This window comes from Dendrobates tinctorius, unplaced genomic scaffold (genome assembly GCF_039654945.1).
Source record: "Dendrobates tinctorius isolate UK_male_01 unplaced genomic scaffold, ASM3965494v1 ptg000095l, whole genome shotgun sequence".
Taxonomy (NCBI): domain Eukaryota; kingdom Metazoa; phylum Chordata; class Amphibia; order Anura; family Dendrobatidae; genus Dendrobates; species Dendrobates tinctorius.
Window position 1 is genome coordinate 20,282,799 of NW_027361763.1, and position 144,179 is coordinate 20,426,977.

At 44.7% G+C, this 144,179-nt stretch overlaps 1 protein-coding gene across 1 annotated transcript; it reads right to left on the reverse strand.

The window, feature by feature from the left end:
* Positions 1–10,028: 10,028 nt before the first annotated feature.
* LOC141098809 (vomeronasal type-2 receptor 26-like) lies at positions 10,029–95,783 on the reverse strand. Its single transcript, XM_073586785.1, has 5 exons — positions 95,669–95,783; positions 62,573–62,779; positions 61,478–61,719; positions 16,545–16,668; positions 10,029–10,954 (listed from the first exon to the last, which is right to left on the reverse strand). Exons 1-5 carry the CDS (start codon positions 95,781–95,783, stop codon positions 10,029–10,031), a joined length of 1,614 nt encoding a protein of 537 aa, XP_073442886.1.
* Between the last annotated feature and the right edge of the window lie 48,396 nt (positions 95,784–144,179).

Sequence of the window (144,179 nt, forward strand, 5' to 3'; positions counted from 1 at the left end):
GAAGCAGTGTGTTTCAGGTGTGCAATAAAATACATCCACGGGTGTGTCTCTAATTAACTCATAAGCTTAAAAACACATGACATCATGATATGGACAGTCCAGAACTGTATGTAAACACTTATTGCATTTATATTTTATACACAGTGTGCAAAGTTATTAGGCAATATGTATTTTTGATGATTAACTTTATTATTGAACATCTACAGTGCTGTTGGTCAATCCAAAGGGTTAATAAGCTTTCATATTTCAGAAAGTAAAAGTGACGTTTTGTCTAGGAGAATATCTACATGTGCAGAATAATAACGAGACACAAAATATACAAAAACACATCTCTGACATTTCCATAATAAATATCAGTGACCAATACTGAATAGCCATATATCCATGAAGATTTTCTGTTTCTTTCTCTGTTGTTGATAATTTTTTTGGGAGCATCAACCAAAGCCAACCAGACACTGATCAGAGAGGGGACTATTCTCCTTCACCGTAAATTTCTCACTGAGGCTAGTTTCACACTAGCGTTTCTGCCATCTGCGCACGGCCACCGATAAGCTCCGCCCCCTGCCGCGCCCCTCCTGACATCACCGCCTATTATCGCACATGGCCGCATGCGATCTGCGCACCCTATCTTTAATATAGGGTGTGCAGACCGTGCGCTGACCGTGCGCTAGTAGGATTTTTGAGTGCTTTTGCAGGTGCGCCGGTGTGCGCCGAACGCAGCATGCTGCATTTTGGTGCGCTCGTCACACCTTCAAAAGTGCGCAGCACACTCAAAAATCCTACTAGCGCACAGGTCAGCGCACGGTCTGCGCACCCTATATTAAAGATAGGGTGCGCAGATTGCATGCGGCCATATGCGATAATAGGCGATGATGTCAGGAGGGGGCACGGCAGGGGGCAGGGCTTATCGGCGGCCGTGCGCAGACGGCAGAAACGCTAGCGTGAAACTAGCCTTAGGAAGGGCCAACAAGTTCTCAATATGGTTTAGATCCAGTATGGAAGGAACTATATGATTATTATTTCATGTTTAAGTCCTTTACTGGCAGTTGAGTTGTGGAGACTTCGAGGCCTGAGATGGAGCATTGTCCTTAAATGAAAATCATTGTTTTCTTGAAAGATGCAGAGTTTTTTCTGTATCACTACTTGAAGAAAATGTGTTCTAAAAGCTGGCAGTAGGTCTGAGGGTTAACTTTGAGCACATGTTCAATCCAGTAAAGTCCATCTAGCTCATCTGTAACAATACCAGCCCAATCCCCCACCCATTCTGCACCTTGATGGTGTTTGAGTTGAAATGAAAGTCTGTGCCTGTTACTGATCCAGCCACAGCCCATCCAACTGCTATGTCAGAAGTCAGTCTCATCTCATCAGTCAATTTAACCTTTCAAAAACCTTTCTTCACATATTTCTTGGCCCAGTCCTGATGTTTCCACTTCTGTGTCTTATTCAGTGGTGGTTGGATCTTGGTCTCTTTACCTCAGCCATGTCTCTGAGCAATGAACATCTTGTACTTCTCTTTCTTGCACAGTGGTGGTCCGGATTCAGAAATCCTTGCATTGGTCATGTCGTTGAGCAATGAACACCTTGTACTTCTGTGTCTTGTTCAGTTTCGGTCAGGTGTCAGTCTTCTTTACCTTGGACATGTCTCTAAGCACTTAGCACCTTGAATTTCTGTGCCTTGGTAAGTGTTGGTCGGATCTCTGTCTCTTTATTTCCGCCATGTCTCTGAGCAATGAACAACTTGTACTTCTGTCTCTTGCTCAGAGGTGGTCCGGATTCAGAACTCCTTGCATTGGTCATGTTGTTGAGTACTGAACACCTTGTACTTCTGTGTCTTGTTCAGTGTTGGTCTGGTGTCAGCCTTAAGCAACCTTAAGTGCTCCTCTGAAACCAACACATCATGGATTGGACCTCATGGAAGCAACCGATACCTGAGCGCCTACTTGCTGCACTATCTTCAAAATGATGCCTATATTATTAGTGTTAGAAACAGTGCTCACTATTGGGTTACAACTCTGTTTGATTCACGGTACAGTAGTAAACGTATCCAGATGTTTCCCCCTGGAAAGGGATGCATGAATTTTGCAGTGTCAAGACACCCTGGTAGACAATCTTAAGAGTGGTTTTCCCCAAGACAGCAGTGAGACACACAGTGTGCATCACAGTTCTAGACATCCAACCATGGGATTATCAATGCGTCATCGCAAAAACATTAGCAGCAGCAGCAGTAGTGTAAGTGACATAAGCAATTTCTGTGAGACATTTCTAACATTTTATAGACCAGCCTGTGCACCAGCAGAACAGAGTACAAGTCTGACACTTTCTGAATGTCTGGTGAGGATGTTGCAGGAGTTTCTGGAGCTCAATATCTAAGCCATCAGAGTGAATTTGTACCATTTTGCATGTTGGTATTCAAAAATCGAAGAGTTGCCTGAGCTTGACTGTCAAGCCTTGGAGGCTTTGACACGCCCAGCAGCTAGTGTTCTCACAGAACATGTCTTCAGCGCTTCTGATGGTGTCCTGATGGATAAGCGAATATAGCTGTCCCCAGAAAGTGTAGACCGCTTAACTTTCATACAAATGAACAAACCATGGATCTCCAATTATTTGTGCACACCAGTCACAGACTGGGCAGACTAGACGATGGAGTAATTTTTAGTGTCATGCGTTAATTTCATGTTATTGCACTCTGTGACACCTTTGTTGTGGCTTCTGTGCCTGTTGTAACTACTGATGCTGATGTTACAAAAAATTTTTGAAATGTGGAAACTTGAAGCTTGGCCTCCATCAGGTGGGTTGCCTGTAGTAGAAGTTGTGTCAGAGGCCTATTATACTATTTCTACTCTGTGGAAATTGATGCCACTTTAGTGGTGTGACAATAATTTTTTGATATGTGTAGACTGCAAGTTGAGTCTCCACTTGGTGGGTAGTAGAAAGTGTGTCAGAGGCCTAATATACTGTTTCTACTTTGTGAAAATTGATGCTTCTCTAGTGTTGTGTGACAATAATCTTATGAAATGTGAAGACTCCAAGTTGCTGTTGGAGAAGATAGCACAAAATAGGGTCTTATCCAAGATATTTACGATTAATACAATTAGATTGTACTCACCAGATTGAGCTGCTATTAAAGCTTGTGTGACGAACACCAGGGGGAGCAAGAAGGGAGCATTAGTCTAGAGTCAGAGTGTGTGGCCGTACGCTCAGTGCGAGCAGCACAAGAGCAGGACCTGCGAAGCATGACCACTGGGGAAGTGGCCAGAGGAGGTGGAGCTAACTCCCGTATTGGAGAGAGTGTGACAACGGAAGCCGGTGAGGTCAGACAAGCTGAGATCAGTAACTGGAGGGTAACGCAGGAGCCTGTGGATGAGACAGAAGAATGGTGCATCACAAGCCAAAGTCAGAAACCAGACAGGAATGGGGTAGTGCAGAAGGAAGGGAAATCAGAGAACTTAGCCAAGGGTCAGAACCGGAGAGTACAGAAGTACTAAGCAGACACAGAATGTGGGACAAGCCGAATCATACACAGAAAGCAGAACAAGCACACAGAGGAACAAACAGTATACACCAGAGTCACTAGGTCAGCTGCTCAGCCGAGAACAGAAATTATCACCAACAAAGAGCCCAGCACCACAGTGAATACAAATAACCCTCCCCAATCAAAAGAGAGGCCATGCAGATTTAACCCCAAGAAACCCAGGACGGAGAAGGAAATCCCATCCTGGGCCATAACAGTACCCCCCTCTTAAGACGGGGCCACCGGACCCCCAGGCTTCCCAGGATGCTTGACATGAAACGCCCGGACCAGACAATCAGCATATACGGAGCGAGCCAGTACCCATGATCGATCCTCTGGACCATACCCATTCCAATGTACAAGATACTGCCAGGCACCACGCACCGAGCGAGAATCCACAATGCTTTCCACCTCGTATTCCATGTGACCATCCACCAAGACTGGAGAAACAGCAGACAAAGAATCCTCATCAACAGCTCCCAAAGGCTTCAGAAGAAATTTGTGAAAAACATTGGAAATCTTAAAGGAGACTGGGAGACATAACCTAAAGTTGACTGGACTGATGATCTAGACAATTTCTTATGAACTGATAAATGTAGGACCCAATTTAGCAGAGGGAACCCTAAGCTTAATGTTTCGAGTGGACAATCACACCTTCTCCTCCACCCGAAAAGTTGGGCCTGACACTGGCTTCTTAACAGCAAAACACTTATACCTTTTCTGAGCTTTGATAATGTTTTGACGGACTTCCATCCACAACTCATTTAAAGGCTGCACAGCCCCCTCAGCCCCAGGACAGCCTGAATCCAAACAAGTAAACTCCCCAAAATTCAGATTAAACCCACAATTAGCAAAAAAGGGCGACATACCAGTGGTCTGACTAACCCGGTTGTTAAAAGCAAACTCAGTCATAGACAAAGCATCACACCAATCATCCTGTCTGGTAGAGGATAGACACCGCAGTCTTTGTTATACGTTCAGTTTGACCATTTGACTCTGGGTGATATGCAGAAAAAAGGACAGATTAACAACTACATTTTTACAAAACGCCCTCCAGAACTTAGCGACAAATTGAACACCCCTATCAGACACCACATTCAATGACACACCATGTAAATGCACCACATGTTCCACAAACAGCCTGGACAGGGTCTCTGCGGAGGGCAACGCAGACATGGGTACAAAATGGGCTTGCTTAGAGAACCTGTCCACCACCACCCATACAACAGTATTATCTCTGGATGGAGGGAGATTGATGATAAAATCTAATGGACAAAAAGGAGGAAAAGACCAATGCATAAAAATTGTGCATACTTTAGTGTAGAAAAATATAACAAAAAATATTTTATTCAATTGGTTGACCAAAACAATTCACATACATAATAAAACACCATTAAAAACTACAATTACAACAACACAACACCCAAGGTACCGTGCTTATCCAAAATTGTTTACTGAACCTGATCCTGAGTTTGAACAATATATAGAATTATAATATACCAAGTAAAATGGAGAAACAAACACGCTCTTATAAATAGAATCTCCCCTGACGACGCTGCTGCAGCAGCGATACGCATGGGGTACCTTGGGTGTTGTGTTGTTGTAATTGTAGTTCTTAATGGTGTTTTATTATGTATGTGTCTTGTTTTGGTCAACCAATTGAATAAAATATTTTTTGTTATATTTTTCCATACTAAGGTGTGTGCTATTTTTATGCATTGGTCTTTTCCTCCTTTTTGTCCATTGTTATCTGTACAATGCATTATGCAGCATCATATTAATTGATATTGCTTAATTGGTAGTGCACCTATTATATTATCCTTCCAGTGATGATAAAATCCATGGACAGGTGAGTCCATGCTCTATCAGGAACTGGTAAAGGCACCAAGTCCCCAGCTGGCCAGCTTTGAGAGCTTTTACAAACTCCACATGCAGACACAAACTTTCTGACATCAGCAACCAGCGAGGGCCACCAAAAAACCCTAGCCAAATGCCCACTAGTGGCTGAGATCCCAGGGTGTCCACTCAAAACAGACTTTTGAAACTCCTTAAGGAGCCTTTGGCGAAATTGTACAGGGACAAACAATTTACCAACCGGTTTGGATCTGGGAGCAAGAGCCTGGGCCTGCAAGATCTCTTGCTCTAACTCAGATGAGATATCCACCACAATCACCCCATTTTGGGGAAAGGAGGTTGGAGGTTCAGGAGGGGACACCGGATCCAAACTTCGGGGCAATGCATCTGACTTGACATTTTTAGATCCGGAACGAAACATAATGGAAAACTGAGACCGGGAAAAAAAAAGTGACCACTGGGCCTGTCTAGGAGTTAATCTTTTGGCAGACTCAATGTAGGCTAAATTTTTATGATCGGCAATCACGGTATTGGGTTGAGCCGCACCCTCCAAAACATGCCTCCACTCCTGAAAAGCCAACTTAACCGCAAAAAGCTCTCTGTTGCCCACATCTTAATTTCTATCAGCTGGAGAGTACTTCTTGGAAAAGAAGGCTCATGGTCTGTGATTGGTGAGTGTGGCAGGACCATGTGACAACACTGCCCCCACCCCCACCGCAGAAGCGTCAACCTCCACAATAAACGGTCTGGACGGATCCGGTTGCACCAGCACCAGAGCAGAGATAAAACACTTCTTTAATGCCAAAAAAGATTCCACAGCCGATGTTGACCAATTTTTTACATCTGCCCCCGTAAGATCTGTGAGAGGCTTAACCACCTGTGAAAATCCCCTGATAAATTTCCGGTAATAATTTGCGAATCCAAGAAGCTTTGCAATAAACCTTTCAAATATCGAGTTTTAACCCAATCGATTATAGCCTGAACATTCTTGGAATCCATGCAAAAACCCTCCCCAGACACAATAAACCCCAAAAACGATAATTCCTTTACAAAGAACGAACATTTTTCCAATTTAGAAAACAGTTGATTCTCCCTGAGACTCTGGAGAATGGTAAGCAAATGGCCAACATGGGCCTGTCGGAGGAATAAATCAAGATATTATCAAGATATTTAATCACAAAGCGACCAATGAGATCAGAAAACACAAACTTTATAAAATTTTGAAAAACAGCTGGGGCGTTTACCAACCCAAAAGGCATAACTAGATTCTCAAAAAGACCTTTGGACATAAAAAAAAGACCTTCCACTCGTCCCCCTCTCGAACCCTTATCAAGTTACAGGCTCCTCGTAAATCCAATTTAGAAAACCATTTTGCCCCGAACAACTGGTTACATAGGTTGGGGAAGAGAGGGTGCAGGTACGTGTGTTATCACCGTGATCTTATTGAGTTCCTGAAAATCGAGGCAAGGGCGCAAACCACCATCATTTTTTTTACAAAAAAAAACAGCCGCCACAGGAGAAACAGAAGGATATCAACCCTTCTGTTTCTCCTGTGGCGGCTGTTTTTTTTTTACGAAGGCTCTATTTACGAAAGCTCTCAAAAATATACTCCTTCATGGCAACCCGCTCAGGACCTGAAAGGTTATATAAACGGGCCATGGACAACATAGCACCCGGAATTAAATCAATGGCGCAATCAAAAGGCCGATGTGGTGGCAAAACCTCAGCCTCGCTTTCGGAGAACACATCTTCAAAATCTCTTAGGTATTCCAAAATACCCTCCTGACCGATAGACGAGATAGACACAGAATTACAACATTGGTTAATACATTTTGACCCCCAATTGGACAAGTTCTCTGGTTTCCCAATTGATGACAGGATTGTGACTTTGCAACCAGGGAAAACCTAGGACTAACCCCGCAGGTAAATTGTCCAAAACTAAACAAGTTATACGTTTGTTAGCGTTGGTGGTCAGGAGACGGAATCTACAGGAGTGGACCCTCTGGACCGTGGCACTGAGGGGGCCCCGGGCGAGCTGTCAGGTGGAACCGACCCCTATACAGGGACCGTTAGGAGCAGGCCCAGGGGTTTGAGTACCACAGTAGCCGGTACTGAGAGGGGCGGCTCAGGATGGACTGGAGTAGGACAGTGGGACTGAAGTGTAGATGACAGAACAGGGTTGGAACACAGGAGACAAGAATTGAGTAATACTATAGACTGGAACGTGGAGGAACTGAAGTGTAGATGACAGGACAGAGTTGGAACACAGGAGACAGGAATAAAGGAGGATGGAAGGACTGGAACAGGATGGAACAGGAACACCAGAGGCAAGACTGGAGTAGGACGGCAGGACTGGAACAGGAGCACTGGAGGCAGGACTGGAGTAGGATGGCAGGGCTGGAACAGAATGGAACAGAAACACCGGAGGCAGGACTGGAGTAGGACGGCAGGACTGGAGCAGGATGGATCTGGAACACCGGAGGCAGGAGACGGAGGAAACAGTAACACTGGAGCAGGACTGAGAATAACTGTTAGCGAACATGGAAGACAGGCTGCGAGGCTGCTGCAGGAACCACTGAGGATGGCACCGAGAGACTGTAGAGAGCACAGGAGGAAGCAGGGCCCAGTGTGCAAGGTAACACAATGATCAGGCGCCTCCCTCAGGGAGAAGCGGCTTGATATAGCCACGTCTGGTCTGCCATTGGTCTGAAGGTGCTTCCTGGTCAGGGCACAGCTGGAGTACAAGAAGCAGCAGGGAGGCGCGACCACAGCCTATGGCGTTTTCGCATTGCATGCAGGGATGGCGTCGGCCGCGAGCCCGTCAGAGGTGACCGCCGTGGCCGTTGGGTGGAGAGAGGCTGCGGCGTGGGAGCAGAGGCTGGCTGCAGCGTGGGAGTGGAGGCCGGCTGCGGCGTGGGAGCGGAGGCTGGGTGAGTATGATGGAGCAGTGTAACAGCGTTCTACATGTACAGGGCCCACCTTGAGCAAGAACACCTCAGAAACATAAGTGATACCCCACTTGGTGAGCAGAGTGGAGTCAATGGCCACAACTTTCAATAGAGTCTCCAGCCTAACTGTCCCTATCTTACAATGAGTCACCAAGTTGGAGTCAATCAAATTAATGGTTGAACCACAATCCACAAACGCCATAGAAGGGAACAGACCATCGTCCACCCCAAGTTCCACCTGGAGCAGAATTTTAGTATTTGAAGTAAAGTGTACCTGCAGGTCTGGGCAACCTCCTCGACCGTTGCCCAGAACTAGACGTTTCCCGACACCTTGGAGGATGGAGGGAAAGATGGGCAGTCCTTTCTCTAATGTCCCGGAGCCCCACAGTAGAAACAAAGTTTGTTTTCCTTGTGGCATCTCCTTTCCTTTTCTTTAAAAGAAACAGCTCCCACCTCCATTGGTTAAACAGGTAATGAGGATTCAACTTTAGCGGGGTACAAGGAGGTCTCCTGTTGCATCACTCCCCTAGCATGGAGTCTACTGTCCATGCAGACAGTCGGTGTCACAGCTTCCTCGAGGAATGTAAAGCTAAAGCGTCCTTAAGATGCTCGGACAGACCTCAGCGGAACAATACTCTGAGAGCCGAATCGTTCAAGGATACCTCTGCGGCCCACTGTCTAAACTCAGAACAAAACCACTCAGCTGAGTGCTTTCCTTGAGGTAGACTCATAACCATGTCCTCAGCCAGTCACACACCATCATAGATTTGCCCAAGGGCTTCAAAGAACCGATCCACAGACATTCTTTCATCAGCAGTAGGGAAAAGAGAGAAAGTCCAAGCCTGCAGAGCCTCCCTTAATAAAGAAATAATAACCCCTACCCTTTGACTCTCATCTCCTGAAGAACGCGGTCGCAGAGAAAACGATTGTTGATGGCCCATGATTAGCTGGACATCTGCTCTATGTTTGACATGTAATTTATCCTGTACTGCTGCGATTGCTGTTGCTGGCCCTACACTGACAGACATTTCCTGCCTGCTCTATCACATTTTTATATATTATGTCTACTGCAACCTCTACTGCACATCCATACCAGTCACACATCTCCTGGTTGTCAACTAAGTTTATAAGTGCTATACTTTGATTCTGCTGCTAGGGCTGTTGTTACTGGCTCTACACTGCCAGACATTTCTTCGCCAGTAGGAATATTTTTCATGACTTGTTGACAAGCCATTACTTTTTTTACTTTGAAAACAATTGACCTGTTCCTGCTCTCTGAAAACAGGCATAACTTTTGGACAACTAAGTAAAAAACTTCATCAGTTTAGACATTCCATCCACTTTTCAAAAGAAGTGTAGCTGGCAAGGACTGGTATATTACTTCCAAAATTTTTGTGCAAAACTATTGCTACATTTTTACACCATAAAAAGTGCCTAATCTACTCGATGAATCTGTATCTTGTTATTTTAACAATTTTTTGACAACAAACATTTGCCTAAAATATTGGAATAATTTCATTAGGTGCCTAAAAGACCAATTGAATGCATTTTATGTAATTTTTTTAAGGTTTAAACTGTTACATAATTCAAACCATTGATTGCACATAACAGAATTCTAGAAAAGATCTAAAATGTAAATTGTATAATTGGTCATTATGGAAATAAAGAAAATACCCAATGGAAATATCTGAATACATTACATTGCTAAACATGATTTATGTGGTTAGATTTTCTCTTCCATATTTAGGATTTTTTAACAATTTGTCTTTTGAATTTAAGTCTGGTCTCAGGATAATAATATAACATTTAGGATAAAATATACAGGCCAAAATGCCGACACTTGAAGACAATATAGCAAATATCTCTACAAGAACTGAACTTTTTCCAGTGACACTTAAATATGCCGGGATAAAAGCCACCCAGACACTGCAGACAACCAGCATGCTGAATGTGATGTATTTAGCTTCATTGAAACTATCTGGCAAATTTCTTGCCAGAAAAGCAACCAAGAAACTCACTGCAGCAAGAAACCCAATGTAACCCAGGATAATGGAAAATGCTACTATCGAACCTTCATTACACTGAAGAATAATTTTGTCCACATACAAGTCAAAGTTGTTTTCTGGAAATGGCGGTGCAGTAGATAACCAGATAATGCAAAGTACAACTTGGACAAATGAACAAACAAACACTAAACAGTTGATGATCTTTACTCCAATAAATTTTCGACATTTGCTCCCAGGTTTGGTGGCTTTGAAGGCCGAGTAGACCATAATAGTCTTAGCCAGAATAGAAGAAATGGTTACTGAGAAGATGATCCCAAATGAAGTCTGACGAAGCATGCAGGTGACTCTTGTAGGACGACCAAGGAACAAAAATATACAGAGGAAGCTTAGCATAACGGAGACAAGTAAGGAGAAGCTTAAGCTTTGGTTAGATGCTTTTACGACTGGTGTATCTCTAAATAAAGTGAAGATTCCCAAGATAAATGAAGTTTTGAGGAAAAGAAAAATAACAATGAGAGTTATTATAATAGTTATTGAGTCGTCAGTATATGATAAGAATTCTGTCTCCTTTGGTGCACATTGATTGTTGTCATTTGGCCACTGGTCTCTTGGACACCTGATGCATGATCGCTTGTCTAAAAGAAGAATACATAAAAAATCAAAATAAAAGAATCTATATAAGTGCAGTGAGGATTCTTTTATAGATTTCATTTTTGAAACTGTGGAAAACTAGAGATCCTCATCTAATGCTATGTCTGATAACTAGAGGATCTGACAACGTGGAGATATGTAACTTCTGCCGGAGAGAAAAAAAATGTTGGGTCTTTTTGCCAGGATAAGCCTTTCAAACTAAATACATGGAATAAATAACATTAAGATGTGACTTGATATGCCATCAGGGTCTGTTAGAAAACCACAAGTGCTAATGGATATAGTAAATAAATGAGTCTGACATTTACAGTTACATCTACAGTCCTCTTTAATATAAGAAGTTGAGTAATGCGATTCCTACTCTGACAATGAGTCCAGTACAGGCGCTCAAGTGTAGAATGAATGACATGCAGTACTGTATCTATAGTCTGACAGGCTCTGGTTAGTGATGAGCGAGTATACTCGTTGCTCGGATGATCTCCGAGTATTTTGGTGCTCGGAGATTTAGTTTTTGTCCTCTCATCTGCATGATTTGCGACTTGTAGACAGGCTGAATACATGTGGGAATTCCCTAACAAACAGGCATTCCTCACATGAATTCAGCCTGTCTGCAAGTCGCAATTCATAAAAAAAAATGAACTGTAGTAGACTTGAATGAAATGCATGATGTAAAAGCATGTTCACACTGGCCATAAAAGCAAGCAAAACAAAAGGAAGAAACAATGTGTGTATATACCCTAATGAAAATAAATAAGTAAAAAAGCAAGGGCATTAAATAACATAGGGTACTAGGTAAACACTGTTTTGATCAAAAAAGTATAAAGCTGTCCCACCACGACAAGGTGTACCCATTTGAGACAGTAACTACACTAACGGTAAAACCTGCCTAGTGTGAATGGTGGCAGAGTCTCTGGGTCCCAAATGGGACTATAAATGAACTACACAGCTCAGTAGAAAGGAGGCCACACCCTATTTGCACTGAATGCAAAAATACAAAAGAAACACAAAAATACTGAACTGGAGTAGACTTGAATGACATGCATGATGTAAAAGCCACCATTCACAATAGGTAGGTTTTACCATTAGTGTAGTTACTGTCTCAAATGGGTACACCTTGCCGTGGTGGGACAGCTTTATACTTTTTGGATCAAAACAGTGTTTACCAAGTACCCTATGTTATTTAATGCACTTGGTTTTTTACTTATTTATTTTAATTAGGGTATATACACACATTGCTTTTCCTTTAGTTTTGCTTGCTTTTATGGCCAGTGTGAACATGCTTTTACATCATGCATGTCATTGAAGTCTACTCCAGTTCAGTTTTTTTTGTGTTTCTTTAGTATTTTTGTATTCAGTACAAATAGGGTGTGGCCTCCTTTCTACTGAGCTGTGTAGTTCATTTATAGTCCCTCTTAAGCTGGGTGTCCGTTTGGGACCCAGAGACACTGCCACCATTCACACTAGGTAGGTTTTACCGTTAGTGTAGTTACTGACTCAAATGGGAGCACCTTGCCGTGGTGGGACAGCTTTATACTTTTTTGATCAAAACAGTGTTTATTTACCTAGTACCCTATGTTAGTTAATGCACTTGCTTTTTTACTTATTTATTTTCATTAGGGTATATACACATAGTGTTTTTTCCTTTGGTTTTGCTTGCTTTTAAGTCGCAAATCATGCAGATGAGACGACGAAAACGAAATCTCCGAGCACGCCAAAATGCTTGGAGGACACTCGAGGATGTTCGGAAAAACCTGAGCAACGAGTATACTCGCTTATCACTAGCTCTGGTGCAAAATTTAGTCCTGAGCTCACTCCAGTATGTTAATCATATGTACGGGCTCCTCTAGTGTTCTTGATCCTATAAAAACATGTGTGTTCGCTCACCCCATTCACTATCTCCTGTGGTATCTCCTGAAGAAGAGGTCATATAGGACTTCGAAACGAGTAGAATAAACCACCATTATCTTTTAACCATATTTTGCATCCTAAATTATCTGGCAAAGTGGACATGATCCACAATCTTCCTTGATAATAGCACTTATTAGGTCGCTAGCCGACCTGTGGATCTGCGGCACCTGACATATAAGCCTGGTCTCTACACCACCAGGTGAGCAGTTTTTGATCAAAATTGCACATTGTGTAACGTGAGACAAGACCCTATTTGTGCTCCTTTGTTTTCCTTCAGTTTGCACTACTTGTAATAATGTCCCGGGTCTTGGTAGCAATCTTGCAGTAAGGACTCCCATCATGTAATAATGTCCTCCATGCTCTAATAATCTCCTGTAACTTTTCCCCCTTCGGTAATAATGTACTCCATCCTGGACCTTATCCTACATTAACATCTCCCACTCTCACTCTAATCCTGAAATAGTGTAACCCATCTTGTAATAGTGTCCCACATCCTGTCCCCTGTCTTGTAATAATGTGCCTCATACTGGACACCACCCTGTGATAATATGCACTGTTCTGTAATAATGTCCTCTGTCCTGGCCCCTATCTGCCAATAATGTTCTCTATCCTGGCCTTTATTCTATAATAACGTACCCTCTCATGACCCCTATGCTCTTACAATGTTCTCCATCCTTGCCCCCATCATCTAACAATATTCTTTGTACTGGTCACCATCCTGGAATAACATCCCACATCCTAAAATAGCAAACCTTATTCAGTAATAGTATCACCATTAATGTCCTGTCTTCTATCTTGTAATGCTGTGACCCATCCTGGCCTCCATCCTGTAATGATGTTTTCTGTCCTAGCCCCTGTCCTGTAAAAATGTCCCCATCCAGTACTCTATCCCTAAAAAAAGTCCCCCATCCTGTACTCTATCCTGTAATAATGTCCCCCTTCCTTAACCAAATTCTAAAATAATGTCTTCTAAAAACATTCCCTATCTCGGTCGATTTTTGTCCTAGTACTTTCCTCTAACATTTTAAAAAAATAATCTCCTTACTAGTTGATGGGAGAACCTGGGAATGTTCTGGTATGAACATTTAAAAAAAAGTTTTGTTTTGGTACCCAAATGGCACGAGAACCCAAACCCGGACTCTGACCCCATTTAAATGAGTCAGTGTCTTTCTTTCAAATAAAGGATTTTATTCTGGCTGTGTCTTTTTTACAATTTAGCTATGGGGTTAGTAATGGAGATCTTATAGATGACTCTCTAGTTCTAACCTGTGGGCTTGATGTCAGCGGCCACAAAACAGCTGATATAAACCCCATAAATATTTTCCCACTTGCTACCACACCAGGGCAAGTGGGAAGAGCCGAGCAAAGTGCCAGAATTCTATGGGGCAGCTGTGAGCTACTATTATTAGGCTATGGGGGCAAATATTCATGGCCTCTTACCAGCCTGAAAATACCAGCCCCTAGCTGACTGCTTTAGATTGACTGGTTGTCAAAATTGAGGGATACCCCACCCCATTTTTTAAAATTATTTATTTAAATCATTTAAAAAACAGTGTTGTGACTATTCTATTCTTGTTAACCAGCCATGATAAAGCTGACAGCTGAGAGTTTTAGCCCGCAGCTGTCAGTTTTTCCTGCTTTGGTTATCAAAAATAGAAGAGACCCATATCATTTTTTTAAATTTATTCATAGCACAGGTGCCAGCTGCTATCAGTGACAGCTGTCATACGTTGATGGGAGTAGTACTCTCTCATCAGCCGATGTCTGTGATCGACGGTAAACTTTTTACTACTGGTCACAGCTGCTGGTTTATGCTGTCACCTGACAGCATGGGAACTGCAGCTCTCTGATCAGCAGTAATATTCTTACCACGGATCAGAGCCGCTGATGTTTCTCGTGCTGTCATGCAGATGACAGTATGGGAAACACCAGATGTTCAGGTTGCCGAACAGTAATGCGGACTTCATGGAGAAGTTCGTGTTTGTGGTCTGTACCTGACCCTGAACTTTACAGTTCGGGTATGCCCGAATTTCTTACTTCTTACCTGTAGTTTCTCCAATAACAAGCATTGTTCTCTTCATGCTGCATAGCTTATGCAAGTTGGTGGTGCAGCACATGGAAGTAATATCTTACATCACCTCTAACGGATATGCTGTTGGAGCGCCCTGCAGGGCCAGGGGTTACTCGGTACCGGGCCAGTCAGGCTCTCAAAAGGGGATGTCACGGTGGCAGTGACCCGGTCCGTGACCCTGGGGGTCCGGTAATTAAAAAAAGGATAGTTATGTGGTGTTTAATTGTGACGCCACCTTTGGTGTTCGGCAATGGGTGGCCGACGCTGCGGTTCGGTCCTTTGGGACTGATGGTGACGCAGCAAAAATGGTTCAGCTCCCCACGGGTAGAGTACTGCCCCAGGGCAAATATATTTGATTGTTCAGATGGTGGTGAATGTTGGGGTGCAGAGAATAAGTGAAGGACACAGAGAGGTGCAGTTTTCTTTACCTTTTACTTGAAAGTAGTTGCAATCTGGGGTACCACTTGCAGACAAGGGATTGAGTCCAGCTCACCTGGAGGCATTCAGGGGATCCACCATGTCAGGTGGGGTTGGGGACCTTCCTTCTGTGCTCTGTTTTTGGGTCCCTGCTGCTTGTAGCTAAGCTGCAGCCCTCTCCTGCATGATGATCTCTAACCTGTATGACTGACAGCGTGAGCCTATACCACGGGTACTATCCTTTTCACTGTCAGCCCTGGGCTCTTGGTCTGCTGCTGTGCCTTCAGGTATTCAGTGTGTCCAAGGAACTTGCAGTCCCCTGTACTCCAGATTACAGCTCCTGCCCAGCCAAGGACTCTGAAATCCCTTTTTATATCAGCGCTTCGCTCTGGGGTCAGCTATATGCCATTTTAGTTCCCCAGAGCCTGTTCCTGTCCCTTCCCTCTTCACAGACCAACTCTAACTCTCTAACTGTCTTGTCATGAGCTCCAGCTGCTCCCGTTTCCATGACAACTCCCATGTTTACTCTCTCAGCTGACTTCTTACTGACTCACTAACCCCACCTGCTGGCCAGAATTTATAAGGAAGCTCCCCTTTCTGACCTGCAGCAGGAATTGTCATGTAACCTGTGTTACCTGGCATGGGGACCCCCCTCCTGCCTCCAGGCATGACATCACCCCTTAGAGGGAGGCAATGTCACTATGACAACCAGACTCTGGGGTGCCACACCAACATCAGCTGCTGGCCTCTGATAGTCTGGTGGCTTGTACAGTTATTACGGTAGAGGGTGCTTTCTGTGCAGCTGTTCATTTCAACTGGTTGTGCATCTTTGGATGCATGTTCAGTGGAAAACTACACTGAAGTTGATGAGCCCCCACATCCCCTTCTATGATGGCGATCATCTCCCTGAATCTCCCTGATGACATAATTACCTACTAATTTTCTTCTGACAGCTGTCTACCCATTTCCAGCCAACAGCACAACTACAAATGTAAAATAACCAGTTATACACAAAAGGATGATTGTCAAATAAATGTACTTATTCAGAGAGTATAAAAAATTTATAAAATAAAAAACCTCTGTCTAAAATTTACTGATGTCTATAAAATATATAGATGTATCGACATATGATGTATATAATATAAGCAAATTTTATTGGAATGGAAAGTAATAAATACCTGTCTCATTAGATATTTCTCCATCAGAACACTGCAGACATTCGAAGCAGCACTTATGGCTTCCGTTCATTAGGATCCTTCGATAACCTGGTGGACAGTCCTCAGTGCACTTAGAGACTGGAATCTGAAGCATAAATTAACAATTTTTTAATACAGTATATGTGTTCTTAAAATGTGGAACCTAAAAAATAATAAAATATTAAATATCTGACACATTTTTTAATGCATTTTGCTATTATAAAAATGTATTCAGCTTTGTTCATTGCTTACATTTGGCTGCTGCCAGAGCATTGATTACTGTGAGGAGCTGACCATGGACTAAAGACTATTGGACCAAGAAACATAAAACGGAGTCTACAGCTCTAGGGGTTGCCGACTTTTTCCAGCATGGAGCACCAGTTGCATCAATATTATCGTTGCATTATAATAGAGGTTTGCTTGCTGTGTTTTATTAGTGATTTGCTTGCTTGTCAGTTTAGCCTCAGGAATCAATGCTTCCATTCAGTGACAGTAGGAGAGGAAGACATGCAGGCTAGATATTATGCACACATAAGGCCAAACCCAAGATTAGTAATCAAGGAACTCTATCATTCCATTGTTCTTCCAGCCAATAGTGTGGATGGGGATTGTATACCCAAGGGAGCCGCCTTCACTACAGGGAGTGTCACATTTAGTTCCAGGAGATGGACTTAAGCCCCCGTTACACATAACGATGTCCCAGCGATCCCACCAACGAACCGAATTGATGGGATCGCTCGGACATCATTAGGCTGATCGCTGGAGAGCTGTCACATAGACAGCCCCAGCGATCAGGACCAGCGACGCTGGACGCTGGTTTCTAATGTAAACGTCGGGTATCCAGGAGTCGCGTCCTGGATATCCGACGTTTACATTAGAAACCAACGTCCAGCGTCGCTGATCGCTGGTCTCTCGCTGCCACACGCAGTGATGTGCGGTGGCCAGCGGGAGACCAGCGATCGAAAAATGGCCCAGGCCACTCGAGCACGATCAGCGATAACCGGCAGGGGGGCCGGTTGTTGATCCCCGTCACACACAGCAATCTCGCTGGCGAGATCGCTGATGTGTCACAAAATCAGCGATCTCGCTGTGTGTGACGGGACCCTTATGGAATATACATCATTCTTTAAGCTAAAAGCAAATGTTTTAGGGGAGGAAGGAAAAGAAACCACTTTTAGTCAGGCAGTTGGGAGAATGACGTCGAAGGAAGAGGATCGAGGATGACGTTCTGAAGCAAATGGATGGATTGCCTATGGTGATTTGGAGTTCAGTTGCTGGCTGGGCTGGACACACGTGCTACTGTTGAGGGATCTGTCATCTGGATTTCAGGAACTTTCTTCCCTGGAACTGTTGCTGCTGGACACATGAGCTTTGTTTGTGTTACCTGTCATCTGAAGGAGCGTGGATTATGACAACAGAGTATACTGGAGGGAGATGCAAAATCTGTAGGCCAGCCAAAAGTTCGGAGACAGTGACTATCGCCTGGTAAGGGTGCAGTGCGACTACCGGGGAGGGGATCATGTGGACTGGGCACTTTCAATTTTGGCCATATACCAGGAGTGATTGAAAAACCATGGATGTAAGGAATAAAAAGTAGTTGCATTGTTAACCTACTTAGGTGAATATTTAGACCCACAACCTCTCATCATCAATATGTTTGTCCTGGACAATCCCTTTTAAAAAGCAACATACTTCAAAGTGTAACTATTACTATTGAAAAGTTTTCAAATATGACGTGCTACACTGTGCTGGTCCGAGTGGTGGTCCGAGCCCTAAATAGAAAGTCTTTGAATAGGTATAAACTCTCTGAGAGTAAATTATGGACCCACAGATTTAACATTGAACCAGTGTACCTCTCTGTATGTGTAGCTGATGCAAGACCAGTGAACTTAAAAGAAGGATTTTAACAGATTTGCAAGTTTCAAGGCCCAAATCCGCACCAATCAGCAGCACTGCACAGTACATGTGAGACAGTCATAGCCAAAAGTATTGGAACCCTTGATATTGTTCTAGAAAATGAAGTATTTCTCCCAGAAAAGGATTGCAGTTACGCATGTTTTGTTATAGAGATGATTATTTCCTTTGTGGGCATTGGAACAATTAAATAAAAACTGAGAAAAAAAATGCAAATTGGACAGAATTTCACACAAAACTCCAAAAATGGGCCGGACATATTGTTGGCTCCCTCGCCTTAATAGGTTACACCCTTGGGAATAAAGAACTGCAATTAATCACTTCCTATAACCATCTACAAGCTTCTTACATCTCTCAGTTGGAATTTTGGAGCCGCTCTATTACAAACTGATCCAGGTCTCTCATATTTCGCCTTCTCCCAACAGCAATTTTAATCCCTTATTGAAAGAGCCAATTTGCTTCTTAATGACCAAGGCAATTTTTACAATTCTTACCCCTGTCAATTTATGAGGTTATAATTAGAGAGAGAAAAAAGGGGCAAACCAGCTCACCGACAACCACCACGGGTTCACGGAACTCCGTTTGATCAGCATGAATGAATGAAGAGGTCACGTTCCAGCTCCCATAAAATCCTTATTCTCTATTAATCCATTAAAAACAGCTGTGATAAAGATTGTTCGGATCGAAACGCGTCACTTTACCTTGAACTGACAGTTTTTTCCAAGGACCATTTTTTCGCCACATTAATTGTTTTTAATGGATTAATAAAGAATAAGGATTTTATGGGAGCTGGAACATTACCTCTTCATTCATTTATGAGGTTATAACTCTGGAATGCTTTAACGGATCCCGCTGATTCTGAGATCGTTTTTTTCATGACATATTGTACTTTACGTTAGTGGTAAAATTTATTCGATATATCTTGCATTAATTTATTAAAAAAATGGAAATATGGCAAAAAAATTTAAAATGTTCCAATTTTCAAACTTTTAATTTTTCTGCCCTTAAATCAGAGAAATATGTCACACAAAATACTTAATAAATAGCATTTCCCACATGTCTACGTTACAATTTTAGAAACAATTTTTTTTTTGTTAGGAACTTATAAGAGTTAAAAGTTGACCATCGATTCCTCATTTTTACAACAACCTTTTTTTTAGTGACCACATCACATTTGAAGTCACTTTAATGGGTCTATATGATAGAAAATACCTAAAATTTACACCATTCTAAAAACTTATCTAGATGTGTGGTGAGCATTTTGAACCCTCAAGTGCTTCAAACAAGTTTATAATGTAGAGCCATGAAAATAAAAAAAATTGCATTTTTTCCACAAAAATTTCACCCCCAAATTTTTATTTTCTCAAGGGTAACGGGAGAAATTAGACACACAAAGTTGTTGAGCAATTTGTCTTGCCTACGCTGATACCCTATATGTGGGGATAAACCACTGTTTGGGGTTCCCTCAGCCCACATCACAGTAAGGTTGGTTTATTTTTTGGCTTCATTACAGTTTATTTAGTCCCATTTACCCTCTTTATCAGTCTGGCTATTGGCAGCAGTGGTCTCATTAGGTATTGGATTATAATTTTTTGGGGGTCAATTCTTTGTAGATCCTGCTTTAGAACACTAATATATGCACTATGGCACTTTATATGACCACTGATTAGCTATTTTTCTCTTTTGCACTTTATTACCCTCCCCTCTTTTTTGGGTGGTTATTACATTTTTGCATGTTATTTTATACCTCTCGTGTACTCATACGACCATATTGATTGGTATATGTGATTTCTATTATATTGCCACTTTATTACCAGACCTTTTTGTATGTGGTGTCTAGGTGTTTGCTGACTCCCTTATATACTATATCAATAATCATTTATGTATGATCTTGTTTTAATTTTTTATATTTGTACATTAAAATTCATATATTTTTATGAACTGCTTCTAGTCCATTTTGTTTTGGGTTTTGTTACATTATAATGGATGAGCTTTAATACTTTTAGTCTTATTTGGGATAAATGTTTGGGGGCATGGCAGAGCTTGGAATGGAAGGAGCGCTGTTTGACTTTTTCAATGCAGAATTGGCTGGAATTGAGATCAAACGCCATGTCGCGTTTGAACATCCCCTGATGTGCCTAAACAGTGGAAACCTCCCAATTCTATCTCCAATCCTAACCCCAATACACCCCTAATCACAACCCTAACCATAACTCTAACCACAACCCTAACCCCAACACACCCCTAACCCTAATCCCAACCCTAACTGTAATTCCAACCTTAGCCCCAACCCTAACCCTAACTTTAGCCTCTACCCTAACCCTAACTTTAGCCCCAACCCTAACTTTAAGTTTAGCCCTAACCCTAGCTTTAGCCCAACTTACTTTAGCCCAACCCACTTTAGTCCAACTCTAACCCTAATGGGAAAATGGAAATAAATACTTTTTTTATTTTATTATTTTCCTTATTTTCTCTTGGGAGAAGAAGCCGGCGGCCCGTGGGACTTGAGGGGGGTATGCAGAGAAGGTACCAGGGGGTGATCGGGGCACCAGGGAACCATATTTCTCTCTCCTCTGATGTGCAATCACATCAGAGGAGAGAGAAATTAAAAGTAAAATCAGACTTTTTTTGTGGTCATCTTTATACCATTAATAACGGCGATCGCAACACTGGGGTCGGTAAAAAACAACCGGGATCATGATCATGAGATATTCCGACACTGGGGGGTGCTATATCCTTAAATTTCAGCACTGTTAAAAAGCGGCATTGTGGTTTAAGTATGCTTACCTGCCGCCGTTAAATGGTGTATCGGCAGTCGTTATGGGGTTAAGAACTTTCCACGGGTGATCAAGGGGATTTCAATTTGGACTCATTGTTGCTACTTCAGAACTATCCAGCACTTTGTTTCCATTTTATGATTTCATTTTTTTTTTTTCATAGATCGGACTTTTACAAATGCAGTGATACCAAATATGTGCACTTTTTAAATTGCTTTTATTTCTTAATTTTTAATGGAGTAAATTGGGGTGATTTGGGGTGATTTGAACTTTCCTATTTTTTTTTATTTTTTTTTACTGTTCACCGTATTTGTTATTCCCCTTAGGAACCTTGAACCAGCAATTGTCAAATTGCTTGTGCCATATACAGCAATGTCACAGTATTGCTGTATATAGTAAACATCATGGTCTCATATGAATACAGGCTGTCTTTCATAGCTGATGAGTGGTTAGAACAGCTCACCCCCCTGCCGACCCGCTATAGCATATTGAAATCGGCATTTCACAGACTTACAGCCGTGGGTGGAGCTCCACCAGTGGCTGCTAGGGGCAGATGATGGCTAAATGATTCAGCCATCATCTGCTGGGAAAGATGCAAGCTTGGCTTGTGAAACAGGGAGATGGCAGATGACGTGCATAATACGCTATATGTCATTAATGGGTTACGTTTGGTGAAGACCATTTCCAGTATAATTGTTTATGTATTTAGAAGTTAGCTTCTAAAATCTGACTTTTGCACATCTGAAATCAGCCTGTTAGTAAAATATTCAAACTTGAAGACTTTGCTTTTTGACAATTAAGAAAAAAAAATCAAGATAACATATAACTTACAGAATGTTCAGCTAAATATGTTAATGTGATCATACAAGAACAGAGATTATAATACTGACCTTCTCATTTTTCCAGAATATTTCATTAGTCTGTATGAAAAGCTGATCTTCTTCTTGAACAGAGAGATTAAATCTTCCAACATATTTTAAAATAAACTGAGATTGAAATAATATTTTAGAATTATCAATGTGATAGTACGAGGTCATTTCTCCCTTGTCATTAAAGTAAATTTCTTTTCCCTTCAAATCTTGGAAATGAAGTTTTCTTAAAAAATACTGAAATAAATGAAATGTACATAAGAATAGGGAAAATATTATCTTGGCACATAAATGAGCACTGTTGGATATTTTTTGAGACTTGAAACAGAAGAAGCTGAAACCAGTGAGATGAACTGGGTGAACTGTTTTCGTGTTACCTACTATGCTGCATTCTCCTCCTTCCTCTGGCTTTCTCTATTCCTAGGCATAGTGGATAGGAATTGCAACCCATTAGTGCAAATATTGTGAGCCTATATGTTTAAGGCGACTGTTCAATGCTTTAGTATTTACGTTTCTAGTAAGCATACATGCCGCTACTGTGGGATTGCTTCATAATTTCTGAAGTGCCCTAACTATTTAAAAAAAAGCATTGCTATATTATCGGGAATTTTGCTATACTATTGGCCATTTTTGCCTTAGGCTTGTGTCAAATGTAGGCCTGCTACATCACTGGATATTCTACTATACTTTTATTTTATGACCTCTTGGTTGACAAATTATTAAAAAAAATTAAATTATATATTTCAACCATGTCATAAAATGTAAATAAAAAATATTTAAAAAGTCCCATCCCCCACAAAATATCAAATATTCATGTAATTATTACTATTTCTTCATGAAAAGTCTACAGATATACTCATATCACGAAACAATCACTGACCTCAGGGAGACCAGTCAAAGAAAACACTGCGGCAGCCGGCAAAGGCGCTCAATCAGTGAAATCCTAGGTGCATTGCTCCCTGGGAAATATGAATATGCAAATAAAGTCCGTGGAGCCTCATTTAAGAGTCTCAAACACGGGACTAGCCAGATCTTCCTCCAGGGAAGGACCCAGCCAAGGAGTGGCTCCTTTCGGAAACCACCATTACCACCATATTAAGTGGCCCTTTAAGTCAATATCCAGCTCTTTACGAGTTTACAGATATGACAAGGGAAATACCAAGGCCAGGTATCCATCCACAGACAGCTGTTTCGGGGTGTTGCACCTCATCAGTGTGGAGTAGGATTCTGGCTAGGTGGGAGCAATGCCTAGTATACTCATATGTAGTCATGTGACTAGTCATTATGCGCGATGGATTTATGTGCCATAAAGATGTAATTTTTTGTCCTATTTTTCCTATATTCTCATGGATGATTTGTGTTTTAGGGTTCTTTGGATCACTGAAGTCATTCTTAAACGCCTGTGATAAATACTTTGCCAAGTGCCCAATTAGAAGAAAACTACTTTAGAGGGATGTTCCACATTATTAAGCAGTTCATAATTTTCAAACAATATGGGAAAGAAAAAGGATCTATGTGCTGCCAAAAAGTATCAAATAGTGCAATGCCTAGGGCAAGGTATGAAAATAGGCATTTTATGAAAACTTATGTGTGATTATCGTCCTGTAAAAAGATTTGTGGGTTTGTGTAGATAAAGGCATAATAAGGAAGGTTTCCACCAGGCAAATTCAACGGATTAAGAGAGTAGCTTCTAAATAACATTGCAAAGCAGCAAATAGGTATTTGAAGCTGCTGATGCCTCTGAAATACCTCAAGGTGAAGGATCCTCCAGGTGTTTGTAGTTGTGCATAAACCTATTATTAAGCCACCCTTAAACAGTTGTGAGGGGTTGACAGGCTTAACTGCTCCTCGAGATAGACTCAGTCACTCAAGTGGTTAAAGTCTTTCAATGGTTTATTGCCTCATAAACCCAAAACCAATAAGGTAACAGAAAACAGCCTGTTTGGCTCAAATGAAAATAAATAGTCCATACACAGTCCTGCCAAGGTCCTCTCAGACAACACATATGGCAGCTCTCACAGGAGCTAGCAGGAGCTAGTTATCCGGAGGCTTGCTTCCTCCACACACATGTACATAGAAAAAAAAACTGGCTGGACATTCATCTCCCCTCCTGCCACACCTTGAAGGTGGAGATATGGTGGGTAGGCATCCCATCCATCTCTGACCTACTTACCATGAAAGCCATGCCCATTTAGCAACTGGATTTCTCTCAGCATATATCATGCAGAAGAAAACACTTATGGTTTTCACATCACACAGGACCACAATCTTTATGACAAATATCTCCCCTCATGTAAGACACCAGTGACCCTAAAGGCCCCGTTACAAACAGTGATTTTGTGACACATCAGCGATCTCTCCAGCGTGATTGCTGTGTGTGACATCCAGCAGCTGTCGACCCCCCTGCCAGGTATCACTGATCGTGCTGGATGGTCCTGGGCTGTTTTTTCATCGCTGATCTACCGCTGGCCAGCGCGCATTGCTGCACGTTGCAGCATCAAGAGATGAGCGATGCTGCATGCTGGTATCCAACGTAAACATCGGGTTTCTAAGAGCCGCGGGGGTCTTAGAAACCCGATGTTTACCCTAGATACCAGCGTGCACTGCAGGGCGGGAGGTGGAGACAGAGCGGCGCACAGACAGACCGGAGTAGCTCTGCTATCTGCTACTCAGGTCTGTCTGTGCGCTGCTCTGTCTCCACCTCCCGCCCTGCAGTGCATGCTGGTATCTAGGGTAAATATCGGGCTTCTATGGGGCGCGCAGCGCCTAGAAACCCGATGTGTACCTTAGTTACCAGCACGCTGATGCAGGGAGCTGCTAACCAAGGTACACATCGGGTTTCTAAGGGGCGCACGGCACTTAGAAACCCAATGTGTACCTTGGTTACTAGCTCCCTGCATCAGCGTGCTGGTAACTAAGGTACACTGCGGGTAACTAAGCGACGTGCGTGCCTGTTTGACAGCTCACCAGCGATCATGTAGCGACACACCAGCGATCCTGGCAAGGTCATATTGTTGTTGGGATCGCTGGTGAATCACTATGTGTGACGGGCCCTTAACTCTGCCAAAAGCCGGGGACTTTGACACCTTCAGACACCAAACAGGGAATTAAGGAGAGGGCATCTGCATTCACGTGTAGCTTTACGGGCCTGTGTTCTACGTGTAACCTGAAATCCTGGAGGACTAAAAACCACCTAGTCACCCAGACATTCTTACCCTGTTTCTCCCTTAACTATCTCAGATAGGCATGATCGGACACGAGATTGAACCTCCAGCCGAGTAGATAATACGTCAATGTATCCACTTTACATTTTATGGCCAGACACTCCTTCTCCACAATGGAATAATTTTTCTCGCATGACTAGAGCTTCTGGCCTAGATACAGGATGGAATGTTCTTCCCCATTGATCTTCTGAGACAGTATGACTCCCAACTCGACTTCTGATGCATCTGTCTGGATTACAAACTTGCTAAAGTCTGGTGCGACCAGAACTGGATGTTTACACAGAGCCTTCTTCAGCTCCTGGAATGCCATCTCTGTGTCAGTAGACCATTTAACTAAGGTTGACTTGCTACCTTTAAGAAGATCCATCAATGGGGTGGCGATTGTAGCAAAACTTGGACTGAGCCACCTGTAATAGTCCACAATTCCAAGAAAAGCCCTCACTTGCTTCTTGGTGATCTTATTTATCTGCGGTTTAATTTTGCAACTTCCGATGACATAGCCTAGGTGCTTGGCCTCTTCCTTCCCTATGGCACACTTTGTTGGATTTATTATGAACCCCACGCTTCTTAAAGCATCCCGAACCAACTGTACCTTTGGCAGATGACTGGCCCAGTCAGGGCTAAAACCACTATGTCATCCACAATGCGGCATACTTCTTATGCGGAGCCAGGATCCAATCCATCGCCCTCTGGAAGGTGGCCAGGGCACCCTGCAGACCGAAGGGCATCCTAGTGTGTTGAAAACACCCATCAGGCATTGAGAAGGCTGTCTTCTCCTTGGCATTCTGGGACATGGGTATCTGCCAATAGCCCTTTGTCAGGTCCATGGTTGTAATGTATCTCGTGGGTCAAAGTCTCTCAAAGAGTTCGTCCACACGAGGCATCGGGTAAGCACCCAAACTAGAACCTTCATTCAGCTTGCGGTCATCATTGCAAAACCGTCACTCACCGTCAGGCTTTGGTACGAGGACAATGGGACTCAACCATCCACTTTTTGACTCCTCTATCACCCCGAGGTCTAACATCCTCTTTACTTCATTGGATATCACCTCTCTCTGTGCTTCCGGAATTCTATAGGACTTAAGGTTCACCCTTACATGTGGTTCCGTTATCACGTCATGTTCGACCACCTGCGTTTTCTCTGGCAACTTTGAGAATAGGTCCTGGTTCTGCTGCAACAGCTCCTGACACTGTTGCCTCTGGGCTGGCATCAGGATCTCTGCAATAGTGACATCATCCACAGTGGCTTTGGGATTGGCTCTCAGGCAAGGAGTGTCCAGCGGTTCTCGGTCTCGTCAGGGTTTGAGTAAGTTCACGTGATGGACCTGGTGCGGCTTTCTTTGCCCCGGCTAGTGTACTTTGTAATTAACTTCGTGCAGTTTCTCCACCACCTCATATGGGCCTTGCCACTTGGCTAGGAACTTGCTCCCCACTGTAGTGATAAGCACTAGCACACGGTCCCCGGGCTGGAACTGCCTCAGCCTCGCTGATGGGTTATACACCCTCGCCTTTGACTCCTGTGCCTGGAGAAGATGCTCCTTTATGATAAGCATCTCTTTTACCATTCTCTCCTGCAGCTGGGCAACATGCTCCTTGATGCTCCTGTGTGGTGTGACCTCAGCTTCCCATGTTTTCCTTGGCAATGCCCAGGAGCCCCTCAGTGGCTCCTTGGGACTCCCCCCAGTGGTGGCTCTGTTACCCCTTTTTTGGGACTCTCTGGGTATCCCAGGATGGAGATGTACCACCCCCTGGCTTCCTCATGGACATCTCGACCACCTGGTACCTTTCTACAAGGCCCACCAGGTCATTCGCATTCCGGGTATCTCCTTTGGCAACACAGGTCTGCACCGGCCTGGGGAGCGAATGAACAAACCTATCCATAGTGACCTGCTCTACCATCTGGGCTGTAGTGGAGGACTCTGGATGCAACCATTTCTGGACCAAACATTTGTGAGCAGGGAGGACGGTCACCATGATGTGCCCAGTGTTGAACCATTTTGACTCTGTCAGACATAGTGACCCCTGAGCCTGCCAATATCTCTGTTTTAAACTTGGCATATTCTCAGGCATCCTGCAAGGTCATATCAGAATAAGCTTTCTGGGGTTCACCTGTCAGATAGGGGGCCAACACCTCCACCCACTGCTCTGAGCCTCTCCCGCTCTGCAACCCATTCAGTAACAGGCAGCTGCTTTATAAGGAGCTTATTAGTTTCCTGCTGTACCTAGTGCTAGCATTGCTACAGAGGTCTTTCAGTCTACCGGTTAACTGTTGATTAGCATTGCAATTCTCTGACATGATGGAATTTCACTCTGCACATGTTGCAGCGGCTATGGCAGCAGCGACAAGTCCTGGTGCAGTATGTCATTTTTTGCATGGTCTGGGCGAATGCAGTCTGGACATTTGCAGAGTGGGCACATGTGAAGGACCCCTGCACCTTTGTGCACAGTTTTAAAATGTCTACTAAGATATTTAGCTCTGACAATGCAGTCACCAGCATCACTATTACAGTCATCTACATGCTGGATTACTCTTTGAATAGTCTGCGTGAGGAGGTGATGGTCCCAGAGGGAGAGTTGGAAGCAGAGGAGGATGTGGAAAGGATAACAATATCTCAAATTTACAGCTGTCGTTGCATGGGAGCAATCAAGGGTGCTAATGTTACCAGACAATGGTACCAGACAAACTGTTAGTGATGATGCAGGAGCTGAGGAACAAATTGAGGAGGATGAAGTCGTGCGTCAGTGAAGAGATAAAGAGGATAATGATACCCTCTCTGTTGTCTGTGGTTGGTGGGAGGGGATGGAGGACGCAACCTTGAGTGTTACCCTGCAACCAACACACCATGGACTTGGAACTCATGGAAGTGCCCGGTACATGAGCGCCTTCCTGCTGCATCTTCAACATGATGCCAATATTCTTAGGGTTAGAAAAAGTGCTGACTACACGGTACAAGAGTAAATTTATCCAGATCCTTTCCCCTCTGGAAGGGGATGGGCATATGCTTGAGTATCAAAATATGTGTGTCAACAATCTTAAGAGAGGTTTTCCCCAAGACAGCATTAAGGCACACAGTGTGCATCCCAGTTGTAGACGTCCAACCCCTGGAACATCAAGGCATCATCACCGAATCATAAGCAGCAGCAGCATCATTGTAAGTTGCATAAGAATTTTCTGTGAGTCGTTTAACACATTCTTTAAACCAGCCCATGCACCAGCAGAACAGAGTACAAGTCTGCCACATTGTGAACAACTGGAGAGGATGGTGCAGTAGTATCTGGAGCTTAATATCAAAGCCAAAAGGGGGGATTGGACCCTTTTACATTTTGGTCTTCAAAAAAGGATGTGTGACCTGAGCTCGACTGTCACATCTTGGAGGGTTTGTCATGGCCGGCAGCCAGCGTCCTCCCAAATCGTGTCATCGGCGCTTCTGGTGGTGTCCTGACAGATAAGCGCATTTGGCTTGTCCTTCAAAGACCACCTTACTTTCATTAAAATGAACAAGTCATTGATCTCCGATAACTTTTGCATCCCAGTTGCAGATTGGGCAGATTAGGCGATTGTGTCATTTTTAGTGTCATGTATTGCTCTTACGTTATTGCAGACTGTGCCATCTTTGTGGTGTTTTATGTGCCTGCTGTTGCTACTGCTACTGATGTTACAAACAATTTTTTGAAATGTGGAGCCTCCAAGTTGGGCCTCTATCTGTTGGGTTGCCTGAGGTGGAAGGTTTGTCAGAGGCATAATATAATATTTCTACTCTGTGGAAATTGATGCCACTTTAGTGGTGTGTGGCAAATACTTTTTTAAATGTGTAGACTCCACGTTGTGTCTCCATCTGGTGGGTTTCCTGTGGTGAAAGGTGTGTCAGAGGCCTATTATACTGTTTCTACTCTGGGAAAATTATGCCACTTTAGTGGTGTGGGACAATTATTTTTTTGAAATGTGCAGACTTCAATTTGGGTTTCCATCTGGTTTATTGCCTGTGTAAGTAGGTCTCCGAGACAGGCAGGCCAGCACTTACTTTCAGTCAACTACCTTTGTTACTTTCCTTACATTTTTCTACCAAGAGTAGTCTATAAAACTTATGCTTGTACCATCTGCGTGTAGCTGGAATAAAAAAACAAAATGGAGGTGTTGCATGAGGTCTGGATGTCTCTCACCTAAGAAGGTTTACACAACTCCCTTAACCATCAGGTCCTCATTAAAACTTAAATCCCAAGCTGTAAATGCTGGACCACAACCTGGTAGCCCATACATGGAGCACGGCTGACTGCTGCTGTGCCATTATAATGGGTTATACTGTGGGTCAATTGATCAGTCAACTACCTGTGTTACTATTCTTACAGTTTTCTACCAATAATACTGTAGGAAACTGATGTTTGTGCCATCTGGGTGTGGCTGGAATAAAAAAAAATGGAGATATTGCATGAGGTGTGAGGACACCCAGCTAATAAGGCTTACACTGCTCTGTTTTCCACCAGGTCCTCATTAAAACTTCAATTTCAAGCTGTAATTGCTGGGCCAGTGCCTGATATCTCAAGCATGGCCCATTCCTGACTGCTGCTGTGCCATTTGCAAATTTGCACTGTGGGTCAATTGATTACATTTTTCCTGGGGTCTACCCCCTAATTTTAACTATTTGGGAAGCTTTTTGATATCCCTTAAGGTGTTGTCTATGCCTTTGGTTTTGCCTCCCATTGAATCTTATGGGGTTCGGGTGCGTTCATCAAACTGTTTGGCGAACAGAGGTCCATTTGGCGAATCTGAACTGAATTGAACCTTGAAAGGTTCCCTCATCTCTAATTATGTCTTAGTCAAAGCAGGAGATTCCAAAGATGCAGTGTGATTGGACAGAAGGAAACAGATAAAAACCATGTGTGTATTCATTTTTTATTCATTTTTTAAACCCTTCTTAGCACTTTTAAAGAATATATTATTTGCTAGCCAGCCATCGTTTTGCTGGATTCATGTGATCAAATTGCAAAAAAATTAAATTTTGCTAGAATCAAAAATAGTTTGTAAAGTTTGAGGTACTCGATTCTAGTTAGCACAATCTTGTGGTTTGGGCAATTTATACACCCACACCTTTGAATGTAGACTTGTGTGATATGTGTGAACTCTTCACAACTAAGGCTATGTTCACTTGGCGTTTTTTCAAAATGTTTAAAACCGCAAGGTTTTCAAGTAGAAACTGGTTAGGGAAATGCTTCTGTTCAGGAAATGTTTGTAGATATCTTTTTTAATCATTTCCTGAAGCTGGTTTACAAGTTACATTCAACCTTTTTGTGCTAATGCATTATTTACAGCCATTTCCAGATTGAATCTCCTTTTTCTACTGGGCATTTCCAAACATTTTCTGAAAAAAAGCTCATAACTTTTTTTTATGAACAGAAAAGTGCATTTTGAATAAAAATGAAAAGAAAGAATTGTCCAAGTACTTTTGAAGCAGTTTTCGAGAAAAATTTTGGAGAGGATTTACTTTAAAAAAAAAAATCTTAAATTTTTGTGATGAGAGCCTTACAGATTTTCCAGAATTCCTTTTGTTTGCATTTGGTGTCTAAATCTTCTTTTAAAATCTTTTTTGTGTACATACAACCAATATGGCAATAAACGGTATTACTATTTGATGAATAAGAGGGACTACAAAGCAAAGTGCTTAGCGTGGGAAGAAGAAATTAGCAAAACCTTTGAAATTCAAAGTCAAATTTTTCCCCAAAATGTGATTCATGTCAAATCAATTTGCAGCAAATGAAAAATACTCCTACTGCTCTGAAAAGATATGTAAACTCTGACATCTCTAGGACTGTGTCCAATTAATTTCTAGCATTTTAGTGATTTAGTATAAGCCCAGTAAAAGCAATAACAAAACGATCTCGACATATGTGACTATTGGTAAATGGATAGTAACTGTTCTATGTCTTTCCCTCTGTCTCTACAGCTAAGCATGGAGTTGTAACATCCTTTCACTATCCATTTTCATCTCAAAATGGTTGCTGCATTCTCTGCATTTGCTTTTATACATGCTATTAAAATTTATCAGAATTGGCTGTGTTATATCATGTGATGTGATCGCTGTAAAACACCATGTGGAAACCTTAGATCATGTGTGCCTTTTTTATGGCTGACATAATCTTTAGGAATGTATAAAATGGAAGTGGCCATTTTTGTTGATTCACTTAAGCAAAATTGCAAATTATTTAAGTTTATTGGGTTAAATGAAATTCTAAAAAAATACCTAAATTTGATTTGCATCAAATTGACTCTATCATCTCTATTAGGAATTAATATTATTGTGATCGATTCCATTTAAGGTTCCTGTGTATTAACTTTCTGGAAAAAATATGGGTTTTGGGTTAATTATTAAGTCTTTTATATTTTTCTGACTACCAGATAGGAATAGTTTCCTTCTTTTCTTTTTCTTTTCTTTTCAATGTTCTTTTTATTAAATTTTTAAAGCATAACATCAAATGTAATAGAACAGTATTACATTTTCAAGTTTAAGCGCTTAACATACGAGTATATACATACATTTAGTTGGCTAGTCAAAACCATTGTAATACACGTCATTTACTTATGGCTAGCATTATGCAGCCAAATTGAAGAAAGTGTTTTGACAACTGAAGAATTCAAAATACAATAATGCATAGTATCGAACTAAGAGTCCCAGGTTCAATCCAACTCTTGGCCTTTTCAATATAGCTGTCTGGGACAACAGCAAACCAATTAAGAGATAGTTAGAGTAAGAGAAGAGAAATAGGACAGACAAAGAGTGAGAAGGGATGGAAGGGGGGGGAATGAGTTTTCACGGTGTGGCGTCCTGCGTAGAATCCGAGTGGATGTTTGATCTGAAAAGAATCCAAGGTTTCCAGGAGTCCTGGAACAGCGTTAAAGAGAGATTCACGTGTGCCACCACCTCAGCCGTGTGATACTGTTGATCTATCTTATAGAGCAATTGCTGGCGTGTGGGGTTATTCTCAGTTTTCCAATACATGGGTATTAAAAGTTTGGCTGGCGCTATTATGTTGTGGACTAATATGGATAATTTCTTGTTACCCGGCCACACCGGAAAATTCAATAGTGTTGTTTCAGGCGCTAGGGTTACTGTCTTTCCAGTTACCTCTTGAATGACATTTTCAGTGAGTGCCCAGAAGCGTTTTATAACTGGACAGGACCACCATAAATGGAGGTAGTCGCCATCTCCAGTACCACATCTCCAGCATTTCGTGTGGTGATTCACCCGCCAGGCCTGGTATTGTGTTTGCGAGATGTAACATCTGGACACTATCTTATAGGAGTTTTCTTGGGTTTTAACGCATTTAGTTGGACCGTGGGAATGTTTATATATATGAAGTACCTGTTCTTGCGAAAATGTGTAGCCTAGGTCATTTTGCCACTTTGCTACATAGGCACGCTTAAGGCAATGTTTCACAAGAAGTAGCTCATGGTATATAACGGATAGTATTTTTGTGGGTTTGTTTGATTTGGAGCATAGAGTCTTGAAGGATGTGGGTTTGCGCGTTAGGTCTGCGTAATAGTGTATTCTTTCCAATGTCTTTTTTATTGTGGAATATTGTATAAAATTGATATTTGCTAGCCCGGGCAATTTGCACAGTTCTTGGAGTGGTGGGAGCATTCCGTCTGTTAGCAGCTGGGCTATTGTAATTTTCAATCCCGGCAGAGCTTCTTCAGTCAATGTGACAAGGGAATGAGCTAAAATGTCTGATAGCGTTAATATTGGTGATGAGGGGGGCATCAGAATGTTGTATGCTTTTGCCCACACTTTTAGCAAAGAGCATGTAAGTAAATTTGGAGAGGGAGGAAGGGGGGTCCCTACAGAATAGGTCAATAAGAGCTGTCTGAAGGATTGGGGTGAGAGCTCCTTTTCTATTGCCACCCATTGCTTGTCTTGTGATCCTCGGATCAAGTGTACTGAACATGTTAGCACCGAGGCATAATAGTACTTTCTTATGTCAGGGGTACCCATTCCCCCCCTTGCCCTAGGCAGGGTCAGCTTGTGAAAAGCTATTCGTGGTTTCATCTTGTTCCACATATATTTGGAAAAAAGGGAGTTAACTTTAGCCAAGTAGGAATCTGGTGCCTGGATAGGTAGCATTTGGAACATATAGGTGAATTTTGGTAATATCAGACTCTTTAGAAGATTTTTTCTCCCTGTCCATGATAGGAACGAATCTCTCCATGCTCCAATTGTAATTGCTGCGTGTTCTATCAATGGATCATAATTGTACTTTATCAATTCTTTTTCTGTTCTACCTATTTTAACTATAATTTTTGGGCCAGGTGAACGGATATTCCTTTTTCAGTTTGCCAAGGGTGTGGGCTGGGACGTTTAGATCTAATGCCTCCGATTTAGACAGATTCACCTTAAAGTTTGAGACACTGCCGTATTCATCTAGTAGTCTTTTGAGGACTGGAAAGCTCCTATGTGGTTTCGTCATTATGATGAGTAAATCGTCGGCGAAGGCCGCAGTCTTGTAATTTTGCTTCCCAATTTTTACAACTTCTATTTCTGGACATTGTTGTATTGCAAGTAGGAGAGGCTCCTGTTATGATTGAGGAGGCAGACACAAAAATAGAAGCTACGTCCAGAAAACCAGAGAAGTTGGCAACTATCAGATTGCAGACCCCCGAACCTATCAACACAACTAGCAGTAGCCGTGGGGGGTTCCTACGATGCCCTAGACCCCTCGATCACAGTCGGAGAGCTAAATAGCCTAAAGACAGAAAAGGAAATCTAAACTGCCCCAGAGCAGACCCCAAAGTAAAAGGCAGCCCCCAACATATAATGACGGTGAAGCAAGATGAAAAAACACTCACACAGATAGAAAGATAGGCTGAGCAAACGATGGGGCCCAAGCTAACTAAACAGAACAGGAAAGGAAGGTTGCTGTCTGCAATCTGCCAAAACCCAATCAAAGACATAAGCCAATAAGCTGATATGGAAAAAGACCCTGAAGCAGCTAGGCTTCAAAAACTAAATCAGCACTCATGTATTTTCAGAAGACAGAGCTAAAGGAATTCAGCACACCCCAGCAGGGAATGGCAGAAATCCAGAAAAACAAAGCAAAACAAAGTCAAAGCACAAATGCAAAAAGCCGAGCAGAAAACTTAGCTTTAGAAGAGCAGGAATTCAGACTGGTCTCCAAGGATCCCACAGAGAAATCACCCGCAGGGCAGAGGGGCGTCGGCAGCCTTATATCCAGTCAGTAACTCCACTCAGCCAGTCATCATCATCAGGCTCAGGTGTTTGATAATCAGGCTCACTACCTTTCTTTACCAGAAGAGGGAGTTCCTCGGGCCTCAGTAGTGAAGGGGAAAATGAACTCACAACAGTACCTCCCCCTTGAGGAGGGGTCACCGAACCCTCAACCACGCCACCAGGGCGATCAGGGTGAGCCCGATGAAAGGCACGCACCAATCTTTTGGCATGAATATCAGAGGCAGAGACCCAGGAATTATCCTCCTGACCATAACCCTTGCACTTAACCAAATACTGGAGTCTCCGTCTAGCCAGACGGGAATCCAGTACTTTCTCTACCTCATATTCCATGTTACCTTCAACCAACACAGGGTCTGGAGGTGCCAGCCCCAGAACAACAGGTTCAACAAACCTTTTCAACAAAGATTTATGGAACACATTATGGATTTTAAATGTGACAGGAAGAGCCAAACGAAAAGAGACCGGATTAATAATCTCCAAAATCTTGTAAGGTCCAATAAATCTAGGCTTAAACTTAGGAGAAGCCACCTTAATAGCAATATTTTTTGATGATAACCACACCATTTCACCAACCTTAAACTGGGGACCAATGGTCCTATGTCGGTTGGAAAACCGCTGGGCCTTTTCCTGGGAGAGAGATAACTTATCCACCACTTGGTCCCAGATCTGGTGCATTCTCTCCACCACAGTGTCAACACCTGGGCAGGCAGAGGGCTCCACCTGCCCTGAAGAAAATCGAGGATGAAACCCAAAGTTACAAAAAAGAGGTGACATCAAAGTGGCAGAACTAGCTCTATTACTTAAAGCAAATTCGGCCAAGGGCAAAAATGAAACCCAATCATCCTGATCAGCAGAAATAAAACATCTCAAATATGACTCCAAGGTCTGGTTTGTTCTCTCTGTCTGCCCATTGGTCTGAGGGTGAAAAGCAGAGGAGAAGGACAACTGAATTCCCAGCTTGGAACAGAAAGTTCTCCAAAATCTAGACACAAACTGGACTCCTCTGTCAGATACAATGTTCTCAGGAATCCCGTGCAAGCGAACCACCTGTTGTAAAAACAGGGGCACCAACTCAGAGGAAGATGGCAACTTAGGGAGTGGTACAAGATGAATCATCTTAGAGAACCTATCACAAATCACCCAAATAACAGTCATCCTTTGAGAGACAGGCATATCAGAGATGAAATCCATTGAAATATGGGTCCATGGCCTCTTGGGGACAGGCAAAGGCATCAACAACCCACTAGAGCGAGAACACGATTTAGACTGGGAGCACGTCCCACAGGACTGCACAAAATTCCTGACATCACGAGACAAGGAGGGCCACCAAAAAGACTGACTCACCAGATCTCTAGTACCAAAAATACCTGGATGACCAGCCAAAGCAGAGCAGTGAACTTCAGACATCACTCTCTTCTTCCACTGGTCTGGAACATACAACTTTCCACTGGGACAACGCTCAGGTTTGTCCTCCTGGAACTCTTCCAGAGCACGTCTCAAATCGGGCGAGATGGCAGAAAGAACTACCCCTTCGCCTAAGATGGTAGCAGCTTGGTCACCACAGGAGAATCAGCAAAGAAGCTCCTAGAGAGGGCGTCTGCCTTGACATTCTTAGTTCCAGGAAGAAAAGAAACCACAAAATCAAAATGTTAAAAAACAAGGCCCACCTAGCCTGTCTAGGGTTCAAGCGCTTAGCCGACTCTAGGTAAATCAAATTCTTGTGGTCAGTGAGGACCACGACTTGATGCTTAGCTCCCTCCAACCAATGTCTCCACTCCTCAAATGCCCATTTCATGGCCAACAGTTGATTCCCCACATCATAGTTACGTTCAGATGGAGAGAACTTTCGGGAAAAGAAAGCACAGGGATTCATTTTAGATGTCACAGGATCCTTTTGGGACAAAACAGCTCCTGCACCAATCTCAGAAGCATCCACCTCTACCTGGAACGGAAGTGAGACATCAGGTTGCCGCAAAACCGGGGCGGAGGTGAATCTTCGCTTCAGCTCCTGAAAGGAGGAAACAGCCTCCGGAGACCAATTTAACACATCAGCACCCTTCTTAGTCAAATCAGTCAATGGCTTGGCAATACTAGAAAATTTTGCTATAAATTTCCAATAAAAATTAGCAAAACCCAAAAACTTCTGGGGGGCCTTCAAAGAAGTGGGCTGAACCCAATCGTAAATGGCCTGTACCTTGGCCGGGTCCATTTCAATAGTTGACGGGGACAAAATAAATCCCAAAAAAGAAATCCTCTGTACTCCAAAAAGGCATTTAGATCCTTTGACATACAGGGAATTCTCCCTCAAGATCCGGAACACAGTCCCAATATGTTCCACATGAGAATCCCAATCCTTGGAGAAGATCAAAATATCATCCAGATAGATAATCAAAAATTTATCGACAAAATCTCAGAAAATATCGTTCATGAAGCACTGGAAGACAGAAGGGGCATTAGAGACGCCCAAAAGGCATCACCAGGTACTCAAAATGTCCCTCCGGAGTATTAAACGCCATCTTCCATTCATCCCCATGCTTAATGCGAATAAGATTATACGCCCCCCTGTGTTCAATCTTGGTAAACCAGCAAGCACCTTTAACCCTGGAGAATAGATCAGAAATCAGGGGTAACGGATACTGATATTTAACAGTAATTTTGTTGAGGGCACGATAATCAATACAAGGCCTTAATGATCCATCCTTTTTGGCTACAAAAAAAAACCCGGCACCTAAGGGTGACGAGGATGGTCTAATATGACCCTTCTCCAACGCCTCCTTAATATAGGATCGCATAGCCTCGTGCTCGGCTACAGATAAATTGAAGAGCCGACCCTTGGGAAATTTACACCCCGGGCTCAGTTCAATTGCACAGTCATAACTCCTATGAGGAGGCAGAGACGCAGACTCATTCTCACTAAATACATCATAAAAGTCCGCCAAATAATCAGGAACATCATGCGACTGAGGAGAGGTGGAAAACACCGGAGCCTCACTAAAGGCACACCGACAACCCCAACTCACCACAGACACAGATTTCCAATCCAAAACTGGATTATGAATTTGTAACCAGGGAAACCCCAGAACAATAGTATGATGCAGATTATGCAACACCAAAAATCTGCAATTTTCTTGATGGTCTGGGGCGACCCGCATTACCACCTGGGTCCAAAACTGAGGTTTATTTTTAGCCAAAGGAGTAGCATCAATCCCCCTCAAAGGGATAGGCGTCTGCAGAGGTGTCATCGGAAATCCACAACGTTTAGCAAAATCCCAGTCCATTAGGTTTAGGGCTGCTCCCGAATCCACAAAAGCCTTGGTGGAAAATGTGGACAGGGAGCAGATCAGAGTAATAGCCAGAAGAAACTTACGTTGAACACCACCAACAGAAAACGTGTGTGCAAAGCGTTTCTCTCGTTTAGGACAGACAGAAATAATATGCGAGGCATCTCCACAGAAAAAACACAACTTATTACGCCTTCTGAACTCCTGACATTGCTCTCTGGAAAAAACTCTATCACATTGCATAGGTTCAGACATTTGTTCAACAGGTGGCAACACCTCTCATGCAGCTTTGCGTTCGCGCAAACGCCGATCAACCTGAATAGCTAATGACATAGAATCGTCAAGACCAGAGGGAACAGGAAATCCCACCATAGTATCTTTTACGGCTTCTGACAACCCCTTCCGAAAGAGAGCAGCCAAGGCATTATCATTCCAGGTAGTAAGTACTGCCCACTTTCGGAATTTTTGACAGTACAATTCTGCAGAATCTCGACCCTGGTTCAATGCCAGCAGGGTCTTTTCAGCCTGATCAATGGCATTAGGTTCGTCATACAACAACCCCAAGGCCTGAAAAAATGCGTTCAAATTAGTCAGAATAGGATCATCTGGTTTCAAAGAAAACGCCCAATCCTGGGGATCGCCATGCAGCAAAGAGATGACAATTTTAACCTGCTGCGCGGAGCTCCCTGACGAGTTAGGCTTCAAGGCAAAAAATAATTTACAATTATTTTTGAAATTCAAAAATTTAGACCGATCCCCAAAAAATACATCAGGTGTAGGAATCTTTGGTTCAGCAGCATGTGAATGAGCAAGGTAGGCGGAAATTCCCCGCACTTTCGCAGCGAGCTGCTCCACACGATCAGACAATTGCTTTATCTCCATTGAGAGAAAAAAAAATTCCCCCTACGGCCTCAGAGATATAGAGGAAAAAATATACACTTTTTTTTTTTTTTTACAATTCTTTCCTGCTATTGAGTACCCTAGGATCTGCGGTATGGCGGGTGATTCTGTTATGATTGAGTCACCGTAGGAGGCAGACACAAAAATAGAAGCTACGTCCAGAAAACCAGACAAGTTGGCAACTATCAGATTGCAGACCCCTGAACCTATCAACACAACTAGCAGTAGCCGTGGGGGGTTCCTACGATGCCCTTGACCCCTCAATCACAGCCGGAGAGCTAAATAGCCTAAAGACAGAAAAGGAAATCTAAACTGCCCCAGAGCAGACCCCAAAGTAAAAGGCAGCCCCAACATATAATGACGGTGAAGCAAGATGAAAAAACACTCACACAGATAGAAAGATAGGCTGAGCAAACGATGGGGCCCAAGCTAACTAAACAGAACAGGAAAGGAAGGTTGCTGTCTGCAATCTGCCAAAACCCAATCAAAGACATAAGCCAACAAGCTGATATGGAAAAAGACCCTGAAGCAGCTAGGCTTCAAAAACTAAATCAGCACTCAGGTATTTTCAGAAGACAGAGCTAAAGGAATTCAGCACACCTCAGCCAGCAGGGAATGGCAGAAATCCAGAAAAACAAAGCAAAACAAAGTCAAAGCACAAATGCAAAAAGCCGAGCAGAAAACTTAGCTTTAGAAGAGCAGGAATTCAGACTGGTCTCCAAGGATCCCACAGAGAAATCACCCGCAGGGCAGAAGGGCGTCGGCAGTCTTATATCCAGTCAGTAACTCCACTCAGCCAGTCATCATCATCAGGCTCAGGTGTTTGATAATCAGGCTCACTACCTTTCTTTACCAGAAGAGGGAGTTCCTCGGGCCTCAGTAGTGAAGGGGAAAATGAACTCACAGCAGGCTCCATCGTCAACACAAAAAGCAGTGGTGACAGCGGGCATCCCTGGCATGTGCCATTTCCTAATGTGAACGTGTCTGTGAGTGAGCCATTAATGTCAATGCGGGCCTTCGGGTTTTTGTATAATTTCATTATGGTTAGAACTAACTGGCGTGAGAATACGAATCCCAACAACGTTTCCTCTAAATAAGTCCAGTCCACCCTGTCGAAGGCCTTTTCCGCATCTGTGCCTAGTAAGACCAGAGGGAGTTTACTCCTTTTCGCGTGTTGCATAAGATGTATAATCTTGTATGCATTATCTCTCCCTTCTCTCCCCCCACAAAACCTGTTTGATTTAAATATACATTTTTGCAAATAGCTTCAGGTCGACATTAAGTATTGATATTGGCCTGTAGCTACAACATTGTTCCTGATCTTTGCCTTCTTTGTATATTAAGGATATTTTAGCTTCCAAAGCTTGGGCAGGGAACTGATCTCTGTCCATTATAGAATTACACATTCCCAACAGGTGTGAGCTGAGGATTAGGGAGAAGGTCTTATAGTAAGTTATTGGTAGGCCATCTGGTCCGGGTGTTTTCCCCTTTGGGCTCTTCGACAGGGCAGACCGGAGCTCGTCCATCAGAAACGGCTTAATTAGTTGAGTTTGCTGTGTTTCAGTTAATTGAGGTAATTTCAGTCGGGCTAGAAATCTCCCTATTGTCCTTTTTCTTTTTTGTTGTTCTACATTTGATTCTGTCGAGCGGATGTTATATAGTTGCTTGCAATATTCTAGGAACTCTGACTCTATTTGCGCGTAATTTTGCGTGCTTAGTCCTCCTGATTTTTTGATTGAATGTATATATGTGCAGTTTTGGCGCTTTCTTATGCGTGAGAGCATAAATTTAGAAGCTTTGTCCCATGTACAAACATTCTATTTCGCCATGAGGCGTACCATTTTGCTGATTTTTTGTTTAGAAAATCTTTGATTTGTTGTCTCTTTTTGGTTAGCTCATTTAATCATTTTGTGTCTGGTTGTTTCTTATGTAGGGTCTCTAATTCGAATATCTCTCCATATAACGTGTTTATTTCATGTTGCCGCTTTTTATTTAGGTACGAAGTGATTGAGATTAGTTCTCCTCTTATTACTGATTTATGCGCTTCCACAAAATAGGGGCTGAAACCTCTTCTGTGTCATTTTGTGTAAAATATTGCTCAAGTGTTTTGGATATGCGGGTATGAATTTCTGGGTCAGTCAGAATTGACTCATTTAGTCGCCATGTTCTTGTAAGGGAAAAAGGCTTGGGTAGTGTCATTTTAAGTGTAACCATAGAGTGGTCAGAGTGAACATTTGGGAGTATTTTTGAGGTCAGGGCGTTGGGGAGTAATCTTCTCGGGATTAGTATATAGTCCAGTCTATGATAGGTCTTGTGGGGGTGGGAGTAGTAAGTGAAGTCCTTGTCACCGGGTTGTAAATGCCTCCAAATATCTATCATCTGCAGTGACCTAATTTTTGTTTTAATTCTAGTCAGATCTCTTAGAGATATTGAGCTTTTCTTTTTTGTAGAGTCTATTTGAGGATCTAGTGCTACATTTAGGTCTCCCCCTATGACCAGTGTCCCTTCCCTATATTCTTCTATTGTCCCAAAGGTTGCTAGAAGCCACTTCAAATGTTTCTTATTCAGGGCATAGAGGCTACAGATTGTGTACATATTCCCCGCTAAAAGTCCCTTGACAAATACATATCTCCCGTTTGAATCTGTTTTTATATCATGTATTTCAAGCGGAATTCCTTTCGCTATCGCTATTGAAGTACCTCTAGAGCCCGTTTGTGTTGTTGTGGCATGGTACCATGTGTTGTAATGCGACCTTTCAAAGTTAGGAAGTTTCTCTGAAATAAAGTGTGTTTCCTGGACCATCAAGATATCTATGTTTTGCCTTTTAAGCATGTCTAATGTATGTCGTCTAGTGAGTGGTGAGTTTAGGCCATTTGCGTTAAGGGAGGTAAAAGAAAATACCTTATTATGTATAGCCATAGGGTTGAGAGGTTTGGCGGGTGAATCTTCTCTTAAACGGTAGTGGTTTTCAACGCAGGCGTTTCTTGCTGCTGGTTCTTGCGTGGAGGGTGGGGAGGAGAGAGAGATAGGGTGGGTAGGAAGAAAGAATAGGAATAGTTTCCAATACACCTAGAAGCAAAAATGTTAAATTACCTTCAACATGTGTTTACAATTGAAATTTCTTGGCATATGGAGAAGGCCTTCATGTAGAGCGTGAGCCATGGCATAGACAGCGGTATATACGTGATAGGTGGTTCTGAATGTTTCAGTGTAGTAATGATTGCTGCCAATTTTTGGTAATTTCATTGTCTTGTTGCAATTCTTAAGTTTGTGTCGATAATAATTTTCAGCTAACATTTTTAGGATGGGGTTTGAAGGTTTACAGCTCAGGTATACCAATAGAATATGTTCAAGTATTGGGTCATTTGGGCGATTTTCAAGACTAATATCTTCTAAAAATGTTTTCAGTTGTGGGATCTTTATATTTGGTGCTGAAAATATGAGGCTTCCATCACATGACGCTTTACGTTTCACTGATGAAAGAATGTGAATATTTGACCCCGCTGGTATAATCAGAGTCTTCACCTTTCCTGAAATGCTTTGCTCCTCAATAAATTGTACTGTGAGAAAAGAAATTGTGCCACAAAGTACAATAATGTTTGAGGTTGATTTTTGAAACATCCTTCTGTTCTTTTCATTGATGTTTTTTTCATTTGCGAAATCATCAGTTTTCATTTTTAGAATAAACTCAATGCAAATATCATAAACTTCTGCCTGTTTTATTAACAACTGAGTTTGTGTGTGTCCTCCATCATCGTCAGAGGCAAGAACGCCAATCCATGTCCAATCAAAATGTTTGAGAAGCTTAACTATTGCCAGATATTGAGTTTGATCACTAGGAAGAGTTTGGAAGAAGGATGGATACATCTGCTTATTGGATAAAAGAGGATTTGTGGCACCATAACTGATCTGAGAAAAAAAAGCAATTATGCATAAGAAATTTTAAGTAAATGTTAAATTAAATGTACAAAGACACAAAACCCTAATACATATAAAGTGGGGGAAATAAGTATTTGATCCCTTGCTGACTTTGCTGATTTTGTAAATTTGCCCACTGACAAAGACATGAACAGTCTATAATTTTAAGGGTAGGTTAATTTTAAGATTGAGAGATAGAATATCAAAAATAAAATCCAGAAAATCACATTGTATAAATTATATAAATTTATTTGCATTTTGCAGTGAGAAATTAGTATTTGATCTCTCTGGCAAACAAGACTTGGCAAAACCCTTGTTGGCAAGCACAGCAGTCCACAAATGTCAGACATCCATGCCCACTCTTTAGTTGTTATTATTATTTATTTATAAAGAACCATTGGTTCCATGGTGCTGTACATGAGAAGGGGTTACATACAAATTACAGATATCACTTACAGTAAACAAACTAACAATCACAAACTGATATAGAGGGGAGAGAGGACCCTGCCCTTTCGGGCTTACATGCTACAGGATGGTGGGGAAGGAGACAGTAGGTTGAGGAGTTGCAGCAGCTCCAGAGATGGTGAGGTGGTAGCACCAGTAGTGGTGAGGAGACAATGGGGAACATTGCAGGCTGTATGCTTTCCTGAAGTTGTTATGTGCGAAGGCTGAACAGAATACCGATAGGCATGTTGGAGCTGGTACTCAACCATTGGCCTCTTCTGCTCACAAAACCTTGCAAGCATGTGCAGTGTGGAGTTCCAACCTGTGGTAATATTGCACACCAATCGGTGAGCTGGCTCTTGCATGTGCTGCTGCAGCACTGCCAAAGCAGCAGCAGCTGTAGATGACTTACGAAAATGGGTATTAACATGGCGTACCTTGACCAGAACCTTGGCAAATCTGGGTATGTTTTCAGAAACTGCTGAACTACCAAGTTGACAAATGTGCGGAGCATGGCACAGCTGCCACCAAGTTACACCCATTATCACAATAGACCATTCTTAGTTGGAGATTCAGTGGCAAAAAACACAGATGTGAATGGTTTGTTATTCCTTTAAGTAACTCTGCTCCAGAGTGCAGTTTGTCTCCTAGACAAATTGGCTTCAGCAGAGCTTGTTGCCACTTTACTGTGGCAGTGCTGCAGAGCTTACAGCTTCCGGCTGATGTGGATGACATGCTTTGATATACCACATCAGCAATGGAGCAGGAGGGGGTGCAAGGAACTGCTGTAGGAGGTGAGGGAAACCCTTAAAGTTGTAGGTCCAGCAGTCCTCAGTGTAGAGAGCACATGCTGCCTTTCCAGAGTGTGACTCGGCCTCAGCCTCCACAATGTTCTTTCAGTGTGCTGATAAGAAAATGTAGTGTCCCTGGCCACAAGCACTTGTCCACTTGTTGGTCGTTAAGTGGACAATGACAGTAAGTTCATTGGTAAAGGCATGGATGATGTTACTGTACACATGCTAGTACAAGGTGGGGACTCCACACTGCAAGAAAAAGTGGCGGCTGGGGACCAAGTAGAGAGAGATGGATGCCCCCTCTGTGCTTATCAGCCTAAATAGCAGAATTTCAATGGCAAGCAGCCTGGAACTGTGTCCATTTAGTATTTTTGCCTCTGGGTAGGTGGCTGAGAACATTATTTTTCCTTCCAAGGCCTGGGCTAGGGACAGCTAAATACAGGGCTGGGACAAGGATTTTCCTGATGGTAAGTCAGAATGTGCAAGGTAAGGTGTAGGGAAGAAGTAATCTGTGCCATTGTTTTGGACAGGGAAATGTCAAGCACTTAGAACAGGGGAAGAGGCAGTGGTGTCACCCAATGGCACTAATCATTTACCCAGGCGTTCTGCTCCCCAAGTCGGGTTCTTGGATGACATGTGCCTGATCAAGCTTGCAGTGATAAGGTTCTTAGAGTTCAGGCCCCTGTTGATCTTTGCATGGTACAGGTTGCAAATGGACATTTTGTTTGCTTCAGAACTCCCTTTAAAAACATCTCAGACTGGGGAACACATATGTCTTTGATGGAGAAATTCTCCCTCTGGTAACCCCACTGTTTCAACGTGTCTGTTTCAGTGTTGCCAATCTCTCCCCCTCAGTGCTGCTGGCCTTGCTCTGCATGCCTTCTTCCCAGATGGGGTTGGTGACTTCATTATCCACCACCTCATCTTCCCCCACGCACCCTGGACCTTGTGACTTAACAACAACTAGACTTAGCGGCAACTGTGTCTCATCATCATCATCCTTCTCCTTATCCCAAATTTGCCGTTCACCAATGTCATGTTCTTGTGGCCAATGCTGCTCTATTTTTGGGCATCACTTAACAGGATGTCATCCTGTCCCTCTTGGAGCATGCAGGTTAAGAGGCCACAATCAAGAAATGTAGTGGTAAAGACCTCATTCGAGTGTCCTAGTGTGGGATCACTAGACTCTTGGGACTCAACATGGCGGGAGGAATGAGGGTCAGGGTAAAGATTAAATGAACCAGACTTTAGGCTGTTGGGCCTGGACCGTGTAGAAGACTGTGTGGTGCTATTAAGCCTGGTGGAAGCATTATCTGCTATCATTCTGACCACCTGTTTGCACTTCTCTGGCTTCAGAAGTGGTGTATCGTGCCTCCCTGCAAAGTGGAACAGGAACCTATGTGTATTGGAGGGGCATGTATTTTTGCTCCAACAACAGGTGTAATCATACCTGCCCCATGTCCTCTGCATCTGTGTGCACCATTATTAGCACTTCCATGTCCCTTAATGCATGCCTTAAGCATTTTTTAACTGCTAGGTCTCTAGAAACCAAGTTTATTTTTAATAAAAATGGTTACGTGCAGCAATCAAAACAGTGTTTCTCAGTTTACTCCACCATAATGTAACAGAAAAATACAAAATTCAATCCAGAAAAATGTTTAAATGCCTTTTCTCAGTTTTAGAGATCACAGAAATGTTCAGAGGCCACCTAATACTCTATGTCTGAGAAATGGAAGCTTGCAAAATCTTTAACAGCTTTTCTTTACTTTTAGACCTCAAAGAAATATTCACAGAAAAAGTAACACTGTATGTCTAAGAAAAAGAGGGCAACAAATTTTTTCAAAACTTTTTACCAGTGTGACAGATCATAGAAATGTTCACAGACCACACAACACTGTATGTCTTAGAAATTGATGTCAACAAAATTTTTAAAGCTTTTCTTCACTTTTAGACTTCTCAGAAATAATCACAAAAAAATAACACTGTAGGTCTGAGAAATGGAATCATAATTTTTTTTTAAAAGCTTTAGTTTACTTTTAGACCTCAGAAAAATATTCACAAAATAACACTAAATGTCTGAGAAATTGAGAAATGGGGCTTTACACATTTTTAAGAGGTTTTTAGCAGATTGATAGATCACAGAAATGTTCACAGACCACATAACATTGTATGTCTATAACAACAATAGTCCAATAAAGGTAGATAGAGCACTTCAACCAATAATACACAACTAATCCCACATATCACATAGTAGGAAAAAGAAGAGATCCCACAATATAATATAATAAAAAAGATATATACTTTATTGAAAGAAATCACTAATACTAACGTGAAATAGCAGCAAGATAGCCATGATAGAGGACACACTACAAAGGCCTTAAAAGGGACTATATATTCATGCAGTATGGCATATAAACATACAATTACATGTAATTACACAAGGAAATTTAAAATATGCAGTGCTTTATTATAGTGAATACATACATATGGGCTCTACAATAGAGTAATCCCCAGACACAATGTCTGTAACGAACACCATAAAAGCCCATGCTGCATAAAGAGATATACCATACAATTGCTAATGAAGCCCTAATAATGCCAAGAAAGCCACAGAGTGTAAATCAACTAACTCAGCTCCGTAATAAACACCAATGAAAACGGTATACAAAAAACCGCGTGAACAAAGGAGCAGAGTATATGAATATATCTACCTGTGGCAGAGCGGTGTCCCCACACCCCGACGTGCGTTTCACCGCCTGCTTCTTCCGGGGGTGTGTCTATCGGTGGGGTAACCATGTTTTTAAATCCCGAGTGGCCAATCATAGAGAAAAGGCATTAGCAAGGGGCGGGGTCTATCAGTATTATCGGCGTCATGCGCACCCGCCCCCCACCCCGCGTCTGCTTCCTGCCGGCGCTCAATGACACGTCAGCCTCAAGGACTGCGTGTCAGTGTATGAGCGTCATCGGAAACATCGGAGTGAAAGTGGATGCGCATGCGCACTACTGATTACCTCGGCCCTGAGTGAAAGAAGCCATGAACAAAATAGCTCATATATCCATCGTAAGACACATAAACACAGAGCATATAAATAGATAAAAAAAGGGGCCTCAGAATCAGTATGGTACATCTCTAATAAGCATATGGAACACAAAAAACCCCTTTTACAGCAAAAAATATATAAATATATTACCAATATACATTCCTATCTATATGTATAGTCTCCCTAAAAAAAGGAAACACCAACAGAGGCAAGGGTATGGTATACAACAAAAAATGGTGCAACGTACATATTATTGTGAAAAATCAAATCCTCATATTAATAACAATATAAATACATAAAGTGACTTAGTCACAAATATGAAAAGTCACCATCAATTCTCAATCATAAGTGTGTATAGAAGACAAATAAAGTGATAGTGCTATCCTTACACATATAGAAACTGTAAGAGGACCAAAAAAGGCCTTAATAAGCTACCCTCCAAATAAGAAGCCTAAGGACCTACAAACGTTGAATGATGTGGTTATCAAGCCCACTGATAAAGTGGGAAACTTAGTTGTGTGGCCAACTGAGATGTACGAACGTCAAGCTATGAAATTGCTTGATGATAAATCTTGTTATCACAGGTTGACTTATAACCCCTTATGTTCCTTCCAACAGACCTTAATTTCTATTTTTGAAAAGGCGTTCTGTGATGGGTTAGTCTCTAAAGTATTTTTGGAGAAGATTCGGGATTTTCAACCTAGGCTGGCAACATTCTATCTCATCCCGAAGGTACACAAGAATCCCTTGGATCCCCCAGGACGACCAATTGTGGCCAGAAATGGGAGTCTTTGTGAGATTGTTTCTGATGTGGTAGATTATTTTTTGAAACCTATTGTCTCTACCCTTCCATCTTTTATTAGGGATACGAATCAGGCTTTACAGCGTATAGACCAGGTACAATTGGAGGATAATATGGTGCTTGTGACTGCAGACGTGGAAGCTCTTTATACATCAATAAGGTACAAAGATGGTTTGGCGGCCACATCCTGGTTTTTACGCTCAAGCAATATTGATGGTCATCTAGTGGATCTCATCTTAATCCTATTTGAATTTGTTCTGACACATAATGTGTTTACTTTTAACGGAAAAATCTACCGCCAACTTCAAGGTACAGCTATGGGGGCTTCATGTGCCCCCTCTTACGCTAACCTTTTTTTGGGAGCGTGGGAACGGGACATTTTCATGGGAGATAATTTTGAAGAAATGGGAAAAGTACAAAATTGGATGAGATATATCGATGATATTCTCTTTGTGTGGGAGGGTACGGACATGGATTTGGGAAAGTTGTTTCACAAATTAAATAATAATGATATTAATGTGAAACTTACATTTAAAACAGGTAGGGCATTGGAATTTTTGGATATTTGGATTGAGGCGTCATCGGATGAAATACTCCAGACGGATAAATTTAGAAAACCTAATGCCACTAATTCCTATTTGATGGCTGATTCTTCTCATCCAGCAAGCACCATTCATGGTATCCCCATTGGCCAATTTCTAAGGGCAAAGAGAATCTGTTCGGATCCCTTTCTATTTGAAAAGTAAAGTCAGGAGCTTGCTATGAGATTTAAGGACAGAGGATATAGTCGCAGAATGATCCAGAGAGGGTATAAAAGAGCTTTAACCACTCCTTTAGAGGGGGAAATTTAAGTAAGGCTCTGGCCCAATTGGAATGCCGGTGGATTTACCGCTTAGGCACCCTTAGTCCTATGGGCTTGAATGAGAGTATGGGGTTTTTCTTCTTTTTTGTAGAGGCTTTTCCTTTTTATGGCGGGTATAGGTTGTTTTTTAGTGTTTTTCTTGATCTGATTTTAATTATTTCTTTTATAGTTTTATTTAGGCCTTTTTGAGAATTTTCCCGTGATTATTACGTCGGGGTTGTGTTGGGATGCAAGCATGGAGCTGAATGAAGAAGCCTTCATCGTTATTGTATATATTGCTTAATTCTGCATTTGCTTTGTTTTTGTTTCTATACCTCTGGACTATATAGTATTTTCTTGAGATTTGTATATTGATGTAGGAATAGGGTGCTTTAGAAGCATTTGTTGATAACAATAAATATAGTGTTGGCACAGCATTGTCACTTTTGTCACTGTCATTGTATATGTTTGTATTTTACATTATGTATGTTATTTTTTATGTATCTTTTACACTAGTTATAATTTATGAGCATAGCCCTGTCACTTCAGTATAGCACTGTCACTTTAGAGCTTCTTATTTGGAGGGTGGCTTATTAAGGCCTTTTTTGGTCCTCTTACAGTTTCTATATGTGTAAGGATAGCACTATCACTTTATTTGACTTCTTTACACACTTATGATTGAGAATTGATGGTGACTTTTCATATTTGTAACTAAGTCACTTTATGTACTTATATTGTTATTAATATGAGGATTTGATTTTTCACAATAATATGTACGTTGCACCATTTTTTGCTGTATACCATACCCTTGCCTCTGTTAGTGTTTCCTTTTTTTAGGGAGACTATACATATAGATAGGAATGTATATTGGTAATACATTTATATATTTTTTGCTGTAAAAGGGGTTTTTTGTGTTCCATATGCTTATTAGAGATGTACCATACTGATTCGGAGGCCCTTTTTTTATCTATTTATATGCTCTGTGTTTATGTGTCTTACGATGGATATATGAGCTATTTTGTTCATGGCTTCTTTCACTCAGGGCCGAGGTAATCAGTAGAGCGCATGCGCATCCACTTTCACTCCGATGTTTCCGATGACGCTCATACACTGACACGCAGTCCTTGAGGCTGACGTGTCATTGAGTGCCGGCAGGAAGCAGACGTGGAGTGGGGGGCGGGTGCGCATGACGCCGATAATACTGATAGACCCCGCCCCTTGTTAATGCCTTTTCTCTATGATTGGCCACTCGGGATTTAAAAACATGGTTACCCCGCCGATAGATACGCCCCCGGAAGAAGCAGGCGGTGAAACGCGCATCGGGGTGTGGGGACACTGCTCTGCCACAGGTAGATATATTCATATACTCTGCTCCTTTGTTCATGCGGTTTTTTGTATACCGTTTTCATTGGTGTTTATTACGGAGCTGAGTTAGTTGATTTACACTCTGTGGCTTTCTTGGCATTATTAGGGCTTCATTAGCATTTGCAGGAGACCCCTGTGGTTGCCGCCGCTTATAGCATAAGAGCATTTCTACTGCACATAGCAGTGCTGAAGTGATCAGAAGACCGCAACTTCAAGTTTCCTAAGGAGTCTATTGAAGCAAGTAAAAAGTGTAAAAAAAAGCTTTCAAAAATATTAAAAAAATTAAAAAATGCAAAAGTTCAAATCACACAATTCAAAATAAAACTTTTGAAAAACATCAAAAATGCACATGTTTGGTATCACTGCGTTCATAAACACCCGATCTATCAAAATATAAAGAAACTAAAAAAAAATTAAAAATGTCAGAATTATGTTTTTTGGTCACTGCAACATTGCAGTAAAATGCAATAACCAGTGATCAAAACATCTTATCTATCCCAAAATTGTATTGATGAAAACATCAGCTCGGCACACAAAAAAAACCCTCCTCCCCCAGTCCTATATCCTGAAAAATGGAGACGCTACGCATCCCAGAATATGGTGCCATTTTATTTATTTAACAAATTTGGGATTTTATTTTCACCACTTAAATAAAAAGAACCTATACTTCTTTTGTATCTGCTAATTTATTTTACCATTTAGTGAACATAGTAAAAAAAAAAAAACAACAACAATTGGGGATTGCACTTGTTTTGCAATTTCACCGCACTTGGAAATTTTTTGCCGTTTTCCAGTACATAATATGTTAAAACCAACGGTGTCATTCAAAAGTACTACTCGTCCCGCAAAAAAACAAGCACTCACATGTCCATATCGAAAAATAAAAAAGTTATGGCTCTGGGAAAAAGTGGAGCAAAATAAAAAACAAAAATGCAAAAATGAAAATACCTCTGGGGATTAAGGGTTTAAAGCAGGTATTCAAAAAATTGGAATCTTTCCGTTATTTAAAATATATATTTTTTTAGATTGGTCCCCCATGTGCTTTCTAAAAAGGAATGGGGCAAGAAAAGCTTAAAAATGTTGTGCCCCAGGGAGAGCATCTCTGATGATACGCATGGCTTTCAAATTAGAGTCCTACAACAAAGAAGTGTACAACAAAAATAAGGATTTTTAGCAACACATACACTTTGAGAGGTAGACATTTGACTTTAAATTTCTGGATTGTGGGGATTTTTGATTTATATATTATCTACAGTAATATACAGCTCTGGCAAAATTTAAGAGACCACCACATCAAAACCCTGTCATGGACAGCCCATTCTCCTGACCTGAACCCAGCTGAAAATCTCTGGAATGTAATCAAGAGGAAGATGGATAGTCACAAGCCATCAAACAAAGAAGAAATGCTTACATTTTTGCGCCAGAAAGAATGTGACAGCCGGGTGTAAAGCAGCCAACACAAATGAAAGCTGTAATTAAAAATCATGGTTATTCCACAAAATATTGATTTCTGAACTCTTCCTGAGTTAAAACATTATTATTGTTGTTTCTAAATGATTATGGACTTGTTTTCTTTGCATGATTTGAGGTCTGAAATCACTGGGTTTCACACTTCAGTGTCTCCGAGACGTGTAGTGACAGTTTTCTCACATAACGGAGACACTGACAAACGTAGACCCATTCAAATGAATGGGTCTATGCAGATGTCAGCGTGTTTTCACGGACCGTGTGTCCGAGTGCAAAACACGGAGACATGTCCATTTTAACACAGACACACGGCCCGCAACACATGCTGCACACGTGCACACGGAGAACTGTTCACACAGTCCTCCATGCTCACGGACGGTCGCCGGGAAGAAGTGGCTAGTATAACCGCTGTTCCCGGCGGCTGGTGCTGACCTCGGCTGACATTCTGCTCTCCTGCTCTGCCAGCAGGAGAGAAGAATGAATGAAAACTTGACGTGGGGTCCCCCTCATTTTCTGAACCAACCAGATGAAACTAACAGCAGGGGACTGCATCCCTCAGCTGTCAGCTTCAGTCAGGTTGGTTGTGAAGAATAGATGGGTCCCCATGCTGTTTTTGTAATTATTTAAATAAATAATTTAAAAAATTGGCATGGGGTCCCCCCTATTTTTGACAATCAACCTGACTAAAGCTGGCAGCTGAGGGCTGATATTCTCAGGCTGGTAAGATGCCATTGATCTTGGCCCCCCCAGCCTAAAAACAGCAGCCACCAGCTGCCCAGAAAAGGTGCATCTATTAGATGCGCCTAATTTGGAGCTTTGCCCTATAGCGGTGGCAAGTGGGGTAATAAAGGGGTTAATGCCACCTTTCTATTATAATATGACATTAAGTCCGGATTAGTAATGGAGAGGTGTCAATAAGACACCTATACATTACTAATCCCGCAGTAAATAAAGAGTTAAATAAACACACTCACACAATAAGAATAATCTATTTTAATGAAAGAATACAACACACACATTTTTATAATCTTTATTACATTGGTAATTCCTTTGTGAAGCCATCGATCTTCTGTAAAAAAAGGTCAACATAATAAACCAACACTATACATTACCTGCGTAAATCCATCTCGGGGGTTAATATATTTACAGTGGGAGTGCTGCTAACACAGCTGCTCCGGACTGTAAACGACTGGGGAATGAATGGAGCCGAGCCAGACTCAGTGATGAGCAGTGACGTCACCGCTAGTTACTGAGCAAGGTATCCAAGGTACACAGTGGGTAACTAAGCGCCGCGCGCTGCTTAGTTACCCGATATTTACCTTGGATACGTGCTCCCAGCGTCTGCTTACAGCGCTGGGAGCTTGCTGATCGTTGGTCTCCTGCTGCCACATGCAGTGATGCGCACTGACCAGCGGGAGACCAGCGATCAAAAAAATGTCCAGGCCATTCCGACATGACCAGCGATCTCGCAGCAGGGGCCTGGTCGCTGCTACCTGTCAAACGTAGCGAGATCGCTGTTGAGGTCGCTGTTGCATCACAAAACTTGTGACTCAGCAGCGATCTCGCTAGCGATCTCACTTAGTGTGATGGGGGCTTTAGTCATTTTGTTACAAATGGAGAGGCAGTGGGAATGGTATTCTTCGTTATCTGCAGTCCCTCTAGTGGAGGTGTGAATAGTATCCATGTAGTGTGTCATAAATCCAGATGTAAAATTGAGTAATATTGGCAAAGATTTTTATCAGTTTTAATTCTTAATTTTTTTCCCTCTGTCGTCCTTAAAATGACCTGTAAGGATTAGGAATTTTAACTCTGTCATACAGTGTCCAGGTCCAGAGAAATGTTTTCCCACAGCAGAGTTAAAGGAAAAGCTGTATGCATACCCAAGTCAGTCGAACAGTATGCCCCAACTTTGGGAACACGTAGAAGAGACATAGGATCAGATTTTGGTCTAGATCTAAATGAACCTGATAGAGAGTATGCCGAGAAGGACTCAGGCAGTATTGAAAAATAAAGTTGGATTTACAAAAAGCTAACAAAATAATAAAAATGATTATTACGATTTTTAGAAGCAAAACAGTAACATTGCAGCGACATGACAAGAATCTGCATAATTAATCATATTTAAAATAGCTGCGAGAGTGATGGGTGAACCTTTGGATGTTCGGGTCCAGCAGGTTCGGCTAAACAGTTAAAAAAAAAGTTTAGGTACCAGAACAGTACATGAACCCAAACCCAGACACCATTCGCATGAATTGGTGGTCCGAAAATCAATTATTTGCCATGCTGAAATCTGCATGACAGCATTGCAAACACTGGCTCTGACCTGCGGTAAGATTATTATTGCTTATCAGAGAGCTGTCAGATGACAGCATGAGTTAGCAGATGTGACCGGAGATAAAAAGTTTACCTACACTCACAGGCATCAGTTGATGGGAGTATTGCTCCAATTAGCCTATGCCTGCTGGCACTGAAAACAGTGACAGCAGGTGGCGGCTGATGGGAGTATTCATCAGCCGGCTCCAGCGCTCTAAAGAAATTATAATAAAAAAATGACTTTGCTTCCTCTCCATTTTTGATAACCAGCAAGGCAAAACTGATGGATGTGAGCTGCAACCCTCAGCTGTTAGCTTTATCATGGCTGGTTATTAAGAATAGAGGGGTCCCCACACAATTTTTTAAAATAATTTGAATAAATAATTTAAAAAAACAGCATTGGGTCCCCTCCATTTTTGAAAAGTAGCCAAGCTAAAGCAGAGAATTAGGAACTGATATTCTCTGGCTAGTAAAGGGCCATAGATATTGGGCTCTCCCAGCCTAAACATAGCAGCTCCCAACTGCCACAGAAAAGGCACATCTATTAAACGTGCCAATTCTGATGGTTTGCTGGGGTCTTCTCACTCTCAATGTGGTGGTAGCAAGTGGGGCTAATATTTGTGAGGTTGAGGTTACCTTTGTATTTTCAAGTAACAGCAAGCCCATGGCTTAGTAATATCCATATTATCCATACAGTAGTAGTATCCATTACTAACCTTGGAATTATATGATAAATAAATACACAGCCAGAAGAAAGTACTTTATTTGAAATAAAAATACATACAGTTGTACTTTTTTATTGAAAAATAAAAAACAAAGTTATACTCACCTTACACCTATTCCATTGAAACCCTAATCCCTGTAAAAAGACAGAAAATAGTAAACTACAATAATACTCATGTTTCACCCATTCCATTGAAGCCCTAGTCGCCCCTAAAAAAATCAAAAATAAAAAACAACCAAATCCCTCACCTGTCTGACAAACTCAACGTAATACTGTAATGTCTACGATAAGTGGATTTCAGCCTGGACAGTGCCAAGATGCATCTGTCCAGGCTGAAAATCACTGATGTATGAGCAGCAGTGACTAGCAGTGACATCATTGATGTTACAAAAGGTCACTGAGGCTGCATTCCTAGCTCACTTCACTGTGAGCAAGGCTGAGGACCTGCGATGACCTCAGTGAAGTCACCGCTATCACCATGTGAAAAAGTCTCACAGTGCAGCATTGAGCTTAGTGAGTTAACCACATTTCATCATTAGAAATTTCTCATGGTGTACTGTTGTGAACTCACTGAGCTAGGGGCTCAGACATTGCAGACACTGATTACAGCATGGGACAGTATGTTGGACAAGTGAGGGATATGGTTGTTTTCTATTTTTGTTCTTTTTACAGGAGACCAGGATTTGAATAGAATAGGCATAATAGGATTATAACTTTGTTTTTTATTTTTAAATAAAAAAGTTAAAATGTGGGTATTTTAATTTCAAATTGAGAACTTAATTCTGGCTGTGTGTTTATTTGCAATATGACTATGGGATTAGAAATAGAGAGGTGTCTATATTACTAACCCGTGGGCTTGATGTTACATAGCAATACAAAGGTGACATCAACCCCTCAAATATTAACCCACTTGCCACCACAGGGCAAACGGGAAGTGCCAAGAAAAATGCCAAAACTAAGGCATTTAATAGATGCAACTTTTCTGGGGTGACTGCGAACTGCTATTTTTAGGCTGTGGGGGCCAATGTCCATGGCTCCTTAACAACCTGAGAATACAAGCCCCAACATTTTGTCCAACAGTTGGCTGGTTGTCAAAAATGGGGGGACCCCATGCATTTTTTTCAATTATTTATTTAAATATATTTTTAAACAATGGCATGAAACCCCTCCCCCTCTATTCTTGATAACCAGCCATGACAAAGCTGACAGCTAAGGGTTGTAGCTCACAGCTGTCAGTTTTGCGATGCTGGTTATCAAAAATAGAGGGGAAGCAACTCCATTTTTTAAAAATGTATTTATTTGAAGCGCAGTCGTCGGCTGATGAATACTCTCATTAGCGGCATCTGCTCTTCCCGTTGTTAGCGGCAGCAAGCATAGGCTGATGGAAGCAAAACTTTCTTATCAGGTGATGCCTCTGTGACCGGAGGTAAACTTTTGACTGCTGGTCACAGATCCTGGAGCTCTGACTGGCGGTAATAATTTTACCGCCGTTCAGAGCTGACGATGTTTCTCGTGCTGTTAGGCAGATTATAGCATGGGAAACACCCTTTTATTGGAGTGCCAAGCCTAAAAAGTAACAAGAACTTTTTGATGTCTGTGTTTGGGGTCTGTTCCTGACCAGTAGGTGTTTGGTATGGACCATCAAACTTTACTGTTCGGGTTCGCCCATCTCTAGCTGAAAGTCAAATTTATGTATAGGATAGCAAAGCATTCAGATGATTGCACATTCAAATCTTCTAAGGGAATTGAACATTAATGAATGAATTGTTAGGGGCTTGAAGAACGCACCCAGCAACAAAGATAGTATAAGGTGCGTTCGCAGCCCGGGGTCCACCGTGCAGAGATGTTACCTGCTGCTTGGTAATGGCGGATACAAGATGGCGGTATAACTAACACATGCGGGTTAACCCCACCCGGTATGTAAAAGGCGAAACATGTTACTTCACAGGGCTGCAATACCGCAGGGTGAATGCTAGTGTCTTGGTCACAGGACACTGCCCCAAGGACATGGCATTAGAGTCCCTCTAGACCCACTATCATTCGGTGCCGTAACTGCGGTGCCAGAAAAAACAACAAACAGGTTAAGCGCTCGAAGCGCATACAGCGCCACTCTGGCAGACGCCACTAACCAGCCTAAGCTTATGTCTGGAAAGCGCACTAATTGTACACAGTGCCGCTCTGATGGACACTGCTGTGAATGTGGTACGGTAGTGCCTTGTGCTGGATTGCACAATCTGGCGCTAGCACTCGTGACGTGAACTGGGTGCACTGTGGCGCAAAGGCAATGCCACCTCTAGGCGCTGACTCTAACTCTGATGCCCTAATACATGCACAACTAATTGAGGGAATATACAATGAGTCACTCACCAGAAACATGCATCCATCATCACACACAAAAGTACATAATTCTATACTAGCGCACAGCCGGGCGGCCATGTAAGGCTTTTATAGTTGCAGCTTTCCGGGACCTTCCTAGTGGTCCAATTGGAGCAACAACAGGACCTGAGCATGTGAACTCCGACCTCCAAAGAGAGGTCGTCCCACGGGCATGCTCAGTGGACCGAAAGAGGGACTTAGTCCCAGGAGCTGCTCGCTGCTAGCTAGTGTGGTTTGCTATAGCTGGAGCAGAGGTGGCAGCAGCAACCAAACCGACAGCACTGACTTGGGCAAGACGCCGGGACCGACATCTCTGCTGAGCAGCCTCCTCTGCGGTCGGAAAAGAATTGGAGACAGCAGAAGGCAAGGCTCGGGATTCCTCCTGTGGAGGGGAAGAAACCCAACGCCTAACATGAATAACATAAAAGCAAAACCCCAAAAAACAATGAAAGAATTGTCTTTTTCAATTTCACTGTGAGGAAGGCCGTTATTTCAATTATTATCTCAGGAAACAGGAAATTTAGAATTGGTCCTCATATTAGGTAACGGGTTTCCTCCTGGTACTCCGGTTTATTCCCACATTCTAAAGCATATTTATAGGGAATTTAGATTGTGAACCCCATCGAGGACAGTGCCAATAATGTCTGTAAAGCGCTGTGTAATTAATGGCGCTATATAAATGAGTAAAATAAATAAATAAAAACATAGGTATATGGACATTTCCACTTTGGAACCCCACAAAAGAGTGTGGCTATAAACAACATTTTCTTCAGTTTTGCAAGACTAAATGCAACCCTATATTATGTGGTACTTAACTTAAAGGGGTTATCCTGTCAAAATCGATAAGTCTGAAGTCTCTCTGTGTGACTGCTGACAAATGAATCCCCCCAGCGTATGCATTGTGCACTGTGATGATTCGCCGGTTTCTGAGCCGGGGACATAATGGTGTGCATGAGGTATTCATACTTGAGGCCATAGCCCAACTAGTGAGGGCGGCCAAGCTCCATACACCTGTATAGAGCGAGTCCACACTCTGACTAGAGATGCGACTGTCCAGTGGGCATGGCCGAATAGAGGGTACTGCCTCGTTCCATGCAAATGTATGGAGCAAGCCACTAGATGGGTTCTGGCCCACAGTATAGTTCATAAATACCTTCCAGTACCTGCTCAGAAACCATCAAATCCTCTCAGTGCACAGTGCGTGAGCTGGGGGATTTATAGGTTACAGTCACACGGAGTGACTGCAGACTTATCAATTTGGACCAATTTGGAAGTCTTCAAACAGAGGCTGGACAGACATCTGTCTGGGATGATTTAGCGAATCCTGCTTTGATGAGAGGGTTGGACCAGATGGCCCAGGAGGTCCCTTCCAACTCTACCATTCTGTGATTCTATGATTCTATGATTCTAACCACTTTAATTCAACAGAAACTTCTACTTTAGCGGCTGCTACAGGAGAAATGCAGAGCTCTTCTCAGCTTGAACTAACAACAATGTATTTCGAGGACTTTCATGCTCCTAAGCCATATTTCAGTAAGTCAAGAGATTATTTATGGTCTATGAAATGCTCTTTACAATACAGTTGATAACTAGTGATGAGCTAGCACTGCTCAGTAGTCGATCGAGCATCGGGGTGCTTGGGAATGCTCGTTACTTGATCAAATATCGCAGGTACATGAGCGCCATGCTTGAGTCCCCACCCTGCATGTTTCACGTCTTTTAGACAGTCAGTAAACATGCGGAGATTGTCTGCCATACACGGTAATGCCATAGCCATGATGGATCATAGGTAAATCTGCAGGTAAAAAAAGTACGTATTGTCAGTGTGTTTACGCAGGCACAAGGTTTTTGCCTGGTTTTAATAAATGAATAATTAAGAAAAGTTACTTGGATTCCAACCAATTTTTGATATTTGATAACTGGCACATGTAAAGCAGACAGCTGCAGGCTTATATAATCAGACTGGAATGTCCTTAGTTATTGGGCCCTTCCCAGCCTAAAAATACAAGCCCACAACCACCCCAGAACTGGTGCTGTGGCAATGAGGGTAATGGTAGTTGGATTTGATGACAGCTGCCCTGGGGTTAGTAATGGAAAGTTGTCTATCAGACCCTCTCATTACTAACCCGGTAATAAAAACTACAGTCAGAAAAAAAAATACTTTATTTGAATAAAGATTTCCCAACACTATCTCTCGTTCACCAGTTTATTAAAAAAGAAAATAATGAAATCCCATTCAGGTGACTAGTAATCCACCAATTCTGCAGTAGTTGAGAAGAGGATACCTGAAAGACACAAAACAGCAAAAATAAAGGCAATAGACATACCCTAGTTCACCAATCTATATATATAAACGCCTTATCGTGTCTGTCTGTAACCGAAATCGTGGGCCGCTGATTGGTCACGGCCACCAGGCGCCCGCCAAGCCGCAACCAGTCAGCGACAGGCGCAGCTGTTTGTAACATTAAGCTGGCAGCCGCGACCAATCAGTGGCAGGCGCAGGCCTTAATCTGTAAAAAAGAGAATTAAAATAAAGAAAAGCTATTCTCACCTTCCGACGGCCTCCTGTCTTCTTTCCACGTGCCCGGCCTCGTGTTCCCAGTAATGTTTCGCGGCTTAGACCACTGATGACGTCACTCTCGTGAAAGCGAGAAAGAAGGCCGATGTCACTCTCGCGAGAGCGAGAAAGAAGGCCGACGTCATCAGCGGTCTAAGCCGCAAAGCATTACTGGGAACGCGAGGCCGGGTGCATGGAAAGAAGACAGAAGGCCGTCGGAAGGTGAGAATAACTTTTTTTATTTTTTAATATTATTTTTGTACAGGGCCGCGGCAGTGATTGGTCGCGGCTACAGGGCCACGTTGCTGATTGGTCATGGACAGAGGGCCGCGATGCTGATTGGTCGCAGCTACACGGAAAGGAGGGTGAGGGGACCATGCATACCAGGAAAGGGGGGTGAGGGGATCATGCATATCAGGAAAGGGGGGTGAGGGAACCATGCATACCAGGATTGGGGGGTGAGGGGACCATGCATACCAGGATATGGGGTGAGGGGACCATGCATACCAGGATTGGGGGTGAGGGGACCATGCATCCCAGGATTGGGGGTGAGGGGACCATGCATACCACGAAAGCGGGGTGAGGGGACTATGCATGCCAAGAAAGGGGGGTGAGGGGACCATGCATACCAGTAAAGGGGGGTGAGGGGACCATGCGTATCAGGATTGGGGGTGAGGGGACAATGCATACCAGGATTGGGGGGTGAGAGGACCATGCATACCAGGACTGGGGAGTGAGGGGACCATGCATACCCCAAAAGGGGGGTAAGAGGACCATGCATACCAGTATTGGGGGGTGAGGGGACCATGCATATTAGGAAGGGGGGGTGAGGGGACCATGCATACCAGGAATGGGGGGTGAGGATACCATGCATACCAGGATTTGGGGGTGAGGGGACCATACATACCAGTAAAGGGGTGATGGTGAGCATACATACCAGGATTGGGGTGTGAGAGGACCATGCATACCAAGAAAGGGGGGTGAGGGGACCATGCATACCAGGATTGGGGGGTGAGAGGACCATGCATACCGGGACTGGGGGGTGAGGGGACCATGCATACCCCTAAAGGAGGGTAAGAGGACCATGCATACCAGGATTGGGGGGTGAGGGGACCATGCATATCAGGAAAGGGGGGTGAGGGGACCATGCATGCCAGGATAGGGGGGTGAGGGGACCATGCATACCAGGAAAGGGAGGTGAGGATACCATGCATACCAGGATTGGGGGGTGAGGGAACCATACATACCAGGAAAGGGGGGTGACGGTGAGCATACATACCAGGATTGGGGTGTGAGAGGACCATGCATACCAGCAAAGGGGGGTAAGGGGACCATGCATACCAAGAAAGGGGGGTGAGGGGACCATGCATACCAGGATAGGGGGGTGAGGGGACCATGCATACCAGGATTGGGGGTTGAGAGGACCAAGCACGGGAGAAGTCTTGTATGTGGTTGTAGAAAGAAGAGATAAGAGGGGAGTAGAGAAGGAGATCTTGAGAGGATCGAAGGTTGCATGTGAGTAAGTACCGGGAGACCATGTCACGGATGTATGGAGGAGACAGGTTGTGGATGGCTTTGTATGTCATAGTTAGGGATTTTAACTGGAGCCTCTGGATGATAGGAAGCCAATGAAGGGCTTGGCATAGGGCAGAGGCTGGGGAATAACGGGGAGACAGGTGGATTAGTCGGGCAGCAGAGTGTAGGATGGATTGGAGTGGTGCCAGAGTGCTAGAGAGGAGGCCAGAGAGTAGGAGGTTATATTGTTCCTAGCAGCACCTGTAAGTCAGAGATGCATCCAGGTGTCTTCTCCGTTCTGTTTCCATTCCATTTGAGAAGTTTCCATCCATTTCAATGTTTTATGCCCCCTAGCCCTCCTGTTAGGGTCTCCTGAAAAAATGCTCGAGTTTCCCAGTGACTTCCATGGGTGTCGTTGCCCACGTAGTGACTGTCCGAGCATCCGACCTGCTTAATTCGAGTATCGAGCACTCAATAATTTTATTGCTCAATCCACACTAACCAAAGTTTTGTTTCTGATTTTGTTATGATTCCTATGAATAAAATATATTTACCTGGGTGTAACCATAAACATTTAAATGTTCTATTATCTGTAATGACGTCTTCGATGACTGATCACCAACTACACCCACAAGTTTGCCATTACCGAGACAAGAATAGTTGGGGACTATGTCTCCTGGACCAGATAAGATCTGTAGTAAATTCTCTATGGCTTTATTTTCATTGTTGCAGGAATCAGTCACATGGTATCCAAGGGTCACATTAGGTAAAATATATGGATTCTTGTTAATTTCATCTATGGTGAAAATAAAGGCCAGAACATATCTATAGAAGGACGGTATAGGACTGTAAGGGGTAGCAAAGAGAAGGAAAACAATACTTAAGACTAGATTGAGTTACAATAATAAAGAAAAAATAAAACATGCTTAAAAATACTTGATTAAACTAACTGTTAGGGTTTGCGGATTGCAATAAATATAAATTAGGATAATGTGCGATCGCAACCCAGGATCCACCGTGCAGTGATGTCAAACCGCAGCTAGTGAACAATGGCAGAGCAAAGCTGTGAGAAAGCACTTTGATCACACAGAGTTTAAACGTCACTCAATGTGAACAGAGTGCAGAGTTCCCAGCTCTGTCACACCACAGAGCGGTAGTGAACAACAGAGCTCTACCCTGTTAGACAACACAGGAGTAGAGCAATAATGATGCTAGTTGGGGTCCCTATTGCTTAACCCCCAAGGAAGTCTAGGCTGGTGGTTGTGCCTGCTCTGAAACTCAGCTGTGCTAACTGCACACATGACTGGTGCTCAATAAGCTCCCAGGTCCCATCCTCAGGCCCATGACCCTTCCAGTCCAACAAAACTTTTTGCCACATACCAGCTTGGACCCGACAATGACATTGACCTCAAAATTATCTGAGGATGTATCTGAGCTCCCGACAGTTCCAGAAGAGCGGGTCATATATACAGGCTTTAACAAAGATACATGGAAGGTGTTGGTGATGTTTAGATGTGACAGAAGGCTGAGGCGATAGACAACAGGATTCGCCTGTTCCAGAACCTTGAAAGAGCGTAAATAACAGGGAGCAAATTTAGTAGACTCTGCACGCAGCCTGATATTACGAGCTGAGAGCCACACTAAATCACCTGGTTTGAAGATGAGAGCGGGGCGATGATGCGCATCGGCAGAGACCCTCATTCTCTCCTTAGAAGCCTTCATGGCATCCTGTGTGTGGTCCCATATGTCACAACCCTCCACGGCCGAGTCCACCACCGTAGGGTTGGAAGACGAGATAGGCATGGGCACGGGAACACACGGATGCTGACCATAGTTAAGGAGAAGCGGTGTCTGCTCTATAGAATCAGAGATGGAGTAATTAAGGGCAAACTCCACCCATGGCAGTAAGGATGCCCAGTCGTCATGCCTGGCAGAGACAAAATGCGGCAAGTATGTGACCAGAGTCTGATTGGCCCTCTCCTCCAACCCGTTAATCTGGTGCATTCTCTCCACCACAGTGTCAACACCTGGGCAGGCAGAAGACTCCACCTGCCCTGAAGAGAATCGAGGATGAAACCCAAAGTTACAAAAAAAAGGTGACATCAAAGTGGCAGAACTAGCTCTTTTATTTAAAGCAAATTCGGCCAAGGGCAAAAATGAGACCCAATCATCCTGATCAGCAGAGATAAAACATCTCAAATAAGATTCCAAAGTCTGGTTTGTTCTCTCCGTCTGCCCATTGGTCTGAGGGTGAAACGCAGAGGAGAAGGACAACTGAATTCCCAGCTTGGAACAAAAAGTCCAACAAAATCTTGAGACACCCTGAACTCCTCTGTCAGATACAATGTTCTCAGGAATCCCATGCAAGCGAACCACCTGTTGCAAAAACAAGGGCACCAACTCTGAGGAAGATGGCAACTTAGGGAGTGGTACAAGATGGACCATCTTAGAGAATCTATCACAAATCACCCAGATAACAGTCATTCTCTGAGAGACAGGCAGATCAGAAATAAAATCCATTGAAATAGGGGTCCATGGCCTCCTGAGCACCGGCAAAGGCATCAACAACCCACTAGAGCGAGAACATGGTTTAGACCAGGAGAAAGTCCCAAAGGACTGCACAAAATTCCTGACATCACGAGATAAGGCGGGCCACCAAAAAGACCGACTCACCAAATCTCTAGTACCAAAAATACCTGGATGACCAGCCAATGCGGAGCAATGAACTTCAGACATCACTCTCTTCCACCACTAGTCAGGAACATACAATTTTCCAATGGGACAACGCTCAGGTTGTCCTCCTGAAACTCTTCCAGAGCACGTCTCAAATCGGGCGAGATGGCAGAAAGAACTACCCCCTCACCTAAGATGGTAGCAGGCTTGGTCACAATAGGAGAATCAGCAAAGAAACTCCTAGAGAGGGCATCTGCCTTGACATTCTTAGTGCCCGGAAGAAAAGAGACCACAAAATCAAAACGTGTGAAAAACAAAGCCCATCTAGCCTGTCTAGGATTCAAGCGTTTGGCCGATTCAAGGGAAATCAAATTCTTGTGGTCAGTGAGGACCACGACTTGATGTCTAGCTCTCTCCAACCAATGTCTCCACGCCTCAAATGCCCATTTCATGGCTAACAGTTCCCAATTCCCCACATCATAGTTGCGTTCAGATGGAGAGAACTTTCGGGAAAAGAAAGCAAAGGGATTCATTTTAGGTGTTACAGGATGTTTTTGGGACAAAACAGCTCCTGCACCAATCTCAGAAGTGTCCACCTCTACCTGAAGCGGGAGTGAGACATCAGGTTGCCGCAAAACCAGAGCAGAAGTGAATCTCCCCTTCAGCTCCTGAAAGGAAGAAACAGCCTCTGGAGACCAATTCAGCACATCAGCACCCTTCTCAGTCAAATCAGTCAATGGTTTGGCAATACCAGAAAAATTAGCTATAAATTTACGATAAAAATTAGCAAAACCCAAAAACTTCTGGAGGGCCTTCAAAGAAGTGGGCTGAACCCAATCATAAATGGCCTGTACCTTGGCCGGGTCCATTTCAATAGTTGACGGAGACAAAATAAATCCCAAAATGAAATCCTCTGTACACCAAAAAGGCATTTTGATCCCTTAACATACAGGGAATTCTCCCTCAAAATCCGGAACACAGTCCGAACATGTTCCACATGAGAGTCCCAATCCCTGGAAAAGATCAAAATATCATCCAGATAGATGATCAAAAATTTATCCACAAAGTCCAGGAAAATAAAATTCATGAAGCACTGGAAGACAGAAGGGGCATTAGTGAGCCCAAAAGGCATCACCAGGTACTCAAAATGTCCCTCCGGAGTATTAAACGCTGTCTTCCATTCACCCCCATGCTTAATGCGAATAAGATTATACGCCCCGCTGAGGTCAAGCTTGGTAAACCAGCAAGCACCTTTAACTCTGGAGAATAGATCAGAAATCAGGGGTAACGGATACTGATATTTAACAGTAATTTTGTTGAGGGAACGATAGTCAATACAAGGCCTTAATGAACCATCTTTCATGGCCACGAAAAAAAAACCCAGCACCCAAGGGTGAAGAGGATGGTCTAATTTGACCCTTCTCCAACGACTCCTTAATATAAGATCGCATAGCCTCGTGCTCGGGTACAGATAAATTGAAAAGTCGACCCTTGGGAAATTTACACCCAGGGCTCAGCTCAATTGCACAGTCATAACTCCTATGAGGAGGCAAAGACGCAGACTTATTCTCACTAAATACATCATAAAAATCAGCCAAATAGTCAGGAACATCATGAGACTGGGGAGAGGTGGAGAAAACAGGAGCGTCACTAAGAGCACACCGACAACCCCAACTCACCACAGACACAGATTTCCAATCCAAAACTGGATTATGGATTTGCAACCAGGGAAACCCCAGAACAATAGTATCATGCAAATTATGCAACACCAAAAATCTGCAATTTTCTTGATGGTCTGGGGCGACCCGCATTACCACCTGGTCCAAAACTGAGGTTTATTCTTCACCAAAGGAGTAGCATCAATACCCATCAAAGGGATAGGCATCCGCAGAGGTGTCATAGGAAACCCACAACGTTTAGCAAAATCCAAGTCCATCAGGTTCAGAGCCGCTCCTGAATCCACAAAAGCCTTAGTGTAAAATGTGGACAGGGAGCAGATCAGAGTAATTGCCAGAAGAAACTTAGGTTGTACACCACCCACAGCAAATGTGTGTGCAAAACGTTTCTCTCGTTTAGGGAAGACAGAAATAATATGAGATGCATCTCCACAGAAAAAACATAGCTTATTACGCCTTCTGAACTCTTGATGTTGCGCCCTAGACAAAACTCTATCACATTGCATAGGTTCAGACATTTGTTCAACAGGTGGCAACATTTCTCGTGTAATTTTAAGTTCACGTAAACGCCGATCAACCTGAATGGCTAATGATATAGAATCGTCAAGACCAGAGGGAACAGGAAATCCCACCATAGTATCTTTTACGGTTTCTGACAAACCCTTCCGAAAGAGAGCTGCCAAGGCACCATCATTCCAAGTAGTAAGGACCGCCCACTTTCGGAATTTTTGACAGTACAGCTCTGCAGAATCCTGACCCTGGATCAATGCCAACAGGGCTTTTTCAGCTTGATCAATAGCATTAGGTTCATCATACAACAACCCCAAGGCTTGAAAAAATGCGTCCACACTAGTTAGAATAGGATCATCAGGCATCAAAGAAAACACCCAATCCTGGGGATTGCCGCGCAGCAAGGAGATGACAATTTTAACCTGCGGCACAGAGCTCCCCAATGAGCTAGGCTTCAAGGCAAGAAATAATTTACAATTATTCTTAAAATTTACACCGATCCCCAAAAAAACACATCAGGAGTAGGAATCTTTGGTTGAGCAGCATGTGAATGAGCAATATAGGAGGAAATTCCCCGCACTTCAGCAGTGAGTTGCTCCACACATTCAGACAATTGCTTAATCTCCATTAAGAAAAGATCCTCCTACGGCCCCAGAGAAAAAGAGGAAAAAATATACATTAAAAAAAAAAAAATTCTGACACTTTTTTTTTTTTTTTTTTACTATTCTTTCCTGCTATTGAGTACCCTAGAATCTGGCTGGTGACTCTGTTATGAATGGGTCACCAGAGGAGGAAAAAACAAAAATGCAAGCTAAGTCCAGAAAACCGGAGAGGTTGGTAGCTCACGGATTGCAGACCCCTGATCCTTTTCACAACAACTAACAGTAGCCGTGGAGCGTTCCTATGGTGGTTCTAGACTCCTCTTCACAGCCAAAGAACTAAATAAGCCTAATGAAAGAAAGGGGAAATCTAAACTGCCCCAGAGCAGACCCCAAAGCAATAGACAGCCCCCAACATGTATTGTCGGTGAAAACAGATGAAAACACAAACACAGACAAAAAGACAGGCAGAGCAAACGATGGGGCCCAACTAATTAGATAGGAAAGGACAGAAAAGATGCTGGCTGCAATCCGCAAAAAACCTGCCAAAAATGTCCCAACACGTCTGATAGGAAAAACGGCCCTGAAGTCACTAGACTTCAAAATCCCTCTATCAGCACTCCGATATATTCTGAAGACAGAGCAAAAGAGATTTAACCGATCAGGGACAAAAATGGAAATTCAGCAAAGCCCCAGTCGGGGCTGGCTGAACACAAAACTAAGCAAATCAGACAAAATCTCATGGAACAATAACAGAGCAAAACTTAGCTTTAGAAGACAGGAACTGAACTGGAGGCCAGAGCTCAGAGCAGAGAAATCACCAGCAACCCTACAGGGCGTCAGCTGCATTATATCCACTCAGAAATTCCGGATGTCCAATCGCAATCCACCTGTTCAGGTGACAGGTCTCTCCCATCCAAATCAGTTTCACGACCTCCCTTCACCAGCAGAGGGAGTACATCGGACATCGAAGGTGAACGAGAAAATGAGCTCACAACAGTGGGGGTTGCCAGCTGGTACTGATGGTGGTGGGGTGGTGGTGCATCTGCTGGTAGTGGCAAAAGCACAATAGCATCTAAGGCAGGAGGTGTTGAGCTTGCATCATCATCTGGCTCCACAAGGCCTCGAAGGCTCCCTTTTCTGGGAGTAGGTAAACCGCTTTTAAAGCCGGAGCTTCAGGAACAAGTTTTGGCTTGCATTGCTGACACAGCCTCCAGCTCTCTCGCCTCCTCTTCTGAAGTTTGAAAAAATAAAAGCACTGAGTCGTCAGTGGAGGCTCCTGGTCAGGAACAACACTTTTCTTTGTGCCCTTCACCCCTACCAAAAGTGAAGGATGCGGCAGGCCACACTACAGATTACTCCATGGAGCTCTTTTCACATACCATGCCTGGGTTATCAAGTCAAATCGCGAATTCCCCAGTCCAAGATGATTCTGACATGGAGTGCACTGATGCACAGCCACTGCTAGATTTTTCTGCTGGTACATTCACTCAGAGCACTACATTGTCCTTGCAGGGTACTGAGCCAGAATCTGACCCTGATGAAACTCAGGTGCCCCTTCCCGCATACTATACCACCTTACACGGTGACACAGATGAAGGTGCACATGAAATTGAAGAGGAGGTGATGGATGACCCAGTTGTTGACCCAGAATGGCATCCATTGGGGGAAGAGGGTGACGCTGCCAATAGCTCAGAAGAGGAGGAGGAAGATCCGCAGTAGGCATCGACATCGCAACAGCTGTTATCTGGCATGCCCGTGGCAGTCCAAAAACGGTTTACAAAAACCCAAAGAGGTGCAGGACAGCTTGGCCAGACGGTCAAATTAGCACAGCGTGCTCAAAATGTGTTCCATAGTAGGAAGAGTGCAGCGTGACACTTTTTTGAACAAAATCCTAATGATCAGGCAAAGGTTATCTGTAAGAAGTGCGCAAAGACCTTTAGCCGAGGGAAAAATCTGAGAAATTTGAATACCAGTTGCATGCTTAGACATTTAACCACCATGCGCTTGCAAGAGTGGACAGACTACCAAACCTCACGTACTACCTGTGCACCTGCTCCGAGTGAAGTTAGTCAGCAACGCTACATCGCTTCCCCCACTATAAGCCCACCGGTAGCACACCACCAGCAGCAAATGTTGAGGTGTCATCGCAAGGCCAAAGCAGTCAGGGAATCACAATGTTATTGCTGCGAAAGACTGAATCTAGGCCATCAGCAAGATCACCAACACCATCACCATCACCAACCCTCTCTCAGTCCGCCATGTCCACTGCTAGTTCCACCATATGCAGCTCTCAAGTCCAGCTCACCCTACCAGAGACTTTCATTAGGACAAGAAAGTACTCATCCTCTCATCCGCATACACAGTGTTAGGACTGGTGGAACGCACCAAATTATAAAATAATAGTAGGTGCGTTCGCAGCCCGGGGTCCACCGTGCAGAGGTGGTACACTGCTGCCATGTAATGGCGGAAGAATAGAGTGGCGTAAAAACAGTCACACGTGGGATACGTCACCCAATGTGAACAAGGGCGAACTCTGTTAATGCACAGAGTCGCACAACCGCTGAACGTAGATGCCGGAGCCTGTTTAGCTCACAGAGCCTGGCCAAAAGAGCGCACAGTGTACGGCCACAGAACTCTACCCCAAGGATATGGGGGTTAGAGTCCCTCTAGGCCCACATAGCGTGCAGCGTCGCTGCTGCGAGCGCCGCTATAGACGCTGGCTATGAAGTGGAGCATGTGCACTGAGGCGTGCCGAGTCCCTAGTGAGGACTGATGCCTGACTCAAGCTCTGTCCTACCTACACCTAAGCCTGGGCGCTAGCAGGCTAGACTGCACAACACATGCGTAAAAAGGGTAGAGGTTTCTTAATGAGTCATTCACCAGAGACATTCATACGTGCATACATCACTCACTCCACATAGTCTGCAAATACAGTCTATCCTAGTGCATGGCCGAGCGGCCATGCAAACCTTTTATAGCCGCGAGCGTCCGGGACTTTCCTGGCTTCTCGGATGGGCCAATCCGAACACGAGCAGGACCTGAGCATGTGACCTTCGATCTCCAATGGGAGATCACTCCACGGGCATGCTCAGTGGCCTGACCTGGGGACTTAGTCCCTGGAGAATCTCGCTGCTGAGCAGCATGTATTGCCATAGCTGTGTCAGAGGTGGCAGCAGCAAGCAAACCCACGGAGCTGGTCTGGGCAGAGTGCCTGGACCGACGAGTTTGCTGAGCAACCTCCTCTGCAGCTGGAGAGGAATGGGAGACAGCTGGAAGTAAGGCTCAGGATTCTCACTGTGTAGTGACAGAAATCCGACGCCTAACACACAGTGTTTGAATGCCCACATTGCCAAACGAATCTCCTTAGAGATGATGCCCTACCGGTTGGTTGAAAGTGAAGCTTTCCATGAGCTTATGACCTAAGCAGTACCACGCTATGACCTACCAGTCGGCACTTCTTTTCTTGAAAAGCCATCCCAGCCCTCCACCTGCATGTGAAAGACCGCATTGTCCATACACTCAAGCAATCAGTGAGTGGAAAGGTGCACCTCACAACAGATGCATGGTCCAGTAGGCATGGCCAGGGCCGTTACGTGTCCATCAGTGCGCACTGGGTTAATGTGGTGGATGCAGGGTCCACAGGGGTCAGCGGCGGTGGGACAGTGCTGCCTAGCCCATGGTATAGGAAAGAGTTGGCTGTAGTCGTTCGACCCTCCTCCTCCAGAAGCAAAAGCTCATCCACAGAGCGCAGTCGCACGAGCACTCCATCCGCAGCTGCCAGTGTTGCACACGAGGTGTCCCACTATCGAACAGCTAGTGGTAAGCGTCAGCAGGCTGTGTTGAAGATGATGTGTTTGGTCGACAACAGACACACCGCGGAGGTACTGACCGACTACTTGCAGAGACAAACTGAGTGATGGCTGGGCAGTCTACATCTTGAGGCAGGCAAGGTAGTTAGTGTTAACGGCCGGAATTTTGTGGCAGCCATAACCCTTTCAAAACCCAGACACATGCCTTGCCTGGCTCACACCTTGAACCTGGTGGTTCAGTGCTTCCTCAATAATTATCCAGAGTTAACAGCCCTGCTCCATAAGGTGCGAAGACTGTGCTCGCACATCAGCCGGTCGCCCGTACACTCCAGTCGTATACAGAAGCTGCAGCGATTGCTCCACCTTCCCAAGCACCGCCTAATTATCGACGTTGCAACAAGGTGGAACTCCAATCTGCACATGGTTCAGAGGCTGTGCGAACAGAGGCCGGCTGTAATGCATTTGTGGGAGGATACATGGGCAGGCAGTTTTAGGGCGGACATGGAGTTGTCTGGTGTGCAGTGGTCGAAGCTGAAAGACCTCTGTAAAGTCCTTCAGTGTTTTGAGGAATGCACACGGCTGGTAAGTGCAGGCGATGCCATCATAAGCATGGGCATCCCACTTATGCGTCTGCTCATGCAAACTTTGACGCACATTAAGGAGCAGGCGTCTGCAGTCAAGGAAGAAGAGGAGGAGGGAAGCCTTGATGACAGTCAGCCATTGTCTGCTCAGGGATCTTTCCTGGACGAGGTTGAGGAAGAAGAGGAAGAGGAGGAGGAGGATGATGGGGATGATTATTTAGGGGAGGAGGATGCTTCTCAGGGGGCAAGAGAAAATGTTGGCGTGGCAAGGTCAGGTACAGGGTTTGTGTGTGACTGGAGTGATGTTGATTTGCCAGAAAGTGCTCCACCAACCAGCACTCGCAGTGCATCATTGACACCTGGAACATTGGCCCACATGTGTGATTATGCCTTGCAGATCCTAAAAAGGGACCCCGCATAGCCAAAATGATGAACGATGACGACTACTGGTTGGCCAGCATCCTGGATCCACGCTATAAAGACAAATTCCAAAACATCATGCCACAGGAGAACCTAGAGCTAATATTGGCTAACAAGCAAGCAACTCTGGTAAACCGTTTGTTTGAGGCATTCCCAGCACACAGCAGCGGTGATGGATCTCCCACGAGCCATAGGGGGCAACATGGAAGAGGTGTTCGTGGTGCACACAGCCGAAGTGGCGTTGGACACAGGGGTTTCATGACAATGTTGTGGACTGATTCTTCAAGTACCGCTCACACGACTGGTAATACTGCATCGATTGAAAGTGACAGGAGATAGCGGTTGTCAACTATGGTTACAAACTACTTCTTCTCCCATATTGATGTTCTCCCTCACAGGTCATTCCCCTTTGACTATTGGGCTGGTAACTGGACACCTGGCCTGAATTGGCACAATATGCCTTACAGGAGCTCGCTTGCCCTGCTGCTAGTGTGCTATCCGAAAGAGTCTTCAGTGCTGCTGGATCAATTCTGACAGAAAAAAGGACCCGTCTGTTGACCCAAAATGATGATGATCTATCCTTCATTAAAATGAACCATGCATGAGTTTCAAAGGATTTTGTCCCACCTTCCCCTGCTGACACGTAGGTTGCCAGAAAAATGGCTCGCTTTTGTCCTCCTCTTCCTCGGACTTTTCCAATTCCTCCATTTTCAGCTGCTGAATGTCCAACATCAACATATGCCATTTTTTCCACCTCCCTAATTGGGCTGCCTCCCCCCAGGGCCGGGGTCACCACCTGGCGCACGCACTCGTGTGAGTGCTGTTACCCTGGACAGGTGGGTGGGCCCACTCTTGGGCGACGGCACTGGCACAGGGTCCCTCATAGTACAATCAAGTGTCTCTGACGGTGGGAGTGCACATCCGCCGTTAGACACACCGACGTACTATGAGGGGCCATGTGCCAGTACCGCCGCCTACGAGTGGGCCCCCCCTGCTTGCTCAGGGCCCTAGCGCTTGCAATACTTACCTCTCCCTGCTCCACCGCTGTGTAGTCTTGGCTGTTAAATCCTTCAGTGGGACTGCCAATACAAATTTGGTGAACTGATAGATGATGGTTAAGACGTAGCTATGCCCTGTCCTGCTGGGCTCTATCTTCAGATGATCAATGGCTTCCATTTGTTATGGACGTCGACTCGCAATGAGATGCAGTCGTGGTTTATCATCAGCTTTCACGGTTTTCCTACTCACAGACGTGTGACATTCCTGCCCACATTTTTAAATGTGTTCTCTCATGCCAATCCAATAGAATCGCCTATGGCCTGAGGCTTCTGTCTTTTGCACGCCAAAGTTACCTGATCAATCACGATAGGCAGTGAGGACAATGTCTACATCTCTCCCTGTGATCACAATTTGATGGAGATGAGTAACGGTGATGGGATCCACGGTACTGCGATACAGCAAACCTTTCTTCACAAGAACTGTTTTCGCTGTCTCCACAGACAAAGTAATTGAGGGTCAGCATTGCCTCTGAGAATTCTCCCGGGAGTTTTTCCCGTGATTAGTAATTCTGTAATTTCTACAATCACTCAACTTTCTGTCTGTACTTGTATCCATCTTGTTTTCTCTTGCGGAGAGTCTGGACTGTCTTACTGAGACTGAAATATATATGAAGATTGAAAAATACCCCAAGAGTGTATACTGGTGTACGCTTTGAATACATAAACCTTTTTCTACTTTTTAGATTCGTGTCTAATCCATACTGAGGCTGTGAGTGTCTTTGTCGGACTACGGAAATATACACGGAGATTTTTCATGTTTAAACTATGCTATACATACCTGGTATCCAGTGATACTGTACCCTTTCTCAACTTTCTACAATCTTGTTGAATCCATACTGGGCCTGAGACCGTCTGAGTCTGCCTCCTGATATATAGACATAGATTTTTAATGTGTAAACTATGCTACATATATACCTGTTATCCGGTGATACTGTACCCTTTCTCAACTTTCTACAGTCTTGTCGAATCCATACTGGGCCTGAGACCGGCTGAGTCTGCCTCCTGATATACAGACGTAGATTTTTAATGTGTAAACTATGCTTTAGATACTTGGTATCCGGTGATACTGTACCCTTTCTCAACTTTCTACAATCTTGCCGAATCCATACTGGGCCTGAGACCATCTGAGCCTGCCTCCTGATATATAGACATAGATTTTTTATGTGTAAACTATGCTACATATATACCTGTTATCTGGTGATACTGTACCCTTTCTCAACTTTCTACAGTCTTGTCGAATCCATACTGGGCCTGAGACCGGCTGAGTCTGCCTCCTGATATACAGACGTAGATTTTTAATGTGTAAACTATGCTTTATATACTTGGTATCCGGTGATACTGTACCCTTTCTCAACTTTCTACAATCTTGCCGAATCCATACTGGGCCTGAGACCATCTGAGCCTGCCTCCTGATATATAGACATAGATTTTTTATGTGTAAACTATGCTACATATATACCTGTTATCCGGTGATACTGTACCCTTTCTCAATTTTCTACAATCTTGTCACATCCATACTGGGCCTGAGACCATCTGAGTCTGCCTCCTGATTAGAGATGAGCGGTGTTCGTGTCGACCTGTTTGTCAAGTTAAAATTCTTGCTGTTTTGGGTGGTGTTCGAGCCGTTCGTCGAACTCGAACACTTTGCTTACAATTCGGCTGTTCGAGGTTCCGTTCAAGAATGGTTCGTTCACCAAAAGCGTAACTTTATTGCTATTGATCAAGCTGAGAAAGCCCTGTTGGCATTGAGCCAGGGTCAGGATTCTGCAGAGTCGTACTGTCAAAAATTCCGAAAGTGGGCGGTCCTTACTACCTGGAATGATGGTGCCTTGGCAGCTCTCTTTCGGAAGGGTTTGTCAGAAACCGTAAAAGATACTATGGTGGGATTTCCTGTTCCCTCTGGTCTTGACGATTCTATGTCATTAGCCATTCAGGTTGATCAGCGTTTACGTGAACGTAAAATTACGCGAGAAATGTTGCCACCTGTTGAACAAATGTCTGAACCTATGCAATGTGATAAAGTTTTGTCTAGGGCGCAACGTCAGGAGTTCAGAAGGCGTAATAAGATTTGTTTCTTCTGTGGAGATGCCTCTCATATTATTTCTGTCTTCCCTAAACGAGAGAAACGTTTTGCACACACATTTGCTGTGGGTGGTGTTCAACCTAAGTTTCTTCTGGCAATTACTCTGATCTGCTCCATGTCCACATTTTCCGCTAAGGCTTTTGTGGATTCAGGAGCGGCTCTGAACCTGATGGACTTGGATTTTGCTAAACATTGTGGGTTTCCTATGACACCTCTGCGGACGCCTATCCCTTTGAGGGGTATTGATGCTACTCCTTTGGCGAAGAATAAACCTCAGTTTTGGACCCAGGTGGTAATGCGGGTCGCCCCAGACCATCAAGAAAATTGCAGATTTTTGGTGTTGCATAATTTGCATGATACCATTGTTCTGGGGTTTCCCTGGTTGCAAATCCATAATCCAGTTTTGGATTGGAAATCTGTGTCTGTGGTGAGTTGAGGTTGTCGGTGTGCCCTTAGCAATGCTCCTGTTTTCTCCACCTCTCCCCAGTCGCATGATGTTCCTGACTATTTGACTGATTTTTATGATGTGTTTAGTGAGAATAAGTCTGCGTCTTTGCCTCCTCATAGGAGGACTGTGCAACTGAGTTGAACCCTGGGTGTAAATTTCCCAAGGGTCGACTTTTCAATTTATCTGTACCCGAGCACGAGGCTATGCGATCTTATATTAACGAGTCATTGGAGAAGGGTCAAATTAGACCATCCTCTTCACCCTTGGGTGCTGGGTTTTTTTCGTGGCCAAGAAAGGATGTTCATTAAGGCCTTGTATTGACCTCAACAAAATTACTGTTAAATATCAGTATCCGTTACCCCTGATTTCTGATCTATTCTCCAGAGTTAAAGGTGCTTGCTGGTTTACCAAGCTTGACCTCAGGGGGGTGTATAATCTTATTCGCATTAAGCATGGGGGTGAATGGAAGACAGCGTTTAATACTCCGGAGGGACATTTTGAGTACCTGGTGATGCCTTTTGGGCTCACTAATGCCCCCTCTGTCTTCCAGTGCTTCATGAATGATATTTTCCAGGAATTTGTGGATAAATTTTTGATCATCTATCTGGATGATATTTTGATCTTTTCCAGGGATTGGGACTCTCATGTGGAACATGTTCGGACTGTGTTCCGGATTTTGAGGGAGAATTCCCTGTATGTTAAGGGATCGAAATGCCTTTTTGGTGTACAGAGGATTTCATTTTTGGGATTTATTTTGTCTCCGTCAACTATTGAAATGGACCAGGCCAAGGTACAGGCCATTTATGATTGGGTTCAGCCCACTTCTTTGAAGGCCCTCCAGAAGTTTTTGGGTTTTGCTAATTTTTATCGGAAATTTATAGCTAATTTTTCTGGTATTGCCAAACCATTGACTGATTTGACTAAGAAGGGTTCTGATGTGCTGAATTGGTCTCCAGAGACTGCTTCTTCCTTTCAGGAGATGAAGCGGAGGTTCAATTCTCCGGTTTTGCGGCAACCTGATGTCTCACTCCCGTTTCAGGTAGAGGTGGACGCTTCTGAGATTGGTGCAGGAGTTGTTTTGTCCAAAAAAGATCCTGTAACATCTAAAATGAATCCTTGTGCTTTCTTTTCCCGAAAGTTCTCCCCATCTGAACGCAACTATGATGTGGGGAATCGGGAACTGTTAGCCATGAAATGGGCATTTGAGGAGTGGAGACATTGGTTGGAGGGAGGTAGACATCAAGTCGTGGTCCTCACTGACCACAAGAATTTGATTTACCTTGAGTCGGCCAAACGCTTGAATCCTAGACAGGCTAGGTGGGCCTTGTTTTTCACACGTTTTGATTTTGTGGTCTCTTTTCTCCTGGGCACTAAGAATGTCAAGGCAGATGCCCTCTCTAGGAGTTTCTTTGCTGATTCTCCTATTGTGACCAAGCCTGCTACCATCTTAGGTGAGGGGGTAGTTCTTTCTGCCATCTCGCCCGATTTGAGACGTGCTCTGGAAGAGTTTCAGGAGGACAAACCTGAGCATTATCCCATTGGAAAATTGTATATTCATGACCAGTGGAGGAAGAGAGTAATGTCTGAAGTTCATTGCTCCGCATTGGCTGGTCATCTAGGTATTTTTGGTACTAGAGATTTGGTGAGTCGGTCTTTTTGGTGGCCTGCCTTACCTCGTGATGTCAGGAGTTTTGTGCAGTCCTGTGGGACTTGCTCCTGGTCTAAATCTTGTTCTCGCTCTAGTGGGTTGTTGATGCCTTTGCCGGTGCCCAGGAGGCCATGGACCCATATTTCAATGGATTTTATTTCTGACATGCCTGTCTCTCAGAGAATGACTGTTATCTAGGTGATTTGTGATAGATTCTCTAATATGGTCCATCTTGTACCACTCCCCAAGTTGCCATCTTCCTCAGAGTTGGTGCCCTTGTTTTTGCAACAGGTGGTTCGCTTTCACGGGATTCCTGAGAACATTGTATCTGACAGAGGAGTTCAGTTTGTGTCTAGATTTTGGAGGACTTTCTGTTCCAAGCTGGGAATTCAGTTGTCCTTCTCCTCTGCGTTTCACCCTCAGACCAATGGGCAGACGGAGAGAACAAATCAGACTTTGGAGTCTTATTTGAGATGTTTTATCTCTGCTGATCAGGATGATTGGGTTTCATTTTTGCCCTTGGTCGAATTTGCTTTAAATAATAGAGCTAGTTCTGCCACTTTGATGTCACCTTTTTTTTGTAACTTTGGGTTTCATCCTCGATTCTCTTCAGGGCAGGGGGAGTCTTCTGCCTGCCCAGGTGTTGACACTGTGGTGGAGAGAATGCACCAGATATGGGACCAAGTGGTGAATAAGTTGTCTCTGTCCCAGGAAAAGGCCCAGCGGTTTTCCAACCGGCATAGGACCATTGGTCCCCAGTTTAAGGTGGGTGATATGGTTTGGTTGTCATCAAAGAATATCTCTATGAAGGTGGCTTCTCCAAAGTTTAAACCTAGATTTATTGGACCTTGCAAGATTTTGGAGATTCTTAATCCGGTCTCTTTTCGATTGACTCTTCTTGTTACATTTAAGATCCATAAGGTGTTTCATAAGTCTCTGTTGAAGAGGTTTGTTGAGCCAGTAGTTCCTGTGGTGGCACCTCCTGAACCTGTATTGATTGAAGGTAATGTGGAATATGAGGTTGAGAAGATACTGGATTCTCATCTGGCTAGACGGAGACTCCAGTATTTGGTTATGTGGAAGGGTTATGGCCAGGAGGATAATTCTTGGGTCTCTGCATCCGATATTCATGCTGAAAGATTGGTTCGTGCTTTTCATCGGGCCCATCCTGATCGGCCTGGTGGCGCGGATGAGGGTTCGGTGACCCCTCCTCAAGGGGGAGGTACTGTTATGAGCTCATTTTCTCGTTCACCTTTGATGTCCGATGAACTCCCTCTGCTGGTGAAAGGAGGTGGTGAAACTGATTTGGATGGGAGAAACCTGTCACCTGAGCAATTGGATTGCGATTTGACATCCAGAATCTCTGAGTGGATATAAGGCAGCCGACGCCCTGTAGGGTTGCTGGTGATTTCTCTGCTCTGAGCTCTGGCCTCCAGTTCAGTTCCTGTCTTCTAAAGCTAAGTTTTTGCTCTGTTATTGTTCCATGAGATTTTGTCTGATTTGCTTAGTTTTGTGTTCAGCCAGCCCCGGCTGGGGCTTTGCTGAATTTCCATTTTTGTCCCTGATCGGTTAATTCTCTTTTGCTCTGTCTTCAGAATATATCGGAGTGCTGATATAGGGATTTTGAAGTCTAGTGACTTCAGGGCTGTTTTTTCTATCAGACGTATTGGGACATTTTTGGTAGGGATTTTGCGGATTGCAGCCAGCATCTTTTCTGTCCTTTCCTGTCTAGTCAGTTGGGCCCCATCATTTGCTCTGCCTGTCTTTCTGTCTGTGTTTGTGTTTTCATCTCTTTTCACCGACAATACATGTTGGGGGCTGTCTATTGCTTTGGGGTCTGCTCTGGGGCAGTTTAGATTTCCCCTTTCTTTCTTTAGGCTTATTTAGTTCTCCGACTGTGACGAGGCATCTAGGACCACCGTAGGAACGCTCCACGGCTACTGTTAGTTGTTGTGATCAGGGGTCTGCAATCCGCTAGCTACCAACCTCTCCGGCTTTCTGGACTTAGCTTGTATTTTTGTTTTTTCCTCCTCCGGTGACTCATTCATAACACCTAGCTATGCCGCCTGTTTATGTAAGAACTGCATGCTACTCAGCAGAGGAGCCCAGCTTTTAAGCAAGCTACAGCACCTGTGACTTGGACAATTAATTTTTTCACATTCTTTCTGGAATGGCGGTTAGGCCTAATTGCAGAATTCTGGTTGACTTGCATTTACTGGGAAATCCTTGTTCGTGGGGAAGAATTGGAATCCCAGATCACCATCACTAACGGGGTTCAGCGGGTTATCCGCACCTGTAAGCGACAGACGCTGGTCCTTTCAGTGTAGCGTGCATGCAGCCCCGGACATGTAAGGGCATGATAGACCTGTTATTGCTCAATCTCGCATGCCAGAGCCTCGCGTGTCCCTCTAGTAAGCTTGACACGGACCGCGGGGTCATGCCGGAGTCTCGTTCGTTAACGGAATTAAGCTGACAAATCGCTAGCACAACTAAAAACGGCCATGCACCACCACCCACAGAATTGACAAAGCTTGCAATCTGTCCTTCTTTTCCGTAGCTGGCATGATTGAGGTTGACCGTGCAGAGTCCAATTAAGCCACAGGCTCCACTCCTAGTGATGCCCTTCTGGACATTCCTTTAAGGTTCAGCTTTGCAACCATACTGCCCCGGAAATCAAACACTTTGCCTTCATGGACGCTGTTCAGTGGGTCGTGGGAATAACACCGCCCGATCATAGAATCATAGAATCATAGAATCATAGAATCGTAGAGTTGGAAGGGACCTCCTGGGCCATCTGGTCCAACCCCCTGCTCAAAGCAGGATTCGCTAAATCATCCCAGTCAAATGTCTGTCCAGCCTCTGTTTAAAGACTTCCATTGAAGGAGAACTCACCACTTCTCGTGGCAGCTTGTTCCACTCATTGATCACCCTAACTGTCAAAAAGTTTTTTTCTAATATCTAATCTGTGTCTCCTCCCATTCAGTTTCATCCCATTGCTTCTAGTCTTTCCTTGTGCAAATGAGAATAAAGTTTATCCTTCTACAATGTGACAGCCCTTTAGATATTTGTAGACAGCTATTAAGTCTCCTCTCAGTCTTCTCTTTTGCAAACTAAACATTCCCAAATCCTGCAACCTTTCCTCATAAGACAGGGTTTGTAGACCAGTCACCATTCTGGTCGCTCTTTTCTAAACTTGCTCCAGTTTGTTGATGTCTTTTTTAAAATGTGGTGCCCAAAACTGGACACAATATTCCAGATGAGGTCTGACCAAAGAGGAGTAGAGGGAAATAATGACTTCACGTGATCTAGACTGTATGCTTCTGTTAATACATCCTAGAATTGCATTTGCCTTTTTTGCTGCTGCATCACACTGTTGACTCATATTCAGTCTGTGATCTATTAGTATACCCAAGTCTTTTTCACATGTGCTGTTGCTTAGCCCTATTCCTCCCATTCTGTATATGCTTTTTTCATTTTTATTGCCCAGATGTAGTACTTTGCATTTTTCCCTGTTAAAAACCATTCTGTTAGTTGCTGCCCACTTCTCCAGTTTATTTATATCTTTTTGAATCCACTCTCTCTCTTCTCTAGTATTAGCTATCCCTCCTAGCTTTGTGTCATCAGCAAATTTAATCAGTTTACCCTCAATTCCTTCATCTAAATCATTGATAAAGATGTTGAACAATACAGGGACCAGGACAGAGCCCTGTGGTACCCCACTTGAGACATTCTTCCAACTGGATGTGCAACCATTTACGACCACTCTTTGGGTCCGATCACTAAGCCAGTTATGAATCCACCTAACAGTTGCCTTGTCCATTCCATACTTAGTCATTTTTTCAATAAGGATTTTATGAGATACTTTGTCAAATGCTTTGCTGAAGTCAAGATATACTATATCTACAGCATTTTCTTTATCCACCCAATCAGTGATTCCGTCATAGAAGGAAATTAAGTTAGTCTGACATGACTTATTAGTTACAAACCCATGCTGACTCTGTTTAATTACTTCATTCTTATCCAGGTACTGACATACATGTTGTTTAATAATTTGTTCAAAGATCTTTCCTGGTATAGAAGTCAGACTCACCGGCCTATAGTTGCCTGGTTCCACCTTCTTCCCCTTTTTGAAGATAGGAACAACATTTGCTCTTCTCCAGTCTTCTGGGACTTCTCCTGTTCTCCAAGAATTTTCAAAGATTATGGAGAGGGGTTCAAAAATTTCTTCTGCTATCTCCTTCAGTACTCTGGGGTGTAATTTATCTGGACCAGGAGACTTGAATTCATTTAGGTTAGCTAAGTGTTTCCTCACTATCTTTCTGTTTATAGATATCCTGGATTCTTCTATTCCCTTAATAGGACAGTGAAGAACAGTTGATGTTACATTTCCTTTCTGAGAGAAAACAGATGCAAAATAGGAATTTAAAAGTTCGGCCTTCTCAACATCCTGTCTTACCATTTCATCATTTTCATCCTGTAAAAATCCTATAGCATCTTTGACTTTTCTTTTACTTTTGACATATCCCCCAAATCCTTTATTATTGCTTTTGACAACTCTTGCAAGCCTCAATTCATTTTCAGCTTTAGATAATCTGATTTGTGCCCTGCAGGTTCTGCAGACAGCATTATATTCTTCTTTAGATATGCCTCCCTCTTTCCATTTTATAAACATTTTTTTCTTCCTTTTTAGCATGTGCTTAAGTTCTGTGTTCATCCATCCTGGTTTCCTTAAATGCTTCCTATTCTTCCCTCTTTTCGGAATTGTTAACAATTGTGCTGTGAGAATTTCATTTTTCAAGATTTCCCATCCTTCCTGGACATTTTTGTCCTTAAGGATATCCAGCCATTGGATCCCTCCAATTCTCTTTCTGAATCCCTTAAAATCTGCCTTTCTGAAATCTAACCTTGACGTCTGAGTCTTCACAGGTCTTCCTCCTCTAGTTATCCAAAATTCTAAAATAGCATGGTCGCTACCTCCTAGGGTCCCAGCCACTTTTACCTCCTCAACCATTTCCTCCCTGTTTATAAGGATTAGATCCAAGGTAGCAGTTCCCCTTGTTTTCTCCCCTACCTTTTGGAAGATAAAGTTGTCAGCAAGAGAGGATAAGAATTTCCTTGACCTGTTAGTTTCGCCTGAGAGAGATTCCCAACAAATGTCTGGATAGTTGAAATCTCCCATGACAACTACAGTATGTCATATTTTTTGGAGAACTTGGCAATTTGATGCATAAAGAGTTCATCCATATCTTCAGCTTGCACAGGCGGCCTGTAGTAAATGCCTACAATGGTGTCCTTTCCATTGTTTTGTCCTTGTATTCTTACCCAAACAGTTTCCACAGAACTCCCAGCCTCTGAAGCTTCAATCTCTGTGCAGATATACGCGTTTCTAACATACAATGCGACACCTCCTCCTCGTTTATCAAGTCTGTTTCTTGCAAATAAGTTGTATCCTTCTAGTCTTGTATTCCAATCATGTGTATCGTCCCACCAAGTTTCAGTGATTCCAATGACATCATATTTCTTTTCCTGTGTTAGTAGTTCCAATTCTCCTTGTTTGTTGCCCATGCTTTGTGCATTAGTATAGAAACATTTTAGTTTGTGATTGATTTCTCTTTCTCCATTTTTTTTATTAATTAGATTCTTTTGTCTTTGTTCTTCCTTTCCACTTCTAATAGCATACTTCTCAATAGCATTTGTGAGGTGTATGGCTTTTTCTGGTTTTTTGCTTCCCTTCCCATGTTGTTCTAGTTTAAAGCTCTCCTTACAAGTGTAGCAAGGCGACTTCCAAATACATGTTTTCCAGTCTTCGTAAGGTGCACCCCATCTCTAGCAAGTAGTCCATCGTAAAAGTAATTCACTCCGTGATCCATAAATCCAAATCGTTGCTGATGGCACCATCGACGTAGCCAGTTGTTCACCTGCAGAATCTTATTCCACCTCCTTGTTCCATGGCCATCCACTGGGAGGATGGAAGAGAAGACCACCTGCGCTCCCAGTTCTTTCACTTTCTTGCCTAAGTCTTCAAAGTCTCTGCAGATGGTTTCCAGGTCATTTCTTGCGGTGTCATTTGTCCCCACATGTAGTAGCAGGAATGGGTAGTCATCTGTAGGTCTGAAGAGTCCTGATATCCTGTCAGACACATCTTTAATTTTTGCACCTGGAAGACAGCACATTTCTCTTGAAGTTATATCCGGTCTGCAGATAGCGGCCTCTGTTCCTCTCAACAGGGAATCCCCCATGACCACCACTCTCCGTTTCTTCTTCACAACATTTTTCTTTCTCCATCCAGGAGGACTCTGAAGGCGTACAATGTTGCTGTTTGTTGGATCGGCAGTTGGCATAATTTATGGTGGGAAGTCCAACGGTATATGATCGTCTTCGATTTTAGAACTTTAGATTTTTTTATTTTAGATTTTTAGTCAAGCCTTTATTGACTTTATAAGGGCATGACATGCCTATATCTGTGTCTCCTCCTCCTCCTTTTACTCCTCCACCTCTTTTCTATATGTAGTTGCCCTTTTCCATATGTTATTTTTGTCTTCTGAGCACTGTGTCTGCTTTGGGACACCTTTTAAGGTGTTTTGTAATTGTTTTCTATGTGTTTGTATGTGTTTGTGTTTGCCTGCCATTGTTTTCAATGGGGCTCGACGGTGTTCGTCGAACGTTCGACGAACTTGTCTCCTGTTTGGCGAACCAAACTCTAGCGTGGTGGCTCAACACTACTCCTGATATATAGACATACATTTTTAATGTTTAAACTATGCTACAGTGGGGCAAAAAAGTATTTAGTCAGTCAGCAATAGTGCAAGTTCCACCACTTAAAAAGATGAGAGGCGTCTGTAATTTACATCATAGGTAGACCTCAACTATGGGAGACAAACTGAGAAAAAAAAATCCAGAAAATCACATTGTCTGTTTTTTTTTCATTTTATTTGCATATTACGGTGGAAAATAAGTATTTGGTCAGAAACAAAATTTCATCTCAATACTTTGTGATATATCCTTTGTTGGCAATGACAGAGGTCAAACGTATTCTGTAAGTCTTCACAAGGTTGCCACACACTGTTGTTGGTATGTTGGCCCATTCCTCCATGCAGATCTCCTCTAGAGCAGTGATGTTTTTGGCTTTTCGCTTGGCAACACAGACTTTCAACTCCCTCCAAAGGTTTTCTATAGGGTTGAGATCTGGAGACTGGCTAGGCCACTCCAGGACCTTGAAATGCTTCTTACGAAGCCACTCCTTCGTTGCCCTGGCGGTGTGCTTTGGATCATTGTCATGTTGAAAGATCCAGCCACGTTTCATCTTCAATGCCCTTGCTGATGGAAGGAGGTTTTCACTCAAAATCTCACGATACATGGCCCCATTCTTTCATGTACCCGGATCAGTCGTCCTGGCCCCTTTGCAGAGAAACAGCCCCAGAGCATGATGTTTCCACCACCATGCTTTACAGTAGGTATGGTGTTTGATGGATGCAACTCAGTATTCTTTTTCCTCCAAACACGACAAGTTGTGTTTCTACCAAACAGTTCCAGTTTGGTTTCATCAGACCATAGGACATTCTCCCAAAACTCCTCTGGATCATCCAAATGCTCTCTAGCAAACTTCAGACGGGCCCGGACATGTACAGGCTTAAGCAGTGGGACACGTCTGGCACTGCAGGATCTGAGTCCATGGTGGCGTAGTGTGTTACTTATGGTAGGCCTTGTTACATTGGTCCCAGCTCTCTGCAGTTCATTCACTAGGTCCCCCCGCGTGGTTCTGGGATTTTTGCTCACCGTTCTTGTGATCATTCTGACCCCACGGGGTGGGATTTTGCTTGGAGCACCAGATCGAGGGAGATTATCAGTGGTCTTGTATGTCTTCCATTTTCTAATTATTGCTCCCACAGTTGAATTCTTCACTCCAAGCTGGTTGGCTATTGTAGATTCAGTCTTCCCAGCCTGGTGCAGGGCTACAATTTTGTTTCTGGTGTCCTTTGACAGCTCTTTGGTCTTCACCATAGTGGAGTTTGGAGTCAGACTGTTTGAGGGTGTGCACAGGTGTCTTTTTATACTGATAGCAAGTTTAAACAGGTGCCATTACTACAGGTAATGAGTGGAGGAAAGAGGAGACTCTTAAAGAAGAAGTTACAGGTCTGTGAGAGCCAGAAATCTTGATTGCTTGTTTCTGACCAAATACTTATTTTCCACCATAATATGCAAATAAAATTAAAAAAAAACAGACAATGTGATTTTCTGGATTTTTTTTTCTCAGTTTGTCTCCCATAGTTGAGGTCTACCTATGATGTAAATTACAGACGCCTCTCATCTTTTTAAGTGGTGGAACTTGCACTATTGCTGACTGACTAAATACTTTTTTGCCCCACTGTATATATACCTGGTATCTGGTGATTAGATCATCCACTTTTTGGGTTGACAGACGGGTCCTTTTTTCTGTCAGGATTGATCCAGCTGCACTGAAGACTCTTTCCGATAGCACACTTGCAGCTGGGCAAGCGAGCTCCTGTAAGGCATATTGTGCCAATTCAGGCCAGGTGTCCAGTTTAGCGGCCCAACAGTCAAAGGGGAATGACCTGTGTAGGAGAACATCGATATGGGAGGAAAAGTAGTTTGTAACCATAGTTGACAACTGCTGTCTCCTGTCACTTTCCATCGATGCTGTATTACCAGTTGTGTGAGCGGTACTTGAAAAATCAGTCCACAACATTGTCATGAAACCCCTGTCTCCAACGCCACTTCTGCTGTGTGCACCATGAACACCTCTGCCAAGCTGCCCCCGGCCCGTACGGCTCGTGTGAGAACCATCACCGCTGCTGTGTGCTGGGAATGCCTCAAGCAACCGATTTACCAGAGTTGCTTGTTTATTAGCCAATATTAGGTGAAGGTTCTCCTGTGGCATGATGTTTTGTAATTTGCCTTTATAGCGTGGATCCAGGATGCTGGCCAACCAGTAGTCGTCATTAGAGTTGAGCGACTTTTGGTTTTTTAGGGTCGCGTTTCGTTTCGTGAAACCCGACTTTTCCAAAAGTCGGGTCGAGCAAGATCGTCCGATTATAGGGAAAAGTCGGGGTCGTCCCGAAACACGAAACCCAATGTAAGTCAATGGGGAATAAAAGTCGGCAGTGAGAGGAGGACAGGAAACACACCAACAGTGCCCATTTGAATGCCAAAAGCATCAATTCTTCTTACTTAAGCTTGTCAACCTTAATTAACTTCATAATACAAGTTACGCACTGAAAAATGGGGGTTATTTGGCTACAGACTGTGGGGGGGAGGGCTGGCTCCAGGTTTTCATGTGCCCTGGGCGAAAGAGCGCCCCTTTAACACATACCACAACTCATCATGCTCCGATACGGCAGAGAAATAGCGGTATAGTACAATGAAAAATACTTCACTTTTTACATCTCATGACGAGGCCCATCTATTTCTCCATACAGAATCATTGGTCCCATATAATGTTTGAAACAGTATATGATGAGCTCCACATAATGCTACAGTATATGTTGGTCCCCATGGATGAAGCTCTACTGTCTTATGGGCCCAAATAATGCTCCAAACATAATGGGCCCTATTTCTAATGCTCTAGTGTATAATGGGCCCTGTAAATGCTGCTCCAGTGTCTGATGTCCACCTTTGGAATGTTCCAGTGTATGGTGGGCCCCATCTATCATTCTCAGACGGTGTTAGGCCCAGTATGGATTGCACGTGATTGCACAAAGGTTAGAAAGGGTACCGTATCCCCAGATAACATGTATGGATAGCGTACACATTCAAAATATATGTCTCAGGAGGCAGGCTCAGATGGTGTTAGGCCCAGTATGGATTGCACGTGATTGCACAAAGGTTAGAAAGGGTACCGTATCCCCGGATAACATGTATGGATAGCGTACACATTCAAAATATATGTCTCAGGAGGCAGGCCACTCCAGGACCTTGAAATGCTTCTTACGAAGCCACTCCTTCGTTGCCCTGGCGGTGTGCTTTGGATCATTGTCATGTTGAAAGATCCAGCCACGTTTCATCTTCAATGCCCTTGCTGATGGAAGGAGGTTTTCACTCAAAATCTCACGATACATGGCCCCATTCATTCTTTCATGTACCCGGATCAGTCGTCCTGGCCCCTTTGCAGAGAAACAGCCCCAAAGCATGATGTTTCCACCACCATGCTTTACAGTAGGTATGGTGTTTGATGGATGCAACTCAGTATTCTTTTTCCTCCAAACACGACAAGTTGTGTTTCTACCAAACAGTTCCAGTTTGGTTTCATCAGACCATAGGACATTCTCCCAAAACTCCTCTGGATCATCCAAATGCTCTCTAGCAAACTTCAGACGGGCCCGGACATGTACAGGCTTAAGCAGTGGGACACGTCTGGCACTGCAGGATCTGAGTCCATGGTGGCGTAGTGTGTTACTTATGGTAGGCCTTGTTACATTGGTCCCAGCTCTCTGCAGTTCATTCACTAGGTCCCCCCGCGTGGTTCTGGGATTTTTGCTCACCGTTCTTGTGATCATTCTGACCCCACGGGGTGGGATTTTGCGTGGAGCACCAGATCGAGGGAGATTATCAGTGGTCTTGTATGTCTTCCATTTTCTAATTATTGCTCCCACAGTTGAATTCTTCACTCCAAGCTGGTTGGCTATTGTAGATTCAGTCTTCCCAGCCTGGTGCAGGGCTACAATTTTGTTTCTGGTGTCCTTTGACAGCTCTTTGGTCTTCACCATAGTGGAGTTTGGAGTCAGACTGTTTGAGGGTGTGCACAGGTGTCTTTTATACTGATAGCAAGTTTAAACAGGTGCCATTACTACAGGTAATGAGTGGAGGAAAGAGGAGACTCTTAAAGAAGAAGTTACAGGTCTGTGAGAGCCAGAAATCTTGATTGCTTGTTTCTGACCAAATACTTATTTTCCACCATAATATGCAAATAAAATAAAAAAACAGACAATGTGATTTTCTGGATTTTTTTTTCTCAGTTTGTCTCCCATAGTTGAGGTCTACCTATGATGTAAATTACAGACGCCTCTCATCTTTTTAAGTGGTGGAACTTGCACTATTGCTGACTGACTAAATCCTTTTTCCCCCACTGTATATATACCTGGTATCTGGTGATTAGATCATCCACTTTTTGGGTTGACAGACGGGTCCTTTTTTCTGTCAGGATTGATCCAGCTGCACTGAAGACTCTTTCCGATAGCACACTTGCAGCTGGGCAAGCGAGCTCCTGTAAGGCATATTGTGCCAATTCAGGCCAGGTGTCCAGTTTAGCGGCCCAACAGTCAAAGGGGAATGACCTGTGTAGGAGAACATCGATATGGGAGGAAAAGTAGTTTGTAACCATAGTTGACAACTGCTGTCTCCTGTCACTTTCCATCGATGCTGTATTACCAGTTGTGTGAGCGGTACTTGAAAAATCAGTCCACAACATTGTCATGAAACCCCTGTCTCCAACGCCACTTCTGCTGTGTGCACCATGAACACCTCTGCCAAGCTGCCCCCGGCCCGTACGGCTCGTGTGAGAACCATCACCGCTGCTGTGTGCTGGGAATGCCTCAAGCAACCGATTTACCAGAGTTGCTTGTTTATTAGCCAATATTAGGTGAAGGTTCTCCTGTGGCATGATGTTTTGTAATTTGCCTTTATAGCGTGGATCCAGGATGCTGGCCAACCAGTAGTCGTCATTAGAGTTGAGCGACTTTTGGTTTTTTAGGGTCGCGTTTCGTTTCGTGAAACCCGACTTTTCCAAAAGTCGGGTCGAGCAAGATCGTCCGATTATAGGGAAAAGTCGGGGTCGTCCTGAAACACGAAACCCAATGTAAGTCAATGGGGAATAAAAGTCGGCAGTGAGAGGAGGACAGGAAACACACCAACAGTGCCCATTTGAATGCCAAAAGCATCAATTCTTCTTACTTAAGCTTGTCAACCTTAATTAACTTCATAATACAAGTTACGCACTGAAAAATGGGGGTTATTTGGCTACAGACTGTGGGGGGGAGGGCTGGCTCCAGGTTTTCATGTGCCCTGGGCGAAAGAGCACCCCTTTCACACATACCACAACTCATCATGCTCCGATACGGCAGAGAAATAGCGGTATAGTACAATGAAAAATACTTCACTTTTTACATCTCATGACGAGGCCCATCTATTTCTCCATACAGAATCATTGGTCCCATATAATGTTTGAAACAGTATATGATGAGCTCCACATAATGCTACAGTATATGTTGGTCCCCATGGATGAAGCTCTACTGTCTTATGGGCCCAAATAATGCTCCAAACATAATGGGCCCCATTTCTAATGCTCTAGTGTATAATGGGCCCTGTAAATGCTGCTCCAGTGTCTGATGTCCACCTTTGGAATGTTCCAGTGTATGGTGGGCCCCATCTATCATTCTCAGACGGTGTTAGGCCCAGTATGGATTGCACGTGATTGCACAAAGGTTAGAAAGGGTACCGTATCCCCAGATAACATGTATGGATAGCGTACACATTCAAAATATATGTCTCAGGAGGCAGGCTCAGATGGTGTTAGGCCCAGTATGGATTGCACGTGATTGCACAAAGGTTAGAAAGGGTACCGTATTCCCGGATAACATGTATGGATAGCGTACACATTCAAAATATATGTCTCAGGAGGCAGGCCACTCCAGGACCTTGAAATGCTTCTTACGAAGCCACTCCTTCGTTGCCCTGGCGGTGTGCTTTGGATCATTGTCATGTTGAAAGATCCAGCCACGTTTCATCTTCAATGCCCTTGCTGATGGAAGGAGGTTTTCACTCAAAATCTCACGATACATGGCCCCATTCATTCTTTCATGTACCCGGATCAGTCGTCCTGGCCCCTTTGCAGAGAAACAGCCCCAAAGCATGATGTTTCCACCACCATGCTTTACAGTAGGTATGGTGTTTGATGGATGCAACTCAGTATTCTTTTTCCTCCAAACACGACAAGTTGTGTTTCTACCAAACAGTTCCAGTTTGGTTTCATCAGACCATAGGACATTCTCCCAAAACTCCTCTGGATCATCCAAATGCTCTCTAGCAAACTTCAGACGGGCCCGGACATGTACAGGCTTAAGCAGTGGGACACGTCTGGCACTGCAGGATCTGAGTCCATGGTGGCGTAGTGTGTTACTTATGGTAGGCCTTGTTACATTGGTCCCAGCTCTCTGCAGTTCATTCACTAGGTCCCCCCGCGTGGTTCTGGGATTTTTGCTCACCGTTCTTGTGATCATTCTGACCCCACGGGGTGGGATTTTGCGTGGAGCACCAGATCGAGGGAGATTATCAGTGGTCTTGTATGTCTTCCATTTTCTAATTATTGCTCCCACAGTTGAATTCTTCACTCCAAGCTGGTTGGCTATTGTAGATTCAGTCTTCCCAGCCTGGTGCAGGGCTACAATTTTGTTTCTGGTGTCCTTTGACAGCTCTTTGGTCTTCACCATAGTGGAGTTTGGAGTCAGACTGTTTGAGGGTGTGCACAGGTGTCTTTTTATACTGATAGCAAGTTTAAACAGGTGCCATTACTACAGGTAATGAGTGGAGGAAAGAGGAGACTCTTAAAGAAGAAGTTACAGGTCTGTGAGAGCCAGAAATCTTGATTGCTTGTTTCTGACCAAATACTTATTTTCCACCATAATATGCAAATAAAATTAAAAAAAACAGACAATGTGATTTTCTGGATTTTTTTTTTCTCAGTTTGTCTCCCATAGTTGAGGTCTACCTATGATGTAAATTACAGACGCCTCTCATCTTTTTAAGTGGTGGAACTTGCACTATTGCTGACTGACTAAATACTTTTTTGCCCCACTGTATATATACCTGGTATCTGGTGATACTGCACCTTTTCTGCCAGGAAGTCCTCCTCCAACCACCACTCTAAGTGTATCATTGACACATTGAACATTGGCCCACATGTGTGATTATTTCTTGCGGATCTTCTTTTTATATTGTGGTGTGATCCAACCTGAGCGTGTGAGAGTCTGTAGGTTACTCCTTCAATTTATATGTAGATTTAAAAATTACCCCAACACTGTACACAGCGCTACGCTTGAGATACATTACCCATTTACTGCTTTTTATATTCTGGTCTAATCCAAACTGACCAAGTGAGAGTCTGTTTCTGACTGTGGAAATAAACACTAAGATTGACAATGACCCCTACACTGTGCACAGCTGAGGGCTTCAGATCCATTACCATTTTACGGCTTTTTATATTGTGTTGTAATCCATACTGAGCCTGACAGCGTCTGTGTCTGCATCCTGAAATATATATGGAGATTTAGAATGCTTAAACTATACTATATATACCTGGTATCTGATGATACTGTACCCTTTTTCTACTTTTTATATTTTTGTCTAATTCATACTGACCCTGTGTGCGTCTCTGTGTGACTCATGAAATATATAGGGAGATTGACAATTATCCTTTTACTGTATAGAGCTGTACGCTTCTGATACAGTACCACATATCTGATTTTATTTTGGGTATATTTTCTCCAAAATTTTTCAAGTATGGTGGAAGAGGCCGCGGACGTGGGCATGGGGGGGCCTGCTGGTACTGATGGTGGTGGTGCATCTGCTGGTAGTGCCAAAAGCACAATAGCAGCTAAGGCAGGAGGTGTTGAGCCTGCGTCATGGTTTGGCTCCGGAAGGCCTGGAAGGCTACCTTTTCTGGGAATAGCTTAACTGCTTTTAAAGCCGGAGCATCAGGAGCTGGTTTTGGCTTACATTGCCGAAACAGACTCCAGCAAATATGCCCTCTTCTTCTGAAGTTTCAAAAAATGCAAGCACTGAGTGGTCAAGTGCTGGCTCCTGGTCAGGAAGAACCCCTTTCCTTGTGTCCTTCACTCCCACCAAAAGTGAATGATGCAGCAGGCCACACTTCACATTAGTCCATGTAGCATTTTCCCACATACCATGCCTGGGTTATCTAGTCAAATTGTGAATTCCCCAGTCCAAGATGAATCTGACATGGAGTGTGGGTGGTCAGCCAGGGCAGTGGGGTTAATCGGTACCGGGCCGGTGTCTCAGAAGGATGTGTCACGGTGGTGGCGATCCGGTCAGTGGGCATGGGCGGGGCGTCCATGCAAATGGGTGAATAACCTTTATAGATGAATGATACGTGATGCCACCTGTGGTTTCTGATCAGATTGACCAGCACTGCTGTGTCGCTTCTCTGGGACAGATGTTGCGGTGCAGCTAAGATGTAGAAGCCCTGCACAGGTAGGGCCGTAGTCGCAGGGCAGATGAAAGAGTTGGTAGATGGTGTGCAGTGCAGGATGTAGCAGAGCTGTGCGCCAGGCGCAGGAGAAAGATGACAGACACAGTCGTGCAGTTCCTTTACCTGTACTTGGTAAGTGCCGTACAGGACCCAAAGTACAGATGGAGAAGGAGTTGGTCAGCCTGGAAGCAAATTAGGAATTCTGTCTCTGCAGCTAGGTAGTGTGGCCTCCGTTCTAGCGCTTATCTGAGGTACTCGCAGTATTGAGTTCACTGAAGTTCCCCCTGTTGACTCTTTTTTGAAACTTTCTCGTATGGCAGGCAGCCGTAGTCTTTTCCTTCTGGCTCACACAAGTCGCTGCTGGGGCCTCTGAGCCTTAGTTGGGAACAGAGCATTTACAGCTGCTACTTCCTCTGGTTTCTGCTGCAGGACCGTCAGTGTCCATACAAACGCGGAGACCGGAATCCGGACCATGCGCTCCAGCTAGGAGTGAGCCTTAACTCTGCTCATCCTCCAGCTCCCCTTCTCACATCCACACACTTCCCCTTCCCTTCACAAACTGCCCTAACTTCCCTCCTCCCGACCACAGAGAGCAGCTCCTTAGCAGTCAGGTTCACAGCTCTCCCTGCTGGCCTGGAGTGGGAACTGTGTTGTGTGTTGGTTTAACTGCTAGAGAGATCCTTCGTTGCTCCCAAGCATGACATCACACTCCCTAGGAGGAAGGTAATGCCACTGTGGCGACCGTACTCCTGGGGGCAACACAAGTGCACTGATGCCCAGCCACTGCTAGATGATTCTGCTGGTACATTGACCCAGACCACTACATTCCCCTCGCACTCTACACAGCCAGAATCTGACCCTGATGAAACTCAGGTTCCCCTTCCTGCATACTATACCACCTTACATGGTGACAAAGAGGAAGATGTAGATGAAAGTGCAGGTTCCTTGAGCAGGTGGGGGGGCATACTCTTGGGCGACGGCACTGGCACAGGGCCCCACATAGTACACAAAAGTGTCTCTGCTGGTGGGAGGGCCGGCCCACCCGCCGACAGACACACCGCCCCACCCGCCGTCAGACACACCGCGGTACTATGAGGGGCCCTGTGCCAGTGCCATCACTAACGAGTGGGCCCCCCCTTGCTTGCTCAGGATCACAGCACTTGCAAAGTTGAAATACTTACCTCTCCCTGCTCCACCGCCGTGACGTCTTCCGCATTTCCTGACAGTGACATTCTGGTCAGAGAGCGCGATGACATCACGTCTGTACGCCCTCTGCCTAAACAGTCCAAGTGCAGAGAGATGGAAGATGGGGACGACAAGGAGTCCAGACTAGTACAGGGATTCCCTAGCAAGGAGACTTATGTAATTGTTTTCAAGGTTGGGACAGCAATTTTTGGGGAGCACTATACTCTAGAGAATGATATATGGGGCCTACCATACACTGGAGCATTCCAAAGGTGGACATCAGACACTGGAGCAGCATTTACAGGGCCCATTATACACTGGAGCATTAGAAATGGGGCCCATTATATATGGAGCATTATTTGGGCCCATAAGACAGTGGAGCTTCATCCATGGGTACCAACATTTACTGTAGCATTACGTGGAGCTCATCATATACTGTATGGAACATTATATGGGACCAATGATTTTGCATGGAGAAATATATGGGCATCATTACTCTGTATAGCGCACTATGCGGTCGCCATAATACTGTATGGAGTAATATACTGTCCGATTTTTTAGCTATTGGAGAATTTAATATGGATATCAGTCATGTGATGTAAGAAGTGGTGTATTTTTCATTGTACTATACCGCTATTTCTCTGCTGTATCAGAGGATCATGAATTGTGGCATGTGTTAAAGGAGCCCATTGACACTCTTTGGCCCTGGGCCCACGAAAATCTAGAGCCAGCACCTACCCCTCCCCCACAACTTTAGCCCAATAACCCCCAGTTTTCAATGCCTAACTATTATTATAAAGTAAATTAAGACTGACAAGCTTAAGTAATAAAAATTTATGTTTTTGGCATTAAAATGGGCACTGTAGGTGTGTTTCCGGTCCTCCACTCACTGCCGACCTTGGTTCCCCATTGACTTGCATTGGGTTTCGTGTTTCAGTCGGCCTTCGACTTTTCACGATAATCGGCCGATTTCGTTCGACCCGACTTTTGCGAAAGTCGGGTTTCATGAAACCCGACTCGACCCGAAAAAAGGCAAAGTCGCTCATCTCTAATCTCTACTATGAGTAGTCAGATTGGAAGAAACAATATGAATGTCATCCAAGTAGGTGACTACAGAAGTGAGTAACATCTCCCGAAAAATGTCAATGACGAAGGCCTGGAAGATGGAGGGGGCATTACAGAGACCGAACGGCATTACCAGGTACTCATAATGACCATCCTGAGTATTAAACGCAGTCTTCCATTCGTCACCTTCTCGTATACGTATTAGATTATAGGCGCCAAGCAGATCTAATTTGGTAAATATCCTAGCACCCCGCAGACTGTCGAAGAGCTCAGAAATAAGTTGCAAAGGATATTTATTTTTAATGGTGATGGCATTCAGACCCCAATAATCAATGCAAGGACGGAGTTCCCCGTTTTTCTTCTGGACGAAGAAGAACCCAGTCCCAGCAGGAGACAATGACTTCCTAATAAATCCCCTCACCAGATTCTCCTTTACATACTCCGACATCGCCTCAGTCTCCGAAAGGGACAAAGGGTAAATACGACCACAAGGAGGCTCTGCCACCGGTATGAGGTTTATCATGCAATCATAAGGGTGATGGGGAGGAAGAGTCTCTGAGGCTTTTTTTGAAAACACGGCCACATGTTGCCAGTAGTGTATAGGAAGCGAGGTTAGATCTGTAGTAACTTCAGATGACCCAACGTGAACTTGGGCTCTGAGACACTGTCCCTCACATGACCTACTCCATTCCTGTATATTCTGTATACCTAACAATACCTCATCAATACCCTCGGGGATGACCAACAAACAGATTATCTCCTGATGTTGTGGAGAGAACACAAGGGTAAGCGGAATGGTCTGATGAGTAATTTGAGATGATAACGCAGATACATTAACCTCCCAGATGGCAAAGGGCTAAGGGAGCATCACTAGGGGTTTTGCGTGCCATTAAGCACAGGAGGAAGACATAAAATTACCCTCAACCCCGGAATCCACACAAGCCTGTGTAGTGTGAGAGGTCAAGCCGTAGGACAGTGTCACCTTAAGGGTTAATTTGGAAGACACATCTGACATATCTAGAGAGCCTCCTCCAATAGCCACCAGAGGCGGTCATTCTCTCTGATGCCTGGGACACCTATTGGCGAAATGACCAGCCTGTCTACAGACAAAACCAGTTGGTGGAGAACATACGGAAAGGGATTTAGCCTCCACCCGAGAAACCATCTTGGGCTTCACCAGTTTGCTCATCCGAGTTGGAGACCCCAAAGCATTGGTAAAATTTGGTGCTAACTGAATCGTTATCTACAATGGGCTCGCTCCAATCTTCGTTCAGCATACCAAAGATCGATATGAGTGGATATGGATATTAAGTCCTCCAGTGTAGTTGGGATATCCCTAGTGGCCAAAGCATCCTTAACATGGTCTGCAAGACCCCTCCAGATCACCCAGACCAAGACCTTATCTGGACACTCCAGCTCGGAAGCTATCGTCCGAAACCAGATAGCGAACTGGCTGGTCGGAAAAGAGCCTTGAGTCAATGCTAGTAGTTGGAGTGCATCATCATGGGTAACCTGGGGTCCAAGAAAGACCTGCTTCAGGGTGCCCAAAAAATGAGAGGCGCTCTGGACCACCAGGTCCTTATGTTCCCATAATGGCGTAGCACACTCCATTAAAAGGGACACCACAAATCCTACTTTGGCCTGTTCAGATGAGAACCATGAGCCAAGTAGCTCCAGCTGGATCGAGCACTGGTTCACAAATCCCCTAAAAGCCTTGCTATTCCCAGAAAACTTATTGGGGAGCAGAAACCCCAGTAGCGACTTTACTGGCTGCCTGTGCCGCTACTGCAGATAGATCCACAGCTGAAGTTGCTTGTTCTAATGCGGACAACCTGCTCTCCAGCTGCTGGATATTCCGCAGGAGCTGCTGCTCGTCCACCATTACTAGTCAGACCCTGGTGCTAGTGTACTGTTAGTGTTTGCGGATCACACTAAATATAAAATAGGCTAAATCACAGCTAGTGAACAATGGTGGCTCAAAGCTGCGAGAAAGCACTTCGATCACACAGGGTTTAAACATCACTCAATGTGAACAGAGCGCAGAGTACCTAGCTCTGTCACTCCACAGAGTAGTAGTGAACCACAGAGCTCTACCCTGTTAGACTACACAATAGTAGAGCAATAATGATGCTAGTTGGGGTCCCTATCGCTTAACCCCCCAGAAAAGTCTAGGCTGCTGTTTCTGCCTGTTCTGAAACTCGGCTGTGCTAACCGCACACACGACCGGAGACAGATGCTAAGACCAAGCGGACGTTCCCTCCCTACACTGCCTGCACACTCAATCGCTGTACTAGAATCGGCACACTTGCACACAGAGTGATAGCGTATCCAGTCACACACAACACAAATGACACTAGCACACCAGTGTGCACCTCAGAGAACCTTTTATATGTTCAGGTCATGTCCAGTTGGTCAGGACCTTGCTTGTGGACCAATCCGGAGCTGCGGCATTATCAGAGCAGCTGACGACCAACCACCTATGAGACGTCGCCGCTCGTGATGAGCGAGTATGCTCATTGCTCGGGTCTCCTCGAGCTTGCTCGGGTGGTCTCCAAGTATTTTGGCGTGCTCAGAGATTTAGTTTTCATTGCCTCAGCTACATGATTTGCGACTGCTAGATAGCTTGAATGCATGTGTGGAATGCCTGTTTGTTAGGGAATTCGCACATGTTTTCAGCCTTTCTACAAGTTGCAAATCATGCAGCTGAGACGAGGAAAACTAAAACTCCAAGCACGCCAAAATACTTGGAGATCACCCGAGCATGCTCGGGGACACCTGACCAATGATGCCACTCGCCCATCACTAGTCACCACTAGAGTTGAGCGACTTTTGCTTTTTTAGGGTCGAGTTTCGTTTCATGAAACCCGACTTTTCCAAAAGTCAGGTCGAGCAAAATCGGCCGACTATAGGGAAAAGTCGGGGATCCGACCGAAACACGAAAACCAATGTAAGTCAATGAGGAATTAAAGTCTGCAGTGAGAGGAGGACAGGAAACACACCTACAGTGCCCATTTGAATGACAAAAGCATCAATTATTATTAATTAAGCTTGTCAACCTTAATTTACTTAATAATACTTGTTACGCACTGAAAAATGGGGGTTATTTGGCTAAAGTTGTGGGCGGGTAGGGCTGACTCCAGGTTTTCATGTGCCCTGGGCGAAAGAGTGCCCCTTTAACACATACCACAACTCATCATGCTCCGATACGGCAGAGAAATAGCGGTATAGTACAATGAAAAATACTTCACTTTTTACATCTCATGACGAAGCCCATCTATTTCTCCATACAGAATCATTGGTCCCATATAATGTTTGAAACAGTATATGATGAGCTCCACATAATGCTACAGTATATGTTGGTCCCCACGGATGAAGCTCCAATGTCTTATGGGCCCAAATAATGCTCCAAACATAATGGGCCCCATTTCTAATGCTCTAGTGTATAATGGGCCCTGTAAATGCTGCTCCAGTGTCTGATGTCCACCTTTGGAATGTTTCAGTGTATGGTGGGCCCCATCTATCATTCTCCAGAGTATAGTGCTCCCAAAAAATTGCTGTCCCAACATTGAAAGCAATGAAATAAGTCTCCTCGCTAGGGAATCCCTGTACTAGTCTGGACTCCTCGTCGTCCCCATCTTCCATCTCACTGTACAGTATTTCAACCTTGCAAGTGCTGTGATCCTGAGCAAGCAGGGGGGGCCCACTCGTTGGCGACGGCACTGGCACAGGGCCCCTGATAGCACGGTGGTGTGTCTGACGGCGGGTGGGCCGAACCTGCACTTTCATCTGCAGCTTCCTCTTTGTCACCGTGTAAGATGGAACTGTATATGGGAAGGGTAACCTGAGTTTCATCAGGGTCAGATTCAGGCCATGTAGCGTGCGAGGGGAATGTAGTGGTCTGGGTCAATGTACCAGCAGATTCATCGAGCAGTGGCTGGGCATCAGTGCACTTGTGTTGCCCCCAGGAGTACGGTCGCCACAGTGGCATTACCTTCCTCCTAGGGAGTGTGATGTCATGTTTGGGAGCAACGAAGGATCTCTCTAGCAGGTTAACTGATTGGGCGGCGTTATTCCCACGAATCACGACCCTCCAAACAGCGTTCATGAAGGCAAAGTGTTTGTTTTACGTGGGCAGTATGGTTGCAAAGCTGAACCTTAAAGGAATGTCCAGAAGGGCACCACCAGGAGTGGAGCCTACGGTTAAATTGGACTCCACCTGGGAAACCTCAACCATGCCAGCCACAGAACAGATGCACACATTGCAAGCTTAATTCCGTTAACGAACGAGACTCCGTCAAGCCCCGCGGTCCGAGTCCGGCTTACTAGAGGGACACGTGAGGCTCTGGCACATGAGATTGGCCAATAACTGGTGTGTCATGCCCTTACATGTCCGTGGCTGCATGTGCGCTACACTGAAAAGGCCAGCATTTGCCGCTTGCAGGTGCAGATAACCCGCTGAACAACGTTAGTGATGGGGATCACTGATTACAATTATTACCCGCGAATGATGATTTCCCAGTAAGTGCAGGTCAACCGCAGTTCCGGAATTAGGCCTAACCATCATTCCTGAAAAAATGAAAAACTTACGTGTGCAAACCACAGGTGATGTAGCTTGCTTAACAGCTCGCCAGCCGTTCTCACGCCCAGTATGGATTACACGTGATTGCACAAAGGTGAGAAAGGGTACCGTATCCCCGGATAACATGTATGGATAGCGTACACATTCAAAATATATGTCTATACATCAGGAGGCAGGCTCAGACGGTGTCAGGCCCAGTATGGATTGCACGTGATTGCACAAAGGTGAGAAAGGGTACCGTATCCCCGGATAACATGTATAGTTAGCGTACACATTCAAAAGATATGTCTATACATCAGGAGGCAGGCTCAGACAGTGTTAGGCCCAGTATGGCTTGCACGTGATTGCACAAAGGTGAAAAAGGGTACCGTATTCCCGGTTAACATGTATGGATAGCGTACACATTCAAAATATATGTCTATACATCAGGAGGCAGGCTCAGACGGTGTAAGGCCCAGTATGGATTGCATGTGATTGCACAAAGGTGAGAAAGGGTACCGTATCCCCGGATAACATGTATGGATAGCGTACACATTCAAAATATATGTCTATACATCAGGAGGCAGGCTCAGATGGTGTCAGGCACAGTATGGATTTGACGGCCCAGACTACACAGCGGAGGAGCAGGGAGAGGTAAAGATTGCAAATGCTGGGGCCCTGCCCAAGCAAGGGGGGCCCACTCGTGGGCGTCGGTACTGGCACTGGGCCCCTCATAGTACGGCGGTGTGTCTGACGGCGGGTGTGCACCACCACCGTCAGAGACACTTGATTGCACTATGAGGGACCCTGTGCCAGTGCCTGCGCCCAAGAGTCGGCCTACCCACCTGTCCAGGGCAACGGCACTCGCACGGTGTCGTGAGCTAGGTGGTGACCCCGGCCATGGGGGGGGAGGCAGCACAGTTAGGGAGTTTTAGAAAGTGGCATATGTTGATGTTGGACATTCAGCTGATGCAAAAGGCGAAATAGGTCAAGTCCCAGGAAGAGGTGGACCAAAGCAAGCCATTTTTCTGTCACCCTATGTGTCATCAGGGGAAGGTGGGACAAAATACTTGGAAACCCATGCATGGTTCATTTTAATGAGGGTTAGATCATCCACTTTTTGGGTTGACAGACGGGTCCTTTTTTCTGTCAGGATTGATCCAGCTGCACTGAAGACTCTTTCCGATAGCACACTTGCAGCTGGGCAAGCGAGCTCCTGTAAGGCATATTGTGCCAATTCAGGCCAGGTGTCCAGTTTAGCGGCCCAACAGTCAAAGGGGAATGACCTGTGTAGGAGAACATCGATACGGGAGGAAAAGTAGTTTGTAACCATAGTTGACAACTGCTGTCTCCTGTCACTTTCCATCGATGCTGTATTACCAGTTGTGTGAGCGGTACTTGAAAAATCAGTCCACAACATTGTCATGAAACCCCTGTCTCCAACGCCACTTCTGCTGTGTGCACCACGAACACCTCTGCCAAGCTGCCCCCGGCCCGTACGGCTCGTGTGAGAACCATCACCGCTGCTGTGTGCTGGGAATGCCTCAAGCAACCGATTTACCAGAGTTGCTTGTTTATTAGCCAATATTAGGTGAAGGTTCTCCTGTGGCATGATGTTTTGTAATTTGCCTTTATAGCGTGGATCCAGGATGCTGGCCAACCAGTAGTCGTCATTAGAGTTGAGCGACTTTTGGTTTTTTAGGGTCGCGTTTCGTTTCGTGAATCCCGACTTTTCCAAAAGTCGGGTCGAGCAAGATCGTCCGATTATAGGGAAAACTCAGGGTCGTACCGAAAGACGAAACCCAATGTAAGTCAATGGGGAATAAAAGTCGGCAGTGAGAGGAGGACAGGAAACACACCAACAGTGCCCATTTGAATGCCAAAAGCATCAATTCTTCTTACTTAAGCTTGTCAACCTTAATTAACTTCATAATACAAGTTACGCACTGAAAAATGGGGGTTATTTGGCTACAGACTGTGGGGGGGAGGGCTGGCTCCAGGTTTTCATGTGCCCTGGGCGAAAGAGCGCCCCTTTAACACATACCACAACTCATCATGCTCCGATACGGCAGAGAAATAGCGGTATAGTACAATGAAAAATACTTCACTTTTTACATCTCATGACGAGGCCCATCTATTTCTCCATACAGAATCATTGGTCCCATATAATGTTTGAAACAGTACATGATGAGCTCCACATAATGCTACAGTATATGTTGGTCCCCATGGATGAAGCTCTACTGTCTTATGGGCCCAAATAATGCTCCAAACATAATGGGCCCCATTTCTAATGCTCTAGTGTATAATGGGCCCTGTAAATGCTGCTCCAGTGTCTGATGTCCACCTTTGGAATGTTCCAGTGTATGGTGGGCCCCATCTATCATTCTCAGATGGTGTTAGGCCCAGTATGGATTGCACGTGATTGCACAAAGGTTAGAAAGGGTACCGTATCCCCAGATAACATGTATGGATAGCGTACACATTCAAAATATATGTCTCAGGAGGCAGGCTCAGACGGTGTTAGGCCCAGTATGGATTGCACGTGATTGCACAAAGGTTAGAAAGTGTACCGTATCCCCGGATAACATGTATGGATAGCGTACACATTCAAAATATATGTCTCAGGAGGCAGGCTCAGACGGTGTTAGGCCCAGTACGGATTGCACGTGATTGCACAAAGGTTAGAAAGGGTACCGTATCCCCGGATAACATGTATGGATAGCGTAAACATTCAAAATATATGTCTCAGGAGGCAGGCTCAGACGGTGTTAGGCTCAGTATGGATTGCACGTGATTGCACAAAGGTTAGAAAGGGTACCGTATCCCCGGATAACATGTATGGATAGCGTACACATTCAAAATATATGTCTCAGGAGGCAGGCTCAGACGGTGTTAGGCTCAGTATGGATTGCACGTGATTGCACAAAGGTTAGAAAGGGTACCGTATCCCCAGATAACATGTATGGATAGCGTACACATTCAAAATATATGTCTCAGGAGGCAGGCTCAGACGGTGTTAGGCCCAGTATGGATTGCACGTGATTGCACAAAGGTTAGAAAGGGTACCGTATTCCCGGATAACATGTATGGATAGCGGACACATTCAAAATATATGTCTCAGGAGGCAGGCTCAGACGGTGTTAGGCCCAGTATGGATTGCACGTGATTGCACAAAGGTTAGAAAGGGTACCGTATCCCCAGATAACATGTATGGATAGCGTACACATTCAAAATATATGTCTCAGGAGGCAGGCTCAGACGGTGTTAGGCCCAGTAGGGATTGCACGTGATTGCACAAAGGTTAGAAAGGGTACCGTATCCCCGGATAACATGTATGGATAGCGTACACATTCAAAATATATGTCTCAGGAGGCAGGCTCAGACGGTGTTAGGCCCAGTATGGATTGCACGTGATTGCACAAAGGTTAGAAAGGGTACCGTATCCCCGGATAACATGTATGTATAGCGTACACATTCAAAATATATGTCTCAGGAGGCAGGCTCAGACGGTGTTAGGCCCAGTATGGTTGCACGTGATTGCACAAAGGTTAGAAAGGGTACCGTATCCCCAGATAACATGTATGGATAGCGTACACATTCAAAATATATGTCTCAGGAGGCAGGCTCAGACGGTGTTAGGCCCAGTATGGATTGCACGTGATTGCACAAAGGTTAGAAAGGGTACCGTATCCCCGGATAACATGTATGGATAGCGTACACATTCAAAATATATGTCTCAGGAGGCAGGCTCAGACGGTGTTAGGCCCAGTATGGATTGCACGTGATTGCACAAAGGTTAGAAAGGGTACCGTGTCCCCGGATAACATGTATGGATAGCGTACACATTCAAAATATATGTCTCAGGAGGCAGGCTCAGACGGTGTTAGGCCCAGTATGGATTGCACGTGATTGCACAAAGGTTAGAAAGGGTACCGTATCCCCAGATAACATGTATGGATAGCGTACACATTCAAAATATATGTCTCAGGAGGCAGGCTCAGACGGTGTTAGGCCCAGTATGGATTGCACGTGATTGCACAAAGGTTAGAAAGGGTACCGTATTCCCGGATAACATGTATGGATAGCGGACACATTCAAAATATATGTCTCAGGAGGCAGGCTTAGACGGTGTTAGGCCCAGTATGGATTGCACGTGATTGCACAAAGGTTAGAAAGGGTACCGTATCCCCAGATAACATGTATGGATAGCGTACACATTCAAAATATATGTCTCAGGAGGCAGGCTCAGACGGTGTTAGGCCCAGTATGGATTGCACGTGATTGCACAAAGGTTAGAAAGGGTACCGTATCCCCAGATAACATGTATGGATAGCGTACACATTCAAAATATATGTCTCAGGAGGCAGGCTCAGACGGTGTTAGGCCCAGTATGGATTGCACGTGATTGCACAAAGGTTAGAAAGGGTACCGTATTCCCGGATAACATGTATGGATAGCGGACACATTCAAAATATATGTCTCAGGAGGCAGGCTCAGACGGTGTTAGGCCCAGTATGGATTGCACGTGATTGCACAAAGGTTAGAAAGGGTACCGTATCCCCAGATAACATGTATGGATAGCGTACACATTCAAAATATATGTCTCAGGAGGCAGGCTCAGACGGTGTTAGGCCCAGTATGGATTGCACGTGATTGCACAAAGGTTAGAAAGGGTAAAGTATCCCCGGATAACATGTATGGATAGCGTACACATTCAAAATATATTTCTCAGGAGGCAGGCTCAGACGGTGTTAGGCCCAGTATGGATTGCACGTGATTGCACAAAGGTTAGAAAGGGTACCGTATCCCCGGATAACATGTATGGATAGCGTACACATTCAAAATATATGTCTCAGGAGGCAGGCTCAAACGGTGTTAGGCCCAGTATGGTTGTACGTGATTGCACAAAGGTTAGAAAGGGTACCGTATCCCCAGATAACATGTATGGATAGCGTACACATTCAAAATATATGTCTCAGGAGGCAGGCTCAGACGGTGTTAGGCCCAGTATGGATTGCACGTGATTGCACAAAGGTTAGAAAGGGTACCGTATCCCCGGATAACATGTATGGATAGCGTACACATTCAAAATATATGTCTCAGGAGGCAGGCTCAGACGGTGTTAGGCCCAGTATGGATTGCACGTGATTGCACAAAGGTTAGAAAGGGTACCGTGTCCCCGGATAACATGTATGGATAGCGTACACATTCAAAATATATGTCTCAGGAGGCAGGCTCAGACGGTGTTAGGCCCAGTATGGATTGCACGTGATTGCACAAAGGTTAGAAAGGGTACCGTATCCCCAGATAACATGTATGGATAGCGTACACATTCAAAATATATGTCTCAGGAGGCAGGCTCAGACGGTGTTAGGCCCAGTATGGATTGCACGTGATTGCACAAAGGTTAGAAAGGGTACCGTATCCCCGGATAACATGTATGGATAGCGTACACATTCAAAATATATGTCTATACATCAGGAGGCAGGCTCAGACGGTGTCAGGCACAGTATGGATTTGACGGCCCAGATTACACAGCGGAGGAGCAGGGAGAGGTAAAGATTGCAAATGCTGGGGCCCTGCCCAAGCAAGGGGGGCCCACTCGTGGGCGTCGGTACTGGCACTGGGCCCCTCATAGTACAGCGGTGTGTCTGACGGCGGGTGTGCACCACCACCGTCAGAGACACTTGATTGCACTATGAGGGACCCTGTGCCAGTGCCCGCGCCCAAGAGTCGGCCTACACACCTGTCCAGGGCAACGGCACTCGCACGGTGTCATGCGCTAGGTGGTGACCCCGGCCATGGGGGGGGAGGCAGCACAGTTAGGGAGTTTTAGAAAGTGGCATATGTTGATGTTGGACATTCAGCTGATGCAAAAGGCGAAATAGGTGAAGTACCAGGAAGAGGTGGACCAAATCAAGCCATTTTTCTGTCACCCTATGTGTCATCAGGGGAAGGTGGGACAAAATCCTTGGAAACCCATGCGTGGTTCATTTTAATGAAGGTTAGATCATCCACATTTTGGGTTGACAGACGGGTCCTTTTTTCTGTCAGGATTGATCCAGCTGCACTGAAGACTCTTTCCGATAGCACACTTGCAGCTGGGCAAGCGAGCTCCTGTAAGGCATATTGGGCCAATTCAGGCCAGGTGTCCAGTTTAGCGGCCCAATAGTCAAAGGGGAATGACCTGTGTGGGAGAACATCGATATGGGAGGAAAAGTAGTTTGTAACCATAGTTGACAACTGCTGTCTCCTGTCACTTTCCATCGATGCAGTATTACCAGTTGTGTGAGCGGTATTTGAAAAATCAGTCCACAACATTGTCATGAAACCCCTGTCTCCAACGCCACTTCTGCTGTGTGCACCACGAACACCTCTGCCAAGCTGCCCCCGGCCCGTACGGCTCGTGTGAGAACCATCACCGCTGCTGTGTGCTGGGAATGCCTCAAGCAACCGATTTACCAGAGTTGCTTGTTTATTAGCCAATATTAGGTCAAGGTTCTCCTGTGGCATGATGTTTTGTAATTTGCCTTTATAGCGTGGATCCAGGATGCTGGCCAACCAGTAGTCGTCATCGTTCATCATTTTGGCAATGCGGGGGTCCCTTTTTAGGATCCGCAAGGCATAATCTGACATGTGGGCCAATGTTCCCGGTGTCAATGATGCACTGCGAGTGCTGGGTGGAGGAGCACTTTCTGGCAAATCCACATCCCTCCAGTCACGCACAAACCCTGTACCAGACCTTGCCACGCCAACATTTTCACTTGCCCCACGAGATGCATCCTCCTCCCCTAAGTAATCATCCCCATCATCCTCCTCCTCCTCCTCTTCTTCCTCCACCTTGTCCAGGAGAGGTCCCTGAGCAGACAATGGCTGAATGTCATCAAGGATTCCCTCCTCCTCTTCCTCCTCATCAACTTTGGCTGCAGATGCCTGCTCCTTAAGGTGCGTCAAAGTTTGCATGAGCAGACGCATAAGTGGGATGCTCATGCTTAGGATGGCTTCGTCTGCGCTTACCAGCCGTGTGCATTCCTCAAAACACTGAAGGACTTTACAAAGGTCTTTCAGCTTCGACCACTGCACACCTGTCAACTCCATGTCTGCTCTCAAAGTGCCTGGCCGTGTATCCTCCCACAAATGCATTATGGCCTGCCTCTGCTCGCACAGCCGCTCCACCATGTGCAGGGTGGAGTTCCACCTTGTTGCAATGTCGATAATGAGGCGGTGGTTGGGAAGGTGGAGCAATCGCTGCAGCTTCTGCATAAGAACGGAGTGTACAGGCGACCGGCGGATGTGCGCGCACAGTCTTCGCACCTTCTGGAGCAGGGCTGTTAACTCCGGATAATTTTTGAGGAAGCACTGCACCACCAGGTTCAAGGTGTGAGCCAAGCAAGGTATGTGGCTGAGTTTTGAAAGGGCTATGGCTGCCACAAAATTACGGCCGTTATCACTAACTACCTTGCCTGCCTCAAGATGTACACTGCCCAGCCATGACTCAGTTTGTCGCTTCAAGTACTCGGCCAGCACCTCGGCGGTGTGTCTGTCGCCCAAACACATCATCTGCAACACAGCCTGCTGACGCTTTCCACTAGCTGCTCGATAGGGGGACACATCGTGTGCAACAGTGGCAGCTGCAGATGGAGTGCTCGTACGACTGCGCTCTGTGGACGAGCTTTCGCTTCTGGAGGAGGAGGAGGAGGGTCGAACGCCTACAGCCAACTGTTTCCTATACCGTGGGCTAGGCAGCACTGTCCCACCACCTCTGTCCCCTGTGGACCCTGCATCCACCACATTAACCCAGTGCGCAGTGATGGACACGTAACGGCCCTGGCCATGCCGACTGGACCATGCATCAGTTGTGAGGTGCACCTTTCCGCTCACTGACTGCTTGAGTGCATGGACAATGCGGTCTTTCACATGATGGTGGAGGGCTGGGATGGCTTTGCGAGAGAAGAAGTGGCGACTGGGTAGGTCATAGCGTGGTACTAGAGTTGAGCGAAACGGGTCAAAAAAATTCAAAAGTCGCCGACTTTTGGCAAAGTCGGGTTTCATGAAACGAAACCCGACCCTAGGATGAGGTCGGCCACGAGGTCGGCGACTTACGCGCCAAAGTCGCGTTTCAAAAGTTTGTTTTGCGCTCTTTTTCAGCCAATCAGGATCCACGGACACTGTGGGCAACGTGATGACCTAGGCACGGGTCACCACCATCTTTCAGAAGGGCATGCAAGTGATTGGCTTGCTTTGGTGGGCGTCACAGGGGGTATAAAAGGGCGTGCATGCCGACCGCCATCTTACTTCTGCCGATCTTAGTATAGGGAGAGGTTGCTGCTGATTCTGTAGGGAGAGCGTTAGGCAGGGAAGAAGACAAAAAAACTGCTTCTGCTGCTAGCGATTTGGCCTGCACAACACACAAGTCACTGTGTGTGCAGTGCAAGGGGAGGCTATATAGTGGTGTATCAGTGGTGTTGGTTGTTGGGCTGCCTTTTAAGGCTTCCTGACACGCTGGCATTGCTGTTTACCCACTGCTCCGCAAACTGCTTTTTTAAAAGCAATCCAATCTCCCTTATCCTCTAGTCACTTTTGTCACAGGCAGCTGTGCCATCGAGCCTGTCACATAGCGCTCAGATATCAGTGGGCCTCACACAATCCACAAGTGTCCAGTGTCCAAAAGTGTGCGCAGAGATTCAAAATCTCCATTATCCTCTCGTCACTTTTGTCACAGGCAGCTGTGCCATCGAGCCTGTCACATAACGCTCAGATATCAGTGGGCCTCACACAATCCACAAGTGTCCAGTGTCCAAAAGTGTGCGCAGAGATTCAAAATCTCCATTATCCTCTCGTCAATTTTGTCACAGGCAGCTGTGCCATCGAGCCTGTCACATAGCGCTCAGATATCAGTGGGCCTCACACAATCCACAAGTGTCCAGTGTCCAAAAGTGTGCGCAGAGATTCAAAATCTCCATTATCCTCTCGTCACTTTTGTCACAGGCAGCTGTGCCATCGAGCCTGTCACATAGCGCTCAGATATCAGTGGGCCTCACACAATCCACAAGTGTCCAGTGTCCAAAAGTGTGCGCAGAGATTCAAAATCTCCATTATCCTCTCGTCACTTTTGTCACAGGCAGCTGTGCCATCGAGCCTGTCACATAGCGCTCAGATATCAGTGGGCCTCACACAATCCACAAGTGTCCAGTGTCCAAAAGTGTGCGCAGAGATTCAAAATCTCCATTATCCTCTCGTCACTTTTGTCACAGGCAGCTGTGCCATCGAGCCTGTCACATAGCGCTCAGATATCAGTGGGCCTCACACAATCCACAAGTGTCCAGTGGCCAAAAGTGTTCGCAGAGATTCAAAATCTCCATTATCCTCTCGTCACTTTTGTCACAGGCAGCTGTGCCATCGAGCCTGTCACATAGCGCTCAGATATCAGTGGGCCTCACACAATCCACAAGTGTCCAGTGTCCAAAAGTGTGCGCAGAGATTCAATATCTCCATTATCCTCTCGTCACTTTTGTCACAGGCAGCTGTGCCATCGAGACTGTCACATAGCGCTCAGATATCAGTGGGCCTCACACAATCCACAAGTGTCCAGTGTCCAAAAGTGTGCGCAGAGATTCAAAATCTCCATTATCCTCTCGTCACTTTTGTCACAGGCAGCTGTGCCATCGAGCCTGTCACATAGCGCTCAGATATCAGTGGGCCTCACACAATCCACAAGTGTCCAGTGTCCAAAAGTGTGCGCAGAGATTCAAAATCTCCAATATCCTCTCGTCACTTTTGTCACAGGCAGCTGTGCCATCGAGCCTGTCACATAGCACTCAGATATCAGTGGGCCTCACACAATCCACAAGTGTCCAGTGTCCAAAAGTGTGCACAGAGATTCAAAATCTCCATTATCCTCTCATCACTTTTGTCAAAGGCAGCTGTGCCATCGAGCCTGTCACATAGCGCTCAGATATCAGTGGGCCTCACACAATCCACAAGTGTCCAGTGTCCAAAAGTGTGCGCAGAGATTCAAAATCTCCATTATCCTCTCGTCACTTTTGTCACAGGCAGCTGTGCCATCGAGCCTGTCACATAGCGCTCAGATATCAGTGGGCCTCACACAATCCAAAAGTGTCCACTGTCCACAAGTGTGTGCAGAAATTCTAAATCTCCCCTGTCCTATAGACACCTTGTACCTTGTTTTACATTACTATATAGTTTGTTGGATTTTGTCTACATTTCTACCAAAAATGAGGAAGGCTGGTGGAAGAGGCCGTGGAATTGGGCGGGGGTTGGCAGCTGGTAATGATGGTGTTGGTGGTGGATCTGATGGTAGTGGCAATAGCAAAATAGGACCGAATGCAGGAGGTGCTGACCCTGCTTCATCATCTGGCTACATAAGGCCTCGAACCCTTAGTTTTCTAGGAGGTGGCAAACCGCTTTTAAAGCCAGAGCATCAGGAAAAAGATTTGTCTTACATTGCTGACTCAGCCTCCAGCTCTATCGCCTCCTCTTCTGAAGTTGTAAAAAGTAAAAGCACTGAGTCGTCATTGGAGGCTCATGTTCATGAACCACACCTTTCCTTGTGTCCTTCACCCCAACCAAGATTGAAGGATGACGCAGGCCATACTACTGATTACTCCATGGAGCTGTTTTCACATACCATGCCTGGATTATCAAGTGAAATGGTGAATTACTCAGGCCAAGATGAATCTGACATGGAGTGCACTGATGCACAGCCGCTGATGGATGATTCTGCTGGTACATTCACTCAGAGCACTACATTGTCCTCGCAGTGTACAGAGCCAGATTCTGACCCTGATGAGACTCAGGTGCCCCTTCCCGCACACTATACCACCATACACGGTGACACAGAGGAAGGTGCACATGACATAGAAGAGGAGGTGATGGATGACCCAGTTGTTGACCCAGATTGGCATCCATTGGGGGAAGAGGGTGCTGCTTCCAATAGCTCAGATGAGGAGCATTCACAGCAGACATCGACATCGCAACAGCTGTTATCTGGCAGGCCCGGAGCACTCCAAAGACAGGTTCCAAACATCAAAAGAGTTGCTGGACAGCTTGTCCAGAAGGTCAAAAGATCACAGCGTGCTAGGCCGCAAAATGTCTGCCAAAGTAGGAAGAGTGCAGTGTGGCACTTTTTTGAACAAAATCCTCATGATCAGGCCAAGGTTATCTGTAAGAAGTGCGCAAAGACCTTTAGCCGAGGGAAAAATCTGAAAAATTTGAATACCAGTTGCATGCTTAGACATTTAACCAGCATGCACTTGCAAGCGTGGACACAACATCAAACCTCAAGTGCCACATGTGCAACTGATCACAACGAAGGTAGTCAGCAATGCTACATTGTTTCCCCCACTGTAAGCCCACCGGTTAGCACAGCAGCAAATGTTGAGGTGTCGTTGCAAGACCACAGCAGTCAGGGAATCCCACTGTTATATCAACGAAAGACTGATTCTAGGCCATCAGAAAGAACACCAACTCCATCACCATCATCAACCCTCTCTCAGTCCGCCCTGTCCACCGCTACTTCCACCATATGCAGCTCTCAAGTCCAGCTCACCCTCCCAAACACTTTGAGTAGGTCAAGAAAGTACTCAGTCTCTCATCCGCGTACACTGGGTTTGAACGCCCACATTGCCAAACTAATCTCGTTTGAGATGATGCCCTTTCGGTTGGTGGAAAGCACAGTTTTCCGCGAACTCATGGCCTATGCAGTACCACGCTATGACCTACCCAGTCGCCACTTCTTCTCTCGCAAAGCCATCCCAGCCCACCACCATCATGTGAAAGACCGCATTGTCCATGCACTCAAGCAGTCAGTGAGCGGAAAGGTGCACCTCACAACTGATGCATGGTCCAGTCGGCATGGCCAGGGCCGTTACGTGTCCATCACTGCGCACTGGGTTAATGTGGTGGATGCAGGGTCCACAGGGGACAGCGGTGGTGGGACAGTGCTGCCTAGCCCACGGTATAGGAAACAGTTGGCTGTAGGCGTTCGACCCTCCTCCTCCTCCTCCTCCTCCTCCAGAAGCAAAAGCTCGTCCACAGAGCGCAGTCGTACGAGCACTCCATCTGCAGCTGCCACTGTTGCACATGATGTGTCCCCCTATCGAGCAGCTAGTGGAAAGCGTCAGCAGGCTGTGTTGCAGATGATGTGTTTGGGCGACAGACACACCGCCGAGGTGCTGGCCGAGTACTTGAAGCGACAAACTGAGTCATGGCTGGGCAGTGTACATCTTGAGGCAGGCAAGGTAGTTAGTGATAACGGCCGTAATTTTGTGGCAGCCATAGCCCTTTCAAAACTCAGCCACATACCTTGCTTGGCTCACACCTTGAACCTGGTGGTGCAGTGCTTCCTCAAAAATTATCCGGAGTTAACAGCCCTGCTCCAGAAGGTGCGAAGACTGTGCGCGCACATCCGTCGGTCGCCTGTACACTCCGTTCGTATGCAGAAGCTGCAGCGATTGCTCCACCTTCCCAACCACCGCCTCATTATCAACATTGCAACAAGGTGGAACTCCACCCTGCACATGGTGGAGCGGCTGTGCGAGCAGAGGCAGGCCATAATGCATTTGTGGGAGGATACACGGCCAAGCACTTTGAGAGCAGACATGGAGTTGACAGGCGTGCAGTGGTCGAAGCTGAAAAACCTTTGTAAAGTCCTTCAGTGTTTTGAGGAATGCACACGGCTGGTAAGCGCAGACGACGCCATCCTAAGCATGAGCATCCCACTTATGCGTCTGCTCATGCAAACTTTGACGCACCTTAAGGAGCAGGCGTCTGCAGCCAATGTTGATGAGGAGGAAGAGGAGGAGGGAATCCTTGATGACATTCAGCCATTGTCTGCTCAGGGACCTCTCCTGGACGAGGTGGAGGAAGAAGAGGAGGAGGAGGAGGATGATGGGGATGATTACTTAGGGGAGGAGGATGCATCTCGTGGGGCAAGTGAAAATGTTGGCGTGGCAAGGTCTGGTACAGGGTTTGTGCGTGACTGGAGGGATGTGGATTTGCCAGAAAGTGCTCCTCCACCCAGCACTCGCAGTGCATCATTGACACCGGGAACATTGGCCCACATGTCAGATTATGCCTTGCGAATCCTAAAAAGGGACCCCCGCATTGCCAAAATGATGAACGATGACGACTACTGGTTGGCCAGCATCCTGGATCCACGCTATAAAGGCAAATTACAAAACATCATGCCACAGGAGAACCTTGACCTAATATTGGCTAATAAACAAGCAACTCTGGTAAATCGGTTGCTTGAGGCATTCCCAGCACACAGCAGCGGTGATGGTTCTCACACAAGCCGTACGGGCCGGGGGCAGCTTGGCAGAGGTGTTCGTGGTGCACACAGCAGAAGTGGCGTTGGAGACAGGGGTTTCATGACAATGTTGTGGACTGATTTTTCAAATACCGCTCACACAACTGGTAATACTGCATCGATGGAAAGTGACAGGAGACAGCAGTTGTCAACTATGGTTACAAACTACTTTTCCTCCCATATCGATGTTCTCCCACACAGGTCATTCCCCTTTGACTATTGGGCCGCTAAACTGGACACCTGGCCTGAATTGGCCCAATATGCCTTACAGGAGCTCGCTTGCCCAGCTGCAAGTGTGCTATCGGAAAGAGTCTTCAGTACAGCTGGATCAATCCTGACAGAAAAAAGGACCCGTCTGTCAACCCAAAATGTGGATGATCTAACCTTCATTAAAATGAACCACGCATGGGTTTCCAAGGATTTTGTCCCACCTTCCCCTGATGACACATAGGGTGACAGAAAAATGGCTTGCTTTGGTCCACCTCTTCCTGGTACTTCACTTATTTCGCCTTTTGCATCAGCTGAATGTCCAACATCAACATATGCCACTTTCTAAAACTCCCTAACTGTGCTGCCTCCCCCCCCATGGCCGGGGTCAACACCTAGCGCACGACACCATGCGAGTGCCGTTGCCCTGGACAGGTGGGTAGGCCGACTCTTGGGCGCGGGCACTGGCACAGGGTCCCTCATAGTGCAATCAAGTGTCTCTGACGGTGGTGGTGCACACCCGCCGTCAGACACACCGCTGTACTATGAGGGGCCCAGTGCCAGTACCGACGCCCACGAGTGGGCCCCCCTTGCTTGGGCAGGGCCCCAGCATTTGCAATCTTTACCTCTCCCTGCTCCTCCGCTGTGTAATCTTGGCCGTCAAATCCATACTGGGCCTAACACCATCTGAGCCTGCCTCCTGAGACATATTTTTTGAATGTGTACGCTATCCATACATGTTATCCAGGGATACGGTACCCTTTCTAACCTTTGTGCAATCACGTGCAATCCATACTGGGCGTGAGAACGGCTGGCGAGCTGTTAAGCAAGCTACAGCACCTGTCCAGACAAGTACAGGGATTCCCTAGCGAGGAGACTTATTTGATTGTTTTCAATGTTGGGACAGCAATTTTTGGGGAGCACTATACTCTGGAGAATGATAGATGGGGCCCACCATACACTGGAACATTCCAAAGGTGGACATCAGACACTGGAGCAGCATTTACAGGGCCCATTATACACTAGAGCATTAGAAATGGGGCCCATTATGTTTGGAGCATTATTTGGGCCCATAAGACAGTAGAGCTTCATCCATGGGGACCAACATATACTGTGGAGCTCATCATATACTGTTTCAAACATTATATGGGACCAATGATTCTGTATGGAGAAATAGATGGGCCTCGTCATGAGATGTAAAAAGTGAGGTTTTTTCATTGTACTATACCGCTATTTATCTGCCGTATCGGAGCATGATGAGTTGTGGTATGTGTTAAAGGGGCGCTCTTTCGCCCAGGGCACATGAAAACCTGCAGCCAGCCCTCCCCCCCCCCACAACTTTAGCCAAATAACCCCCATTTTTCAGTGCTTAACTTGTATTATGAAGTTAATTAAGGTTGACAAGCTTAAGTAAGAAGAATTGATGCTTTTGGCATTCAAATGGGCACTGTAGGTGTGTTTCCTGTCCTCCTCTCACTGCCGACTTTTATTCCCCATTGACTTACATTGGGTTTCGTGTTTCGGGACGACCCTGACTTTTCCCTATAATCGGACGATCTTGCTCGACCCGACTTTTGGAAAAGTCGGGTTTCACGAAACGAAACGCGACCCTAAAAAACCAAAAGTCGCTCAACTCTACGTGGTACTGCATAGGCCATGAGTTCGCGGAAAGCTGTGCTTTCCACCAAGCGAAAGGGCATCATCTCAAACGAGATTAGTTTGGCAATGTGGGCGTTCAAACCCAGTGTACGCGGATGAGAGACTGAGTACTTTCTTGACCTACTCATAGTGTCTGGGAGGGTGAGCTGGACTTGAGAGCTGCATATGGTGGAAGTAGCGGTGGACAGGGCGGACTGAGAGAGGGTTGATTATGGTGATGGAGTTGGTGTTCTTTCTGATGGCCTAGAATCAGTCTTTCGTTGATATAACAGTGGGATTCCCTGACTGCTGTGGTCTTGCAACGACACCTCAACATTTGCTGCTGTGCTAACCGGTGGGCTTACAGTGGGGGAAACAATGTAGCGTTGCTGACTACCTTCGTTGTGATCAGTTGCACATGTGGCACTTGAGGTTTGGTGTTGTGTCCACGCTTGCAAGTGCATGCTGGTTAAATGTCTAAGCATGCAACTGGTATTCAAATTTTTCAGATTTTTCCCTCGGCTAAAGGTCTTTGCGCACTTCTTACAGATAACCTTGGCCTGATCATGAGAATTTTGTTCAAAAATGTGCCACACTGCACTCTTCCTACTTTGGCAGACATTTTGCGGCCTAGCACGCTGTGATCTTTTGACCCTCTGGACAAGCTGTCCAGCAACTCTTTTGATGTTTGGAACCTGTCTTCGGAGTGCTCCGGGCCTGCCAGATAACAGCTGTTGCCATGTCGATGTCTGCTGTGGATGCTCCTCATCTGAGCTATTGGAAGCAGCACCCTCTTCCCCCAATGGATGCCAATCTGGGTCAACAACTGGGTCATCCATCACCTCCTCTTCTATGTCATGTGCACCTTCCTCTGTGTCACCGTGTATGGTGGTATAGTGTGCGGGAAGGGGCACCTGAGTCTCATCAGGGTCAGAATCTGGCTCTGTACACTGCGAGGACAATGTAGTGCTCTGAGTGAATGTACCAGCAGAATCATCCATCAGCGGCTGTGCATCAGTGCACTCCATGTCAGATTCATCTTGGCCTGGGTAATTCACCATTTCACTTGATAATCCAGGCATGGTATGTGAAAACAGCTCCATGGAGTAATCAGTAGTATGGCCTGCGTCATCCTTCAATCTTGGTTGGGGTGAAGGACACAAGGAAAGGTGTGGTTCATGAACATGAGCCTCCAATGACGACTCAGTGCTTTTACTTTTTACAACTTCAGAAGAGGAGGCGATAGAGCTGGAGGCTGAGTCAGCAATGTAAGACAAAACTTTTTCCTGATGCTCTGGCTTTAAAAGCGGTTTGCCAACTCCTAGAAAACTAAGCGTTCGAGGCCTTATGTAGCCAGACAATGACGCAGGGTCAGCACCTCCTGCATTCGGTCCTATTTTGCTCTTGCCACTACCACCAGATCCACCACCAACACCATCATTACCAGCTGCCAACCCCCGCCCAATTCCACGGCCTCTTCCACCAGCCTTCCTCATTTTTGGTAGAAATGTAGACAAAATCCAACAAACTATATAGTAATGTAAAACAAGGTACAAGGTGTCTATAGGACAGGGGAGATTTTGAATTTCTGCAGACACTTGTGGACACTGGACACTTTTGGATTGTGTGAGGCCCACTGATATCTGAGCGCTATGTGACAGGCTCGATGGCACAGCTGTGACCAAAGTGACTAGAGGATAAGGGAGATTATGAATCTCTGCACACGCTTTTGGACACTGGACACTTGTGGATTGTGTGAGGCCCACTGATATCTGAGCGCTATGTGACAGGCTCGATGGCACAGCTGTGACCAAAGTGACTAGAGGATAAGGGAGATTTTGAATCTCTGCACACACTTTTGGACACTGGATGGACACTTTTGGATTGTGTGAGGCCCACTGATATCTGAGCGCTATGTGACAGGCTCGATGGCACAGCTGTGACCAAAGTGACTAGAGGATAAGGGAGATTTTGAATCTCTGCACACACTTTTGGACACTGGACACTTTTGGATTGTGTGAGGCCCAATGAATATCTGAGCGCTATGTGACAGGCTCGATGGCACAGCTGTGACCAAAGTGACTAGAGGATAAGGGAGATTGGATTGCTTTTAAAAAAGCAGTTTGCGGAGCAGTGGGTAAACAGCAATGCAGGAATGTCAGGAAGCCTTAGAAGGCAGCCCAACAACCAACACCACTGATACACCACTATATAGCCTCCCCTTGCACTGCACACACAGTGACTGGTGTGTTGTGCAGGCCAAATCGCTAGCAGCAGAAGCAGTTTTTTTGTCTTCTTCCCTGCCTAACGCTCTCCGTACAGAATCAGCAGCAACCTCTCCCTATACTAAGATCGGCAGAAGTAAGATGGCGGTCGGCGTGCACGCCCTTTTATACCCCCTGTGACGCCCACCAAAGCAAGCCAATCACTTGCATGCCCTTCTGAAAGATGGTGGTGATCCGTGCCTATGTCATCACGTTGCCCACAGTGTCCGTGGATCCTGATTGGCTGAAAAAGAGTGCAAAACAAACTTTTGAAACGCGACTTTGACGCGTAAGTCGCCGACCTCATGGCCGACCTCATCCTAGGGTCGGGTTTCGTTTCATGAAACCCGACTTTGCCAAAAGTCGGCGACTTTTGAATTTTTTCGACTCGTTTCGCTCAACTCTAGTCGTCATCGTTCATCATTTTGGCAATGCGGGGGTCCCTTTTTAGTATCCGCAAGGCATAATCTGACATATGGGCCAATGTTCCCGGTGTCAATGATGCACTGCGAGTGCTGGTTGGAGGAGCACTTTCTGGCAAATCCACATCCCTACAGTCACGCACAAACCCTGTACCAGACCTTGCCACGCCAACATTTTCACTTGCCCCACGAGATGCATCCTCCTCCCCTAAGTAATCATCCCCATCATCATCCTCCTCCTCCTCTTCTTCCTCCAACTCGTCCAGGAGAGGTCCCTGTGCAGACAATGGCTGAATGTCATCAAGGATTCCCTCCACCTCTTCCTCCTCGTCAACATTGGCTGCAGACGCCTGCTCCTTAAGGTGCGTCAAAGTTTGCATGAGCAGACGCATAAGTGGGATGCTCAAGCTTAGGATGGCGTCGTCTGCGCTTACCAGCCGTGTGCATTCCTCAAAACACTGAAGGACTTTACAGAGGTCTTTCAGCTTCGACCACTGCACACCTGTCAACTCCATGTCTGCTCTCAAAGTGCCTGGCCGTGTATCCTCCCACAAATGCATTATGGCCTGCCTCTGCTCGCACAGCCGCTCCACCATGTGCAGGGAGGAGTTCCACCTTGTTGCAATATCGATAATGAGGCGGTGGTTGGGAAGGTGGAGCAATCGCTGCAGCTTCTGCATACGAACGGAGTGTACAGGCGACCGGCGGATGTGCGCGCACAGTCTTCGCACCTTATGGAGCAGGGCTGTTAACTCCGGATAATTTTTGAGGAAGCACTGCACCACCAGGTTCAAGGTGTGAGCCAAGCAAGGTATGTGGCTGAGTTTTGAAAGGGCTAAGGCTGCCACAAAATTACGACCGTTATCACTAACTACCTTGCCTGCCTCAAGATGTACACTGCCCAGCCATGACTCAGTTTGTCGCTTCAAGTACTCGGCCAGCACCTCGGCGGTGTGTCTGTCGCCCAAACACATCATCTGCAACACAGCCTGCTGACGCTTTCCACTAGCTGCTCGATAGGGGGACACATCGTGTGCAACAGTGGCAGCTGCAGATGAAGTGCTCGTACGACTGCGCTCTGTGGACGAGCTTTCGCTTCTGGAGGAGGAGGAGGGTCGAACGCCTACAGCCAACTGTTTCCTATACCGTGGGCTAGACAGCACTGTCCCACCACCGCTGTCCCCTGTGGACCCTGCATCCACCACATTAACCCAGTGCGCAGTGATGGACACGTAAAGGCCCTGGCCATGCCGACTGGACCATGCATCAGTTGTGAGGTGCACCTTTCCGCTCACTGACTGCTTTAGTGCATGGACAATGCGGTCTTTTACATCATGGTGGAGGGCTGGGATGGCTTTGCGAGAGAAGAAGTGGCAACTGGGTAGGTCATAGCGTGGTACTGCATAGGCCATGAGTTCGCGGAAAGCTGCGCTTTCCACCAACCGATAGGGCATCATCTCAAACGAGATTAGTTTGGCAATGTGGGCGTTCAAACCCAGTGTACGCGGATGAGAGACTGAGTACTTTCTTGACCTACTCATAGTGTCTGGGAGGGTGAGCTGGACTTGAGAGCTGCATATCGTGGAAGTAGCGGTGGACAGGGCGGACTGAGAGTGGGTTGGTGATGGTGATGGAGTTGGTGTTCTTTCTGATGGCCTAGATTCAGTATTTCGTTGATATAACAGTGGGATTCCCTGACTGCTGTGGCCTTGCAACGACACCTCAACATTTGCTGCTGTGCTAACCAGTGGGCTTACAGTGAGGGAAGCAATGTAGCGTCGCTGACTACCTTCTTTGTGATCAGTTGCACATGTGGCACTTGAGGTTTGGTGTTGTGTCCAGGCTTGCAAGTGCATGCTGGTTAAATGTCTAAGCATGCAACTGGTATTCAAATTTTTCAGATTTTTCCCTCGGCTAAAGGTTTTTGCGCACTTCTTACAGATAACCTTGGCCTGATCATGAGGATTTTGTTCAAAAAAGTGCCACACTGCACTCTTCCTACTTTGGCAGACATTTTGCGGCCTAGCACGCTGTGATCTTTTGACCCTCTGGACAAGCTGTCCAGCAACTCTTTTGATTTTTGGAAACTGTCTTTGGAGTGCTCCGGGCCTGCCAGATAACAGCTGTTGCGATGTCGATGTCTGCTGTGGATGCTCCTCATCTGAGCTATTGGAAGCAGCACCCTCTTCCCCCAATGGATGCCAATCTGGGTCAACAACTGGGTCATCCATCACCTCCTCTTCAATGTCATGTGCACCTTCCTCTGTTTCACCGTGTATGGTGGTATAGTGTGCGGGAAGGGGTACCTGAGTCTCATCAGTGTCAGAATCTGGCTCTGTACACTGCGAGGACAATGTAGTTCTCTGAGTGAATGTACCAGCAGAATCATCTATCAGCGGCTGTGCATCAGTGCACTCCATGTCAGATTCATCTTGGCCTGGGTAATTCACCATTTCACTTGATAATCCAGGCATGGTATGTGAAAACAGCTCCATGGAGTAATCAGTAGTATGGCCTGCGTCATCCTTCAATCTTGGTTGTAGTGAAGGACACAAGGAAAGGTGTGGTTCATGAACATGAGCCTCCAATGATGACTCAGTGCTTTTTGCAACTTCAGAAGAGGAGGCGATAGAGCTGGAGGCTGAGTCAGCAATGTAAGACAAAACTTTTTCCTAATGCTCTGGCTTTAAAAGCGGTTTGCCAACTCCTAGAAAACTAAGCTTTCGAAGCCTTATGGAGCCAGACGATGACGCAGGCTCAACACCTCCTGCATTCGGTCCTATTTTGCTTTTGCCACTACCATCAGATCCACCACCAACACCATCATTACCAGCTGCCAACCCCCGCCCAATTCCACGGCCTCTTCTACCAGCCTTCCTCATTTTTGGTAGAAATCTAGACAAAATCCAACAAACTATATAGTAATGTAAAACAAGGTACAAGGTGTCTATAGGACAGGGGAGATTTAGATTTTCTGCACACACTAGTGGACACTGGACACTTTTGGATTGTGTGAGGCCCACTGAATATCAGAGCGCTATGTCACAGGCTCGATGGCACAGGTGTGAAAAAAGAGACTACAGGATAAGGGAGATTTTGAATTTCTGCAGACACTTGTGGACACTGGACACTTTTGGATTGTGTGAGGCCCACTGAATATCAGAGCGCTATGTCACAGGCTCGATGGCACAGGTGTGAAAAAAGTGACTACAGGATAAGGGAGATTTTGAATTTCTGCAGACACTTGTGGACACTGGACACTTTTGGATTGTGTGAGGCCCACTGAATATCAGAGCGCTATGTCACAGGCTCGATGGCACAGGTGTGAAAAAAGTGACTACAGGATAAGGGAGATTTTGAATTTCTGCAGACACTTGTGGACACTGGACACTTGGATTGTGTGAGGCCCACTGAATATCAGAGCGCTATGTCACAGACTCGATGGCACAGGTGTGAAAAAAGTGACTACATGATAAGGGAGATTTTGAATTTCTGCAGACACTTGTGGACACTGGACACTTGGATTGTGTGAGGCCCACTGAATATCAGAGCGCTATGTCACAGGCTCGATGCAACAGGTGTGAAAAAAGTGACTACAGGATAAGGGAGATTTTGAATTTCTGCAGACACTTGTGGACACTGGACACTTGGATTGTGTGAGGCCCACTGAATATCAGAGCGCTATGTCACAGGCTCGATGGCACAGGTGTGAAAAAAGTGACTACAGGATAAGGGAGATTTCGAATTTCTGCAGACACTTGTGGACACTGGACACTTTTGGATTGTGTGAGGCCCACTGAATATCAGAGCACTATGTCACAGGCTCGATGGCACAGGTGTGAAAAAAGTGACTACAGGATAAGGGAGATTTTGAATTTCTGCAGACACTTGTGGACACTGGACACTTTTGGATTGTGTGAGGCCCACTGAATATCAGAGCGCTATGTCACATGCTCGATGGCACAGGTGTGAAAAAAGTGACTACAGGATAAGGGAGATTTTGAATTTCTGCAGACACTTGTGGACACTGGACACTTTTGGATTGTGTGAGGCCCACTGAATATCAGAGCGCTTTGTCACAGGCCGAAATTGGCTAGTGTATCACAAACTACAAGATGTATGTAGAATTGGGCAGAATAGGAATCTCCCTAGAGTGTAGGTCTGTAAGAACGGAATAAGTCCTCCACTTATCCTTCCACAGTGACACACAGATAGCTTCACTGTGGCTGTGATAACAGCCGTTACACGGTACTGTGTGAGGAGGGTACACCGCTGTATGGTGTGAAAAAATGCACGCTCAGTACCTCAGCAGGACAAAAAAAAAAATTGGGATTGCTTTTAAAAAAGCAGTTTGCAGAGCAGTGGGGAAACAGCAATGCAGCTGTCAGGAAGCCTTAGAAGGCAGCCTAACAACCAACACCGCTGATCCACCACAATATAGCCTCCCCTTGCACTGCACACACAGTGACTGGTGTGTTGCACAGGCAAAATCGCTAGCAGCAGAAGCAGTTTATTTTTCTTCTTCCCTGCCTAACGCTCTCCCTACAGAATCAGCAACCTCTCCCTATGCTAAGATCGGCAGAAGTAAGATGGCGGTCGGCGTGCACGCCCTTTTATAACCCCTGTGACACCCACCAAAGCAAGCCAATCACTTGCATGCCCTTCTGAAAGATGGTGGTGACCCGTGCCTATGTCATCACGTTGCCCACAGTGTCCGTGGATCCTGATTGGCTGAAAAAGAGCGCAAAACAAACTTTGAAATGCGACTTTGGCGCGTAAGTCGCCGACCTCGTGGCCGACCTCATCCTAGGGTCGGGTTTCGTTTCATGAAACCCGACTTTGCCAAAAGTCGGCGACTTTTGAAATTTTTCGACCCGTTTCGCTCAACTCTACTAAGCATGCAACTGGTATTCAAATTTTTCAGATTTTTCCCTCGGCTAAAGGTCTTTGCTCACTTCTTACAGATAACCTTGACCTGATCATGAGGATTTTGTTCAAAAAAGTGCCACACTGCACTCTTCCTACTTTGGAAGACATTTTGCGGCCTAGCACGCTGTGCTATTTTGACCGTCTGGACAAGCTGTCCAGCAACTCTTTTGATTTTTGGAACCTGTCATTGGAGTGCTCCGGGCCTGCCAGATAACAGCTGTTGCGATGTTGATGTCTGCTGTGGATGCTCCTCCTCCTCATCTGATCTATTGGAAGCAGCACCCTCTTCCCCCAATGGATGCCAATCTGGGTCAACAACTGGGTCATCCATCACCTCCTCTTCAATGTCATGTGCACCTTCCTCTGTGTCACCGTGTATGGTGGTATAGTATGCGGGAAGGGGCACCTGAGTCTCATCAGGGTCAGAATCTGGCTCATTACACTGCGAGGACAATGTCGTGCTCTGAGTGAATGTACCAGCAGAATCATCTATCAGTGGCTGTGCATCAGTGCACTCCATGTCAGATTCATCTTGGCCTGGGTAATTGACCATTTCACTTGATAACCCAGGCATGGTAGGTGAAAACAGCTCCATGGAGTAATCAGTGTATGGCCTGCGTCATCCTTCAATCTTGGCTGGGGTGAAGGACACAAGGAAAGGAGTGGTTCATGAGCATGACCCTCCAATGACGACTCAGTGCTTATATTTTTTACAACTTCAGAAGAGGAGGCGATAGAGCTGGAGGCTGAGTCAGCAATGTAAGCCAAAACTTTTTCCTGAAGCTCTGGCTTTAAAAGCGGTTTGCCAACTCCTAGAAAACTAAGCCTTCGAGGCCTTGTGGAGCCAGATGATGAAGCAGGCTCAACACCTCCTGCATTCGGTCCTATTTTGCTTTTGCCACTACCATCAGATCCACCACCAACACCGTCATTACCAGCTGGCAACCCCCGCCCAATTCCATGGCCTCTTCCACTAGCCTTCCTCATTTTTGGTAAAAATGTACACGAAATCCCACAAACTATATAGTAATGTAAAACAAGGTGCAAGGTGTATATAGGACAGGGGAGACGTAGAATTTCTGAACACACTTGTGGACACTGTTGGATTGTGTGAGGCCCAGTTAATATCACACCGCTATGTCACAGGCTCAATGTCGCAGGTGTGAAAAATGTCACTATAGGACAGGGGAGATGTAGAATTTCTGAACACACTTGTGGACACTGTTGGATTGTGTGAGGCCCAGTTAATATCACACCGCTATGTCACAGGCTCAATGTAGCAGGTGTGAAAAATGTCACTATAGGACAGGGGAGATACAGAATTTCTGAACACACTTGTGGACACTGTTGGATTGTGTGAGGCCCAGTTAATATCACTCCGCTATGTCACAGGCTCAATGTCGCAGGTGTGAAAAATGTCACTATAGGACAGGGGAGAGGTAGAATTTCTGAACACACTTGTGGACACTGTTGGATTGTGTGAGGCCCAGTTAATATCACACCGCTATGTCACAGGCTCAATGTCGCAGGTGTGAAAAATGTCACTATAGGACAGGGGAGATGTAGAATTTCTGAACACACTTGTGGACACTGTTGTGTGAGGCCCAGTTAATATCACACCACTATGTCACAGGCTCAATGTCGCAGGTGTGAAAAATGTCACTATAGGACAGGGGAGATGTAGAATTTCTGAACACACTTGTGGATACTGTTGTGTAAGGCCCAGTTAATATCACACCGCTATGTCACAGTCTCAATGTCGCAGGTGTGAAAAATGTCACTATAGGACAGGGGAGATGTAGAATTTCTGAACACACTAGTGGACACTGTTGGATTGTGTGAGGCCCAGTTAATATCACACCCCTATGTCACAGGATCAATGTCGCAGGTGTGAAAAATGTCACTATAGGACAGGGGAGATGTAGAATTTCTGGACACACTTGTGGACACTGTTGGATTGTGTGAGGCCCAGTTAATATCACACCACTATGTCACAGGCTCAATGTTGCAGGTGTGAAAAATGTCACTATAGGACAGGGGAGATGTAGAATTTCTGAACACACATGTGGACACTGTTGTGTGAGGCCCAGTTAATATCACATCGCTATGCAACAGGATCAATGTCGTAGGTGTGAAAAATGTCACTATAGGACAGGGGAGATGTAGAATTTCTGAACACACTTGTGGAAACTGATGGATTGTGTGAGGCCCAGTTAATATCACACCGCTATGTCACAGGCTCAATGTCTCAGGTGTGAAAAATGTCACTATAGGACAGGGGAGATGTAGAATTTCTGAACACACTTGTGGACACTGTTGTGTGAGGCCCAGTTAATATCACACCGCTATGTCACAGGCTCAATGTCGTAGGTGTGAAAAATGTCAGTATAGGACAGGGGAGATGTAGAATTTCTGAACACACTTGTGGACACTGTTGGATTGTGTGAGGCCCAGTTAATATCACACCGCTATGTCACAGGCTCAATGTCGCAGGTGTGAAAAATGTCACTATAGGACAGGGGAGATGTAGAATTTCTGAACACACTTGTGGACACTGTTGGATTGTGTGAGGCCCAGTGAATATCACACTGCTATGTCACAGGCTCAATGTTGCAGGTGTGAAAAATGTCACTATAGGACAGGGGAGATGTAGAATTTCTGAACACACTTGTGGACACTGTTGGATTGTGTGAGGCCCAGTTAATATCACACCGCTATATCACAGGCTCAATGTTGCAGGTGTGAAAAATGTCACTATAGGACAGGGGAGATGTAGAATTTCTGAACACACTTGTGGACACTGTTGTGTGAGACCCAGTTAATATCACACCACTATGTCACAGGCTCAATGCCGCAGGTGTGAAAAATGTCACTATAGGACAGGGGAGAGGTAGAATTTCTGAACACACTTGTGAATACTGTTGTGTGAGGCCCAGTTAATATCACACTGCTATGTCACAGGCTCAATGTTGCTGGTGTGAAAAATGTCACTATAGGACAGGGGAGATGTAGAATTTCTGAACACACTAGTGGACACTGTTGGATTGTGTGAGGCCCAGTTAATATCACACCGCTATGTCACAGGCTCAATGTCGCAGGTGTGAAAAATTTCACTATAGGACAGGGGAGACGTAGAATTTCTGAACACACTTGTGGACACTGTTGTGTGAGGCCCAGTTAATATCACATTGCTATGTCACAGGCTCAATGTCGTAGGTGTGAAAAATGTCACTATAGGACAGGGGAGATGTAGAATTTCTGAACACACTTGTGGACACTGTTGGATTGTGTGAGGCCCAGTTAATATCACACCGCTATGTCACAGGCTCAATGTCGCAGGTGTGAAAAATGTCACTATAGGACAGGGGAGATGTAGAATTTCTGAACACACTTGTGGACACTGTTGTGTGAGGCCCAGTTAATATCACACCGCTATGTCACAGGATCAATGTCGTAGGTGTGAAAAATGTCACTATAGGACAGGGGAGATGTAGAATTTCTGAACACACTTGTGGACACTGTTGGATTGTGTGAGGCCCAGTTAATATCACACCGCTATGTCACAGGCTCAATGTCGCAGGTGTGAAAAATGTCACTATAGGACAGGGGAGATGTACAATTTCTGAACACACTTGTGGACACTGTTGGATTGTGTGAGGCCCAGTGAATATCACACTGCTATGTCACAGGCTCAATGTCGCAGGTGTGAAAAATGTCACTATAGGACAGGGGAGATGTACAATTTCTGAACACACTTGTGGACACTGTTGGATTGTGTGAGGCCCAGTGAATATCACACCGCTATGTCACAGGCAGAAATTGGCTAGTGTTTGACAAACTACAAGGTGTATATAGAATTGGGCTGAATAGGAATCTCCCTAGAGTGTAGGTCTGTAAGAACGCAACATGTCCTCGACTTATCCTTACAGAGTGACACACAGATAGCTTCACTGTGGCCGTGATAACAGCCGTTACACGGTACTGAGAGAGGAGCGTGCTGGTACACCGCTGTCCAGTGTCCGTAAAATTGCCAAGCTCCGTGTTTTTTAAGTATACGGACTGACACACGCTGTCTCTCTATAGTTTTGACTGTGATCAAACAGCAAATATACTTAACTGTTTGAAAAGCAGACAAAACTAGAAGGTGGAGGTCTGTAAGAACGGAACATGTCCTCGACTTATTCTTACAGAGTCACACACAGATAGCTTCACTGTAGCCGTGATAACAGCCGTTACACGGTACTGAGAGAGGAGCGTGCACGTACACCGCTATCCGGTGTCCATAAAATTGTCACGCTCCGTGTTTTTTAAGTATACGGACTGACACACGCTGTCTCTCTATAGTTTTGAATGTGATCAAACAGCAAATATACTTAACTGTTTGAAAAGCAGAAAAAACTAGAAGGTGGAGGTCTGTAAGAACGGAACATGTCCTCGACTTATTCTTACAGAGTCACACACAGATAGCTTCACTGTGGCCGTGATAACAGCCGTTACACGGTACTGTGTGAGGAGCATACACCACTGTATGGTGTGAAAAAATGCACGCTCAGTACCTCACCAGGACAAAAAAAAAATTTGGATTGCTTTTAAAAAAGCAGTTTGCAGAGCAGTGGGAAAACAGCAATGCAGCTATCAGGAAGCCTTATAAGGCAGCCTAACAACCAACACAGCTGATCCAGCAAAATATAGCCTCCACTTGCACTGCACACACAGTGATTGGTGTGTTGTACAGGCAAAATCGCTAGCAGCAGAAGCAGTTTTTGGTGTCTTCTTCCCTGCCTAACGCTCTCCCTACAGAATCATCATCAGCAGCAGCTCTCCTTATTCTGAGATCAGCATGAGTAACATGGCGGTCGCGTGCACGCCCTTTTATACCCCCTGTGACGCCCCCCAAAGCAAGCCGATCACTTGCATGCCCTTCTCAAAGATGGTGGTGACCCCTGCCTATGTCATCACGTTGCCCACAGTGTCCGTGGATCCTGATTGGCTGAAAAAGGGCGGAAAACAAACTTTTGAAACGCGACTTTGGCGCTAAAGTCGCCGAGCTCGTGGCCGACCTCACCCTAGGGTCGTGTTTCATTTCATGAAACCTGACTTTACCAAAAGTCGGCGACTTTTGAAATTTTTCGACCCGTTTCGCTCAACTCTAGTCACCATATCACGAGTATGCTCAGTAGGGTGATTTCTGGACTTAGCCTCCAGAGCGTCTGTTTGCCACTGCCTATTGCTGGTTACCATAGACTTGGCTGGAATGCCAGAAGTAACCAAGTGAATAGCACAAGCCTGAGCAAGATGCTGGCACCAATGTCTTTGCTCAGCAGCACCATCTGTGGCTGAAAAAGAATGGGAGTCCGCAGTAGCAGATAAAGCTTGGGATCTACTCCGTGCAGCGGGAGAATCTCAGTGCCAAACACTTACCTTCCTTGATTCTCTGTGTGCATATTCTTATTTTTACTTCTGAGAAAAGCAATATTTTACAAGTTTGTAAACAGTTTGAAGGGGAACATACAGGATAGGCAACACATTTCAAACACTCTGCTTCTAACGCATGACCCATCCTCTATGCTCCCAGTAATACTTGTTTGGATAATTTTTATCTTGGAAAAATAATAGTGATTTTTCACATCTATTCTGCAGCAGCCAACAATACCAACGCTTTGCAACTCCATTCAAAGCGCTTAAACGCGGCTGCTGAAATAGGGGTTCCCGGTATCGTAGTCTTAATGGTCTTATATTGATGACAAACTGTGAATAGGTCATTAATATCTAGGCCTGGACAAATCTTTCAGACATCTTTGTCTATGCCTATCTGCCCCTCAGTTGAGATTGGAACAAGAGGAATTGAACCCATGTGTTTCGCTAAAATTTAACATTTTATAGCTGTAGAGAAAAACGTAGCCCGCACACAAAAAGATCACACACTGATTTAATGCTGCTAGGCAAAAATTTACAAACTGTATCCAAAATTCTTAGTTTAACATTCTGATTGGACTGTACGAAGCCCACTGCCACATCACGGTGAACCTCTCACAGGGTTCCTTACATTTCATTTTATAGTCTTAAAGATGTGGTTCCATGTGCCAACCACCGCTGCAGCAATAGTGCACCAGAAGGGTTGATGACCTAGTCCCTCGCAGTAAAATTGCTGCAAGACTGCCTCCTGATGCAAGGCCACACCGCCCGACTGCCACAACACCACAACAATGGCAGCCACACAGTACTATGTGGAATTTGGAACTTTACATACTGTATGTGTTCTTTTCACGATTTTTACTTGTTTATTTCAAGTGTCTCCAAAAAACAATCCAGAAACCTAAACACCAGTATAACCAATGATGTTTTCTGCTAATTTAAGCAGCTGTTCACACTGGATATAGTGAGTGCAGTTTCCCTATAGAAAATCGTGCATTAGTCATAACTTGATGACTCATGCCAGTCTCATGTATAAGACTTCAGACAAGCACCAAAATATAAGGTAATGCTCGTAAACCTCCTTTATAACACAGATGAGAGATATGATTGATCCTGACAATTTAGATGTTGTAGTCAATGTTGAGTGCATAGTCTATATGGTTAATTATTGGGAAGGGGCTTCTACTGTCACCCACCGGAGCCCTGCAATGTCATCATCTGTTGCTCATGGATGGCTTGGGCAGCTAGGGGCCTAACAAACATTGCAGGGCTGCTATGGATGGGAACCCTTCAGACCCTACAGTTGGTCTCACTAGGCCGCCTGTCAGTAGATCATTGATGGGCATAATATAGACATATTGCAGTATATTGTAGAGCCAATTAGAATATTGTAGAGACAACAGTGATCGTGGGACCAATACGTTTTAAAAATGAAAATGATTCTTCTTGAAACCTAAGAAAAATTGATACATGTGTTCGGTCAAATAAGATTATATTCCAAGATCTATACTTACAGTTTACAGACTTGATCAATTGGCTCTTTATGGCGACTGTCATAATAATAATGTACAGTGAATATTCCTCCAAGGATCATATCTCCATACTGGAAATAATTTGTATTTAAGAGAGGATAGTCTTTTCTAATAAAGCAGTTTGGTCCTGAGCTTAGTTTCTGACCCTGTGCTACTATAAAGACGATGGAAATAACAACTATTCCTAACAGCGACTTCCCCGACATCTCTATAGGTAGGCGGCTCATCCATGGAATATTCCCTGGAATCTAATCATAACAGACACATCTGTGCTGCAGCTTTCTGAATGTCGTATACAGTAGTAGGATCCTGAGCGAGCCGTCTTATATAGTGAGGATGGAGCTTGGGAGAGATTGGGAGGGAATATTATTAGTACAATATTAATATAAAATCTCCTGCTCTGTACAGTCATATGGGAAAAAAGCAAAAAGCAGAATTGTACTGAAGACTTAGAAATATTTTCTTATTAGAATCTGTTATATAAAGCTACAATATTTTGCTCTTATCAGAGTTTCAAAACATATTATAAAATACAATAAATGTTCCATATTCTGTTTTCTGATGGTTCAGTCACTTAGCTTTTAAATTTTCAGGTAAATCTGAAATCTTCAAAGTTAAGTTGTAAATTTAGCCTTGATTTCAATATTAAGTTAATTATTAATCAGAATAATTGATAGTAATAAAACTATCCAGACCACACGTTGATTATGAATATCTATCTCTCCATCTAGCTATCTATACATACAGCACATGTAATACAGGATGTTCTATTTTGCATGAATTTAAAAATGTCTTTCAGAAAACTGACCCATTTAATTTGTATTCAAGGAAAAAGTAAAATCGACATAAAACCACCGTCTTTTACAACAAAAAAATAAATGTAAAGTATATAACAATTTTATATAAAAAAGAACTGGTTATCCTCCAGGTAAAAATCGAAAATATACGCAGGTTTCACAGTTTTTTCCTGAAAGACCTATCCCAAAAATATGTCCTAGTATTATTTTGTAGGATATTTGGAGCATGGTTGAAATATAAGTCCTACTCCAACAATAAGGCCGGAGTCACACTAGCGATAAAATCTGACGAATGCAATGCGATTAAAAATCGCAATGAAAACGCACCACACGTGTGACTTGCGATGAAATCGCAAGACTTCTCCAGGTCAACAGGAAAGAGCATCAGGCATTGGCATTGGATGTCAATTTGATGCTTAGATCCGAATAAAATCGGTTTATCGCCGGAAAATCGGATGACAGACGGATCCCTGGACAAGAAATCTTTGTGCGGTTTCGTACCGTTAAAATCGGACCGATTTTTTATTCGTTGTGTGTGACTCCAGCCTAAGCCCTAGTTACAGGCAGGGCCGGCCTTTAGGGTGGGAGAGGGAGAACTGGTCAATTGCCCAGGTCCCGCACTTTCTTATGGGCGCCCAGCATTTCTATTCCATGGTTAAAACTGCTCAAGGCCTTTTGATAACATCACAGTCATCTGACCATTATGTCACCAAAATTCATTTGACTGCAGGAATCGAAAGGAATTAGTGGAGACAGGCTGGTATACAGCGCCGGGCATTGTCTGCATTTAGCTGTGTATGTGTACTTTGTATGATGACATGATTATATTTAAATAAATGTTGACTGTTTCTTCAAGAATAAATATGAAAAAAAAAGGACATTCCCAGAAAATAAGCCCTAACCCATCTTTTGGAGCAAAAAATAATATAATACATTGTCTTTTTTTGAGGAAGGAATCTGGACCACACATTTCTTTTACAGGATATTTCTTAGAAATAATTCCCTAGGTCACTCCTTTGATATTAACATCGGTAAAGCTGGAACAGCTACAACTGACATGTGAATAAGCAAAACCATCAGGAAAAGAATGTCGATTTGATTCGGAAAAAGCTGAATAAAAAAATATATTGCCAGACTAGCTGGATGGTAATAGATCCAAATAGAACTAGAATCGATCACCATAGGGTATTGAGGAATGTATCAGTGTTAGAAATAATCAAATCTGATGAAATTAGATTACACAGATTCACTCATTTTTCAAGAAAATTAAATTTCTATCAAATTAATTTGGCAAGAATCTAATAGCTGGTAAGATCCTAATATAATGATCCGAGATCTTCCTAGTCCCTAGATCATATTATTTAGATAGATTAATAGAGATGGGTGGACCCGTGGATGTTCAGGTTCAGTAGCTTCGGCCTAACTTTATAAAAAAGTTTAGTTCGGGTACCAAATCAGTGCCAAAACTTTGTTCCCGAGCCTGGATGAACTGTGGTAATCTTACTGATGTCACCACTTGCAGAGTGAGAAATTTATACTGCTGTGAGACGTGACTAGAGATGAGTGAATTTGTTCTGATTCGGTTCCGAATACGATCAGAATTGAATAGTGTTTTTGCAATATTCGTCAAACACAGCCGAAAATCATTAAGCGTCAATGGAAGTATAAAGTACTGAATATGTTCAGAACCGATCAAAAGACATACATTCGGCACGAATAGTGTTTGAATATGGCACAAATATATCAAAATCAGATTCAGGGCCAAAATCTGAACGAACAAACTCGCACATCTCTAGACGTGACGTCAGTAAGATTAATGCAGTTGCAGTTCATCGGCTATGAACTGTGATAGCGTTACTGACGCCAGTTATTGCAGCAGTAGAAATTTCTTACTCTGCAAGCGCTGATGTCAGTAAGGATACTGCAGTTCATTGGCTATGAACTGTGACAACCTTGCTGATATCAGAGCTTGTCGCAGCAGCCGGATTCACATGCTATTATCAGTGTTTGCTGGTTGTTTTGCTGAGTGTTCACAGTAATGATGTCACCGCTTAGCACTGCATTTGGATGTAGCAGATTTGGCAATTGTTTTGGAATGTGGGATGGATTTATGGCGGACCTTTGAGCTATTTCATTTGTTAAAGGTAATAAATGGGTAAAAGAGAGTTGGAGAATGCTTTGTGCAAAGAAAAGACTTTTCTGCATGTGTTTTTTGCTTTAAATTTATGAGGTTAGTAATGGGGGTGTCTTATAGATACCTCTACATTACTAACCTGTAGGCTTGATGTCAGCTGACATTACAAAGCTGACATCAACCCCCAAAAAATTACTCTGCTTGCCAATGCATCAGGGCAAGTAAAAAAGAGCAAGGCAAAGTGCCAGAATTGGCCCATCTAATAGATGTGACTTTTATGGGGCCACTGTGGGCTGCTATTTTCCAACCTAAGAATCCCAGCTGTATGCATTACCTTGGCTGGTTATCAAAAATAGGGAAGACCCCACATAGTTTTTTTTTCTTTTATGTTTATTGCAAATAAATAATTAAATGAAAAACACTAATAAATAAACAAATGAAAAAATTATGTGCCTTCCATCCTTTCTTTAATAACCAGCCAAATGAAAGCAGATAGCTGTCAGCTGGTCTTATTATGCTGGAAATGGCCATGAAAATTGTACTCTTACCAGCCTAAGATGACCAGACCGCAGCTACCCCAGAAATGGTGCTTAGCATTGGTTCTTCATGCTTTCCCTTGTGGGTTGGAAAGTGGGGTAATATTTTGAGTTGATGTCAGCTGTGTAATGACTTTTGACATCAAGTCCAGAGGTTAGTAATGGAGCAGTGTATACGAGACAATCCATTGCTTACCAACTAAGTAAAAAGAAAAAAGCACACATAAAAAATCTTTGTTTGAAAAAACTCCTCTAGAAGTTCCTTCCTTCCCCAGTTTAATTAACCCCTTAACAACTGCTGATATGCCTTTTAACGGCGGCAGTTAAGGGTACTTATACCACAGCACTGTAGAAAAAGTATATAGTGCTCCCCACAGTCGGATTTGTTCCAGGGTCTCGGCTGCCAGGGGTAGCCGAGACCCCAGAGAACATGATTCGGGTGGGTTTTTACCGACCCCGCTTTTGCGATCACCATTATTAACTGTATAATGGGGACTGCAAAAAACCCACAATTTTGCATTAACTTTCTCCTCAGAGGAGAGAGATATAGGGTCCCCGGTACCTCCCGGTGGTCCTCTGCCCTCCTGCATTCTCCTGCGGGTGCCGCCATCTTATTACTGGAAGAAAATGGTGGGCGCATTTGCAGTGTGCCCGCCGAATCTGTCGGCAAGCAGATTCCATTCATTCATTGAACGTACATTTTGATCACTGTGATAAACTCTATCACAGTGATCAAAATAAAAAACAATAGAAAATAACCCTCCTTTATCACCCCGTTAGTTAGGGAAATATAATGAAGAATTTTATAATATATTTATGTACTGTATATATTTATACATAAATATATATATACATATACATGTATATATATTTTTCCATTAGAATTAGGGTTAGGGTAGGAATTATTGCTAGGGTTAGAATTAGGGTTAGGGTTAGAATTAGGGTTAGGGTTGGGATTAGGGTTAGGATTAGGGTTAGGGATTTGGATTAGGGTTAGGGTTGGGATTAGGGTTAGGGTTGAAATTAGGGTTAGGGTTGTATTGGGGTTAGGGTTGAGATAGAATTGAGGGGATTCCACTAATTAGGCACATCGGGGAGTCTCGAAACGTGACATGGTGCCACCATTGATTCCAGTCAATTTTGTGTTCAAAAAATCAAATGGTGCTCCATCCCTTCCGAGCCCAGACGTGTGCCCAAACAGTGGTATACCCCAACATATGGGGCATCAGCATACTCAGGACAAATTGCACACCAACTTTGGGGGTCTAATTTCTCCTGTTACCCTTGGGAAAATAAAAATATTGTGGGCTAAAAAATCACTTTTGTAGAAAAAAATGCTTTTTTTATTTTCACGGCTCTGCGTTACAAACTTCTGAGAAGAACTTGGGGGTTCAAAGTGCTCACCACACATCTAGATAAGCTCCTTGGGGAGTATATTTTCCAAAATGTGGTCATGTGTGTGGGGTTTCTACTGTTTAGGCACATCAGGGGCTCTGCAAACGCAACATGATGCCCGCAGAACATTCCATCAAAGTCTGCATTCCAAAATGGCGCTCCTTCCCTTCCGAGCTTTCTCATGCGCACAAACAGTGGTTCCCTCCCACATATGGAGTATCAGCGTGCTCAGGACAAATTCCTCAACAACTTTTGTGGTCCAATTTCTCCTGTTACCCTTGGGAAAATAAAAAATAGCGGGCTAAAAAATCATTATTGAGGAAAAAAAATGATTTTTTATTTTCACGGCTCTGCGTTATATACTTCTGTTAAGGACTTGAGGGTTTGAAGTGCTCACCACACATCTAGATAAACTCCTGAGGGGGTCTAATTTCCAAAACGGGTTCACTTGTGGGGGGTTGTTTCACCTTTTATACTGACCTTTATATTATCGCACGTATGGCCCTGATATTTATGCCCTCTTTCCACCACAGACTATCGTCTCCTCAACATCACCACATGTGAGATTCTCACATGTCTACTCAATTCTTACACTTGGTATGTCGGCATCTCTTTTTCAGATTAGATATTTATGCAATTTGGATTGTCTCCGCAATGATTATTTATCAGCTGCCATACTATTGACCTATACTTAACGCATGTATTTTGCATATACCTTTGTTATGTAATTTTGCACTATTTGGTTTTATTTAATTTTTACATTTTATTTTATTTTGATTTGTTCTTCTTCAGTAGTACACTGATGAAGGTCTATCACGACCGAAACGTTTGTAACTAGTGGCTAGTGTATGTATTAAATCACTTTTTCGCATCAGAATCTCATGAGTGTGCCCAGTATTTGATATATATTCTAAAGGTTTGAGAACCTACTGACTGGCACATCCCTCACTGGCTGTGCTAACATTTACCTATATACCACGTAACCCTTATGTTAATCACGCCTAAAGGTCATGACCTCACTCACTTTCTTATATAATCCCGAGGAGTCATCCAACATAATTAACATAATCAAATCAAATGGTCATTACTCCATGCTAATTCTCTTGGATCTCTCTGCAGCATTCGACACTGTGGATCATCAGCTCCTCCTCACTATGCTCCGCTCCATCGGCATCAAGGACACCGTTCTCTCCTGGTTCTTCTCCTATCTCTCTGACCGCTCCTTTACTGTATCTTTTGCTGGTTCCTCCTCCTCTCACCTTCCCCTTACTGTTGGGGTTCCTCAAGGATCAGTCCTATTCCCCCTCCTCTTCTCCTTGTACACTGCCCCTATTGGTCAAACAATCAGTAGATTTGGTTTCCAGTACCATCTCTATGCTGATGACACCCAATTATACGCTTCTTCTCCTGACATCACGCCAGCCTTTCTAGAAAACACCGGCAATTGTCTAAACGCTGTGTCTAACATCATGTCCTCACTATATCTGAAACTGAACCTGTCAAAGACTGAAGTCCTTCTGTTTCCTCCCTCTACTAATGTACCTATACCTGACATTGCCATTTCTGTGTGTGGTTCCACTATTACTCCCCAGCAACATGCCCGCTGTCTTGGGGTCATACTTGACTCCGAGCTTTCCTTTGCCCCCCACATTCGATCACTGGCTCGCTCTTGTCATCTGCACCTCAAAAACATTTCTAAAATTCGACCTTTTCTTACTTTTGACTCTGCAAAAACTCTTACTGTTTCGCTTATTCATTCTCGTCTCGACTATTGTAACTCTCTTCTAATCGTTCTCCCTCTTACCAAACTCTTCCCTCTCCAATATGTCTTGAATGCTGCAGCCAGGATCATATTCCTCACCAATCATTACACCGATGCCTCCACCTTGTGCCAGTCATTACACTGGCTACCCATCCACTCCAGAATTCAGTATAAACTTATTACCCTCACCCACAAAGCCCTCCATGGTTCAGCACCACCCTACATCTCCTCCCTTGTTTCAGTATACCACACTACCCACGCCCTCCGTTCTGCAGATGACCTGAGGTTAGCATCCTCAATAATCAGAACCTCCCACTCCCGTCTCCAAGACTTTACACGTGCTGCACCAATTCTTTGGAATGCACTTCCCAGGTCAATATGATTAGTCCCCAATCCCCACAATTTTAAGCGTGCCCTGAAAACGCATTTATTCAGACTGGCCAATCGCCTCAACACATTAACCTAATCTATCCCTCTGTGGCACAGCCAAAAGTTTTACCATAACCAGGTTCCCTGCATCATGTTCCCACATGCTTTATGCATCCATTAGCCCTCTGCATCTGTACTGTTACAAACTGTACTGTTCCCCTTTTTTCCTCATAGATTGTAAGCTTGCGAGCAGGGCCCTCATTCCTCTTGATATCTGTTATAATCTATGTGATTATTGTTATGCTGTAATGTCTATTGTCTGTACAAATCCCCTCTGAAATATAAAGTGCTGCGGAATATGTCAGCGCTATAGAAATACAATTTATTATTATTATTGCCTTATCTAAAGTCCCTAGTGACTTCTTGAACATCCCCCCCTAGTGAATTTAGGAGACGTGATTGGGAGAGGGAACTCCATCACTTAACTAGCCAGGAACTTCATGTGGCCACCCTAGCCACGGGGATCTTCGGGTTTCACTCCGCCACACTCTTTTTAGTGACTCTGCCTATTTTTGTACTAAATTTGAATCTATTCTTAACAAATGCTCTTTCGATCTTATGGTGCTCATACTAGAAAACCTCCACAAGGAAATCTCCACTAGCCAAGAAAGAGTAAAGACTATCGAAAGCCAACTAAGTACTACTATTCCTGCCGAAGAGTTCAGCTCCCTCAATTCCAAGGTTGACAGCAATATAACCCAACACCACCAGGACATAGAACAACGAAAGATAGCTAAATTTCAGTGAGACCTAGAAGACTACCAACTCGACAGGGTCTACAGATGGCGGGACAAGTCTTCATTTAGACAAAACTCCACAAGACAAAGTCATCAGTCATCAGTCGATTTTTCTACCTCTGGATCAGACATGGAGAGGCAAGAAAGAGTCCCCAACCCCGGTAGTTTTTTAGGCAGGCAGCGACGACAACAAAGAAAAGGAGGCCCAGGCGGGGGATTCGGCGGACAAAGAAATCTGGAGTCTCAACGTGTGATACGTTCACAGGTACGAACTCACTTGTAGTGAATATTTCATCCAAGTCTCTGAGTGTGGCAGAACATCAGGTCCTTCAGAAGGGCTTGTCTTTCTGCCCCAGCTACAAGAACAATATGTTTGACCTAAGTATGGATCTACAATGATTCTACAGGTCATTACGTCTTAAAGTACATTTTGCCAATACCACAGAGAGCACCACATTGTCCACAGCCCCTCCGCATGGATGTTTTTCTGCTGGCAGCCTTGGGTTACGCAATAAGAGCACTTACAGGCCACCCCCAGGCTCTCATGCAGTGGAAACATTTATCCAGTTCATAGATACTGCCTTCCAGAAATTACGACATGACACGGATAGAGGCTTTTTACATTACCCCTCCAACCTCTCCTCTGTAGACCGACAGGCACTTTGCTCTTTACAACAGCGCAAAGAACTCGTCATCAAACCAGCAGACAAGGGCGGCGCAATTGTGATAATGGATAGATCTCTTTACGTCACAGAGGTCCATCGCCAACTGAGTGATGAGAATACCTATAAAAAACTTCCATACAATCCTAGCAACCTTATTGAGACACAGATACGTAGCATTTTGGAGACATACTCCACTAGGGGCACCATTGATACCAAGACATTTGAGTACCTTATAAAAAAAACATCCTGCCACATCAGTCTTCTTTGTACTGCCCAAAATTCATAAAAATTTATAGAATCCCCCAGGAAGACCCATAGTTGCCTCAACAGACTCACTTTTGTCCCCTATCTCTATCTATCTCGAAAGGATCATCACACTGATAAAAAATACTACATCATTCCTCCTCGATACAGGTGCATTTCTCAAAATCATTAACGACATTAGCCCCATTCCTGTAGATGCAGTTCTGGTCTCTTTTGACGTAAGGGACCTATATACATCCATACCACATTCTAATGGCATTGTCTCTACACGCCATCTCCTATCTACCTCTGACATGGACCCAGACCAAATTGACCTACTTTGTGACCTCCTGACCATTGTCCTCACTAACAATTTCTTCCTATTTGAGGACTCATATTATCTACAGTTGAAAGGCACTGCAATGGGCTCAAACGTCGCGCCTCCATATGCAAATGCATACATGGCACACTACGAGGAATCCCTCATCTATACTAACACTTTATTCCGTACCCATGCCAGGGTATGGAAAAGATACATAGATGACATCTTCTATATCTGGAAGGGTGATCTCATAACCCTCGAACAATTCTTCTCATTTCTTAAAACCTCTTGGCCTGGCCTTGATTTCACCATGACACACCATCATACCCACATAAGTTTCCTAGACATGATGGTTATCAAGGACAATAGGGGTAATCTGACAACTGACATCTATTCCAAACCTACTGACAGGAATAGTCTATTACATTATGAAAGCTTCCACCCTACCAATATGAAAAATTCTATCCCCAATTCTCAAATGAAAAGGGTTACTAAGATTGTCACAGATCCCCTTTTATAACAGACTCGCCTTGGTGACATGCGAACCAAATTTATACATAGGGGCTATCCCCCTCATACCTTGGTCACCCCAAGCGATACCCATTAATCTAAGAACAACAATGCCAGAAATCGCATACCTTTCTTGCATCACTACCATCCTTCCGCATACCTTATACATAAAGCAATACAGAAAAACTGGCACATTCTCCATACTGCCCATCCTTCAATTGAAGAGTTCAAATAACCCTTTTTACCCTGTTTTAAGAGACCACGTAATTTACCGGATACCCTAGTCAGAGCAGACATAGGTACAAACACACCGGCCGTTACACAGCGTTTTCTCGGCACCCCTAAGATGGGCACGTTTCCGCATTTGAATTGCAATCAGTGCAACAATGTCATCAGGGGAGATACCATATATCACTCCCAGACTGGCAAAAGGTAAACCATTAAACAATTTTTCACCTGTGATTCGAACTTTGTGGTGTATTTAATTTAATGCCCATGTGGCCTGATGTATGTTGGTGAAACCACGCAGTGCATTAAAGACAGAATCTCAAAGCACAAATCCACCAACAGGTGCAAAAATGAGCTTCCACCCATTCCACATCATTTTCTGTCAAATGGCCATAGTGTATCACAACTACGCTTCCAGATTATAGATCATGTCCCCCAACCACATCGTGAGGGGAATCGTATAGGTTTTCTCAAATGCAGAGAAGCATTCTGGATCCATGAACTAAATACTCTGACCCCGAATGGTCTCAATAGAGGCTATGATTTACAGTCGTTCATCTGAACTGTGGTCCTCATATTGGCCATTATTTATTGTCTGCTTCTATGTAATTTGAGATGCATCATTATGTCTAACTGATGTTCTGCTCATATATTATTTAGATATCCTGTATGTATTTCTGGCTCTGACACTGCTTTCCTTTTCCACAGAATCATCAGTATTGAATATTTTGCAACCTGATCTTTCACTACTTTGCTCATACTTGTCCAGCTCTGGTCTCACAAGCTTCACCACTCCACTATCGATTAACATACTGGGCTGTTGTGAATTCCCTTTCTGGCTTACCTCTGGTTACTAGTGAAGGTAGTGGAGCTGGTTATATTGACAGAGGGGTCGCGAGTTCTCTTTCTGGGCTCCCTCTGGTGGTTAATGGAGGTAATGGAGCTGATCTGATTAACAGAGGCTTGCCACCTGATAATGAGGAGGACGATTGGAGATCTGGGGTTTCTGACTGGCTATAAGACAGCCGACACCCTCTATCCCTGCTGGTGATTTTTTTCCTGCCTCCTGAGGTCTTAGTATCCAGCTCAGTCCCTGCATGCTCAGCTAAGTGTTCTTTTGCTATTGTTCACATTTGATCTGGTTTTGTCTATTTCAGTTTTGTGTGGTCAGCCAGCTCCGGATGGGGCTGTGGGAAATCTCTATCCATATGTTACAGCTTGTGCCAGTTTGTTTTTGTCCCTTGTTAGATTGGCCTCTCTTTGCTCTGCTTTCAGATTATAGCAGAGTGCTGATATAGTGGGCGAAGTCGTGTGACTTCAGTATTTTTCTATCAGACGTGTTGGACATTTTTTGCAGGGTTTTTTGCGTGATTGCAGACAGTGTCTTTCCTGTTATGAATGGGTCACCGAGGAGGAACAACAAAAAGCTAAGTCCCAGAAAACCAGAGAGGTTGGTAACTATGCAGATTGCAGATCCCTGATCTTAACCACACAATTAACAGTAGCAGTGGAGCGTTCCTACGATGTTCCTAGATGCCTCGTCACTGCCGGAGGACTACATAAACCTAAAGCAAGAAAAGGGAAAACTAACTGCCCCAGAGCAGACCCCAAAGGAATAGACAGCCCCCACACATGTATTGACGGTGAAGCAAGATGAAAACACAAACACAGGCAGGAAAATAGGCTGAGCAAACGATGGGGCCCAACTAACTATAAAGAACAGGAAAGGAAAGATACTGTCTGCAATCTGCCAAAAAACCCTACAAAATAATGTCCAACACACCTGATAACAAAATTAACCCTGAAGTCACTAGACTTCTCCCACTATATCAGCACTCTGAAATATTCTGAGACAGAGCAAAAAGAGGCCAATCTAATAAGGGACTAAAAAGCAAATTGGCAAATACAGATAAATAAGAGAGGAAATTCAGCACAGCCCAGCCGGGGCTGGCTGAACACACAAAAAACTGAATAGACCAACAAAATCAAGTGTGAACATTAGCAAAAACACTTAGCTTTGAGAAGGCTGGAACAGAGCTGAAAACAAAGACCTGAGCAGCCTGAAGCAATCACCAGCACTGACTTAGGGAGTCGGCAGTCTTATTCCAATCTAAGATTCCTGAGGTCCAATCGTTATCATCACCATCAGGTGGTAGATCTCCACTGACTAAATCAGCCTCACCACCTCCCGTCACCACCAGAGGGAGTCTGGAAGGCAAACTCACCACTGGTGGACCAGAGAATGAACTCACAACACTTTCCATTCCTGTCCTGTCTAGTTAGTGTGGGCCCCATCGTTTGCTCAAACACAAAAAGAAAACACAGAATGAAAAATGTGCAAAAATACTCTGCAGTGAAAAATATGACAGTAATCAGCAAGTGCTGGTAAAAAGATGACAACAAATACAAGGTATTTAGTCGATACTTTTTTTGCAAAAAAATGTATACCAAGCCACTCCACCTCGTCATGGTAACCCTTAATGGAGCAGTCCCTATCTAATGTATTTAAAACCTGAACATATGAACAGTGTCTAAATGAACAGGATTCAGACAGGCACTTCCTAGTGTGGGCACGTGGTGTAGGACGGCTCCTTGTGAGGTGGAGTGGCTTGGTATACATTTTTTTGCAAAAAAAGTATCGACTAAATACCCTGTATTTGTTGTCATCTTTTTACCAGCACTTGCTGATTACTGTTGAGAATGGAGTTTACAGAGTGACATAAGAGTATGAGCGGGTATTTAGCAAACACCCACTAGATTTTGGGCAGGCAAAAGGGGTTCAACATCATATCCCCACGGGAGAACATCCATCCATAAAGGAGAGGTACAGACCTATACCCCAACACAGTACCAGTGTGCTAAGAGTATGTTGAGGGAGATGAAGGAGGCTGGGGTTATCAGAGACAGTTGTAGCCCCTGGGCAGCTCCAATAGTTTTTGTAAAGAAAAAGGATGGTACCATGAGAATGTGTGTTGATTACAGGAAAATTAACAGCATTACACATAAAGATGCCTACCCATTACCTAGAATTGAAGAGTCCTTAGCTGCACTTAAAACTTCTAACTACTTTTCCACCTTGGATCTCACTAGTGGGTATTGGCAGGTTCCCGTGGCAGAGGCAGACAAGGAGAAAACCGCATTTACCACTCCAATGGGTCTCTGTGAGTTCAATTATATGCCGTTTGGGCTCTGCACTGCTCCAGGAACATTTCAACGGCCGATGGACTGCTGCCTGGGACCCATGAACTTTGAGACGGTCCTGTTGTACATGGATGATGTCATTGTTTTCTCCAAGACCTATGAAGATCATCTGGAACACCTGGCTGAAGTGTTTGAGGCACTGTCCAATTTTGGCCTGAAGGTGAAGCCTTCCAAATGCCACCTCCTGAAGCCCAAGGTACAGTACCTCGGTCATGTGTTCAGTGCAGAAGGAGTGGCACCAGATCCTGACAAGGTCACAGTTATCCGGGACTGGACGAAGCCCAGCAACCTCCATGAAGTACGCCAATTCCTTGGACTGGTAGGCTACTACCGAAGATTCATCAAAGGCTTTACTGAAATAGCCACCCCTATGCAAAATCTCCTGGTGGGGCAGTCCAAGAAGAACAAACCAAAGAATTCCACCTTTGAATGGACTGAAGAGTTGGAAAGGTCCTTCACCAGATTGAAGATGGCTCTCACAGGTGACGAAGTTCTGGCCTACCCAGACTATGAGAAACCCTTTGTGCTGTACACCGATGCCAGCAATGTGGGACTAGGAGCAGTACTGTCGCAGGTACAGAATGGAAAAGAAAGAGTGATCTCCTACGCCAGCAGGAAGCTGCGCCCCACTGAAAGGAACCCTGACAACTACAGTTCTTTCAAGCTGGAGTTCCTTGCCATAATATGGGCTGTCACCGAAAGGTTCAAGCATTACTTAGCCTCTGCCAAGTTTACTATCTTCACGGACAACAATCTGTTGACTCACTTGGATACTGCAAAGCTAGGTGCACTGGAGCAGCGATGGATGGCTCGGCGGTCTAATTACGAGTTCACTATCAAGTACCGAGCAGGGCACAAGAATGCCAATGCTGATGGGTTGTCCAGGAAGCCTAACATACCAGATGCAGGAGAAGACCCTGAGGCTCTGGAGGAAATAGAATTACCTCCCTTCCACTGGCCAATTGCGGCCCAACGTGCTCAAGGAGTGAGGAACAGGCGGTCTGGCATGAAGGAGGTCACCCTGAATCTGTTGCCCCATCATGATTGGGCAGAAACGCAAGATAGTGACCCTGCAGTCCGCCTGGTGAAGGAGCTACTGTCGCGAGTTGACTCACGCCCGGAGTCAGATGCTCCTGAAGAAACTCAGCAGTTGTGGAAGGAGAGAGGCCGGCTGTTTATCTATGAGGGAAAGCTGTGTCGGAGGAGTATCAATGCCCGTACTCATGAGCTGGTTTGGCAGGTGGTAGTCCCGAAGAGAGAGGCATCAATGGTCCTGGAAGCATACCACAATGGAGCTGGACACTTCGGATGGAAGAAGTTGGAAGTATTGCTCCGGGAGAGGTTCTACTGGGCTGGTATGAGGAAAGCCATTGAGAGGTGGTGCCGGGAGTGTGGACGGTGTAACCTGCGCAGAAAGGATCGAGACAGCCAGAGAGCTCCTCTACAGCCAATCATCACCAAACAGCCACTTGAGTTGGTAGCCCTGGACCATGTGAAGCTGGTTCCAAGCCGGTCAGGCTACATCTTACCATTGTGGACCACTACTCAAGATTCCTGGTAGTTGTGCCTGTCAAAGATCTAACTGCAGCCAGAGCCTTCCAGCAACATTTTTGTAGACCACATGGGTATCCTGAGAGAGTGCTTACTGATCAAGGTCCAGCTTCCAAGGCAGAAGTGTTCCATGAATTCTGTAACCTGTATGGTTGTAAGAAGATCCGGACAACACCATACCACCCACAGACCAATGGCATGTGCGAGAAGATGAACCAGGTGGTGATTGACCTCTTGAAGACTCTGCCCTTGGTAGAGAGGAATCTGTGGCCAGAGAAGTTGCCCGACCTGGCAGACCTCTACAACCATATTCCCGTGAACTCCACCAACTGTACCCCAGCTTACTTAATGAGAGCAAGACCTGGTAAGCTGCCTATTGATCTGGACATGGGAGTCCTGACCCCTGAAGTAACGTGACCAGATGCTGACTGGGACACGGAGAGGCAGCAACAGTACAGAAGAGTTCAAGAATGTGTGGAGAAAAGTCTAGCCCAGGCAAGACAAAATCAGGAAAGGGTTTACAATCAAAATGCACCTGCCATTCCTTTGCCACCGGGAGAGCAAGTCTTGAAAAGAAAGAGAAGATTGCACAAGTTGGATGATCAATGGGAAGCTGAACCTTATACCATTCTGCCCTCAAATTTTGATAATACTAAGGTATGCCTTGTTAGTAAAGATGGGGGAGAGACCTCAGCTGCGGTATCGAGAGATTATTTGAAGTTGTGCTCTGACCAGTTAAAAGAGAGAAAGGAAGAGCCAGATAACATCCAACCCATAGTGGAAGAAGCGAAGGTCAGCACAGTGCTTGGAGAATTCCCTGCGAACTGGACTAAAGTGAATGATGCAATAGTGGTGCCAGTGTTGATATTTCCCCAAGTGGAAGCACAGGAAGAAGTGACTCAAGAGGATCAGGACAATCAGGTAGCAGAAGCCACACCAGCAGTGGAGCCAGAGAACCCTCGCCTGCCAGTGGTGAACCTGTTGTGCCCCTGGTGAGTCCAAGAGTTACTAGGCGATCTAGAATCCCTGTGCCCTGCAGAACCCCCTGTAGTGTATCCAGAGCATTATCCACTACACCGGTAGTTAGAGCCAGACAGTTGGTAAGGGCCACTACAGCACCAGTGTTATGCAGATCTACTCGTATCACACAAGGCATACTACCAGTTAGGTTTCGCATATAGAGTAATATAACTGTTGAAAATTGTTTGTGTAACTATGTAACGGTTTTCAAGTTTGTGCCTACAGGTAATCTGTAAGTGTTCCCTTTGGATTTTTATGGACACTGAACCATGGACTTGTGTGTGGTCAAAAACTTTACTTGTAAATAATTTACTATTTGCCAGGAATGGACCATGGACATTGATGCTGGACTTATCATCATAGGACCATTTTTGGGAACTCTTGGTTTTTGTAAATTTTTCCTTTTGAATCTTGTACAAATTATTGTTGTTTAAGTATTTGTGTGTTATTCAT

Excerpts from the sequence above, each read along its gene's own strand:
- LOC141098809 (XM_073586785.1), bottom strand. The coding sequence starts at position 95,783 with ATGGTGGACGAGCAGCAGCTCCTGCGGAATATCCAGCAGCTGGAGAGC. Across the intron at positions 16,669-61,477 it reads ATGTTTATGGTTACACCCAG|ATTCCAGTCTCTAAGTGCAC; the intron begins GTAAATATATTT and ends TTTATGCTTCAG. Across the intron at positions 10,955-16,544 it reads AGAAATATCTAATGAGACAG|ACAAGCGATCATGCATCAGG; the intron begins GTATTTATTACT and ends TTCTTCTTTTAG.